The sequence below is a fragment of the Trachinotus anak genome, unplaced genomic scaffold, assembly GCF_046630095.1.
Source record: "Trachinotus anak isolate AG129_WGS33_773 ecotype Australia unplaced genomic scaffold, CSIRO_AGI_Tana_v1 ptg000028l, whole genome shotgun sequence".
Lineage (NCBI taxonomy): Eukaryota > Metazoa > Chordata > Actinopteri > Carangiformes > Carangidae > Trachinotus > Trachinotus anak.
The window spans coordinates 21,842,774-21,964,669 of NW_027273879.1; the positions used below are offsets into that span (position 1 = coordinate 21,842,774).

The 121,896-nt window shown below is 42.5% G+C and overlaps 5 protein-coding genes across 19 annotated transcripts; all 5 read left to right on the forward strand.

Moving 5' to 3' along the window:
• Positions 1–28,560: 28,560 nt before the first annotated feature.
• psmb10 (proteasome 20S subunit beta 10) lies at positions 28,561–33,582 on the forward strand. The gene is made up of 8 exons (XM_071465832.1): positions 28,561–28,751; positions 29,746–29,839; positions 29,918–30,015; positions 30,862–31,002; positions 31,128–31,243; positions 32,057–32,115; positions 32,712–32,863; positions 33,316–33,582. Exons 1-8 carry the CDS (start codon positions 28,687–28,689, stop codon positions 33,425–33,427), a joined length of 837 nt encoding a protein of 278 aa, XP_071321933.1. The 5' UTR covers positions 28,561–28,686; the 3' UTR covers positions 33,428–33,582.
• Positions 33,583–44,677: 11,095 nt separating this feature from the next.
• Positions 44,678–51,612, forward strand: cenpa (histone H3-like centromeric protein A). Of its 7 annotated transcripts, none has more exons than XM_071465837.1 (5): positions 44,678–44,918; positions 46,947–47,073; positions 47,638–47,783; positions 48,094–48,168; positions 51,098–51,612. In XM_071465837.1, the coding sequence occupies exons 2-5, from the start codon at positions 46,953–46,955 to the stop codon at positions 51,209–51,211; spliced, it is 456 nt and encodes a 151-aa protein (XP_071321938.1). In that variant the 5' UTR covers positions 44,678–44,918; positions 46,947–46,952; the 3' UTR covers positions 51,212–51,612. The 7 variants fall into 7 exon arrangements, with proteins under 7 accessions (XP_071321938.1, XP_071321937.1, XP_071321936.1 ...); XM_071465836.1 differs by having other exon boundaries at positions 44,718–44,942; positions 46,893–47,073; positions 51,126–51,612; XM_071465835.1 differs by having other exon boundaries at positions 44,718–44,918; positions 46,893–47,073; positions 51,126–51,612.
• A 1,614-nt stretch (positions 51,613–53,226) lies between these two features.
• Positions 53,227–65,517, forward strand: dcp2 (decapping mRNA 2). Of its 4 annotated transcripts, XM_071465829.1 has the most exons (12): positions 53,227–54,234; positions 54,345–54,615; positions 55,526–55,677; positions 57,464–57,591; positions 58,766–58,864; positions 58,947–59,099; positions 59,181–59,293; positions 59,573–59,677; positions 62,418–62,589; positions 63,190–63,279; positions 63,420–63,471; positions 64,064–65,517. In XM_071465829.1, exons 2-12 carry the CDS (start codon positions 54,548–54,550, stop codon positions 64,192–64,194), a joined length of 1,263 nt encoding a protein of 420 aa, XP_071321930.1. In that variant the 5' UTR covers positions 53,227–54,234; positions 54,345–54,547; the 3' UTR covers positions 64,195–65,517. The 4 variants fall into 4 exon arrangements, with proteins under 4 accessions (XP_071321930.1, XP_071321928.1, XP_071321931.1 ...); XM_071465827.1 differs by having other exon boundaries at positions 53,227–54,615; XM_071465830.1 differs by having other exon boundaries at positions 53,248–54,615; positions 62,418–62,526.
• A 1,322-nt stretch (positions 65,518–66,839) lies between these two features.
• Positions 66,840–88,675, forward strand: ythdc2 (YTH domain containing 2). 3 transcript variants are annotated; one of them, XM_071465824.1, is made up of 31 exons: positions 66,840–67,121; positions 68,206–68,371; positions 68,545–68,635; positions 69,281–69,477; positions 70,060–70,262; positions 70,340–70,506; positions 71,247–71,349; positions 71,549–71,705; positions 71,984–72,091; positions 72,185–72,333; positions 73,186–73,321; positions 74,105–74,231; positions 74,450–74,515; positions 75,035–75,213; positions 75,374–75,470; positions 77,048–77,135; positions 77,490–77,570; positions 77,648–77,730; positions 77,836–77,941; positions 78,541–78,660; positions 78,740–79,012; positions 79,967–80,093; positions 80,284–80,483; positions 82,699–82,888; positions 83,803–83,894; positions 84,538–84,657; positions 84,892–85,043; positions 85,776–85,941; positions 87,332–87,514; positions 87,602–87,784; positions 88,039–88,675. In XM_071465824.1, exons 1-31 carry the CDS (start codon positions 66,987–66,989, stop codon positions 88,138–88,140), a joined length of 4,347 nt encoding a protein of 1,448 aa, XP_071321925.1. In that variant the 5' UTR covers positions 66,840–66,986; the 3' UTR covers positions 88,141–88,675. The 3 variants fall into 3 exon arrangements, with proteins under 3 accessions (XP_071321925.1, XP_071321927.1, XP_071321926.1); XM_071465826.1 differs by having other exon boundaries at positions 66,842–67,121; positions 88,069–88,675; XM_071465825.1 differs by having other exon boundaries at positions 66,842–67,121; positions 85,794–85,941.
• A 19,749-nt stretch (positions 88,676–108,424) lies between these two features.
• hmgcs1 (3-hydroxy-3-methylglutaryl-CoA synthase 1 (soluble)) lies at positions 108,425–116,611 on the forward strand. 4 transcript variants are annotated; one of them, XM_071465887.1, is made up of 11 exons: positions 108,425–108,582; positions 109,803–110,260; positions 110,827–110,952; positions 111,218–111,382; positions 111,883–112,051; positions 112,503–112,673; positions 113,309–113,415; positions 113,505–113,630; positions 113,787–113,956; positions 114,449–114,550; positions 115,854–116,611. In XM_071465887.1, the coding sequence occupies exons 2-10, from the start codon at positions 109,813–109,815 to the stop codon at positions 114,524–114,526; spliced, it is 1,560 nt and encodes a 519-aa protein (XP_071321988.1). In that variant the 5' UTR covers positions 108,425–108,582; positions 109,803–109,812; the 3' UTR covers positions 114,527–114,550; positions 115,854–116,611. The 4 variants fall into 4 exon arrangements, with proteins under 4 accessions (XP_071321988.1, XP_071321985.1, XP_071321989.1 ...); XM_071465888.1 differs by lacking the exon at positions 108,425–108,582 and adding an exon at positions 108,775–108,928; XM_071465884.1 differs by having other exon boundaries at positions 114,449–116,611.
• Positions 116,612–121,896: the final 5,285 nt, after the last annotated feature.

Genomic DNA, 121,896 nt, shown 5'->3' on the forward strand with positions numbered 1-121,896 from the left:
AGAAAATAAACCCATCCTACCAAAGAATTTATACAAATGGGCAGCAATATTGAGCCATGGTTCTACACATGTCTCAACAGGAGGGATGGTAGGACAGATACAACAACATTATACTACCTATGGGTTTAATTCGTATTCAAAAAATTTTTGTAAGGCATGTTTGATATGCGCTAAACATAACTCACAGGGAAATATGAGACCAAAGAGGGGTAAGTTTCCAACACCCCAATATCCGTTCCAAATAATCCATGTGGACTTTATTGAACTTAATCAAAGTGAAAGAAAAAGTTTTGTCTAGTAATAATAGATGCATTCTCCAAATGGATAGAGTTGTTCCCAACTAAACACCCAGATGCTCTAACAAAAGCATTATGTAAGGACCTTACCAGGTATTGCTAACAACTCCTACTGCAGTTAAAATAGCGAAGAGAGGTACCTGGATACATCTAACACACTGTAAGAGAGTCGTCTCAGCTGAAGATTCCGATAGGGGAGGTGAGCAAGAGTCTGATAATAGGGTGGTGCCAGACGGGTAGAGTCTGGTAAGACCTGAAAGTCAGTGAAAATTTTCCAAGACACCAAACCAAGTAGAGGATAACCCTTTAGCTGAAATGGCTCCAAGATGGCTAAAACAGTCTATCTGTTGTTGGATAACAACTGTGTTTTTTATCCTGAAATATATATAATATATAATATATAAATATATCTTTATAGTGTTAATGAATGGCTTCGTGTCACAACTGGAGTATCTGGTTATAACAACAACTGGCTATTGATGATAGAACAAGCTGCGAATCTAACAAAAACAGATTGCGTGGTCTGTATGGGTCCAAGACCCGTACTCCAGATAGTACCAGCTGTTATCTCTGATGAGTGCATCTTTGACGTAATGAGTAACACTAATCCAAATGCTGCATGCCAGTACTGGGATGAAGTGTTCCCCAATACAGGGCCTGAAAAGAAAAAAACAATATTCTCAAAAACTGTGGCGCCAGGTAATTTCTCTTGTATTAATAGAACTGGTAATGGAGAACAATTAGGAAATTTGTCAAGATCATGATGTGCAACTACACTGACGGTGTCAGCACTTTTCACCCCAGTGTCTCGTAGCGACATCTGGTGGTGGTGTGGAGATGACAGAATCTTTGACCGTTTACCCGTGAATACAACAGGATACTGTGCCTTAGTGTCGTTACTCCTTCCAGTGTCTGTTTACCCAATGTCCACTGCTCAATTAATTAATACTTTGTCAAGTGTAATTCCTGAACAATGGCGTAGAGACAAACGTTCTACAACCTGGTTGACTGATAATGATCCGACTTACATAGATGCAATAGGAGTTCCACGTGGAGTTCCTGATGAGTACAAATTGGTTGATCAAATTGCAGCAGGGTTCGAGTCTTTTATCTGTTGGTGGTGTACAATTAACAAGAACGTTGACAGAATCAACTACATCCACTACAATGTTCAGAAACTTGGAAATTGGACTCAAAGCGGTTTTGAGGCCGTTCATGGACAATTGTCATCAACGTCACTCATGTCTTTCCAAAACAGAATAGCTATGGATATGTTGCTTGCTGAAAAAGGAGGCGTTTGTGCGATGTTTGGTGAACAGTGTTGTTCATTTATACCAAACAACACCGCTCCTGATGGCAGCCTGACAAAGGCCATTGAAGGCTTACGCACTCTTAACAGCAAGATGAAAGAGCATTCTGGTGTCGACACCATGATGTGGGAGTCATGGATGGATGCCTTTGGAAAGTATCGAGTGTTAATTTCCTCAATTTTAGTATCATTGGCTGTGTTTGCAGCAATTCTGACATTGTGTGGTTGTTGTTGTATTCCTTGTTTGCGTTCTCTGCTTAACCGTCTCATTACCACAGCTATATCACCTATGGAACAACGTGTGGCGCAGCTGTATCCCCTGCTAGGTACAGATCATGACTCCGGAGAGGACGAAGATGACTCCATGTATCTTCCTGGTCTCTTTCCCGATCCAGGAGATTATGAGTAAAACCGTTGTTTGCATGCAACATTTTCCTCTGAGTATAAATGTATTTGTTCCTATAACAATGACCTTACAGCTGAAAATCTAAATGAAGTGGCTGAAAATAAGTGATATGAGAATTTAAGCAAATATATGATAAACAGGAGGGAAATGTTGGAATTATTATACATAAAAGTTATCTTACATTTGCTTACACTGTTTAAGAGTTATACATATGCCTGTGTGTGTGTGACTATGTAGAATGTTGTGCAAGCTGTCTTTCAGATTCATCAGGAGGACTCACATGCAGAGTCAAGGACGGGGCACAGAGTGAAACCACACTGACGAGATAAACATGAAACTCCTTTTTAATTAGAGCAGAGGGATGTACTGAGAAACTATGCAACTGATAGAATAGCACGGTCTTAGACCTTGAACACACCTGCTAGAATAGAAAGCATTCTCATAATCTTTTTCAGATAAGGAGTGCAGCCTGTGTTTTCCCCATCCTTTAGAGGCTGCATCTCTCATGTAACTAGGGACCACCCTAAGGAAATAAAAAAGAGGAGACGGCAAGATGTACTCAGAGCGGTTTGGAGAGTGTAACTGAGTACATCTCTGTCCGTTCTCCTCGCGAGTAAAAAGAGCTCTAACTCTGTGTCTTCTCTCTTTGTATTTTAATAATGTTTTGGGATGTTTAAACCTGACATTAATAAACTTTATTCATCATAAAACCATTGAACTACCTAAGTTAATAATGGTTTCTGCTGTGCATTAAAATGGATGAGAATGACCTATTGACTTAAGCTTCAACTCATCAGCATTTTGTGAAGACATGAGGCTTACTCTACTTAGCTGACCCTTTGATTTTGTAACAGTTTCTGTAATATTCTTTTCCTTTTCCTTCTTTTTACTTCAGTGTGCCTAAAATTTAACATACCAGAAGGCAGACAGCTAGATATGAAAGTCTATGACCAGTCTACCACAGAAGTTGACACAGAGGTTTTTGAAGAAATAGTGAAGGAGTCACTTGGAACCTTCCAAGTCATGTTGAGCAATGAAGAACTTGGTAATCACTGACCATTCACAAATGTGTTTATATTAAACTTAAAGGTTGGGATGGGAACAGTTACATTTAATATGCTTCTGTTTTGTTCATATTCTTGAATACACAGGTGCTTCTCTATCATCACCATCATCATCCTCAGCAGCATCTGAAGATGCTATCATTCTGAACTTCACGATGTGTGACCCTCCTGAAGAAGCAACCGCAGCCAAAGGAAGTCAACCTAAAAGGCCATGCCACATAAACTATGAGGCAAAAGCGGTGGATAGTGGACACTGTTATTAAGTCTAATCTGGTCGTTGTTCCATTAAATGGGGAGTGTTTTTATGTAATCATTTTCCAGTCTTATGTATGGTTTAAAATTTTCTGACTGCATATTTTATTTCAATTGAAGTTGATTGAAAAAATCCTAACAACAAAGCCCGGCGATGAACACATCATGCAAGAGTATGCAAAAACCAAATCTCTGACAGATGCCACCAGAAGACAGATGATAAACATACTTGCTGCTGAGATGACAGAAACACATGGGTAATAATCATACATGTAGGCTATAAAGAAACATTGTTAATATTGGTTTATTTTTACTTGTGTTGTCCAATGCCAATTGAATGACGGTCATCATTGAATTCATACATTAGGACATTCCCCCCTAAAACTGTCAGAGTGATGTATGCACAGGGGATAGTTGCTCTGTTTCCATATCTGGAAGACCCTTATTCACAACATGGATATGTAAGTAAAAGGGTCCTTACAACATTGAACACATAATTGCCCTTAGAAATGTTGAAGGCATAGTCAGTCTGCATCTATTTAAATACATAGGAACATTACTACAATCCAGAGAGCGGTTCGGGATACCTTGCAAGGTGGTTGAAGACCATTCAAAGAAAAACTGCAGAGGAAAGATACGCCTCAGTTAGCAAATCTCCCAAAAGTAAGTTTACTTATCAGTTTCATATGATATTGATGAAATGTGTATGCAGGAGTCAATAAAATTATGTTTTGTCTTAAGTTGGTGGGCCAGGCTATGGGCAACCCAGATCCTTCATCGCTGACAAAGTGTTGTCTGATGAGGATGTGGAAGCAGCTATTGCTGTTTTGAAAACACTCTGCTGATGAAGACACAGGCAGCAGATGTCTTCTCAGCCTTCCGGCGGTTTCTGGACACACCAGGACTGGTAAGACATCTTCATTAGTTCAATCACTGAAATATCCCATGCAGCATGCAGTGTCACTCATCACTCCTTTCTATGCACTGTATTTTTGCATTACAGACAGAAATTTTTGGAAAGGTGGCCCACCAATCTCAAAGCAAAAGTTCACAGAGCTCTTGGATTTAATGCGCAATACTGAGTCAGCTGCTGAAGTTGAGAATGGTATGACTGGGACTGTTTTTAATCGTTATGTAGGTAATTGTGCAAATTTAATGTATTTGTGGCATAATGTTAACCTGATGTTTGTTGGTCTGTAGGCTGGGACAGTGACATGTCTGCTATCTTGCTGCTGCTACATCTGCTACCACCATCTGCGCAAGGACGAAAGAGGCCAGGAAAGATGTCTGCATCTCAAGCTGTAGAGCACCTCATCAGATTCCTAAAGGTATGCTGAACAGTTGTTTAAATTTCAGTCAATTTCATGCACAGTTTGAGGTGCTCTGATTTACTAACACAGGTTGGTCAGTCAACTGCTGTTGAATGTGTTTTGTTGTAGGATGGAACCAGTGTACAGCAGCATCTAGACAACATCACCCAAAGCAGTCAGCCCTACCTTCTTGCTAAGGGACCCACAAGAAGTAGCATTCACGCCTTCTTCATTCACTGATTGACAAGCATACACTTCCATGTAAGGCGCCAGGTTCAGTGGGAGCCTCTCTTAAGGTCCATTATGTCTTTGGTACATCATACAATTCTTCCCTGACCAACTTTTTCACTTTCCTGCAAACAACCATTTACAACATTGACGTTGTGAAAACAAAGGAAACTCCCAGATTGCAGAGTTGCGAGCAAGAATGGTGCATTAGTATCCATTGAGATCAAACAATCACCTATTAGGATTAAGCTCCTGTGGACCCCATTTCCCTGTCTTCTCCTGTGTTTCCTTCCCTCATGTATTTGTTTGTCCCTAGTTTGTTCTTTGGTCTGTCTGTGTGTGTGTGTGTGTGCGTTGCTGGTGTAGCTGGGTGTGCCTTCAGTCCTGCAGTTCCAGCCAGTACGGCCTCCACACCTGAGTATAATCACCTCATCAACTCAGAGTCCTGCAGTACTTAAGACCTGGTCAGATGTCTACTTGTTGCCAGATTGTCCCATCATTCTTTGTGGTATCATGTCCGGCCTACTACCTGAGTTTGTTGCTCTCTCTGTTGAATCTTGCAGTAATTTGTGTTTTTGTGTGCTCCAGGTCCCAGCTCCTGCTACCAGTAACTGCATCATCAGTTTGCCTGCAGCCCAGCTTTCCCTAGCCCTTTTTGCCCTTTGTGGATTATTTGCCTATATCTGTGGAAGACTGACTACCGGACTGACTCAGCCTCACACGCTCCATTTAGTCCCCGACTGGACTCTCTCACTGTCAAGTCCCTGCCTACCATGGACAAGCCCTCTCACCAGTCCCTACCCTCTCTGGCCTACAAAGACTCCATCGATTAAAACTATGTAATAAACAACCATACGTTGTCTCCATTCAGTTTGTGTGTTCTGCTTCTTGGTTCCACTAAATTCAAAAGCTTAACAACACCCGGAAGACAAGGAGCTGCTGGAGGAAGAGGAGTTGAAAGAGGAAGAGCAGCAGGAGCAGGGTCTTGATTTGACCTAAGGGAAAGAGATAATAAAACATCAAATCTCATGGTGGTCGCTTGTTTCTATTAGATGCTTTCCATTAACAATCATTAAAAAAAATGCTTTTATCATTAAATGTAATGAATCTCCATGACAGGATGTAATGGGAAATTTTGGTATAACTCATGTGTGCCTATTCAAAACTGTGTAACCAATGACTGTGTGGATAGTTCTAATGAAGTTTTTTAACCTAACCTTTGTACATCCTTTATGATTGTGTGAAAGACCTCTGTGTGAACTAATGAAGAACACATGTAGACAATATATGTGGATGTCTTTGCCCTTCTCGTTGTGATAAGTGTGTTGTTCATACATTGCGTTGGGGGAGAGGCAAGCAGGTGAAGACTCAGCACAGAGACAATCCCGTGAGAGAGTATCGTATTTTGTCTTTGTGGAATGTGTTTTTGGAACTATAAGACTGTGGCCCTGGGTAACATCCTCAGGCCACTCACTCACTGACTGTACTACTGTTCGGTTGTGTTTGTGTGACTCCATTCATGAATGTTTATTAAACTCAAGAAAGACAGCTGACGCGTGAAGATCTTCTTTTTCAATTATTGAACAAGGTAAAACATTTTTGCCACCACAATTTTGGCACCCCAGATGGGACTCCATCCGTGAGCGGGCTCCAGGACCTCTAGACCGAGGGTGTTAGAACATGCGCACGCCAAGAGCCGGGCTCTTGGAGAACCTCTAACTCCCGAAAAAGGAAGGTTGAGAGGAGGGCCTGACGTCTGGAGGAGCGGAGTCCCCTCACTGTTGGAGTTCAACGAACCCGGTGGCTGTAAACGCCTCGCTGTTTTTTCTGAGAGTTTTTTTTTGCTGTTATTGTTGACAGTGTGGACCTAGGTTGTGGAAGGCCTGACTGCGCAGAAGTTGCTGCGCTCCTCTGCCTGCTAATGGAAAGTAGTGCCGGCAGACGTGCCGGGCACCGGGTTTTCTTTTTCCTGGGGAAAAATTAAAAACAGTGTTTGAGGGAGCGTACTAGCCCGGTGTAGGGAACCAGGGTGTCTAGATTTAGAATCTAGCGGTTAGATCTGGGATCTAAAGGGTAAGTTGGACATACCAGCCTCCATGAAGGGAGAAGTAGATCTGGGATCTAAAGGGTAAGTTGGACTTACCAGCCTCCGTGAAGGGAGAGGAAGAGGGTTTAGCGTGTTACGTTTCTCTTGTTTGTCTTGGCTTAACTTGCCCAGTGTATCAGGGAACCTGGGCGGCTAGATCTGGGATCTAGGGGGTAAGTTGGACTTACCAGCCTCTTCAAAGAGGGAAGAGGATGTAGTTTTGTGTGTTTCTTTTGTTTGTCTTGGCTTAACATTTTTGACTGTCTTAGGAGAATTTAATTCAGTTTGCAAAAAAAAAAAAATTAATTTAATAATAAAATAAGATAAGCCAAGAGCAGAGTCAACAATTGTATTGTTAAAATACAACTAACGGTAAGTAGTATAAAATAATCTAGATTTGATTGAAAGATTGCTGAAACGTCTGAGAGGAAATAGTTATGGGATCAGAACAAAGTAAACCCTGAGGGACCAGATTATCATGCCCCAAATGTGAAGTACATGACAGTAAACTATGGAAAAGAAGCCATAGCCCAGTTAGATGTGTGGGTCAGGGAGTGTAGTTTCCTGAGGACAGGCAGCCTGAGTGTTAAACAGCTCGAGGGTCTGTGTGCAGTGCTTAAAAATAGAGAAGAAATGCGTCAAAAACTAGGAGCAAGAAGGGAAGTGAGCCAGACTGGAAAGCTTTTGATATGTGGATGAGTGAGGCAAAGCGTAGGCAGGCTCCCAGAGAAACTGCGCCCCAGTGTGTGAAGCTGGATCTGGACCTGGACTCCACCTCCACCTCCAGCTGCTCCGCACCAGCTCTCTCTATCCGGGAAGGAACTGTGGCCCCGCATTATGTTGGCCCCCTCCCTATACCTGAGCTGCACTCAGAGGTCGCTGGGGCTGCTGCCTCCACACCACAGCATGGCTACGGCCCTGCTGCTTCACACTCCTCACCGGTGCCCAGATCTCCTTTCAACAACATGTGAAGTGGGAACCTCACGGGGGCAGGACGAGGCAGCCCCGAACCACCACGTGAGGTGACACCACATCTCTATCCCGACCTCAGCTCCATGACCCGTTCGGGCCTGGAGTATAAGAACAGAACAGAGGTCGTGGCCGCGGATGCGGGAACAGTGGAGGGGACCGTTGTTTCTGTGCGGGAAGAGAGGACACTGGGCTCGCGACTGCCCGAGAGAGAAAGATGAGGAGGACAATAGAGACTGACTATATGGTGGAGGTGAGAGTCAGGAAGGATCTAGTGGAGACACTGGGCCGGCAGCTGGGAACACACTGAAAACACGTGAGCGCACCCACATTAACACACACACTGATACAGACACACGCTGCAGAACCTGTCACTGACACTGAAGTGAAGCGAGTACATGACACGATTACTCGTAGAGAGAAAAGTAGAAGAAAACTACCAATGTTTTCATCACCCAGTTACAGAGGTCAGTGTAGACTGGGAGGTAACCCCCCCCCGTGTTCACACAGCTTCCGAGCACACACAGACACATTGACGTCACTCTCCCCTGCTGCACTGCACACACACACTCCAGGTGTAACATTGAGAACATTGTGAATGAAATGATGCATGAGAATACATTTTTGCATTTGGATTGGCTGTATTGGGATGATATAAAATGTGCTGCTTCACTGACATTGCCAGTGCAAGTGGGAAAAAGTGTAGATTTACAACAATCTGAACCACACATCGCATTGGAGAATCCTGCATGTACAAAGTTGGATCATTGGGTGAAAAAATTAAATGCCTCCACAGACTGGAAGGCTACAACAGAGCCTCAGGTGTACGTAAACGAAACCCTATAGGGGCGAAACGCAAGTTGTTGGATTGTGATGTGCTAATCACAAATGTAACTATTTGTTTTGATTTTCCTGATTCTGACACTGATAACAACATGCTGCAGTCTGTTGAAGAGATCCCAGAATTAAAACAGATTCCTGACCATCTCTGGGCGAAAAGTAAACATGATGTAGGCCTGATTAAGAATTGTCATCAAAAACAGACTACAGACCCTGTCGTAACCAATACCCTCTCAGACGTGAAGCAATTGAAGGCATCAGGCCTGTGTTTGACGCTTTGCTAAAAGCTGGTATGATTGTACCATGTGCTGGTTCTCCAGTGAGAAACCCCATTTTTCCGGTACGTAAGATTCGACCGGAAGGCGAGCCTCCACAGTGGAGATTTGTGCAAGACCTGCAAGCCGTTAAATTCAGCTGTGCAGGCCAGAGCGCCAACGGTACCAAATCCACACACCATTTTGTCTCAAATTCCATCTAATAGCAAATGGTTCTCAGTTGTTGATCTCTCAAATGCTTTTTTCAGTGTTCCTGTGCATCCTGACAGTCAATTCTGGTTTGCCTTTTGTGTTGATGAGAAAATGTACACGTTCACCCGTCTGTGCCAGGGCTATTGTGAATCTCCAACGATTTATAACGCTGCCCTGAGGGATAGTCTCGAGACTCTGGTGTTGCCAGAAGGAAGCGCTTTGTTGCAGTATGTTGATGATATTTTGCTTGCAAGTGAGACCAGAGAGGAATGCGTTAAAGCTACTCTGGCTCTTCTGACCCATTTGGCTGAACAGGGGCACAAAGCCAGCCTGTCCAAACTGCAGTTTGTTGCCACAGAGGTCACATTTCTGGGTCACGTGATCTCCGCTGAGGGAAAAGCCCTCTCATCAAAGAGAATTGGAGTAATTCAAAAAATTCTGAAACCGGTGACAAAGAAACAGGTGATGTCATTTTTGGGCATGACAGGCTATTGCAGACATTACGCTCATTACGCTGAAATTGAGGCACCATTAGCAGCAATCGCTCATGGGAAAGGCCTGAAAGCATCAGACCCTGTCACCTGTACTGTGGAGGCTGAAAAAGCTTTCATTGACTTGAAATTGACTTTACAGACACCTCCGACACTTGGGTTACCTGACTGCTCACGACCTTTCACTCAGACTGTTGACGAAAAGGGGGGTTTCATGACTTCTGTGTTACTGGAAGACCACGGTGGCAAACCAAGACCTGTAGCTTATTTCTCATCTAAGCTTGACACAGTGGCTACAGGTCTGCCTCACTGCCTCAGAGCTGTAGCTGCTGCAGAGAAGGCAGTCATAGCGTCACGTGACATAGTGGGATACTCTGACTTGACCTTGCTAGTCCCACATGCAGTGTCTCTTATCCTCCTCCAGCAGAAAACTTCACATTTGTCTGCTGCGAGGTGGCTGCGATATAATGCTGTTTTGTTAGAACTGCCTAACGTTAAGGTAAAGAGATGTACTGTTCTTAACCCTGCTACTCTTTTACCAACAGCTGAGGACGGAGAACCACACGACTGTGTGGCAACGATAACATCTATTTGTTCCCCGAGACCTGATTTGACTGATGTGCCCATTGAAAATGCTGATTTTGATTTCTTTGTTGATGGTTCTGCTTCTAGGATTCCGGACACGGGGAAAAACATCACAGGTTTTGCTGTCACAACTCTCCATGACACTGTCATGGCAAAACTTCTGTCTTCTTCACACTCAGCTCAAGTGGCTGAGTTGGTGGCTTTGACAGAGGCATGCAAGATGACAAAAGGAAAATCTGTTAACATTTACACAGACAGCAGATATGCTTGGGGTGTGGTTCATGACTTTGGGCAGATATGGAAAAACAGAGATTTTCTCACTTCCACAGGGAGACCGATAGCTCATCATGTGCTGGTTGCTGCTCTCCTCGACGCCATTTTGTTACCTAAACAAATTGCTGTGTGTAAATGTGAGGCTCACACTAACAACACTGACTCCATCTCTCTAGGTAATGCACGAGCAGACGCAGCTGCAAAAGCAGCTTCCAAGCGGCCAGTGTCTCACTGGGCGCCTCACTAACCTTCAACTTTACTCCCCCTGTTGTGACTACAGTGGAGATAGCGGACCTGCAGATAAGAGCCTCACAGGCTGAAAAACACTGTTGGAAGAAAGCAGGCTGCTCTGTAGTAGACAGGGTGTGGACAGGGCCTGATGGCCTGCCTTGTCTCCCCAGGTATCTTTTCCCTCACTATGCGAAATTGACACACGGATTGGATCATGTGTCAAAGGGGGGAATGGTAAGTGAGGTACGGAGACATTGGTTCACAAGAGGGTTCACAGCCTTTGCCACTGATTTCTGTAAAAGATGTGTGATTTGTTCCACAAACAATGTGGGAAGAGGGTTAAAACTTCCACAGGTTGCTCACCCACCACCAGACAAACCTTTTGATCACTTGCAAATGGATTTCATTGAACTAACACCAAGTGAAGGGAAAAGGTTTGTTTTGGTTATTGTGTGCATGTTTTCAAAATGGGTTGAGGCTTTCCCCACAGCAAAACAGGACGCAGCAGCAGTGGCAAAGGCCTTGATGCACCTGATAATTCCCAGATGGGGAATTCCAGCAAAAATCAGCTCAGACAATGGAACTCCTTTTGTAAGTGGGGCACTGAAATTGGTTGGTGATTACATGGGCATTGATTTAAGACAACATTGTGCATACCACCCAGCCTCAGGTGGAGCATGTGAAAGAGAAAATGGCACTTTGAAAAACAAACTCGCAAAAGTGTGTGAGGCCGCTAAAGTGTCCTGGACTAAAGCCCTCCCCATTGTGCTAATGCATATGAGGGCCAGAAGGAGAAGCAGGAGCGGTTTAAGCCCGTTTGAAATCCTGTTTGGGAGGCCTCTGAACACTGGGATTGGGCCCGCTAAGAGACAGCTGCCAGACACTGGCCTGTGTGAAGATGAAATGTTACGATATTGTGCAACCTTGTCGTCTGTTTTGTCTGATATTCACAAGCAGGTGAAAGCTGCCCTGCCCAGACCAGCAGAGACGAAACTCCATGACCTCAATGTGGGCGACTACATTGTGGTGAAGGACTTCCGACGAAAGAACTGGAAAGCTCGCAGGTAGAACGGACCGTTCCAGGTGCTTTTGGTGACGGAGACAGCGGTAAAGGTTGCAGAGAGGGCTACATGGATACATGCCAGTCACTGCAGACGGGTTCCGGATCCAAACGCACAACATGTACCTGATCGAGAGGCCAAGACCGGCCCATCCCCTTAGGCGGCTCGGATGCGGCCTAAGGGTGGCGACTGGCATCCTGCTGGTCATTGTGGGCTGGGAGTGATTGTGCTGTGCGTGGAGGAAATCCAACATCAGAGGGTAAAGAACTATAGCACAACAGTCTCACCTCATCCTGACAATGAATCTGAAATAGCACACACACCTCACTGGCTGGTGAGGAGATCTGCTGTGCTTTCTCCCACCACAACATCGAGACTGGAAGACGGACTCCTCTAAAGTTTTTATTTTTCTTATCCAATCAAGTTGATTCTTCAATATCTCAGATCAAGCCAATCTATTTTATATATATATATATAATCATGGTTTGATTTTATTTTTCCTTTTTTATTCTCATGTTATTCAATTTGTTATAATTCATTGTAATCCTTTTCTTTATTAATTCTCATTATTATACGACAGTAAGTACAGGACAGTGTGAGTTCCAAAAAAAAACCAGAGGGTTTTTGTCTTTTATTCATTGTGTGTTATGTTTGAATTATCTTTGCCATATTATTTGAAGTAGATTAGCTCAGTAGTAGAAACAGGGCTTTTTCCTCATCATATCTGAGGTTTTTCCCTTTTCCTTAGACTAAGTGTAGTTAGACAGATGGGTCTTTTTGCCCCCTCTTGTCAAATGGGGGGGGGGCTTTTGGCTCCTCTGTGCTTATGGCCTGTGTTCTTCTGCCTGGGGTTTCAACTCCTACGTTGGAGACTGGGAGCGCTAGCATTTGGCTGGTGCGAGGCAGAAAACAGGGGACATGAGCTAGATAAGTTCAAAATTTTCCATTTATTATGGTTTAGCATAAGAATGCTAAAAAGGGTGGAATGTAATGGGAAATTTTGGTATAACTCATGTGTGCCTATTCAAAACTGTGTAACCAATGACTGTGTGGATAGTTCTAATGAAGTTTTTTAACCTAACCTTTGTACATCCTTTATGATTGTGTGAAAGACCTCTGTGTGAACTAATGAAGAACACATGTAGACAATATATGTGGATGTCTTTGCCCTTCTCGTTGTGATAAGTGTGTTGTTCATACATTGCGTTGGGGGAGAGGCAAGCAGGTGAAGACTCAGCACAGAGACAATCCCGTGAGAGAGTATCGTATTTTGTCTTTGTGGAATGTGTTTTTGGAACTATAAGACTGTGGCCCTGGGTAACATCCTCAGGCCACTCACTCACTGACTGTACTACTGTTCGGTTGTGTTTGTGTGACTCCATTCATGAATGTTTATTAAACTCAAGAAAGACAGCTGACGCGTGAAGATCTTCTTTTTCAATTATTGAACAAGGTAAAACATTTTTGCCACCACAAGGATCAAGCACCCTCCAACATGCTGGTGTCTGATTGGCCAAGCACGGTTATAGTGATAGTGCCTTGGGTGCTGAGCCTCCCTTTAACAAATGCATGAATCCATTAACCACAGACATGACTACCAATAGTTCATAATACTTCTACACTGTGTTCCAAATTATTATGCATATGCTGTTTTTGTTCTTTTTTTCCTAAATAGTTAATACAATTGACATTCAATAGGATTTTTTATTCCTCAACAATTACAAAAATTATAATCTGGATATTATTAAACAAAACTACCAATGACGACAACAGTTTTTTTTTTTTTTAAATAATACAAAATACAATGTTCCAAATTATTATGGACAACAGAGTTGCAAAACACTCAATAGTCTGTAAAGAATTGAAAATGAAAATTTGTTGTATTTTTTTGCACTTAGAGATCATTTTTCTAAAATCAAATGCTATTTCAATCAAAAACATCTTTACAGATCAAGTTACATATTAACATAGGAGCCCTTCTTTGATATCAACTTAACAACTCTTGGAAGTCCATGTATAGTTTCTGCCTTTGACACCTTCAGGCACCCTAAAAGGACCTACCAACTCACTCCCCATTATTCTAGCCCAATACATCACTCTGCCATGTCCTTGCCGAAGTCGCAGCCTTGTTTGGACATGGTGGCCATCCACCAACCATCCATCTGGACCATCCAGTGTAGCACAGCATTCATCAGTGAATAAAACTGTTTGAAAATTAGTCTTCATGTATTTCTGAGCCCACTTCAATCGTTTCTCTTTGCAGGCATTGGTTAAGGGTGGCCAAAATACAGCTTTATGCACAACTGCAAGCCTCTAGAGGATCCTGCACTGAGAGGTTCTTAGGCACCGACCCTTTTGCAAGACATTGCAAACAGGAGAAACAGCACAATTGAAAACTTTCATTGAAAAAATAAAAACTAAATGTTTGTTTCACTGAAATCCTATTTGCATAATAATCTGGAACACAGTGTAAATAAACTTATGTTCATCAATTTGTATGAAAATATGCAGTGAAAATAAAAAGTTTTCCCATTGTAGTTGAAAGCAGCAGCTGGTCTTGTCCCCAATTGAGTTTTCTTTTTCGTTCATCCTTAATGACTCCACCTTCATTACTGTGAAGCTACTTAAATACCATTGTGTTAATTAGTTTGTGTGCTGCCAGACTTGTTAGCTACTAGATTGTCAGTTAGGTTTTGTTAGGGAGCCTATGACAGGTGAGTTTTTTTTGTAAATTAAATTCTTCAGGTCAACACAAACCTGATCACACAGATGAGAATCCACTTTTAGTAAACAGAACCTAATCTGTTTTTATTTAGACTGTAGTAATTTTTTTTTCAGTGTTTTTTAATGTCACTGCAGGATGTTGCTCATGTGTTTTGCACAGACTGGTCTTTCATCAACCAATCACTGTGGTTCTTACAACAGGCTTGTCCATGATAATTAATAACACCCTAGCAACAGTCTCAGTCTGAGCTCAAGAGTTTTTGCTTTTCCTCAGTAAAAGTTGGTCTCGGGGGCGCAAGATGGCGGCGTAGAGTGAGCATCACAATAGGTTAGCTCCGGTGGCATTTAATAGATTATGTGTGAATTCTATATGTCTGTGCGATAAAAATACGCAATTTTGATCAGGAGGTATCCTATCATGAGCCTGGACACTTATTTTCTGCAAAACTCAGACAGTATGAAGAAAGCAACGAAAAAAACGGCAAAGACCAGCTCTCCCTCGAGCCCTGACGATGGTGGTGAGCTAACCGATGCTAACTCGGGAGTTGTGGAGCCATGTCTTGTTCAAACTTTGGATAAGATAATTGACAACCTCACTAAAGTTACTGACACCAAAGTCGCTACTGTCTTAGAGGCCATTCGGGAGCAGACCTCGCAGTTGCAAGCAATTGCCACGCGTGTTGCAGAAGCTGAAGAGCGAATTGCTGATGTTGAAACTACAGCAACATCCTTAGAGGCAAGGATAACGACTCTTGAAAAACAAGTGCGCGACATGCTGGAGCATATCGATGATCTTGACAACCGAGGCCGCAGATGCAATGTGCGTGTGGTTGGTTTACCTGAGGACACTGAAGGACCTGATCCGGTAAAGTTCTTAGAGAAATGGATCCCCGAACATCTCCAAATGACAACAAAAGACGGCCGACTGAAGCTTGACCAGGCTCACAGATCCACTGTATCAAAACCCGGTCCAAATCAACGCCCGAGACCACTGATACTAAAGTTTTACAACTTTCGGGATAAGCAGTGGGTGATGGATGCTGCGCGTCGACTCGGATCATTCTTCAACGACTACTCGGCTGAAGTGGTCCGGAGACTTAAAGCATTTGACGACACGAAATCCCGATTGAAGAAATTAAACATGGACTATGCTTTGCTCTATCCGGCTATCTTAAGGGTGACAGTGGATGGAAAGCAGAGACGGTTTGACTCTCCGAAGGACGCCGTTTCACTGGCTCAGTCATTAGAAGGAGGACGCTAAGGTATGTCAGATTGACAGTATACAAAGCGGACTCAGATCAATGACTCATTGATGAGGTGTGTATGGATACCCTCCTGTTCGACTTATGTAAGCATTTTATATTTTATTGGGCAGAAAATAATAGCCACTGTGAGTGTGCTTGGATGCTTGCTTTTTTTGTTTTCTTTTCTTTTCTTGCTGCCGAGTGTGGTGTAGTTTAATACTGACACTGTTTTGAATGAGGATTGGATGGCAAGTTTTCTGGTCTTGCCGTGGAGGAAGGTTTGTAATCCCTGCGGGTTAATTGGCAGGGACAACCCCCTTGAACGTTTGCGTTTCTGCTGTGTTCTTCTGTACAGCAGTTCTTGTTCATTTTCTGATTTAATGTTTGTTGTTTTTCTTGGCTCAGTGAACGCACATATGATCCCATATGTTCTTAGTTTCATGTTTCCAGTATACCTTTTTCTGTATAAAGGGTCGAATTTGGTAATATGGTAAGTGATAAGCTATGTCTGTGTACATGGAATATTAAAGAGGTTCATAATCCTGTTAAGAGAAGAAAAGTACTAACTTTTTTGAAGAAGGGACAAATTGATATTGCTCTCTTACAAGAAACACACTTGAGTGATGAAGAACACCTCAAATTGCAGCGGGAAGGTTTTAATCAAGTGTTTTTTTCCTCGTTCACCTCAAGAAGTAGAGGAGTGGCAATTTTGATGAGAAAACATTTGCAGTTTTCAATATTGGACTGCATCAAAGATAAAAATGGTCGATATGTTATTGTCAAGGGTGTTTTACAAGGTACAATTGTTTCTATACTGAATGTGTACTACCCACCTGCACATCCCTCTGACTTTATAACTAAAGTGCTCCTAGATTTCTCCCAGATTCAGTCAGATATTGCTATTGTGGGTGGAGATTTTAACTGCATACTAAACCCTCTTATTGATAGACTACCTTCTAGAGCTATGCCTCTCTCTTCACAAGCTAAAGCACTCAATTCTATATGTGAGGATCTTGGATTTGTTGATGTTTGGAGAACAACCCACATGACAGACAAAGCATATACTTTTTTTCTGCACCTCATGGTTGTCACAGTAGAATCAATTACTTCTTTTTGTCAGGGCTTTCTCTGCACAGAGTGGTGTCCTGCTCTATTGGCAGTATTTTGATCTCTGTCTTAGACCTCTCCCTTAAGGGTTTAAACAGTGGGGTGAAATGCTGGAGATTGAACACATCTATTTTGAATGATCAGGCTTTTATTACTTACTTTGCCACTGAATTCAAATCCTTTCTTTCCATCAATACTCAATCTACAGATAGTCCAGCCATTCTATGGGAAACTGCTAAAGCTTATGCTAGAGGGTTAATCATTTCCTTTTCAGCCAGTAAAAAGAGGCAGAAAAGAGAAAAGCTAAATTTGTTAATGGCTGAGCTTAAGGCTAAAGAAAATGCTTATATCGAATCTCCATCTCCCACTATTTTGAAAGAAATTTTTGCGGTTAGAGCAACCTTAGAGAATCTGCTAACACAAGATGAGGAACTCAAGATTAGATTTACCAGGCAAAAATTTTATGAACATGGGGATAAACCTGGGAGGTACTTGGCATATCTTACAAAAAAGAGAGCGGAGTCACAGACTATTGCAGCCCTTTGTGATGCCCAAGGCAATCGTGTATATGATAACAAGCTTATAAATGACACATTTAAATCATTTTATCACAATCTTTATATTTCTGAACAGCCAAGTGATGTGTTTGCTTTAATGGATAAATTCTTTGCCCAGCTCAGTTTGCCCACCATGTCATCAGAATACAAGCTCATTCTTAATTCCCCCATTTTGGGACAAGAGGTGGTTAATGCCATAAAAACTCTGCAGAACGGGAAAGCTCCGGGGCCTGATGGGTTCAATGGTGAGTTTTATAAAGAATTCTCTGGATTATTAGTGGAACCTTTAGTTAATATGTTTAATAATGCATTCTCAAATAATGAGTTACCCCAGACTTTGAGAGAAGCAAATATTTCACTCATTTTGAAAAGGGGAAAATGTGCAGAATCCTGTGCCTCTTATAGGCCCATATCCCTTCTTAATGTGGATCGGAAAATCTTGGCAAAAATCCTGGCCACATGCCTTGAAGGTCTCTTACCTAAAATTATAAAGGAGGACCAAACTGGTTTTATAAAGGGACGAAATTCAAGTTATAATGTTAGACGGCTGCTCAATGTCCTTCAGGTTTTTCAGCATCGGCAAATTGATGGTCTAGTGCTCTCTTTGGATGCAGAGAAGGCCTTTGACCGAGTCGAATGGACATACTTATTTTACTGTCTAAATAAATTTGGTGTAGGGGATAATTTTATCAAATGGGTCAAGGTCCTGTATAATAAACCTCAAGCAGCCATTCTAGCTAACGGGTTCAGATCAGACAATTTTCCTGTACATAGAGGAACCAGGCAGGGATGCCCTTTATCCCCCCTCTTATTCGCCATGGTTATTGAACCATTGGCAGAAGCCATTAGGAGAGCGCCTACTATACAAGGCTTGCAGGTAGATAGGATCCACCATAAAATAAGTCTTTATGCGGATGATGTCTTAATTTTTGTTTCAGATCCAGGGACTTCAGTTCCTGCGTTACTTAATGTTATTGACTTATTTGGCAAATTTTCTGGATACAAAATCAATTTGACAAAATCAGAGGCCATGCCACTGGGGAGTCTAAATTCAATACCTAAAACATTGCCCTTCTTCCCCTTTAAGTGGTCTCCGACAGGCTTTATTTATTTAGGTGTACACATAACTCCTGCATTTAAGCAAATGTATAGGGTTAACTTTGTTCCTTTGTTTGAAAAAGTGAGGCAAGATTTAGAGCGTTGGAATTCTCTGCCGATATCCTGGCTAGGACGTATAGCTTTGATTAAGTTGAACATATTGCCTAGATTACTTTACCCTGTTCAGATGATTCCAATACTGTTTTCAAATAAGGTTGTGAAAAAACTAAATGGTTGGCTCAGCTCTTTTATATGGAGTAAACGTAAACCAAAGCTGAAAATGGCTACTCTGCAGTTACCAAGCTCTGAGGGAGGGCTAGATTTACCTGATTTTAGAAGGTACCAGTTGTGTGCTCATTTACGATACATTTATGATTGGATCTTAAATAAGACGTCTTCTGTCTGGCTAGATATTGAATCCTCCCTTTCAAAATTTCCATTAAGAGACATGCTGTTTATTAAGAATTTTAAAACTATAAAAATGTGCTGTGATAATCCTGTTACACTCAACACAATTAAAGCATGGCGATTACTGCATAGACTAGAGGGGAGGTCAAAACTGACATCAGCTTTTACTCCTATTCTGAATAATCCTGATTTTCAGCCAGGACTACTTGATGCTGGCTTCAGACACTGGGGTAATTGTGGAATTACCATGTTAAAAGATTTATTTACTGATAATACATTAATGTCATTTGAACAGATCACTGAGAAATACAAAATCCCCAGACAGGACTTTTTTCGTTATTTACAGATAAGACATTATATAGTACACAGCACGACCTTAGTTCGTAACCCTGACATATCTCCACTTGAGAAGGTGTTGTTTGGAACAGTTAGGAAGTTGACTATTAGTCTACTTTATGGAGCTATGTGCGCTGTTCCATCCATGGCTTTACAAGAGCTCAGAGGAAAGTGGGAGAAAGACCTGTCTGTCACAATCAACGCTGCTAAGTGGGAAAATATATGGACCTATGCTAAATCAATCTCAGTTTGTAATCGTGTTAAATCAGTACAGCTTAAGATTTTGCATAGAATGCATATATCCCCTAATTGCAGACATAAGTTCAACCCTAGTTTGTCTCCACTGTGTCTTAAATGTAAAACTGAAGTTGGCACTTTAACTCATTGTCTTTGGTCATGCCATAAACTGCAGAAATATTGGTCTAATGTCTTAACAGAAATTGAAAAGATACTGGGACTAAAGCTGGGGATGGACCCATTGTGTCTTATATTAGGCTTACCTGCTAAAGGTGTAAGGTTAACAAATCAAAGACTGTTCTGTATTCTTACATTCGCAGCTAGAAAGAATATTCTATTGCAGTGGATTAGTGATAAGGAACCAAATGTTAAGGGATGGCACAAAGTGCTGTTTGATTTAGTGCCTTTGGAATACTTGACCTGCGCATTACATTCAAACTCAAGCCAATTTTATAGAGTTTGGGAACCTTATTTGAATTACTTAGAAGACAATGTATCTTCCATTCTGTTGCAGGGATTCCCTGGAAGGTCATAATAATGAGATCTCCTTTTATTTACTTGTTTATGTATTTATTTATTTATTTTTTATTTATTATTATTATTTTTTATTTTTATTTTTTACTCACTTTATTAATATGGATACTGTTTGTGTGTAACTGAGTCACTGTTTGTTGCTTGAGCGTTGTTGTATTGAAGTTTTGTGTTTGCTTGTTTGTGTTGAAAAAGGAAAAATTAATAAACACATTTAAAAAAAAAGTTGGTCTCAGCAGCTTTGTGAAGAGGACTTCGAAGAAAACTTTTAGTTAGAAACCTTTAGTGCAGGAGAACTCTATCCACATTTATAGTCGGTATATAGTCATTAATCATTAGACGGTCTGTGTGTGTGTGTCTGTATGTATGAGGGGAGGGCTAGGTGTGTGTGTGTATATATGTATATGCGTTCATGTGTGTATGCATGTGTAAGTGTGTACCAATTTGTCATTGGATGTGGTGGGTAGTTGATGTGGGGGCCGCAGTAACATCGCCCCCCAGACCAAAGGCACAAACAGCCAGAAACCAGGCCACCAAGGCCCCCAGCCACCCCCAGTGCAAATAGGGGCCAAGCAGCGGGGAGGCAGGCCCCCTCCTCCCGCACTTCCCTCAAAAGGTCGGACATGCAGCCACCCAGAGACAGCGTCCACGGGCCCCCTGCCAGGAAAGACACCAATTGCCCACAGTAACCTGGCTCCCCGCCCCAAGGCGAAGCCCCGCCACCCCCACCAACACTATGTAATGAGATTATTTATTGGAGTCCAGATGTGTTTAAATTCTGTTAGTTGATTTTCCTTACAGGCAGACATCTCTCCGTGGATAGGAATAGTAGATTTTTAAATTGTGTTATGTTCAAGTTCCCTTTTGACTTCCAGTTCAGGAGGATTGCTTTCTTGGCAATGGTTAAGACTGTGAAGAGCATGCGTTTGTGTGCACATTAATGTTAATGAGGTCACCGAGCAGGCAAAGTGAGGGGGAGGCAGGGATGGGATGTCAGAGTTGCATTGATAGGTCTTTACAAATCCTCTGCCAGAATTTGCTGACCGGTGTGCAGTGCCAAAATGCATGCAGATAGTTATCTGGTGTGTCATTCTTGCAGGTAACACATCTGTTAGTATTTCTGATCTGGAACATCCTTTATCCTGTGTAGTGTGCTCTATGGAGAATTATGTACTGTATCAGCTTTAGGTTGGAGTTTTGAGTCATGCTAAAGGTGTTTGAGCAAATTTGCATCTAGAAATTGGAGTCTGATGAGTAAATCTTTTTCCTATTTGAGAGTTGGGAGCAAGAGAGTTGACTCCGATTCAGCTAATCTTACATAAATTCTAGAGAGTAGTTTTTGGGGTGGAAGTTTTAAAAAATTTGTTATGGTTGGTGGGAGTTCTAGGTCTAATTGCTTGGTGTTAAACCTATGGATTTAAGATGAAGATATTCTAGGTATTTGTTTTTGTCAATGCCATAAAATTCTGCCATTTTGTCAAATGGGATCATATGTTGTCTTGGAGAATATGTTCTAGGCGTCTTATTTCTTTATTATAACACGTTGTAAAGTTTATTGTTTTTTTATTTTGCAGGATGTCAGGATTGTTCCAGATGGGTGTGAGTCTGCACAGGACCAGTGAAGACCCATTCATTTTAAGAAATTCCCACCATGCCATCAGCTGATATTGATGCTCTTAAAGCAGCAATATTGTTTGATGATGGGGCTAATAAATAGCAGGTCTTGGATTTGGATGGCACTACAGAAAGTTTGTTCAATGTCCAGTCAAGTATGGTCAAATCGACTTTGTGTAGTCCATTTTAGGATATATTGTAGTCTATTAATCCAGTGATTTGAACCAAGCCTTGGGAGAATGAGTCGGGACCATTGAGAAAATGTAGTTGATTTTTGGCAAGATCATCATTTTGATTGTTGCTACTCTTCCCATAAGTGATATGGGCAGAGTACTCCACTGAGTGAGGTCATCCTCTATTTTTTTTTAAGTAGGGGAATGTGATTTAACTGTGTCAGGTCTGATAGCATGGTGGAAATGTTGATGCCCAGGTATCTGATGTTTGAACCAGATTGTAGTGGAATAATTGGGTTGAACTGGAAGTCAAAGACAGCTGATTTTTTCCGATTAATAGAGTAGTCTGAGATGGATGAGAATTTACCTATGAGTGTTATAGTCTCAGAAAGAGAGGCATGTGCGTCTTGAAGAAGTAATTATACATCGTCAGCATAAAGGCTAATTTTATGGAACAAGTTTGCTGTTTGAATCCCCTTAATATTATTATTTTGCCGAATTGCAGCTGCCAGTGGTTCAATAAATATGAAAAATAAAGAAGGAGAGAGTGGACAACCTTGTCTGCTGCCTCTTTTGAGATTGAAGTGTGGAGAAGTTTGATCATTAGTTTTGACACAGGCGCTAGGTGAGCTTAATAATGTTTTAATCCAAGACAATAAGTTGTCACCAAATCCAAATTACTGTAAGGTTGCAAAAAGAAATTTCCAGTTCACCCTGTCAAAGGCCTTTTCTGCGTCCAGTGAGACAAGTATAGCTTCCTTATTTTGAATGTTGCAGTAGTCTATTAGATCAATTAGTGTTGTCAGTGGACTGACGGCCCTTAATAAACCCATTTTGATCTGGGTGTATTATGAAAGGTGTTACTTTTCAAGTCTACTAGCTAGTGCCTTGCTGATGATTTAAATATCTGCATTTATGAGTGTTATTGGATGATAGCTAGATGGAAGTGCAGGGTCTTTGTCTGATTAATATTTGCACAGTTCATGTTTGGAGGAAGTCTGGCAGTTTCTTTAATTTCTGTAACCATTCTAGGAAATATTGGTGCCAGTGTAGGCCAGAATGTTTTGTAGAATTCTGCCGGAAAGTCATCTGGACCTGGGGCTTTTCTGTTAGGCATATGTTTGATGGCATCATGGAGTTCTGCCACTGAGAGAGTTGACTCCAGAGCCATAATTTGCTCTTTGTTTAGTTTTGGCAAATTGATATTGCTCAAAAACTAATCTATTTCAGAGTTTGATGGGTTAATATTGGATGAATATAAGTTTTTATAGAAATCCCTAAAGGTTTTATTTATCTCTTCCGGGACCTGAGTTCTTTTCCCAGAGGAGTCCATAACTGAGGAGATTACTTTTTTCTTTATTCTGTTTTAGTTGCTTTGCTAAAAACTAGCTTGATTTATTACTATGTTCAAGGTTCTCCAGGCATAATCTCTGTAGCTGTAATTGTGGTTTTATGTCTCTTAATTCTTTTAGTTTTATTTTAGATTTTCTCAACTCATTCAACATGTGTTCCTCTTGAGAGGCAACATGAGCTGTTTTCAAGGTTTTAATTATCTGTTCTAATTCTATCCCAGCTGCTTTTTCCTTTTTTTCTCCTGTGATGAAGAAATTATTCTACCTCGCATTACAGCCTTTGCCGTCTCCCAGAGAACACAAGGAGAGATGCTGGGCAAGTCGTTTGTTTCAGAAAAAAATGTCCACTCTTTTTGGAAGAATTCAATAAACTCCAGGTCTGTAAGTAATGATGCGTTCAATCTCCAAGTGTCTAATTGGTGGTGTGCATACTTTCTTGATGACTGGTGCATGGTCGTTGATCATGATAGGGTGAATTTGTGTATCAGTTATATCCTTCATGAAAGAGTTGCTTATTAGGAAAAAGTCTAAACGGGAGTAAGAGTTGTGGACTGGTGAGAAGAAGGTGCATTCTTTGAACATGGTGTGACAAGAGCACCAAGCATCACACAGACCAAAATCTTCATATATTGTTTTATTATTTCAGATGATTGGCAGTTACGGTAACTAGCTGCTCCACTAAATCAGTCAAATTCTGGATTAAGTACCAAGTTGAAGTCCCCTACCACAATAAGTGCTGTGTCTGAGTCTGCTGAAATTGCAGTGAAGAAACAGTGAAAGACGGATGGGTCATCGCCATTTGGACCATATATATTGGCGATACATATCTCTTTGTTATATGTTGATATATTGATAATTAGGAATCTTCCCTCTGGGTCTGTGATGATGTCCTTACACGTGAAATGTATTCTTTTATTAACAAAAATTGCTACTCATCTTTGTTTTGAATTATAGCTAGCTAAGTATACATGAGGAAACTGTCATGAACTAAGTGTATGATGTCCTATTTTGGATATGTGTGCAGTAAGACAATGTCTGCCTGTAATGCTGTTAGATGTTCTAAAACTTTAAGTCTTTTTGCATGTGAGCTAATTCCACGCACATTGCAAGTGACAAAGTGTAATGAATTCATACTAAACTAACTTGTGCCTGTTGAATATAATCTAAAGTTTGAATAAAGAGGTGTGTGTGCATATGCGTGTACACATGCGTGTTTGCGTGTTGATTGTGTTGGGCTGCTTTTTTTATGTAGAGTGTTTTTAAGCATCAGTGTGAATACGTTACAACAACAACAGTAGTAACAACAACAACAACAACAGTAAAACTTAAGACATAGGAGTTTGGAGGTAGTGAGGGGAAATACGTATTCCAACATTAGCAGTCTGTAAACAAAACCACATCAATGTGAGGCGTGCGCTAGTAGCAGTATATTAAATGCCCATACCTTGAGTTTTGTTTATTAAGCTACATTGTATTACCTTAGGATTGGCTTTTAAGAAGAAGAGACTTCAGTAGTGCCAAGGAGTGATTTCCTGGTCGTGAAACAATTGGCCATTAACATAAAGTTTATCCACATGGTTAATGGCCCAGGATCCCTGGGCGATGAACTTTCTTCTGATGGCAAATGGGGATTTGCAGCGCTCCCGGATTTCCTTTGGGAATTGGTCATTGATGTTGAAATCTGTTCCTTTCAGCTCCCTGCCTCAGCTCTTCATCAGCTCTTTTTGCTTGAAGTCCTCGAACTTAGCGACGACAGGTCTTGCGTGCTGACCTTTTTGCCTCGTCCCTCCTATGCAGTGGACCCAGTGAAAGTTGATTTGTCCACGGCGTCCGGCGGGAGTTTAAGTTGTTGCTGGAGGAAGTCTTTGATGGTGGTTTCAGAATCTCTGCGCGCTCTGGGACTCCTGAAGAAAACAAGGTTGTCCCGCATACTGTGCACTTGGATCGTCCATCCATCCATCCAGGATGGATTCTTTCATCCGTTTATTTTCTTCTGAAAGTTTCGTCATACCTTGTTTAGGCGCGCTCTCTTTCTTTTGAGCAGAATATGCAATCAGTTCCCCCCTTATGTTTGCTTTGGAGGCGTCCCAGACTGTAATAATATCCTCTGTGCTCCCAACATTCAATTAAAAAAAAGATTTTAAATATTTAAATCTAACCGTGCTCTGAAGCCTTTATCCTGTAGTAATGCTGTATTTATTCTCCACCTATTGCTCTCACACTTATCTAATTCTGTTTTTACACATAATTCTACTGCTGTATGATCTGTGATGGCAATAGTTCTTATATTGCAACTGACTATGTTATTTATTAAGGGCCTTGCAATTAGAAAGAAGTCAGTACTAGAATGGGATTTGTGACAATGGCAGAAAAATGTATATTCCCTCTCACGTGGGTTGGTAAGTCTCCATATGACTACAAGAGCCATATCACTTTTTATCATTTGAAGTGCCTCCCTATCTTTAGTCATCAATGGGCCCTTAACTCTACTTTCATCCAGAATAGGACCAATCACTTGGTTAATAGTCCATCCATCTCTCCAAAAACCTTGTTTACCTAATGAAAAAAAGTGTGGCTCTCCTTTGCTAGGTGCATAAATGTTTAAATATTACCTGTAGACCTTCTGTTAACGTCTGCACACAGACTTTAACTCCTTAAAGAGCACAAAATGTATATTCCTATTAACCAAAGAGAGTACAAAATTGTGTGAGCTTGAAAGTGAGCTATGAAAAAACATGCCCCACCCAACACATTTTAAATTTAGACCTTATCAGGTCTGCAGGTTACCACTCCTCCCTCTGTGGCAGTTTTGCCAGGCTCATCTCCACTCCAATAGTCTTTTCAACATGTGTGTGACTTTCTTAACAGCATAAATATCTGCTCACCTCCCTCTTCAGACATTCAACCTTCACTATTGTCGTTGTGAATTTATGAATTTATCCGCTGCCATTGCTGCGGTGAAACTCAGGTTTTTTCCCTTCCAACTGAACCACAGTGTCGTCAGGTAGGCTAGTGTGCATTTCATGTTGAGTTCCTGCAGTTTGCACTTCACAGAGGTGAAAGCTTTCCTCTTCCCTGCCAGCTCTTTTGTCATATCAGAAAATACAGAAAGCCAACATCATTCCCATTCAAAGCCCATCTTGTGCCTTGCTGACTGTCTAAGGAACTTATGCTTCGTATGAACATCAGCCTTGGAGGTCGGTCTGGGTCCAGCATCAATGCGAGCAGCCAATGTGCTCTCTCAATCTCAAACTCCGCTGCTGCACAGACCCCCAGCCCTCTGTCAAAGTGTTCTGAGCACAGCTCAGCAATGTGACATTAGTCCCGAAAGTCTCATTCAAGCCCACTGCCTGCTTCAGTTTTCCAGAGTTTGAATGCAGTCCCACATGGCATCCATTAGCTGGCCTCCCTTATCTTCATCTGCTCCAAGGCCTCTTCTAGGTACACAATGCATGTTTCAGCTTCCGCCAATCTGTCCTGCATCGCCATCACTGTGGTTTTCAGCTCCATTGTAGTTTCCTGAATAGTTGTGACATCTGTAGCCACCCCCGGCAAGGTGCAGTTCATCTTATCAGACTGTTGAGGCTTTGCAGTGGGTCACCTGTAAGGCTGTCGTCATCATGTGGGGGGCTTCTGCGGGTCTGCGTGTGGCCTGTGCCTTTGAAATACTTCAATGTCGACATCTGGTTTTAATTGTGTCTAAATATTTATTTTTAAAAATGGAGGAACAATTTATAAAGTACGAGCCTCTACTTGGAGATAATTTGTAAATTTACATGTAGGTGAGTGGGGAGTCCTTAACCTGCTGAGACATTCACTGAGTACCAGCAGGCTGCACTGAGAAAAGGCACACAGGAAGATTTTCAAGAAACACTCGTTCAAGGATTTTCTTTATCTGACAGCCCCCTTCAGTCTACACCTCACCATCCAGCATTTTGACCTCCAGTTTTCAACCCAGGTAGCTGACGCCTGTCTTCATTCAAGACGATGACTCTGGGGACCCGACACTTACAACCAGCTCCAGCAGCCACAGCCAGTCTTTTCCTAGTGGGCTTGCAGTGAATACAGAGTCTCCAGGCCTCTATCCACAATGGCAGATCCCCTGTCTGATTCTGACCTGGAGGACCCTGAGCAGTTCCGTTTCTGGGGAACTTGCCTTGCCATTTTCCCAGGATTCCATGGAGGCAGCAGAAGGTGACGAGGATATCATGGCTCCCATTGCTACAGGAGACTCAGCTGCCCAGCTCTGCAGGCTCCAGCCAAGCCTGTGCCCCAGGTACCCAGCTTCCAGCCTCAGCCTCAGCCTCAGCCCTAGGTCTCCAGCTTCCAGCCTCAGCCTCATCCCCAGGTCCCCAGGTATCAGCTCCCCAGAGCTTCTGCTGTCCAGTGACCATGAACCTTCGCAGATGACCTTGACTGACAGAATGCTTGTTCCAGCATTGGTGGTCAACGTCTTCCTTGTTCCTGAGTTTAACAAATAACTAAACAACTTAACTGAGCTTCATTCATGATCATCAGAAATAATTGTGTTTGTGTGCTCATAGTTTGATATTATATTCTCAGTGTTTATTGTGAGTCATTCTGTGAACTGTTTTGTACTAATCACAGTTTGACGCCTGTCTGGAGCCTGAGTGTGTGTCTGTTATTATTCTCATATAAATCAGCTCCTACCATGAATGACTCTAAACTAACTGTTCCTGTCCTCAAGCAGCCAAATCAAAACAGACACACAACAGTGTTTTTACAATTTTTTTTTAGTTCAAAACAGAAAAAAATACAGCTAATTTTGAATATTTTCAATATGTCTTGCTCATTGAGACAAAGATTAAAAATGAATTTACTTTAATTTGATGTATCTTTAATATGTTGCAATTAATTAATATGTTGTCATCTCTGATTAGTATTACAGCTGTCTACAGGGTTGGGGTCAGTTACAACGTCTGAATTCTTCCATTCAAATAACAACAGTGAATGATCTGTCCTATGCACTCATCTTTGAATGGTGTAAGTTGTTAGCAAACAGTCGACTAACTGAGAGAAAAGTAGTTAGTATTGTAACTGTCTCCTTTAACCCTGACAACAAGTTCACTTTAATTTATCATCAGCTCAGTTTGTGACGGTAAACTTTAACAATCAGGAGAAATATTGTTGATTATTTTGACACGTGACACCTGAGCAGACCTCTTTGGCCTCCCGAGTTCATGACAGTTTGTGAAATTTTAATACACTGCAAAAAATATCAAAAAATATGCTCCATCCTCCGAGTGAGAGAGTTAGTGAGGACATTTTTTTACAGTGTAGAGCAGGGAGGCTTGGCTTGTCCGTGGAAGCGAAAGTAAAAGTAAAAACCACTGAAAAGCGCTGACACATAGCGTGGCAGGGCTTTTGCTTAACGTTTTTATTTTCACCTTCATTCTCATTCTCATCTCCTCTAAAGATGCTCCACAGTTTGAAGCCCGATGAGCTGCAGTCTGGAGGTTTCTGCTTCGAAAACAGCCGCAGGTAAGAAAACCGTCATGACGTCGTCAGAGGTAATTTACTGCGTCCTTAAAACACGACACTGCTGTTCATTCAGTTTATTGTTATTAATTATGATAATCACAGATCGTCCTGTTACTGTGACATTATTGTCTGTCATTGTCTGAGGCACAGAGAGCAACACAATCCAGTTCAGACAGCGTCCAGGTCCAGATCACAAATCCTGACAGAGTGACTGTAATTTATTTTCCAAAATATAGCTCGAGATTTAGTTTCAAAGCGACACCGAAGAAACACAACAACTGTGAAGTTATCACATATACAGAACTAGAACATGACCCTGGGGCCTCAGCAGAAGCTGGGACCCTCTGTCCTAGACCTTCAGACCGTAGACCTTCAGCTAGACAAGAACAAAACCATTAAAAATAGAGACATGAGGAAGAGGAGCAGAGTCTTCAGTCAGGATCAAGAGTTGTGTGTCAGGATCAGGTGTTGTGTGTGAGCATAAGGTGTTGTGTGTCTGGTGTTGTTTGTCAGGATCAGGTGTTGTGTGGCAGGTGTTGTGTGTCAGGATCAAGAGTTGTGTGTCAGGATCAGGTGTTGTGTGTCAGGATCAGGTGTTGTGTGTGAGCATAAGGTGCTGTGTGTCTGGTGTTGTTTGTCAGGATCAGGAGTTGTGTGTCAGGTGTTGTGTGTCAGGAGCAGGTGTTGTGTTTCAGGATCAGGTGTTGTGAGTCAGGATGAAGAGTTATGTGTCAGGATCAGGTGTTGTGTGTCAGGATGAAGAGTTTTGTGTCAGGATCAGGTGTTGTGTGTCAGGATCGGGTGTTGTTTTTATAAAAATCACTGATGTGAACTCTGCAGTCACTGTTAGTTTAAGTAAATCATGACTTTGTTCTGTGACAAGAAACCTGTGTGTCCTCATGAAGTCCTGGATCCAGAGCAGCTGTGTTAGTACTCAGATAACAGGAGGTTTCACTGAGTCCACTCTGTCTCATCGTCATCATCATCGTTTCAGGAACACAGTGTTGGAGTCCAACTTCTCCGAGTTTGGCTACAAAGCACCTAGTGCAAGAAAAACAGGGACCACCATCGCCGGGGTGGTTTACAAGGTGAGAACCTGCCCCAGTGTTTCCACTAACACACACATGCAGAGCTGATTCAGAAGTGAACTCTGTCCTGTTCCTCAGGACGGCGTGATCCTGGGAGCAGACACCAGGGCCACAGACGACATGGTGGTGGCCGACAAGAACTGCATGAAGATTCACTACATTGCTCCAAAGATCTAGTGAGTGAAACCAGGTTCAGGTCCACAGCAGGAGTCTGTGTCCTCATAGTCGGTCCTCACACCAACTTTTTCTACCATTGTCCTGGTTCAGTGTGGTTCATCAGAGTCCTGCACCAGGTTGGGTTCTTGCAGAAATTATGAGTAACAGGCACAAAACACATTGGTATGAATTCACAGGTGTGAGCAGAGGAAACATGAACTAATTGAATAAAAAGGTTTTACTTAAAATATCTGAACCTGAAGTTCATCAATCGGCTGATTTTTGTTGTCTCTGACACAAACTCTGAATCCAGAGCTGAGGGATGAAGACCAGGTCTGAAGTCATCATCACTTGTTCAATGAGATATAACACAAACAAACAAGTTTCTTGTCCTGACACGTTTTGTTCAGCAGGATAATCTGAGAGACAAAACTGAGAGAAACACTCACTTTGGATTCATGGAGTCCTCTGGGTCAGAAACCAAAACCAGACCCCAGACCAGATCAGGCAGACCCTGATAGTTTTACACTGAGTGACTGTGTTACAGTTCAGTTCCAGATCTGGTGAGCTGTGTGGGTGTGTGTCTGCAGGACTGGACCTGTGCAGGACTCTGCACTGAGGAGCCTCAGGTGTACACACGAGACCCCACCCCTCACTCCCACCATGTACTGTAGTGTATGATGAGAGGTTTTATTTATTTGTCAGATTAAAACCAGATAACTGATTTTATTGAGTACAGAGGAGAACAATGATCACTGTGCTCACCTGTGGTTAAAACACCTGAGACAGACACACAGGTGGTCTCCAGGTGTTGATGACCTCAGCCATCAGCTGATGAACTGAACTCTGTCTGTCATGTCCTGCAGCTGCTGTGGCGCCGGTGTGGCTGCAGACGCAGAGATCACCACCCAGATCATGGCGTCCAATGTGGAACTGCACACGTTAAACACCGGGCGCCCCCCCCTTGTTGCTATGGTAACCCGACAGCTGAAACAGATGCTGTTCAGGTTTGTTTTCTTGGGTGTGTGTTCACAGAGGATGAAGGTGTAGGAGTCAGTGAATGCATCACGTGACTGATCTGAGTATAGAGATGTTAACAGGAAGCAGCAGTGACATCTGTTGGGTTTTTCAGGTACCAGGGTCACGTTGGTTCTTCTCTAATTGTCGGAGGAGTGGACGTGACTGGAGCTCACCTGTACAGCGTATACCCACACGGCTCCTATGACAAACTGCCTTTCCTCACCATGGGTAGGTTCATGTGTGTAGTGTGTTCCCAGGTGTGTGTTCTCCTGTGTGTTCTCAAGTGCATAGTGTGTTCCCAGGTGTGTGTTCTCATGTGTGTAGTGTGTTCTCAGGTGTGTAATTGAATTCAATTCCATTCAATTAAATTTTATTTGTATAGCGCCAAATCATAATACACATTATCTCGAGGCCCTTCACAGGGTAAGGTTGAGACCTTACTTTGTTAAAGAGAAAAACCCAACAGTTCCCACAAAGAGCAAGCACTTGGTGATAGGGCGGAGGAAAAACTCCCTTTTAACAGGAAGAAACCTCCAACAGAACCGGGCTCAGGGTGGGCGGCTGTCTGCCTCGACCGGTTGGGTTTGGGAGGAGAAAAAGGGGGGTGGGGGGAGGAGAGAGGAGAAAAGAGAGAGAGAGAGAGAGAGACCTGGAACAGCTGTATAAGTAATGGTGTTATCAATAATAATGACAGATAACAGTGGTTAATAGTAATGATGAGTAGTGGTTAATCTGGATCCCACTGCTCTAGAGGCAGAGATACTTGCAGAATGAGGACAGAGAGAGGGAGAGAGAGGAGAAGCACAAACTAGGGGAGAGAAAAAAATACAAAGTTAATGGCATGAAGTAGTCGAGAGAGAGTCGTAGTAGTATGTGTAGTATGTGCTCAGCTGTGTGTTCTCATGTGTGTAGTGTGTTCTCAGGTGTGTGTTCTCATGTGTGTAGTGTGTTCTCATGTGTGTGTTCTCACAAGTGTGTTCTCAGGTGTGAGATTTAAAGAGACACCTGCTGACTTTAATAAAAGTTTGATTGTGGTTCCAGGTTCTGGAGCTGCAGCTGCTGTGTCTGTGTTTGAGGACAGGTTTAAACCAAACATGGAGGTGAGACATTATTCACCTGACAGGTGTGATCTGTGAGGGCTGTGTCAGTGAACACCAACAACACACCAACAACACCACAACAAGAACACAACAAGAGCAAAGCAAGAACACAACAAAAACACACCGACAACATTACAAAAAGAACACAACCACAAGAACACAACAACAAGAAAACAAGAACACAACAACAAGAACAATACCACAACACAACAAGAGCACAAGAACACAACAAGAACACAGCGACAAAAAAATCAAGCACACAACAACAAGAAGATGACAACAAGAACACAACAAGAATACGACAAGAACACAACAAGACTACAACAAGGACTCAACAACACAGAACAAGAACAAAACAACAACACAACAACAGCAGGAACACAACAAGTTCAACAAGACTGTTCTTCCTCTCTGTGCAGACTATAGTCTACCTCTGTACTGACTGTTCTTCCTCTGTACTAACCATAGTCTTCCTTTGTATTGATTCTGTTCTTCATCTCTGTACAGACCACACTCTTCCTCTGTACTGACTCTGTTGTTCCTCTCTGTACAGACCATGGTCTTCCTCTGTACTGACTCTGTTCTTCCTCTCTCAGCTGGAGGAGGCGAAGCAGCTTGTACGAGACGCCATCGCCGCAGGCATTTTCTGTGACCTGGGCTCAGGCAGTAATGTGGACTTGTGCGTCATCACTGAGGCTGGAGTGGAGATCCTGCGAGGCTATGACAAGCCCTCAATGAAGGGGAAGAGGTGAGGAGGCGCGTCAGTCGTGTCCTGCAGAGCTTTGATTCTCTGATACATTCCGGTGTAAAAGGAAAGTTCCTTCAGTGGTATAAAAGCTCCTAGTGTTCACACTGACAACTACAACATGTTACAGACATTACAAACTCGCTTTGTCTGGACGCAGCAGACATTTTTCTGTTGTGTCATCATGCTCTGACCATCATCATCCTCCGAGCTCCTATCGAATCCTCCAGAATCTCTTCTGTCAGGTTCTGTTCACTGTGGAGGTCACACCTGACATCAACATTAACACTGATGTCAGTTGAATACACTGACAGATGAATGTTTGATCTCTGTAAACAGACTGTGTGTGTCTCTGTTTGTGTGTGTGTGTGTGTGTCCACAGTTGAATACACTCACAGATGAAAGCTTGATCTCAGTAAATAGACTGTGCATGTGTCTCCATGTGTGTGTTTCAGGGAGGGACAGTACAGGTACAAACCAGGCACCACGGCAGTCCTCACCAAAACTGTGACTACACTCTCCCTCGACGTGGTCGATGAGTCTGTTCACATCATGGACACTGAATGAAACACAGTGAAATACTTCATAGCTGAATAACATGTGGTCAGTGTATGTGATGAAGTGTCAGTGTGGTGTAGGATGTAGAGGAGGTTGTTCAGTGTCTCTACAGTGTCTCTGACTGTAAAATCATGTTGTAATAAAAGCTGATGTTTGTTCAGTGATCACAGTCTGGATGTTGTTTGGTGACTGAAGGAAGAATGGGGCTTTACTGCAACAACAATAATAACAACAACAGATACAAGTTTCTAGCATGCAGATGGACTTCATGGCAGAGGGGGAGAATCCGTGTATCATTCGTTCATTCGTTTTTCAAAATAAAACCAAAAATAAGAAAACGAAAAAACAACTCTTTTCTCTGTATTCGTTTCCCATACTTATATGAAAAAACGGATAACGACTCGTTTTTTCAGTTTTCGATTTTATGCTGAAATGAATAATGGAAAAAACGGATAACGAGCGTTTCCCGTTTCATCCAATTTTGATCTGAAGCAAGTTCAGTGAGCCGGAAATGACCGTGGCCCGGAAGTGGCCCTCCCTGTCTTTACAGCGAGAGCCCGCAAAACAAACAATGGCCGGACCATAGACTGTATATAAAAATGAACGTCGACGCCGGCTCCGGAAAATGAAGCCAATGCGGAAGTGCCTTAAACCTGCATTCTATCGAATGACCATCAGGGGGCGACACCACTGGTTGCAAAAAGAAGTCCGTTTGTATGGAAGTCTATGAGAAAATGACCCTACTTCTCACTTGGTTTATGACTCCAGTAAACGTTTTCATAACGAGTTTATGGTCTCAATCGCTAGTTTTTTAAAATTATAGTCCCATTTAATTTAAAATAGACGATAAAGTAGAGTATGTATTGGGGCGTGGCTAACGTATGATTGACACATGTCACTTGTCAGTCAAGAGCAGTCCCTTCTCACAGAACCAACGATGTTGAATTAGCCGTGAACTTGTTTTTGGGTGTAGTGTTTTCGTCCTGGAGTTTTCCACATACAGTTACACAGACCTTCCATCGTGTTTTCAGTTCGTGAAAATTAGTTTTACCTTTTTTTCACCTAAAATGTCGGCGTTGTTCAGCTTCTGGTTGAACCAAAAGACACTCTAAGGAATCGGCTGTTCAGATTATATGGTAAGTACATTTTATTTTTATCTTAAGCGTGTTTTCACTAGCCAAAATTAGCATCCAAATTTCCAATTGATATCGTAGTGTAGATAAATTACAAATGCATCTTGCTAACCCAGCTGGCTAGCTAGCGCTAGCTGATTACCAAGCGTTTTCTATGTTACAGTTTTTTACAACCGCTATGACCCGTTTGTCAGAACCTTAAACACTTTTTCAAAACTGTTAACGCACATCACACCTGAAACACACAATTCCCCAAACAGTTAATTTCATGCTCAAAATCACGCAGTGTAACTAAACACAGACACACACTTCCAAAATACAATACACTAACACAGTTCACCAAATCTATCAAAGGCATGACACACGTTGTCTTCCAACAGAAACATTTAGTCAGTCACAGCAGTGTCATAAAAAACACTGACAACTGATGGAATAACACAAACTGAATCACTCTGCATGTGTCAAATCTACTTTTTTTCCTTTTTCTTTTACAATCAACAGATTATTGTATTGATTATACATGTAAATTAATGTTTGTGATTATGTTCTTCATTTTTCATTTGTTTGGCATGAATTTTGTTCCTTTTTTTTGTACAACACTCAGTACAAAAAGTGAACGACCCATGTCAGAGCAGCTTTGCAGAATTTTTATGAAAGAAGAAGACAGTCAATGACAGGATTTGCAGTAAACACTTTACTGTATTGCAATTGAAAATTACTTGCAGTAGAGTAGAGAGGAAAAAAAAAAAAAAAAATCAGCATTTAGCTGTCATTCATTACTGTATTGTCAAATACACAAAAAGAAAAAGGAGCAGAAGAAATCACTGTAAAAGAGGAAGAAAAAAAAGCTAATCTGCTCGGTCGTTTGCACCAAGGGAGCAGCGCTCAAATTTCGTTGTACTATGTATAATAACAATAATGACAATAAAGGCGATTCTGATTCTGATTCTGATTCGTCAGCATTGGGCCACATATTTTCATCGACATCACACCTGATGTCTTCTCTGGCCAGGCATCTTGGGAAGTATCTTTTTGCATGCCTTATCCAGCCCTGGCAGTTGTCAGCTGTGATGTCCTGGCATGCAGCAGCCATTGCATTCAGGAGGGACATTTGGTCATGTGGATGGTGATCGAATACTTTCCACCTCCAGGCTGAAAAAAACTCCTCTATTGGGTTGAGGAAAGGGGAGTAAGGGGCAAGGAAAAGGGACATCATCCTGGGATGGGCATCAAACCAAGCTGTGACTGCATGTGCATGGTGGAATGCCACATTGTCCCAGGTGATCACATATGTTAGCAAGTTACCCCCCAACTCACCCTGTCCCCTCTCCCCCTCAGGTACCAGTCTATCGTACAGCTCTTCTAAAAACTGGAGAAGGCGTTCGGTGTGGTAGGGGCCAATTTGACTTTTATGCAGGAGCACACCATTGTTAGATATTGCTGCACACATGGTGATGTTGGCTCCTCTCTGGCCTGGCACAGCAACCGTGGCTCTTTTACCAATGATGTTTCTGCCCTGCCTATGTTTTTTGGCCAAATTGAAGCGAGCCTCATCAATGTATATTATATTATGTTATGTGGGACTTGATTGGTCTCCAACTCCATGACTCTCTGTAAGCAATCAAACAAAATGTATGTAAATGATTTAGAGTACTTTACGTATATAGGGTCATAGTCGTTTACTGCAAAACACACAATTAGTACAGTGTATTTTGGATTTACAGTAATAACCTTACCTGGACATATTGGTGACGGAGTTCCTTGATGCGAACACTGTTCCTTTCAAAAGGGACTTCATAAAGTTGCTTCATCAGGACTGATGAAGCAGCCAGAGTCCGAGAAATAGATGTAAGGCTGATTGCTCTGATGTTTTCAAAGACAAGGTTGTCTTGTAAAATATCAGCCCAAATTTCTTTCAGTTTTATTTCATTGTTAGCAATCACCATGTTGACAATGGCAAGCTCCTGTTCTTCACGTAGAAGCCTGCCCCTGCCCCCTGAAGGACGTAAACGTTGAACCCTTAGAGGGACAAGGTTATATATTACTGTAGGGGCCAGAAGAATACAGTTACTGTAATTCATGTTACACTGTTCAGTAGGAAAGGCCCTTATACAATACAGTGAATACTGTAATCTACCTGTTGGTTGCTCGAAAAATCCAGACAATGGATGCCACTGTGCTCCGGCTGAGATTTGGCTGCACACGTTCTCCAGCCTCTCTATGTGACAACCCATGGTTGATGACATGGTCGATGATGGTAGCTCGTATTTCATCTGTCACCCTATCTCTGGCCCTTCTTTGAGCCCCACCACGCATTCTAACTCTCCCTCTACCTCTACCTCTAGGCATTTTTCTCACTTGTTTTTTGCAAGTCCTCCACCTTGTCCCTTGTCTTATCTATTGTTCTTTTCCCTCACAAGATCCGCCTATAAATATAGGTGATGTGATTGGTGATGTGATTGAAAAAAGCCCAGCACCTGAGCTGGGTGAGATGGGAATCAGCTGTGATCAATGTAATCTTCAATCCATTACTTTTGAACATGAGGTTTTCTGTTTTGACAAACCGTGTGAAAGCAATTGAAAATTCACCAGTTAACATCTACTGTTTTGGTCTTGATTGAGCTTGTATGTAAAAGGAGTTAAAACTAATTTTAAACGTGTAAAATGTGTGTATTTTGTGTCAAAAGAAGAAGAATTGTGTTAATTGTATAGCCCACACAGGCTGATGTTGTGGTAACTGTGTGAAGAGTTTTGAAAAAGCGTTAAAAGTATTGAACAACGGGTCATAGCGGTTGTAAAAAACTGTAACAGAACCTGGCTTCGCCGGGATGGTGACCTGTGTTTACTCTAGAGGTGTTAATACATGTTTGAATATAATGTTAAAAGCCCATCTAAAATGTGCATATAACTAATGTTGAGGCACCGACGTTATTATTGTGTTTCTGGAACACGGGATCCAGTCGAAGTGTACTGTGTTAGTGTGTTGGGCTCATATTGAGCTACATTAATGCAAGTTCTTAAAATGTCAGTTTGGATGTTGTGAAAGTTCGGGTTAACTTAACCTTGACGTAATTTAAATGTGGTGAACATGTAGACTGTAAATGATGCTGACTGGAACAACAGAAGACAACACCATATTTCTGATCAGGTCCTCAGTTCACAAGCGGCAGATAGTAACAATAGCATTTACTGGATCTGTCCTTTTTATTCGACCCAGATATTCTTATTACTGGACAATCAGATATGCTCATAATCTGAAGTACCCTACAGATTATGTCGCCGTGAAGTCAAGTGTTAACTGTGGTGTGTTGATGTGTTGTGCACAAAAGACACACGTTAGAGTCTCTATGTAGAAGTTCTGTTCATTCGCTCTGATCATCACAATACGGTTAAAAGTTATGTATAATACACAATGTAGAAAATAACATTAGTACATAACATGTAGTGATGATGTAGTGTGTTCTAATACTGTAAGTGCAAACACAATATTTCTCAACTGAAGTAGACATTCATGCAGTTATCCTGACAGCTGGTTTATGTGTGTAATAAACTGATCCATCATGTCTGAACTTAAGTCTTTTACTGTGATTTGAAAGGTATCCACGCTGAAAACTGAAGGACCACTGCCAACAGAAGGAGGACCTCATGTATGGAGTACAGTATTTGTTTCCATTCATCTGGCTGTGGAGAAAGGAGGCTGCATGGACAACATCCTTAATTCTCAAATGGATGGTGATGATGATGCGAGAAAACCACTTCCAGTTCAGGTGCCTCTGATGGAAAGACATACCAGTTCTGTAGAAATGTAATATTCTTTGTCCTTGGTGTTACTCTAGTCTTACTCTAGTCACCACTTTCACAAATGAAAGTATTTCCCAATTTGACATTTAAAGGATCTTCACTGGACAACAGCTGGCACTGTCCAACCAGTGTCCAACCAACAAGTGCAACCAGGAGCAGAATGTGACTCCTGTAACAGATGTGTGCTGCTGTTACCACTTCAGAAATATTAGCCTTACAAAATCTTTGGTGTGTACAGCAGATTTGACAGTGAGATTTTAAAAGTCAAGTTAAGTAAGCAGTAAAGAAATTGTTATTTTATGTCCTTTTATGGTTCTTCTTTTGTATAGTGAAGTACAGCTTATGCACAGTAGTTTTACTCATATCTGCTGTTACTGTCATCGAAATGTGTTTAATGTGCTTTTCTAATTTGTGATTGTAGTTTTGTTTATGGAATCTTAAATAAACCTTCTGTGATTAAAGTGTACAGAGAGCATTTTCTATGAACTACAGAAGTATTGCCTAGGTTTTCCAGATTTACCATACACCTTGTGATGACTTTAACAGTACAGTTTGGTGAATGAGTTTTCAGTGTCATTGAAGTTGATAATTCATAGTACATAAAGTACCGTACATGAAACATATGGAAAGCACAAACTAAAATATCTGGCTTTTGATCCTTCATTGTCAATGTTCTAGGATTGTCACATCAACAAACTTAGACCAAGAGATTCATAAATACTTTTATTGCACCTTTTAAAAATCATCAATTTCAACAAAATCATTAACCATCGCCAATACTGGAAAGGCATGTAAAAAGTTTTTACTAAATTCAGTAACTTTTATAAAAAATAAAATACTTTTGTGGCTCAAGGTAAAGGTGAACTGTCACAAGTTTGCACAATAAATTGTTCAATCCCTCATCTTTAGTAACAAGTAGTAGAGGTGTTAGACAGCTCCTCCCCTTCAGACCTCCCCAGCCAAACCAGTGGACGGGGACACCGTCAACACCAAGGTGGTTCCCCGTGGTCTCTGTAGCTCTTTGGGCTCCACGATGGACGTAGCTGTCCCCAGTGATCCAGACCTTGGCCAGATGGAAAAAAACACTGTAATATTGAGATATGTGTGATATTCTAGCAGGAAAAGGGTAAAATAAGAAGCACTCTTATTAGATTAACTCCGCACAGTTATCTGAAAATACAGTACTCCCTCCAGCTAGTTGTAAAAACCGCTGTACTGTTTTACAATATATAATACAATAGAAACTAATACTCACTTCAGTGGCATTGAGTGGGTGCAGATGCAATAATCAGTCCAAGCAGACAGTGATGTTACTTATTCTGAAAGAGAGAAAGAATAATTCCAACAGATGTTTTGACGCCTGTTTTTATCGATGAAATTAACGAAAAACTAAAAACAGTGAACGACACTTAATATCAACGCACACTTACGTGATGATTGATTGTACGGTGAGAATCGTATAATTAATACGTGAGAATTAATAAATATTAATAACACTGATCTGCTGGGTCTGGAGGTCTCCAGCACAGTTCACTGTAATTACCAAATTACCAAATATGGTTTCTTCTGGTTTAAAAAAATCAAGATGGCGGCGGCCAAATTGCAAACTCCAGGCTTCAAAACGGCAGTTCGCAAACCAATGGGTGACGTCACGGTGGGTTGCCACTTGGGCCGGACTTGAGGATCATTTATCAAATCTTGTACATAGTGTCATCCCAGGACAAAACACAAACAATACAGTAATGTAATAGGCCTAATATAGGGCCTACATCTTTGAATGGACAATAATCAAATCAAATCAAAGTACTTTAATGATCCCAAACTGGGAAATTGTTGCGTTGCAGCAGCAGCATAACTTACAATATGTACAATACGATACAGAAAGTAACAAAAAAGAATGTACAATATTTCAATAAGGGCACAATAAGGGCTGTTAGGGCTGAGAGTGTATTTACACTATTTACACATGAAGGGCTGTGGTGTTGTATGCACCACTGGTGTTGGTATACATCAGATCCAGGGTTTTATTGTCTCTGGTGGGAGAGTCAACATACTGGTGGAATATGGTAAGCCATTTTAACATTTAAAAGCTAAATTTGACTCTCCGGAATTAACATTGTAGATATCAACAACATATTTTTGACTAGTCGTAATTACATTTTGGATAGTCGTATTTTTCATTCAAGATATCTGTAACGTAATTGTGACTAGGCGAAACGACATATAGAGATATCTGTAATTCAGTTTTGACTAGGCACAACTGAATTAAAGATATCTGCAATGACGTCACTGAAAACGTCACTCAACTCGTCACACATCTTAAATTACAATTGCAGATATCTGTAATTCAGTTTTGACTAGGCAGAATGAAAGTTAAAGATATCTCAAACGTCATGCATGACGTTTCTCTATTTTTAGATATCCAGAATTACGTCACTTCCCCTCCACGCCGAAGAAGAAGAAGACAGCTCAGAAAGAAGCAGGATGGCTTTGGCTGTAATTGAGAAAACAAGAAAATGCCATGAAATTCAAAGAGCCCTCAAACAGGGGATTTGTGGAGAGAGAGAACGTCGTTCTGTCGAAAGCTGTGAAAGAAATGTCGAAAGAATTGAACATTTATTATCACCAGACACAAACAATGAACTCAAAAGCAGTTTGGCTGTACTGAAAACTTTAATTGACGCAAATTTCCAGGCTGGGGAAGACCGACGTTTCTCTGTCAGGCGCATTGGTTCCGCTCCCGCCTCAAGTGGTAGGCGGGGCCATCTGCAACGTCATTTCACCTAGTCAAAACTCTCATTCAAGATATCTGTAATTACATTCTGACTAGGCGGAATGTAATTACAGATATCTCCAGTTTCAGATATCTCTAACCAAAATTCAGTTCAAGATATCTATAACTTGATAATAGATATCTACAATGTAATTATGGCTATTCCTAATTCCGGTTTGAGATATCTACACCTTCATTTTGACTAGTCATGATTCCAGTTACAGATATCTATTACGTAATTTCGAAACTTAATTTAAGATATCCGAAAAGGGACATGTAGATATCTTTAATTGAGGTGAATTAAAGATATCTTGAACTGGAATTATGACTAGTCAGAATCAAATTGTAGATATCTCAAACTGGTATTAGTACTAGTCGTAATTCAGTTACAGATATCGATAATTCACATAGTGGATATCTGCAACTGAATTGTAGATATCTGTAATGACAAACCCCATACACATGAATGTGTATGCGAAAGTGACGTCATTTGTCCTAGGAAGAATATAGTTGTGGATATCTGAAATGACAGTTGTGGATAGGAAGAATGTAGTTACGGATATCTGAAATATTCGTTTTGACTAGGCAAAACTGAATTGCAGATATCTACAACTCATATCCAGTCTGGCTTTTAAATGTTAAAATGGCTTGCCATAGGTGGAAAGTTGGTAGTAGCCTGTCCAGTGTGACATGGTTGAAGTCCCTGTTATGACGGTGAAGGCATTGGGGTGTTGGGTCTGAACCCGTGCAACGGTGGATGTGATGACGTCACAGACCGTCGCTGCATCAGCTGTTGGGGGGATGTAAACAGCAATAACAATGGCGGACGTGAATTCCCGTGGCAGATAATACGGCCGCATTCCCACAGCCAGCAGTTCAATGTCCGCTCTACAGAGACGTTCCTTCACGTGCACATGTCCAGGACTACACCACTTCTCGCTCACGTACAGTGCAATCCCTCCTCCCTTCCTCCTCCCGCTGCTAACAACGTCCCTGCCCGCCCGAACAGTGCTGAAGCCGGGTACTGCCACGCTGTGGTCCGGGATGTGCGAGTGCAGCCATGTCTCAGTGAAACACAACACACTGCACTCCCGGTATTCCCTCTGAGTGTTAATCAGTGCGGCGAGCTGGTCCGTCTTATTCCCCAGAGACCTCACGTCCCCATGATAATCGCTGGTACAGCTGGGCGAAATCTCTTCTTCGCCCTCAGCTTGGCTCCAGCTCTGCACCCCCGGCGTCTCCTCCGCAGCTCCTCCGGGATCACCGGCCACGCTCCGGGCAGCAGCTCAGGTTTGCACAGCGCGATCAGCTGGGCCCGAGCGTAAACAAACAACAACCGTCGCGTCTGTTACCCTCCGTTGCCATGGATGCCAACAGTAGCCAACAGTAGCCAAACAGTAGCCAAAAGATGTCCAGAAACGTTTTTTAAAAAGAGAAAAGTCATTGTCTCTAGTGATTTGACAATGACTGACAGAAAATGTACCCGTGGACAGGACGGAAATAAAAGAGAAAGTACAAGAAAGTACAAAAACAAAGGAGCCGCTGCAACAGGCTGCCACTTAGAACGGCGCCATCTTGGAACCATTGATGAGTTAATGAACCATTAATGAGTCATTCAAAGAGTTATTAAATATTTTTATTATTTAATTACACAGAAACCACATGTCAGGTGCTATTTTCTCATCCATACTCTGTATAGCAATGTGTGGGTGTCATACATGGTGGTTGGATCACTCTTCCTGAGAGGTGTCCTTATTCTACAGTGAGTAGAGCATACTTTCCTTGGAAGTATAGACTAACACTATGGACTAGGTGTTTCATCTTTGTATTAATTTCAGATGTACAAGATTTCCATGGATGTGCATTTGTGCATTTGAAAGAGGTAAGTTTGGTTTGTATTCCAGCCAGACTGTTATGAGCCAATTTCCATTATATAGATCAATTTCTCTTATTCCAAATCATGAAGCTTGCCTGCTGACACGTAGCATACACAAAACTGTCACAACTGCAAAGAGCAAAAGCATTTGTTTATTTGGCACAGTACAACACTTAAAAAAAGAAGAAAGAAAACAGACAGTTGTTGGGTATCGTTTATTTTGTTTAAATGGGTGAGGGTTAATGTTCAATGCTCAGCTGTCAGAAATTAAAAGGTTGCCTCATCTCTTGTCATGTTTTGGCTGTGATCACTTTTTTTGTAGGCTATTCCTCACAGCTCTCCATTAAATCAACCTGCTCCTCCCGACTGAAATCACAGGCGAAGCTCATCACCGCCGTGATACTAGTTCGGTCTGACCGGGGATTTGGGTTTTGTTGAGCCGCATCATGAACACAGAGCCTGGTTGTGTTGGCCATCATCCCCCGTAGTAAAGCACAGGTCTACTATTCATGTAAAAACTGCGCCACCCTGTGGCTAAACATCAACTGCACTTAAGTCATAAATTCTCATTTTCAAAATCATTAGCCTGTTATAATAATGTAGCTGAGCGTTCTGGGTTCGCCTATACTGTATGAATATAGAAAAGCAATAAACGGGACAGGAGACGAGAAAGCGTGTCCAGCAGCGACTTCGCTGCACTTTTTTCCTCCAGACCGAGAGAAACACCCTCACAACATCAGCGGTGAACCCCGCGAACTTCCCCCCTACGGCAACTCAGAGGGACACACCTCCTTTTCACACATAAACACAGAACAGTCTGTTACAATAATATAGCCTAGTCTTGACTGTGGGTGATGGGGACCTCTGCTGGTGACTTTATAGATGTTCTTAATTTAGGCAGGGAACGTATAGCCTAGCTAATTAGGGAAAAGTTTTTCCACAAAGTGCATTCACACACTCAGCTAAAATGATAATTATAGGCCTATCAGGTTCTTCCAAACAACCAGCTGTTATAGTTTCGCAGAAGTAAAATAAATGTGAACCATACGGTGTAGAAAGAGAACGGTAGTCTATAACATACGCTAAGAAGTTAGCACCAGCACGCTAAACTATTAGTTTGACGGTTTTACACTTCACTTCCGCTTCCGGTCTGTCCGCCGTCATATTCATAAATAAGACACGAAAAACGAAAAAAATGAATTTGCAAAAACCTAATTTCGGCCGTTATTTGGTTTTGGTTTTTTCGTTTTCTCGTTTTTTGATGCTGACAGCAAAAACCGTTTTTCCGTTTTTGGTTTCAAACGAAAAAAGGAAAAAGGGGCGCTGTTTCCGTTTTTTCGTGTTTTGGTTTTGACAGAAAAACGGATTATACTTTGATACCCGGACCCACTGTGCAGGGATGAAGGCCACACTCAGATGCCTGTCCAGATCCACCAGCTATAACACATGAATAAAAACAGAACTGAACTTCACTAAAACCAAAACCAAGGTAAACAGGAAGTTACAGCTGCAGCCCAAATTAAAAGACGATATACTGTAAATCTTCCATTGAAGGAAAATTATTTACAAGGAAAAAATGCTGATGCAAAACAGTAGTGACAGGCTCCTCCTACAATATAAACAGACATCCGGTCTCATGGTGCGTTTCAGCCTCTCACAATCACAGTGCGTCACACGCAAACACTGAGATCTGAGCTCTGTCGATCATGTTCCCGCCCATCTTGCGAGTTAAGATACTTCTCACAAGCGCTCCGAAAATGTTTTCCCCGCCCCCTTGCTCTCACGCGATTGGTTGAGCGGGTGAAGAGGCGTCATTTGAATTTCTTGGACCGTTGTTGGGGCTTTGTGCCGTTCAGTGACTTTAGGAAACAGTATTTTATTTAAACTTTGAATCCGGATCGTTTTTCGACCCCTCAGGTACGTTTACGACCACTTCACCAGGTGAGGACACTTTAAATACAGCGAGTTAATATGACGTTAGCAGTTACATAGCAATTCGCAGCAAAAAGTTAACTTCCCATTAGAGTTCGGAGCTAACGTTAGCTGCTAACTCTACCGTGGTTAATTTGATCCGCTGAAATAAAATGGTAACATTAAGTGTCGTCGGTGTTCGGTTTCTCCATTACTCGGTTTTACGGGGAGGAAATAGAGACATTATTTGAAGCTGTTGTCTTCAGTTAGCTATCTCCTTTCTGACCAGGATTATCAGGTGAGGCTGCTCTCGGTATCACCGTGATGAGTTCAGTGTCAGGGGTCAGCAGCAGTGGTAGAATATCTAATCTATGGGTGTCTCCACATCCTCCTCCACCTGAGGTCTTTACCAGGAGCAGGATCTGAAGTCACCGAGGTAACTTCAGGTTTAACTCTGGTTTTCAGCCCTAATAAGATAAGAAATACTTTATTTACCCCTTTTGAGAAATTCACACAGTCCTACAACAGTTGGTACCGTGGCCAGTCATGGTGACTGATGCTTAACTCCGAACATGCTCTGGATCAGGGTAACTTCAGACAGGGATTTATCTCCTTTTCATCACTGTAGCTCAGAACAACATGAGGAGAGCAAAAACAAAAACTAAACCTTTTAATTTCTTTGATCAGAACAATGATCGACACACTGATCAATATTTCATCATTAGAAATGAACATTTGAGTCACAATAACCTTATCACGCATCAATTACTTCTCTCCACAAACAGTATGACGTCACTGAAACAGTTTGATCTTCATCACATGTTAAGTTTGTTCATCATCATCAGAGGAAGAAACTTGATGATTCATCTTATTACAGTTTATCCTCAGTCTGACTTTAATCAGTAAATTATTTCAACTGTTTCTGCTCTAGTTTGTTCATGTCACCTGTTGAATTTTACCTGATGACATAACTATAACTGAATTTACCTGCAGGTATCAGTGTTTCTTCTCATATTAATACTTTATTCATGGTTCTCATGAGGTTGTTTATAATTATGAACTCAGACAGGTTAACCCAGAGTTAACTGAAACAGGTGATAACCAGCTCCAGTCTAGGTTATCCAGGATGTTAGGTTAAGTTACACTAGATAATGAAGTTGTCCTGGGTTTTTGAACCTGCTCTGTAGTTTAGGCCTCTGTTCATGTCTCAGAACCTGAGGGTGATGCCTACAATGTCACTTATTGATTTGTTAATAGGTGTATTTATTTGTTTATTTGTGTTTAGAATAAAGTAAAAAGTGTGAAGCTGTCACATCATTATGGTGTTCAGTATATTTTAATATATTTTATTTACATCATGGTTCAACACGGAATATTGTCATCCTGTTTCACTCTGTGTTTTAAAGACCATAAACTTGATTCAACATCATACAAGACAAAGCTTTCAGTTTATTCTTGGTTCCACAGGGAAACAAGAAATTTCTTTAAAGAACACCTCCATGAGAACACTGATCCAGGTCACATATCATAGTCTGGAAACTGGAGAATGTTTGACTTTTCTGCTTGATAAATAATCATTAATAGGTTGTCAGAATTCATGATTAATTAATGATTAATTACCTACTAATCCTGTCAGTAGTACACACACACTTATAGTAAAATTCATATGAAGTGGTGGAGTAGTGCTGCTGTTGATTCTGGGCTGATGCCTGAGAAAGCTGAGAGCAAGAGCTCAAGGTCCCTGTGCTGGAGCTTTCATGACCCTTGACCTCCACTAACCCTAACCCCAACCCAGTTCTCCATCAGGGTGAAGGATGTCAACAACATCTACATGAGCAAACCTGGTTTGAGCGGTGTGTGTGTGTGTGTGTGTGTGTGTGTGTGTGTGTGTGTGTGTGTGTGTGTGTGTGTGTGTGTGTGTGTGTGTGTGTGTGTGTGTGTGTTGGAGATGAGTTTATGGACTGAAAACATCTTTCACAGTCTCACCTTAGCTGCTGCTGTGCTGTTCCTCCTGTGGTGCTCATCTGTGTGTAGGAGGCGATGCGTCATGATTCATCTACCAGCCGCCGGAAGGGCAAAACCCCTCAACGCCGCCCACCAGTGCCGGCCGCAGAGACCTCCGGTTCGACACCCAGGTCCCCGCGACAGAGCAGAATGTCAGGTGAGTGAGACTGACTGAGTTTATTTCTATGGTTCTTTTCCAATTGAGAGATTATTATGTGTTTTAATAAAAAATACAGATAAAACAGAATTCACATAATGCACTGATTCATGTCTACAGCATTTTCACTTTATTTAATTGTAGATTTACTTTTAATGTGTCCATTAATCTTCATTAAATTCAATTGCCACAGAGGGTCCTACAAAGAACTGGATTAATGAGGATTAATGGGAGAATTCAGTTTGTGATTTTTGGTAAATTTGCAAAAACCTGTTTTCACTTTATTATTGTGGATAACTGAATGTAGATTGTTGAAGTAAAATGACAAATTTATCAATTTACAGTTAAATCTAAATGACTTCTGAATACATTCTGAAGCCAGTGTACAGACACATAAATAAACACAAGACAGAAGCCTTCAATGAAATTAGCAGTGATTTCAAAGAGGATACTGATTCTGAACATCAGAAAAACCCCTGTCCCCTTTAATGTCTCTGCTCCACAGGCTCATATCCTGTCTCTTCACTCTGGTGTTTGTCATGTCCTCGCCTCCTTTAAAAACAGTTAACTCTCTGTGCCTGCCCCCAGAGCGGGCTCCTGTGTCTCCCAAGAAGAGGAGGTTTCGACCAGGAACCAAGGCCTTAATGGAAATCCGCAAATACCAGAAGAGCACTGACCTCCTGCTCAGGAAGGGACCTTTCTCTCGCCTGGTCAGTCACACAGCTGCAAACCACGAGGAGAATATGAACACTGTACTTGATGTCTGCACCCAGAAGTCTTCTGTTCCTCTTCAGGGATGAATAGAGATCAGCTCTACGCTCACAAGAGCTCCTGTTACAGTGATGCTGATTGATCTGTTCAGGTTAAAAAAACAAGCTAAATAAGCTAGCTAATAACAAGCTAATTTGATTTTAAGTGCGATGAACAAGAATTTAAAAGTTTTCTAATGAAGTTACTTCCATAACATCGAGGTGTAGAGTTTGTGAACTTCTGAAAAACATCTTCCTCTGTTTGGTTCAGGTTCGTGAGGTGTGTCAGAGTTTTTCCAGAGAGGCTCTGAGGTGGCAGGTCTATGCTCTTCTGGCCCTGCAGGAGGTAAACCACTGTCTCCACAGCCAAGCTAACAGACTGCCGTGTTTACACCCAGCTAACAGACTGTTGTGTGATTGTAAAATGTGGTGTTTATTTCTTGTCATCAAATTCAAAACACCTGAGACTGATGATTTCATTCCAGAATCAAAGTAGAACTGAGGTTTTCTCTGTAGAACATTTTCATTTGGCTTTAAATATATTTCATAATACAACTGTTACTGTAACCATAGAGTAGCAGTCATACCTCCCATGTGTCCACGAAGTACACGCAGACCCTTATACAAATGTCTGCAGCCCAAGATTTGTTTCGCTGTGGACCGTGCACGTATCACTGACTGCACATGCTCCAGATAGCAACATGGAGCCTTGATTTGAAGAGAGGTTCCGTTGTAACCGAGGATTTATGATTCTCTCTGGATTCATGACTATCAACCACCGTGTTCACATCAATATATATATATATATATATATATATATATATATATATATATATATATATATATACATACATACATACACACACCTTCTCATTCAATGCGTTTTCTTTATTTTCATGACCATTTACATTGTAGATTCTCACTGAAGGCATCAAAACTATGAATGAACACATATGGAATTATGTACTTAACAAAAAAAGTGTGAAATAACTCTTAACTCTTAAATAGGTCTTATATTTTAGATTCCTCAAAGTAGCCACCCTTTGCTTTTTTGATAGCGCTGCAAACCCTTGGTGTTCTCTCAATGAGCTTCATGAGGTAGTCACCTGAAATGGTTTTCACTTCACAGGTGTGCCTTGTCAGGGTTAATTAGTGGAATGTCTTGCCTTATTAATGGGGTTGGGACCATCAGTTGTGTTGTGCAGAAGTCAGGTTGATACACAGCCGACAGCCCTATTGGACAACTGTTAGAATTCATATTATGGCAAGAACCAATGAGCTAAGTAAAGAGAAACGAGTGGCCATCATTACTTTAAGAAATGAAGGCCAGTCAGTCCGGAAAATTGCGAAAACTTTGAATGTGTTCCCAAGTGCAGTTGCAAAAACCATCAAGCGCTACAACGAAACTGGCTCACATGAGGACCGCCCCAGGAAAAGAAGACCAAGAGTCACCTCTGCCGCTGAGGATAAGTTCATCTGAGTCACCAGCCTCAGAAATCGCAAGTTAACAGCAGCTCAGATTAGAGACCAGATGAATACCACACAGAGTTCTAGCAGCAGACACATCTCTGTTAAAACTGTTAAGAGGAGACTACGCGAATCAGGCCTTCATGGTCAAATAGCTGCTAGGAAACCACTGCTAAGGAGAGGCAACAAGCAAAAGAGATTTGTTTGGGCCAAGAAACACAAGAAATGGACATTAGACCAGTGGAAATCTGTGCTTTGGTCTGATGAGTCCAGATTTGAGATCTTTGGTTCCAACCGCTGTCTTTGTGCGATGCAGAAAAGGTGAACGGATGGATTCTACATGCCTGGTTCCCACCGTGAAGCATGGAGGAGGAGGTGTGATGGTGTGGGGGTGCTTTGCTGGTGACACTGTTGTGGATTTATTCAAAATTGAAGGCATACTGAACCAGCATGGCTACCACAGCATCCTGCAGCGACATGCCATCCCATCTGGTTTGCGTTTAGTTGGACCATCATTTATTTTTCAACAGGACAATGACCCCAAACACACCTCCAGGCTGTGTAAGGGCTATTTGACCAAGAAGGAGAGTGATGGAATGCTGCACCAGATGACCGGGCCTCCACAGTCACCGGACCTGAAGCCAATCGAGATGGTTTGGGGTGAGCTGGACCACAGAGTGAAGGCAAAAGGGCCAACAAGTGCTAAGCATCTCTGGGAACTCCTTCAAGACTGTTGGAAAAACATTTCAGGTGACTACCTCTTGAAGCTCATCAAGAGAATGCCAAGAGTGTGCAAAGCAGTAATCAGAGCAAAGGGTGGCTACTTTGAAGAAACTAGAATATAAGACATGTTTTCAGTTATTTCACACTTTTTTGTTAAGTACATAATTCCGCATGTGTTCATTCATAGTTTTGATGCCTTCAGTGAGAATCTACAATGTAAATAGTCATGAAAATAAAGGAAACGCATTGAATGAGAAGGTGTGTCCAAACTTTTGGCCTGTACTGTAGCTATAAGTGCAGCTTCAACGTATTAGTCTAATAACTGATCTCTGTTGAGGTTTTAAGTTTCTCTTGTTCCTCTGTAACAAAATCATCATACCACAGAGATGATAGTAGACTAAGTGTATTTTCATCAGAGCTGATGTTAATATGATCTGTGATGCTTGATGTTGTTTCTCGGGCTCCATCCACACTGACACATTTTAGTTTTAAACTTGTCTCTTCTTCTACATTTTAGATTTAAACTCATCTCTTCTTCTGTTTCCTCCACCATCGACTCTCCTCCGAAGTCTTCAGCCCCTAAAACAGAGACTTTCAGAAATGCTGCTAGACCTGTTTTAGTCTAAAACTCCAGGGTTGTGTTGTTGTCTGGACGGACAGAAACTGAGACCTTTGGAAACAATGACATAGACACCCATGCTTGCTCTTATCAGCCTCGACTACCAGTGGTGAAACAACATGGATAATTAATTTAAGTGTTACTGACCTTGTCTTTGCAGCAGCTGTTGTTCAGTTCTGTATTTTAACACTACAACAGTCTTTGCTGTTCCTCCTTGAGAGGATTTACTGTAATCAACCAACTGAGAGGAGACAATCTGCTTCCTGTTTACACCAGCTCGCACATACTCGGTGTAGGTAAATAGTCACGTGATGTGTGTTAGTGTGGACGCAGATTGTTCCTGACATGGAGCTAAAACTCTCGTCTGAACAGAGATTGATTTCATTTTAAAAGGAAGACGTGGTGTGGATATAGCCTTAGGCTGATTGAAGTGTGTCTTCTCAATTATCTAATCTAATTTCAGCAGTTACTCTTCCTCCTCCTCATCCTCCCAGGCTGCAGAGGCATTTCTCGTGATGCTATTCTCAGACGCCAACCTGTGTGCCATTCACGCCAAGAGGGTGACCGTGTTTCCCCGTGACATTCAGCTGGCAAGGAGGATCCGTGGGGTTGACAACCTTTAAGACAAGAGACAGACTGACATTCTGTCCTCTTCAATTTGTTCTGATGCTTTACTGCATCAGTCAGTTTGAACTCTACATGTTGTAAAAGTTTTCTGACTCTGTGCCATGTTTATTATCATTTGTCAGTTCATCGAGCCAACAAATTCAGAGTCAGGTCTACTGAGTTTACTTTAGGTCAACCACAGGCTCTGAAAATCATCCTCACGTGATGTTGTATTTTTTTATGTTGTAGAATCATTTTACTATCCAGAATATATCTGCTGTGTTGGTGTGATTACCTCTGATATATTATTGTGTGGATGTTGTTCCCCATTGAACTAAACTTATTCTATTAATAAACACTGATATATATATATATTATTTTTTTTAATTAATTCTTATTTTGATCTGGACACATTTTATCTCATTGTCTCCTCACTGATGTTACTGGTCACGATGTGTCAGTTCAACAGAAACCGTATGGTGAAGGATCACAGATCCCAGTCCGATCTGTTTGAATCTGCACTCTTAGCCACCTGGGACAACCAGCAAGGCAGGGTGAACAGGTGCTAAATACAGTTTTGGTGCTGTAATCTTAATTGGTGGAGGAGCCCAGGTGAGTTTTCACAGAGGGAAACGAAAGCTGCATTCATATTGCACATGAGCTGACCTGAATGCTGATGACTGCAGGAGGAGAATAAATAGACTGAGGTCAAGTTGGATGTCTACTTCCTGGAGCATCAGTGAGCTCAGGCCACAGCTGCTCTGTGGTTTTTACCCTCAGTGACTTGAGTTAGAACTACACACACTTTAACTCACCCAAACGTCTGTTGTCATGAGACGTTCACATCACACGTGTTTACATCAGTCAGTTGACACGTGAAGTTAAATGTAATGTTTTATGAAAACGTAGTGTAGTAGTAGTGTGAAGGCAGAGGTCACAGTTAATAAAATTAAGATAAAATATTTACAACAAAGATGTGGGATATATACAATAATAATAATAAAGACATGGGGAATGTAGTGCAAAATATATACAGAAAATATATAAATATATTCTGTATATATATTTACACTGTGTAATGTAACAAGAATAAGCAGTAGTTCTATAGGGGGTCAGGGGGGGATCAGTGACAGTTGGGCTCTAGCCTGATAGCAGATGGGAAGAAGCTGTTTTTGTGGCGAGAGGTTTTGGTCCTGAAAGACCGCAGCCTCCTGCCAGAGGGGAGTGTCTCAAAGAGTTTGTGTCCAGGGTGGGTCAGCTACAATCTTCCCTGCACGCCTCAGGGTCCTGGAGGGATGGTAGATTGCAGCCAATCACCCTCTCAGCAGAGTGGATGATACACTGCAGTCTGCTTTTGTCCTTCGCAGTGGCAGCAGTGTACCAGATGGTGATGGAGGAGGTGTAGAAGTTCACCATCATTGTCCTTGGCAGGTTGAACTTCTTCAGTTGCCTCAAGAAGTACATCCTCTGCTGGGCTTTCTTGATGAGGGAGCTGATGTTCAGCTCCCACTTGAGATCCTCTGTGATGGTGGTTCCCAAGAAGCGGAAATGCTCCACGGTGGCCACGGGGGAGTCGCACAGGGTGATGGTGGTGTGTGGAGCTGGGTTTTTCCTTAAGTCCACTATCATTTCCACTGTCTTCAGAGCGTTAAGCTCTAGGTTGTTCTGCCTGCACCAGGTCACCGGGTCAATCTCCCACCTATAGGCAGACTCATCGCCGTCAGAGATGAGTCCAATGAGGGTGGAGTCGTCTGCAAACTTCAGGAGCTTGACAGACTGAAGGCTGGAGGTGCAGGTGTTGGTATAGAGGGAGAAGAGCAGAGGAGAAAGAACGCAGCCTTGCGGGGATCCAGTGCTGATGGTCTGGGAGTCAGACACATGCTTTCCTAGCTTCACGTGCTGCCCCCTGTCAGACAGGAAGTCGGTGATCCACCTGCAGGTGGAGTCAGGCGCGCTCAGCTGGAAGAGCTTGTTCTGCAGCAGAGCTGGGATGATGGTGTTGAAGGCGGAGCTGAAGTCCACAAACAACTACACAACTTCACTCAGTAAATCTGCTCCACGTGCAACTATATCAAATACACACGCAGACCACACTTTGTAAAATGGAGTGTAGTGAATGAGCTGTTTTAACTACCTGTTTGTTATGAACCACTGGATGGACTGATAACTATCAATTAACTATTGATAACTATCGATAATTTCACCGAAGCTTCTTCTCTGGTTTGACGGAATCATGACTCAGATTTTTTACTTTGATGTGTGTGTGAGATGTTTTAGATATGGATGTTTGATGACTTATTAATGATCTTGTTGATCTGATTTGGTTTAAAGTGTATTGTTAACGTTGCTATACCAACTGGAGAAACCTCTGTGATGACACAACCTTGTCCTGATTGTCTGAAGGCTTCACTGACACACACGACATGTTCTTTGTTTTTATTGTAAGAACTTTATTTCCTGTGGTTCTCGTGGTTCTCATGGTTCATGGACACCAACGCTCTAGTTTTAATTTCCAGCAGAAATATGTAAGAACAGTCTAGTTCCGAGTTCGTCGTTGTAAAAGAAGTAATGTTCTTATATGATCAACATGGTGGCCTTTTGTTTTGTGACAAGCCGAGTTCATCTGAACGGAGCCAAATGTTACACATACCTACCTCTCACACTAACTTGCTAATGCTGTTCCCTCCATCAGGTGACAGAAACATGAACCAATAGCGTTTCTTCTAGTCAACCCATACAATCTATGAGTCAACCCCGGCCTCATGCTTAGGCTGTGACCACGGATGTACTATAAGACCTTATAATCTTATAATACATCCATGGCGAGCAACTCGTATTGAACTGAATGGGCGCCATTTTTAGATCCGTCATCCAGGTCTTATAATACATCCATGGCTGTGACTGGATAATTAACTTCCGGGTTGAAACTGATGTCGCGTTCAAGTTATATGGGAGTTGTTTGAGTTAGGAGTTTCACACGTCTCCGTTAATATACAGGTAATTTACACTCAGAACTGACGTTTTTCTGAAACGTGGTCTCCTCTGTGATCATACCACCGTGCTGCCGTCGTAAAGTCCGGGGTTTCCATCTCTGCCCTTTGTCCCAGGTGACCTGAACGCAGCACAATCATCAGACACTATAGTTCTCGGCGAAGACGACGAAAGAGAAGCAGGACAGAAGTAATGAGCTGATTTGGGGTCTTTATGTAGATCATGTAAAGTTGAGATGGAGCTATGAGTGGAGAAGTGTGGGTGTAGCTTTCTGCTCTTCTGGCTTTTGTCCTCGAATTCTCCGAGAGAGGGGGCTGGGATGTTTTCAACCAACATGGACACAAAACGAGTAGAGATTCCCTCCGGAGTCCTGGACGACCTCTGCAGGTAACTATGCTCACGGGACGATTTACCGACATTTATCGTTACGGTTTACTCATCATTACCGAGCACCGAGCTCACAAACCCGAAGTCAGGAGCCAAACTACCGCGCTCTACAGCTAGATGTTGTTGTTGATCGTATTTGTTGTTTTCTGTAGTTGTTGTTGTCTATAGTTATTGTTGTCTGCAGCCGTCTGTAGTTGTTATTGTCTGTAGTAGTAGAAGTTGTGTAGTTGTTGTCTTCTGTGGTTGTTGTCTGTACTTGCTGTTGTCGTTTGTGGTTGTTGCTGTCTGTAGTTGTCTGTAGTTGTTGTAGTTACTTCCTCCCATAGATGGTTTCCGTCATTTCAACTTGTTCTCATCACACAGAGAGATAGATAGATAGAGAGAGAGAGAGAGAGAGAGAGATACTTTATTCATCTCACATGTCTTCCATCTTTACAGTGGACATTCATTGGTCAGGAACAGAGTGGATGACATCACACATGGTTGCCAGGGGTAACTGAGGTGTGGCTGTAAACAACAACCAGGAACATGTGAGAATGTGTAGTCCAGGCTGCAGAGATGTTGTCTCACGTTGCCTATGACAGCAGAAAAGATTTCCATCAGTCTCTGTAGTCTGGACCCAGCTCTCATCCCTTGTCAGGTCACCTTGTCTACCAACTCCAGTGTGATCATCTGGTTTCTGGTGTAAAGGGCTCAGAAGTATGACAGAAGTAGCTGTAACAGCCTGCATCAGTGTGGGCACACGTGCACTATTACTGCTCACTAATTCACATTGAATTGAATCCTGTTGTATCCTGTCCATGTAGAATGTCTGAGTCTGTGGGTGTGATCAGACATTCAGTGAGGGCCCACTGTTCATCCGTGGCCCAGAGACCTGCTGTGTTAATCCTGACCCCCTTTGTGTCTCCAGCCGGTTCATCCTGCACATCCCCAGCGAGGAGAGGGACAACGCCATCCGGGTCTGCTTTCAGATCGAGTTGGCTCACTGGTTCTACCTGGACTTCTGCATGCAGAACACTCCAGGAGCTCCTCACTGTGGCATCAGAGACTTCGCCAAAGCTGATATCTTTAGATGTGATTGATGGTGTTAAATGATCTTCACTGTTTTATTCATGTCTTACATTTGACATCCACTGTGCTGTAATATCAACCAGCAGAGGAGACAATGATTAGTCTGGATGTTAGTCTGTTCCAGACTAACATCCAGAGATGGACAGAGTACTCGACCCCAGCACTTGAGTAAGAGTACAAATACTACCGGTCAAAATTTACTCCGTTACAAGTAAAAGTAGCTCAGTCTAAATGTTACTCGAGTAAGAGTAAAAAAGTACTTGCTTTTAAAGGTACTTAAGTATCCAAAAGTACATGCTTTTAAATTTACTTTAAGTAAAAGTAAGAGTAAGAGTAAGAGTAAACTTCTTATTTTTCACATCAATGGAATTACTATAATTTTTTCTAAATTAATTTAAGGACCTTTTAACTCTTGTTTCAGAGAATTAACTCTTTGAAACCACCTGCATTGATGTGCTTGCTTTTAGAACCACAATGTTTTATAAAGCCTGCAGAATCAGAATCAGAATCAGAATCAATTTTATTGCCAAGTATGTTTCACATACAAGGAATTTGTTCTGGTGATTGGTGCAGTTAGAGGTTCTTGGAGGTTCTTGTAAACAACAGGTTTACACAGTTTTAGTCTCTGCCTGTATGTGGGAATCAGGTGAACCATGACATGGTCAGAGTGGCCCAGTGCAGCCCGGGGGACGGCGTGATAAGCACCACTGATTGTGGTGTAACAGTGGTCCAGAGTGTTCCCCTCTCTGGTCGGGCAATTAACAAACTGTCTGTATTTGGGCAGTTCGTGGTTGAGGTTACCTTTGTTAAAGTCACCGAGGACAATAACTACGGAGTCCGGGTTGGTCCGCTCAACACACAGTATCTGCTGTGGCATGTGGTGTAAACACCTATAAGAACAAATAAAATGAATGGGATCATAAGAGGACAGCAGATGTTGCAGATGCAGTGTTTATTAACAATTATTAAAACTGTAACCAAATGAACCTGCACCGTCCAACTAACTCTCTATCATTTAGCTAAGTTGGGAACTGGAACCCCCTCAAAGACCAATGTTGTCCCCAGACCACTGGTTGAGAACCACTGCTTTACAAAAAACTACATCTCTGCTTTCAATAACTCAATGTTGAAGTCACTTGACTTTACAGGAAGGACATGTGCCAGTACAATATAGGAGCACAACAAACTCTGTCTCCCCATGTCTGTCTTGTCTGTCTCCGTGCCTGTCTCCCAATGTCCGTCTCCCCATGTCTGTCTTGTCTGTCTCCGTGCCTGTCTCCCAATGTCCATCTCCCCATGTCTGTCTTGTCTGTCTCCGTGCCTGTCTCCCAATGTCTGTCTCCCCATGTCTGTCTTGTCTCCCCTGTCCCGATATTATTATCTGCTTTTACGTAGATCCCAGTGGAGAGCGTGCACTGTGATAGGTTTCATTCTTTGACAAACACAGCTTGTGTCCAGTAGTATTTTAGAATAAAAAAAAAAAAAAAAAAAAAAAGCAGACCTGAAAGTAACAAGTACTTTTCAGCCCTCCTAGAAATTTACTGGAGTAAAAGTAAAAATATTTGTCCTGGAAATGTATTCAAGTAAGAGTAATAAGTACCAAAGAAATCTAATACTCAAGTAAAGTAGAAATCCTCTGGATATGTACTTAAGTACAGTACTCAAGTAAATTTACTCCGTTACTGTCCACCACTGCTAACATCTCGGCACCCCTTTATCCTCATCCTCAGAGGTGGTGCTGGTGTTGCTGTAGTTGTTTTCCTTGACAGCTGCAAACTCTTCCATCACTGTCCATTTCTTTTGCCTCATGGAGAGGATGTGCAGAAAGTGCTGGAGCAGTGGAAGGAGTACAAGATGGGTGTACCTACATATGGAGCCATCATTCTGGATGAATCATTAGAAAGTGTGAGTTATATTTGCACACTCCAACACATTAGACAAAGATTTACATCTTGGTTTATTTGCATGTTTGTCATCATCATTTCTGTCAGTCCCAGCAAGTCTGAACTCAGCAGCTGAGACCTGGAAACACCAAGGTCAGAAAGGTCAAATTATGTCATCACTGGTAAAAACTACAGAGACCTGAACTATAAATAAAACTTCGGTGTTATCCTGTGGAGACAGAACCACGACTGTTTCATTAATGACACTAACAGACTTAATTAAAACCAGGTTTTGATTAATCTGCTCTGTTTGTGCTGAGTCTTACTCTACTTTTTTCTTACTGTCAACAAATGTCATGAGAACACAAAGTCAACGACGTGTTGAGCTGCTTCTCTGGTCTGAATGTCTGGGAGTGAGGATGGAGGGTCACTCAGACACGAAGTCTGGCTCTATTATGGACCTGCCTCCTGACCAGAGTTGAATTAACGCATTGAGTCCCTTAGTTCAGGCAGTCATTTAAAATATCTGGACTAGTTTGAAGTTGTCCTGTAGAACCAGCTGCATCAACTGAAGTTAACACAGCTTCACATATTAAATTCAATCAACAACTGTTGAGTCTAACTGATCAACATCAGAACCAGACCCTGTCCACTCTGACTCTGATCTGAGTCAGAGTGAACTGACTCAGATCAGAAAACTCAGTTTTGATCTCAGGTTCATCAGCTCAGAGTTCAGGGTCTGGGTTTTTTAAACCTGTTTTCTGGAATAGACCTCTGAGCTTCCATAAACAGACTTTATTTTATTTCATATTAGCTCTGCCTCTGTCTCCACCCCTCAGGCCCAACCCTGCTCAACAAATAAACCTCATCTTGTTCTCTGTTCTGCTGTACACCACAGTGACAGGTGTTGATCCATCGGTATGTAGAAGGCCATGGCCCTGAGCTGAATCCTCTTTGATCAGAATCTGTTGTAAAGTGGGTTGAGGACTTTGTTAGACCCTTATAGTCACCTGACACAGGTAGATATGTCAGTAGTGGTAATGTTGATGTAAACAGGTCTGTCATTCTCTGTGTAGTGATTGGTTTAATTTTAAAGAAGACAAACAGCTGCGTCACAGGGAGGAGGTGATATTTTGATATGAAGCTTCACCTGTGTACACATGGTCTGTCTCACCTGCTGTGTCCTCTCTCCTCAGGTGCTGCTCGTTCAGGGATACCTTGCGAAGTCAGGCTGGGGCTTTCCGAAGGGGAAGGTTAATGAGGACGAGGCTCCTCATGACTGTGCAGTGCGTGAAGTGAGTCTCATGTTGTTCACGGTTCAGCTCTGAGAGAAGCCTGAAGAGTCTTTAGTTCAGAGTTCCAAACCCTGTTTTCCAGGTGTTGGAGGAGACAGGCTTCGATATCAAGAATCGTATCTGCAAAGACATGTACATAGAGCAGAAGATCACCGACCAGCTGGTGCGGCTCTATATTATTCCAGGAGTGTCAAAGGACACCAAGTTCAACCCCAAAACCAGGAAAGAGATCAGGGTGGGAACTCGACTTGACACACTCATCTGCAGCTGTTTGTGGCTCTCAAACATGTTTCATGGTCTTCTTCTCCTCCTGCAGAACATCGAGTGGTTTCCTGTTGAGAAGCTGCCATGTCACAGGAACGACATGACCCCCAAGTCCAAACTGGGACTGGCCCCCAACAGGTTTTTCATGGCCATCCCATTCATGAGGTGAGTCTCTCACACACACACACACACACACATATACACATAAACAAACATGCGTGTTTTAGTACAGAGCTGCAATTAGGACATGGTTAGCCTAGCTTAGCATAAAGACTGTAAACAAGGGGAAACAGCTAGCCTGACTCTGTCCACAGTTCAGCAGTTCACTGAATCACATGTTTGTCACGTTTGTGTCTTTATATAAACAGAGATGAAACAGAAACAGTGTGTGCCTGACTTCATGTGACTGATACTGATGTGACACTTGCTGTTCCACTTGTACAGACCTCTGAGAGACTGGATCAGCAGGCAGAGAGGAGAGTCAACAGACAGTGACGAGGACTTCACCAACTCCAGCAATGCTGCATCCAAACCTTCAGACAACGCTCGGTAAACAATACACAACAGATGGGGTAGGGTTAGGCTATGCTAAGCGGTGATCAGCTGGTGATCGGCTGGCTCTGTGAACTCAGACAGAGGAAGAGTCATTAATCAGAATCAGAATCAGAATCAGTTTTATTGCCAAGTATGTTTTCACATACAAGGAATTTTTTCTGGTGATTGGTGCAATTGATCAGCAACAGTGGGGCTCTCTAGCCTTGTTGATGAGGCTAATAGCAGATGGGAAGAAGCTATTTTTGTGGCGAGAGGTTTTGGTCCTGAAGGACCGCAGCCTCCTGCCAGAGGGGAGTGTCTCAAAGAGTTTGTGTCCAGGGTGGGAGGAGTCAGCTACAATCTTCCCTGCACGTCCTTGAGGCGTACAGGTCCTGGAGGGACGGAAGATTGCAGCCAATCACCTTCTCAGCAGAGTGGATGATACGCTGCAGTCTGTTATTGTCCCTCTCCGTGGCAGCAGCGTACCAGATGGTGATGGAGGAGGTGAGGATGGACTCAATGATGGAGGTGTAGAAGTTCACCATCATAGTCCTTGGCAGGTTGAACTTCTTCAATTGCCTCAGGAAATACATCCTCTGCTGAGCTTTTTTGATGAGGGAGCTGATGTTTAGCTCCCATTTGAGATCCTGTGTGATGGTGGTTCCCAAGAAGCGAAAATGCTCCACGGTAGCCACGGGGGAGTCACACAGGGTGATGGGGGTGGGTGGGGCTGGGCTCTTCCTGAAGTCCACTATCATTTCCACTGTCTTCAGAGCGTTTAGCTCTAGGTTGTTCTGCCTGCACCAGGTCACCAGACGGTCAGTCTCCCACCTGTAGGCAGACTCATCGCCATCAGAGATGAGTCCAATGAGAGTGGTGTCGTCTGCAAACTTCAGGAGCTTGACAGACTGATGGCTGGAGGTGCAGGTGTTGGTGTACAGGGAGAAGAGCAGAGGAGAAAGAACGCAGCCTTGCGGGGATCCAGTGCTGATGGTCTGGGAGTCAGACACGTGCTTTCCTAGCTTCACGTGCTGCCTCCTGTCAGACAGGAAGTCGGTGATCCACCTGCAGGTGGAGTCAGGCACGCTCAGCTGGGAGAGCTTGTCCTGCAGCAGAGCCAGGATGATGGTGTTGAAGGCAGAGCTGAAGTCCACAAACAGGATCCTGGCATAGGTCCCTGAGGAGTCCAGGTGCTGGAGGATGAAGTGGAGAGCCATGTTGACAGCGTCGTCTACAGACCTGTTGGCTCTGTAGGCGAACTGCAGGGGGTCCAGGAGTGGGTCAGTGATGGATTTGAGATGGGACAGGATAAGGCGCTCAAATGATTTCATGACCACAGAGGTCAGGGCAATGGGTCTATAGTCATTTAGTCCTGTGGGCCTTGGTTTTTTGGGGACAGGGATGATGGTGGAGGATTTTAAGCAGGCTGGCACGTGGCAGGTCTCCAGTGAGGTGTTGAAGATGTCTGTGAACACTGGAGACAGCTGATCAGCACAGTGCTTCAGGGATGATGGAGAGACAGAGTCAGGACCGGCTGCTTTGCGGGGGTTCTGCTTCTTAAAAAGCCTGTTGACATCTCTCTCCAGGATAGAGAGAGACGTTCCTTTGGTAGGGGAGGAGGGGGGTTCTGATGTGGCTCTGATGTGGAGGTTAGTGTCAGGCTTGTCCCACTGTCTTTCAAAGCGGCAGTAGAACTCATTCAGATCGTTGGCCAGACGGAAGTCATTAATGGAGTGGGGGGGTTTAGGTTTGTAGTTTGTGATCTTTCTGAGCCCTTTCCAGACAGAAGCAGAGTCATTGGCTGAGAACTGGAGCTGAAGTTTCTCAGAGTACAGTCGTTTAGCTTCTCTCACCGCTTTGCTAAACCTGTACTTGGACTCTTTAAACTTGTCCCTGTCCCCACTCCTGAAAGCTTCCTCCTTTTGCCTCCTGAGCTGACTGAGCTTAGCTGTGAACCAGGGTTTGTCATTGTTATAACTCACCCTGGTGAATGATGGGATACAGCAGTCCTCACAGAAGCTGATGTATGACGTCACAGCCTCTGTGAACTCATCCAGACTGTTGGAAGCAGTCCTGAACACCTCCCAGTTAGTGCAGTCCAAACATGCCTGCAGATCCTCTATGGCTTCACTGCTCCACTGCTTCGATGTCCTCACAGCAGGTTTACACAGTTTTAGTTTCTGCCTGTATGTGGGAATCAGGTGGACCATGACATGGTCAGAGTGGCCCAGTGCAGCCCGGGGGACGGCGTGATAAGCACCACTGATTGTGGTGTAACAGTGGTCCAGAGTGTTCCCCTCTCTGGTCGGGCAATTAACAAACTGTCTGTATTTGGGCAGTTCATGACTGAGGTCACCTTTGTTAAAGTCACCAAGGACAATAACTACGGAGTCCGGGTTGGTCTGCTCCACACACAGTATCTGGTCGGCGAGCGCCCAGATAATTAGAAGCAGCATCATCAGAACCATGAATGAGGTCTCTACTGAGACGAGCAGAAAACAACAGAAGGTGATGATCACAGAACCAGAAGCTGCAGAAACAGAAATGATGTCTGAATATTAAAGGTACAGCCATAACAAGTGTGTGAAGTATTACATGTGTACAGATGTGAGTGTTTGTTTAGTGTGGTGGTGAACCAACTGTTGAGAGGACATGGAGAAGGAGAGCAGCTCCTGTCTGATGAGGTCTGTTTTCATCAGAAACAGTGTGAGGATTTAGTTCTAATAGCAAACTGATTTTGTCGTCCACTTCTCAGGTTGAAGTCTCGCCGCCTCACAGGTATTGATGTATTTCCTGGGAACAGCTGGACCAAGCAGCTGCAGCAGAAGACTGTGGGCCAGCTGAGCCAGTACGAGCTGAACCAGGTTAGAGAAGACCACATGACACTACCCATCATTCAACAGGAGCGTCGTCCAGTCAGGACACAGGTCATGCAGTCAAGTTACTGCTACACGTCAAGTCTGTCAGTACCTGATAAACACTGTCACCTGGTGAGTGAGACACCTGAACATCACCCAGAGTCACATGTCAGGACCTGCACCTGCCAGACATGTGTTTACCTCTTCTAAAAGGTTAAAACATCAGGTGTCTGTCTCTGGGTGTGTGTCTTCAGGTGTGTTTCTCCAGGTGTTTGTCTGCAAGTGTGTGTCTCCAGGTATTTGTCTTCAGGTGTTTGTCTGCATGTGTGTGTCTCCAGGTGTTTGCCTTCAGGTCTTTGTCTCTGAGTGTTTGTCTCCAGGTGTTTGTCTTCAGGTGTTTGTCTGCAGGTGTGTGTCCTCAGGTGTTTGTCTCTGGGTGTTTGTCCCCGGGTGTGTGTCTGAAGGTATTTGTGTGCAGGTGTGTGTCTCCAGGTGTTTATCTTCAGGTGTTTGTCTCCAGGTGTGTGTCTGCAGGTGATAGCGGTAACAGGTCAAACAACTGATGCAGCCACAGTACCTCTGTTCTATCCTCCGTTCTTTCGTCTGTTCTATCTTCTGTTCTTTCCTCTGTTCTATCCTCTGTTCTTACCTCTGTTCTTTTCTCTTTAGAACCCAACCATGAAGGCCAATGGGAAAAAATGTCAGGATTCCTCTTACGTGAAGAAAGGAGTCAGTGACAGTGGAACCAGCACCCAGCAGGTGAAGACAAGAACCCCACATGTTGTTTTCATTATAGAGGGACTGTGTGGTTCTGGATTTCAGAGCAGCTTTAGGACCATGATATGATCTACTGATGATTGTTTCACCAGCAGGTCTCTGTTCTGTTTTTGTTTCCACAGAAAGAGGATAAAAGACTTCAGCCCAGGAGACTGCAGGACAGTTTTGACAGAGGTATTTGTTGAACCAAGTCCACGTGTCTGTGATGGTTTCTCCTCAGCGTGGGACTGACACAGTTACAGAGTGAATCATTGTGGTTCATTTGGTGGAACCATGTTAGTGTGAATCAGTTTGGTCTGAAAACATGTAGCTCATCATTTTAAAAGGTGTGCTGAGTGAAACTGGAGAATGTGAGAAACATCTCTCTCTGCTAGGACTACAAAAACACTCAGAGTGGAGCCTCTTTACCTCACACGCAATCTTTGACAGAGTACATACATCACCTGCAGAGTACACTACAATGACAGATTCATGACTCAAAGTGACTCTGATTCACCAGCTCGCAGGTCACATGAAAGGCCGTGGTGAACACCTGACTTTAATCAGCTTTACTGTAACCTGTAGTGATCGATTAGTGATTGTATCTCACTGATCAGCCCAGACAATGATCCTCGGGCTCCGACATTGTTCCTGGAGCAGACATTGAGCAGTTAAAGTGACAGAGTAATAAATGATCAGATCTCTGTTTGCTGCAGGGCTCCAGGGCCCTGGGGCCATCGTCTAAGAGAAACAGCTCAGTGAAGGTAACAAGCCTCTCTCTCCACAGATGGCGTTCCGTGCAGCACCAGCAGTCAGCACCTGGTCCACAGCAGAGACTCTGAGCAGCTGCTCTCCTCTCAGACCTTCCTCACCTTCAGATTTGACAGAGACGCCATCATGAAATGTTTTGACTACTGACCTGAAGAAGCTGAGCCTGTAACCACATCTCGTCACACCTCAGAGAATTCTACCTAAAGTCCAGACAAGGATGCCGTTGAACATGACCTTTCCCATGATGCTTTGCTTCTCATGAACACACACACTCTCAGTGGGGAGTGTTCCTTCCATCACTGAACACAAACACTGAGCTTTACTAGAGTTGTTTGACTTTTCAGACCTTTTTAAACAGCTCCAACACTGTTCAGAGTGACACAACAGGAACACAACTTCACAACGACACAAACTGTGAGGAGGGGACGGCTCAAGTGACCATGAGTCAACAGGTGACTGATATCTGAGTGAATCAGTCTTCATAATTCAGACATTGATTTTAAGTTGTAATAATTAGGTGTTGATTGTTTCCTCCACCAAACCAGAAGGAAGGTGTATTAACATGTTGTTGGTTGCATTTCCAACATGATTTCAGGTTTTATCAGGAATTTAGTGATGTAGAATAATGACCTGACAAAGTGTCATTACAGCTTCGTCTATGGCTGCAAATATAATGTATGATGTTTAATATTCAGGCCAGAAAATGTTCTAATTAAATTCCTTTGATCAGTAATCATCAGTGTGCTCCACTGTGATAACACAGTGAACCAAACTTGTTTCTATCTGAATTTAAATTCTACTGCCATGGTAACTTACTGTCAAAGTGAAGCATCATGGGACTGAGCATCAGAAACAATGACCATGAAAAGACCCTGGCTGCTTCATTTCCATCTGACACGAGGGGAAAGAAGAGTCCATTTTATTTTTAGGTTTGTGGTGTGGCAGTTTGAAAATGAAAAGTTCAATCATAGTTTCACTGTGGTCTGAGGAGATCACTGGTTCACTGGATCACTGGTCCACTCAATCATTGCATCATGGATTCACTGGATCATTGCATCACTGGTTCACTGGATCACTGAGCAGTTCATTTTAGCAGTAAGTGTGTTTCCTACCAAACATCTGCACACAAGGAAAGTCACATTTCAATTAGAGTCAATAGTTCAACTTAAGTATTTTCAGCCACAGATGTTCACAGACTGTTGTGTTATCATCTTAAAGTGACCCTGGTTTTTATCTGGACTGTTCAGACTGTTCAGGCTTAAACTCCTGTAAAATCCATAGTTGCCACAGAGTTAGACCACAGTGATCAGGTTCAGCTGAAACCATAATTCAGACCAGGGTCTCGTGGCTCTGGGCTCTCCTCATCATGTTTGTCATGTAATTGTACAGAAGGTGAATTCATGTTGTCGTCTGCTTCACTAGTGTTTTGACTGTGAATATTAATAAAGTCTGTTTTTTCATTCCTGGCAATGGACCTGTTTTAGTTTTAACTGTAATCTCTTCTCCTGGAGGAAGGCTCTTATTTTGGTAATAACTGTATACTGTTTGTTTTTAAATTTGTTTTCAACAGGACTGAAGCAGGAAAATGATGCTTCTTCAGTGACTAGAGGAGAAATGATTTTTGTCTTAGAATAAGATTCAGCTGAGGTCAGAGGTTGTGATGTGATCACCTGCTCTGAATATCCTCAGGTAGTGTTCAACAGGAACACACATGGTTGACTCATTTAAATTATTTAAATAAGTGTAGTGTAACAAATGATGCATAACATCACATACACAGCGTGTTCAGAAAGTCTTCAGACCCCTGGACTTCAACATGCTGTACATATAATTTTAAATGGATGAAACTACTCCATGAGGACAAAGTGAAAACGTGTTTTTAACAAATTCATTAAAAATCAAAAATTGAAACTTCTCATTAACAAAAGTCTTCAGATCTTAATCCAGTTCTTTGTAGGTCCCTCTTCAGCAGCAGTTCCAGCTTCAGTCTTCTTGTATCTCTACAGGCTCAGAGCATGGATCTGGTCAGTTAATCTGAGTCTTCCTATCAGATCCTCTTAGACTCCATCAGACTCGACAGGAAGTGTGTGAACTGTCATCTTCAGGTCTCTTCACAGATGGTCTATGGGGTTTAAGTCTGGATTTGGCTGGTCCCCTCAGGGACAGTCAGAGACTTGACCCAAAGCTGAGGTTCTACAGAGAGTTCCCTGGACTTCATGGTCTTTCTCCTGAAATACAATGTGACTTGTGGGACGTTATATACACAGGTGAGAGCCTTTCTAAACTAGTTCACCACAGGTGGACTCCATCAAGTTCTAGACTCAAGATTTGTGTCAATGAGAGATTTTGGTTTATGATGTTTTAGAAATGTTTGCAAATTTGTTTGCAAATCTACTGAGTGTAGATTTTCTCCATTTAAATTCAAATCTACGACATAAAAAAGGTGAAGGGGTCTGAATACTTTCTGAAGCCACTGAACTGTACAGGTGTAAGTAAAAGTTAGATTTATCAGCCCCTGCAGCAAAAAGACATTAAACGACAGTATTATTAGACATTATTACACTCTTACTTTTTATTTCACCATCTTAAAAATTGCAAAAAACACGCAAGAAAGAAAAAGTGAGGAAGAGTGGCTTCTACAACAGGACCATGATCCAGAGCAGACCTCGATCCACCATGAACCATTTTGTCTTGTGCTTTAATTTGAAGGCTGAATACCTAGCCGGAAACCAACGTTTGTGGATAATTTTAACTGTAACTTCAGCCTCGTCATAGTCAGCGTTTGTCTCATAACGTCAGAGGTGTTGACGACCCAAAGAAGAAATTTACGTTAAGTGACAATGAAAAGTTTACCTGTTATATATTAGCCTAAACACAATGTCCGTCATTATTGTGTGAAGTTTGTCGTGATTACTCTTATTCTGAAGAGGTGAGACCGGATGTGTTTTGGCAGCGGAGCCACAGCAGAAACACGGGGACTGTTCCATACAGGAGACGGGGTACCGTTCGTTTGTGATGCCGTCGGAGTCCGGAGCTCTTCACCGACCACGGAACCTCCGCTTCTCGTCAGTCAGGTCGGTGACAGGTTTAGACACAAGGCGTCAGTTTCCCGGTCTTAGCCGTTCAGCTAACTCCGCTTACTCTCAGTGTGTTTCGGTACCGGTGAAATGAAACTGGCTGCTGGAGGAAAACTTAGCTAACGATTCACCGCGGTTCTTCAGCTAAATTAAATACGAAGAAACGACACTGAGCTTTCAGTATTATGGTAAAGTTAAGTACATTCAGATGCAGTAGTTAACTTGTAGAAGTCTACAGCTGAAATATAAACAGAAGCAGTAATTTACCGCCACTGAGGAGGAGCCACAACAATGACAGACATTTTTACACCCTCTCATAATGATATACATGTTTACACATCCTCATACATATGCTTACACCTACTCATAATGCTAGATATGCTTACACCTCCTCATTATGATAGACATGTTTACACCTCATAATGATGGACATGTTTACACCTCCTCATAGACATGTTTACACCTCCTCACAATGATAGACATATTTACACCTCCTCATAATGATAGACATGTTTACACCTCCTTATACATATGTTTACATCTACTTATAATGATAGATATGCTTACACCTCCTCATAATGATAGACATGCTTACACCTCTTCATAATGATGGGCATGTTTACACCTCCTCATAGGCATGTTTACACCTCATAATGATAGACATGTTTACACCTCCTCATAGACATGTTAACACCTCCTCACAGTGATAGACATGTTTACACCTCCTCATGGACATATTTACAACTCCTCATAGATATGTTTACTCCTCCTCACAGTGATAGACATGTTTACACCTCCTCATTGACATGTACATACCTCCTCACAGTGATAGACATGTCTCTGTCGTCCTGTGGTAGTTTGAGCAGTGTTCTACTCTCCTCCTCTTCACTCCTCCTCCTCAGTCAGGGTGCTGAGACTGGGACCTGTTTTTAGTTATAATTTGATGTTGTAAACAATCTCACCGGTTTTCTGATCAGACTCTTCACTGGTCTCCAGCAGATCGACTGTAGGACACAAACACTTCTAAGTGTGTTTGCCCCACACTCAGTGAACTGTGGTTTGATAAAGTCTTATGTTGCAGTGCATCATGTCGACTACTGGTACGGCCTCACAGAAAGCAGTCAGGAGCCAGAGCACGCCACCCCGAGGCTCCACATCCAAAGGCCTCAAAGAAATCCACATTGATGAAGAGGTGAAGATCGCAGTGACCCACTCTCTGGAGAGGTTTCGCTACAGTGACCAGAGAGGTATCAGCTGTTTTAATGTTTTCTGTCAGAACCACTCTTTGTAAAACATTAGTTTGTGTTAGATGAAACGACAGAGGGAGGCCACTGTCACGCTCAGGAGTTGTCCCAGTGAGAGCAGAGAGCTATGATGATGGAGTATTGTAGTGTCCTGATATTTACCCTTTCCTGAACAGAGATGGAATTTCCCTCCTCCCTGTCCAGTACTGAGAGAGCCTTCATCCATCGGATGGCTCAGTCCCTGGGTTACATCTCTAAGAGCAAAGGGTAAGTTCCTCCAGAATCACCTGTGTTTATCAGGAAAGAAAACGAGGTCTAAAAATGAGAAGAGTGACTCACAAACCCACTCAGTCTCACACAGTAGAGTTTCTGTCACAGTCAAGCCTGATCTGTAGTTTTGTGATGCATCTGTAGGCCACACTGGAGCTGATGTGGACTGTGTGAAATTACATATCAGGGATAAAGAGAGACCACACGGTGACTGTAAGACCTGTGATTGTCAGCTGTGACTAAAGACGATGGTCTGCTCCTGTTCAGAGAAACTGAATCTAACAGAGTGATCTCCACTTTAAAGCTTCTACTAACTGCAGTCACCACTCTCCCTCTGTGATCACAGCCTCTGACAGCAGTGGTCTCATTTAGAAGGAGTATATAAAATTACACACACACAATGTTGTTAAAGCAAAAGGTACTGAGATATTCAGGGGTTCAACTTTTCACTCAAAGTTCAGATGATATTATCAATTGTAATAGAACAAATAGTGTTTTTAATTACCTTCAAAACAAATACAGAATATAAGAATCTTGATACATGGTCTCAGACTTCTACATATGTAATTTTAAAAGTCACAGACATTGTCACTAAGAGGGTCTTTGTTCCAGATGTTCATGGAAGACATTTCTCTCTCTCAGGAAAGGACCAAATCGCTTCCTCACCATTAGGAAGAAGGACGGTTCAGACAAACCTCGGCCCACCATGCCCCTCAATCTCTCCCACAATTCTCTGTACTTCATCCGCAGCCTGCTCCAAAGGTTTCCCATCAGCAACAAGGAACGCACAGACATGCTGCCCAACAGCAAGGGTGGTCTGTCTGTGTCTGCAGATCACGGTGAGTCACTTATTAAGCAGGTTAGTCTATCAGGTTGGTCTAGCAGGTTATTAACCAGGGTACCAACCAGGTTAGTCTACCAGGTTAGTCTACCAGGGTACCAACCAGGTAATTCTACCAGACTGTGTGAGTAACCAGGGTAGTAACCACGTTAGTCTACTGGGTTAGTCTACCAGGTTAGTCTAACAGGGTAGCAATCCGATTAGTCTACCAGGTTGGTCTATCAGGTTAGTCTACCAGTTTGATCTATCAGGTTATTAACCAGGGTACCAACCAGGTGTCCCCCAGGTAAGTCTACCAGGTTGGTCTGCCAGGTTAGTCTACCAGGGTACCAACCAGGTTAGTCTACCAGACTGGTTTACAAGGTTAGTAACCAGGTTAGTCTACTAGGTTAGTCCACAAGGTTAGTCCACAAGGTTAGTCTACTAGGTTGGTCTGTCAGGTTAGTCAACCAGTTTAGTCTACCAGGGTACCAACCAGGTTAGTCTACCAGACTGGTATACAAGGTTAGTCTACCAGACTGGTCTACAAAGTCAACAGGTGTGTTGTTTCAGGTCATGTGGTTTTCTGTTCCTCCCTCAGACAACAGCTCCGACAGGAACAGGGCAAGTGGGCGCTTAAACAACGGCATTCCCATGGTGCCTCAGAGGAGGAGTCCATCAGAGCTGGACAGTTTCCGATGCTGCCTCCCTGTCCATGAACGTCAGGAGGAGATCGTCAAGCTCATCAGAGGAAACAGGGTGGTGCTGGTGGTGGGAGAGACCGGCTCCGGAAAGACCACACAGGTGGGTCTGTCAGTCAGATGAAAATAGGGTCAGACGTTCATGGTCCTCAGAGGATAGACCTGAGTCCCTTTGTCCAGATCCCACAGTTCCTGCTGGATGAGTGCAGCAGGAACGGAGAGCCCTGCAGGATCTTCTGTACTCAGCCCCGACGCCTGGCTGCCATCGCTGTAGCTGAGAGAGTGGCAGCAGAGAGAGGAGAGAGTGTGGGCCAGACTGTGGGCTACCACATCAGACTGGAGAGCAGGTAGACCAATTTAATCTGTGACAGACACTGATAAACTCCTCCAATGATAAACCAGAGGCTGACTGCTACACCTGATGTAGACTGTGGGGATAAACTTGGCACTGGCCGAGTTGACTTAAAGAAATAGAAACAAGTCAGAGCATTTTCCCTGTAGCTGAATGATGATGGAGTCAGATGTTCTCTAGAGCTGAGATAAAGTCACTGTTCTACACCAGAGATACTGATTTCATTCAGGGATGAGCTGACAAAAAGCTTTCTATAGATGTATCAGTGGGTTCACAGAGCCAGGTCTACTTTGGATCTGGTTTCAGTTGATCCAGATTCATGGCGCTCCACGGCCATAGACATCAAAAACAGTAAGTTCCTGTTAGTGTCTCTGACGCGGCAGAAACTGATGATGTAAACAAGGTGTGATAATGACATGTGCAGAGTGTTTGGTGGAAGGGACTGATGATGGAGGAGAAATATTTCAGGTCGTCTTCCGTACAGTTTTAACTGTGTCTCTGCTTCCTGTTATGTTATCTCTGTGTGTACATGTCTGAGTGAAGCTGTCACAGTGACATAAAGGACGTCTCTGTCTGACTGAATGATAGATAATGTCTGAAATGATGAATGTCTGGGCGTTTGACAGGTGATTAGAGGCGTGGCCCTGCACCTGAACTTCAGATCTCTGTTTAACAACAGACTGATCTACTCTCTGCTTCATCTTGAGGTGACTCTGTACCTGTCCACGTCCTCAGGGTATCTCCAAAGACACTGCTGACTTTCTGCACCAGTGGAGTCTTCCTCAGGACACTGATGGCTGGAGATGCCAGTCTGACAACGGTCACTCATGTCATTGTGGTGAGCATCACAACTACAAGTAACCCTGCTTCCTGAAGTCCATCTGTATGTGGAGGTTACTTAGGTTACTTTATGTCTCATGTTGTGTAAAGGTCCACGTCTTTTTGATTATGGAGCAGGTCTAAGTTCTGTATTAGTCCTGTCCTTCTATCAGCTCCCAGTTGGACTCTAGTCCTGAAGTCTCTGTGTGTTTTACCAGGACGAGGTCCACGAGCGAGACGGTCTCACTGACTTCCTGCTCACAAAGATGAAGGACGTGCTGCAGAGGATCCCCTCACTGAAACTGATCCTGTCCAGTGCAGCTCTGGACATAGAGCTGTTCCTCCAGTACTTTGGCTCCTGTCCTGTCATCTCCCGTAAGTCCTCAGTCTGTCCTCAGTCTGTCTTCAATCTGTCCTCAGTCTGTCTTGAGCCTGTCCCGAGCCTGTCTTTAGTCTCTTGTCAGCCTGTCTTGAGTCTTAAGTCTTTCTTCAGTCTGTCCTCAGTCTCTCTGCAGTCTGTCTTCAATATATTCTGAATCTGTCTTCAGTATGCCCTCAGTCTGTCTTGAGCCTGTCTTCAGTCTGTCCTCAATCTGCCTCCGTCTGTTTGCAGTCTATGTGAAGTGGGATATTAATCATTATTTTCTCTGTAGTCAAAGGGAGACAGTTTGAAGTTCAGGAATTGTTTCTGGAGGACGTCCTGAGGCTGACGGGCTTCAACAACAATGACAAGAGGAAATACAGGGAGGAGACACAGAGAAGTAAGAGGCTGTTATTCATTAACCACTGAGTCAGACTGAGAGAGGACATAGAGAGACGTCTTCATCTCTCTGGTGTGTGACTCTGTCTGTCAGAGGAGAAGAAGCAGAGATGTTTGACTGAGTGGTGTAAGGCAGTGGAGAGGAGCTGTGGTGACGAGAAGCAGAGGAGTCCTCAGTCTGTCGCAGAAGTCCTGCAAGACAACAGCTGTCTGAACAGAGGGGACAGCTCCTTCAACAAGCTGGTACACACATACAACACACAAACACACACATACACACACACACACACACACACACACACACACATATAGTGTGAGCAACAGCCAAGTGAGAGCCAGTCACAATCGTCCTGATTCCAGATTGTTTACTACTCCAGTGCATCATGGGAGAGAACCTGTAAACAAGATGGAAGAGAAATTGGTGGTCAGTTTTCACCCTAGAACTGTTTTTGTATCACTTCATGAAGTTTTGATATGTTTTCAGACAAGAAAGTGACCATCTAGTTTCTGAATATGTGGTCAGTTTATGTGAATAAAACCTATTTGGAAATTTGGTCAGGGGTTTTTCGGGGACATGAGAACCGCCCTGCTGTTGAGATCAGCGGTCATGTCAGCAGCTTGTTGCCCAGATCCTGAGGTCACCCGCCGGTCAGTGTGTGCCGTAGCCCCGGTTGAAAAGTGTTATCTCTGCAGCCCTGTTCGAACTTCCAAGTACAGGAGTCCAGACCTGCCGTACTCTGTTTTGAGAAACAGCTTGGGTCTTCTTCACGTGTGCATTTAGAAGGAAAACTGACTCACTGATGTTACAGCCAAGAGGTCTGTGATCACATGTAACAGCCCCACCAGCCAATCAGAGCTAAGTCTGACACTTAAACCCCACCCTCTCAGGCAGCTCAACAAAAACAAACAAATAAATAAAAACAAATAAAAAATTTTTTATGTAGAACTGATGTGATCAGTGTGACCCTGACCTGAACCATATGTTGATTTCAGGTGACTAGCTTGGTTTCATTAAGTTTAACTCGGTCATCAGTTATAATTGATGAGGTGTGCTGTGTGGGACCTGATTGGCTCAGTGTGTGATGTGTGTCATAGACTGAGACCGGCTTGGAGCAGCTGGAACCGTGGCTGCAGAAGGAGATGGACTCCTGCATCTCCAGCATCTTCCTCAATGAAGACCAGGACACCTTCACTCAGCTCTTCAACCTCATCCTCTATGAACGAGTCAACGGTACGACGTATGCTCTCCCTCACCAGACTCAGTCCATGGGTTCTCATGTAGAGCATTTATTAGGATGGGAACCACTGTGTCCAGGTTCCACGGTGATAAAAACTACACCTGATGATGTTGATGTGATACAGAGAATATGATTCATCATTGTGATGATGGATCTTTATTTGTCAGGTCGGGGTTTCCTCATTATGATCTACTATAAGGTAATACATAGTTATATAAGGTAATATGAGGTAATATGTAGTTATATAAGGTAATATAAGGTTATATAAAGTAATATAAGTTAATAGACAGTTATTTAAGGTTATATAAAGTAATATATAGTTATATAATGTTGTATAAGGTTATATGAGATAATATAAGGTTATATAAGGCAATATATAGTTATATAAGGTTATGTAAGGTAATATAAGGATATATATATGGTGACAGAGGATTTAATCCACACTGCTGTCTCCTAACTATAGCACCACATATCTCCTCATAAAACCACGTAATTCTGTCTGTATTAACTAAAGAAAGGAGATGCATCGTGTTTGTCAGTGACCTGTACAGGTGTTATCAGGTGTATTTTAACTACCTATTTCTATCTGCTTCCAGTTTTTATGCTAAGCTAAGATAATGGTTTCCTGGGTCCAGCTTCATGTTTCCTCCTCAGACATGAGAGTGGTATCAGTTGTGTGGAGGTGTCGTTCTGTCCTGTCCGGTTCCAGCAGGTGTAGAACATGGATGTAAGAATCTGAAGCCTTTCCTCACACTTGTATTGTTTTGTTGTTGTAGTGGACTACACCCACAGTGAGACGGGGGCCACACCTCTGATGGTGACAGCAGGTCGGGGGTTCATCGCTCAGATGGAGCAGCTGCTCATCATGGGGGCTGACATCAGCATGAAGGCGTCTAATGGATGGTAGGTCATCCATCATGTCGTAAAGTCACATTATAGTCTGCAGAGAACCAGGTCAATGTGGGTCTTCACCTGTGAACGTTTGTCAACAGTTAGTGTGGATTTCTTTACAAACTGCAGACGTTACACAACATGTTGTACACCTGTCTTCTTTGTCGTCTTCCTCCTGTCTGACTCTCCTTGAAGCTGTCAACTCAGTAATACTTCTCATCTGGTTTCAGGACAGCCTTAGACTTTGCCAAACACTTCCAGCAGACAGAGGCCGTGGATCTCCTCCAGTCCTCCATGTGAGTCTGATGTTGACCTCAGTTGACCCACCTGTTGCAAGCTCATGAGCCCCCTGATGACAGAGAGCCCCCTGATGACAGAGAGACCCGACACAGACTGACTGACAGACTGACACATGGCTGAAACTTAAGGAGCTTTCTAGGTGTCAACCTTCAAACCAGGACAAACCCTGGTTTTGTTGTTCCTGGATGTAGTACACCTTCAGTCCAAGTGAATATCAACAGATGATAAATATCTGTCAATCTCTCTCTCTCTCTCTCTCTCTCTCTCTCTCTCTCTCTCTCTCTCTCTCTCTCTCTCTCTCTCTCTCTCTCTCTCTTGTGAATGTGTTACCAAAGCACAATACCAATTATTCAATGGAATTAAATTATTGAAAAAAAAAAGAAAAAAAAAAAAATGGATGTGGATATAGCGTCCCCCTGATGGTCTTGTCCAGATGTGGATGTAGAATCCCTCTCATGGTCTTGTCCAGATGTGGGTGTAGAGTCCCCCTGATGTCCCCTCCTGTCTCTGTTCAGTCCTTTGAGAGAGGCCAGCAGCCTGGACAAGTCCACCGTGCTGCAGTGTGACAGTGCAGAGCTGAGCACTGAGGAGCAGGAGCTGCTCAGACTCTACCACCTCAGCTTTGATGATGAGTGGGTGGATCTGGACCTCATTATGGATCTGCTGCACAACATCTGCTCAACCACCTGTGACGGTGAGCCTCAGCATTCACCTGGATTTTACCAACACGGCTGCTTATTGAGCAGCGTGGCTACACCTCAAGATTCACATCACTAGTTTAACTAGTGAACATCTCTGTGAACACACAGCCAAATGTCTCAGTATGTGGATGATACTTCTGTGTTGGTCTTCAGGTGCTGTCCTGATTTTCCTCCCTGGATACGATGAGATCGTGGCCCTCAGGGACCGCATCCTGTACGATGATAAGAGGTTCTCCTCCCACTCTGAGAGGTGAGTGTAGCAGTCTGTAGCAGACTGTAGATGACTGTAGCAGACTGCAGCTGACTGTATCTGACTGTAGCAGTCTGTAACTGACTGTAGTAGACTGTAACTGACTGTATCAGACTGTAACTGACTGTATCTGACTGTAGCAGTCTATAGCAGACTGTTGATGACTATAGCAGTCTGTAGATACTGTAGATGATTTTAGCTGACTGTAGCTGAAGTAGCAGACTGTTGATGACTATAGCAGTCTGTAGATACTGTAGATGATTTTAGCTGACTGTAGCTGAAGTAGCAGACTGTATATACTATAGCAGACTGTAGATGAATGTAGATGACTGTAGCTGACTGTAGCTCACTGTAGCAGACCTTAGATGGCTGTAGCAGACTGTAAATGACTGTAGCAGACTAGATGACTGTAGCTCACTGTAGCTGACTGTAGATGACTGTAACAAACTGTAGCTGACTGTGGATGACTGTGGATGACTGTAGATGACTGTAACAAACTGTAGCTGACTGTGGATGACTGTGGATGACTGTAACAAACTGTAGTTGACTGTGGATGACTGTAGCAGACTGTAGCTGACTGTAGCTGACTGCAGATGACTGTAACGGACTGTAGCAGTCTGTAGATGAGTGTAGCTGACTGTAAAAGACTGTAGCAGTCTGCAGCTGACTGTAGCTGTCTGTAGCTGACTGTAGCATTCCGTAGATGACTCGAGCAGACTAGAAGACTGTAGCTGACTGGAGATGACTGTAGCAGACTGGAGATGACTGCAGCTGACTGTATCTGAATGTAGCAGTCTGTAGAAGCAGTCTGTAGATGACTGTAACAAACTGTAGCTGACTGTAACAAACTGTAGTTGACTGTGGATGACTGTTGCTGACTGTAGCAGTCTGTAGCTGACTGTATCTGACCATGGCAGTCTGTAGCTGACTGTATCTGACCATGGCAGTCTGTAGATGACTGTAAAAGACTGTAGCAGTCTGTAGATGACTGTAGCAGTCCGCAGATGACTGTAACAGACTTTAGCATTCTGTAGATGACTGTAGCAGACTGCAGCTGACTGTAGCTGCCTGTAGCTGACTGTGGATGACTGTAGCAGACCGTAGCAGTCTGTAGCTGACTGTATCTGACAGTAGCAGTCTGTAGATGACTGTAACAGACTGTAGCAGTCTGTAGATGACTGTATCTGTCTGTAGCAGACTGTAGATGACTGTAGATGACTGTAGATGATTGTAGCTGACTGTAGCAGACTGCAGCTGACCGTAGCAGACTGTAGATGACTCTAACTGACTGTGGCAGACTGTAGCAGACTTGAGATGACTGTAGCAGACTGTAGATGACTGTAACTGTGGCAGACTGTAGCAGACTTGAGATGACTGTAGCAGACTGTAGATGACTGTAGATGACTGTAGCTTACTTTAGCGGTCTGTAGATGTCTGAAACAGACTGTAGTAGACTGTTGTCAGGGATCAATCTTAAACAAAGAGAGTGTATTTTTTTTTAACATTAGCTGTTTGCTTCAGTTGATTGTGTTGTTTTGAGGCACAGCAGGAATTAGCCTCTGACAGGTGTCTCTCAGGTTCCAGGTGTTCACTCTACATTCAGACATGCAGACTCTGGATCAGAAGAAAGCTATGAAGACGGCTCCACCTGGTGTCAGGAAGATAGTGAGTCTCCACTGCACGCGTTATGACTCAGAGTTTTCACCTTCACAAAGAAAACATAACGAAAGGCAACACATACTGTCCTTTTCCCATCATAAACATCTGTCAATGTGTGTAGCAGATGTGTTACACGTGTCGTACACGTAAAATGCAAAAGGTGAAACTAAAGATATTTTCCATTACATTTCTTTTGTTTCGACACTCAGACAGATGTTTTTACCCTGTGATGAAACTCATAGGTTATGCTTTGCATAACCTTTCTAGGGAACAGAGTTCTAGGGAACAGAGGGGGGGGGCACACATCAGTAGACTGTAACAGGAAATTCACTTATTAATTCATAACTTAATTTCCTTCAGATTCTTTCCACCAACATCGCTGAGACCAGCATCACCATTAACGACGTGGTCTTTGTCATTGATTCAGGAAAAGTCAAAGAGGTAAAAACTTGTATTTAAACACAAATGAAAATAACGTGTGGTTAGTGATGAACTGATGAATGTGTTTCCTGCTGTAGAAATCCTTTGATACCCTTAGCCATGTCTCCATGTTGAAGACAGTGTGGATCTCAAAAGCCAGTGCTCTGCAGAGGAAGGGAAGGTAACACAGTGACCACCTCCACATCAGCTGATGGTCTATGCTTTCAAAGTGAAAGAATCTATTGTGTATGTAACGTGTGTGTAAGAGTGTGTAACGTGTCCTCAGAGCTGGACGCTGCAGGCCAGGGGTTTGTTTCCACCTCTTCAGTCGACTTCGGTTCAATAACATGTTGGAGTTCCAGGTTCCACAGCTGCTGCGGATGCCTCTGCAGGTAGACACACACATACACAAACACACACTGGAGAGTGACACAGACCAATAGCACGGAGCTGTCCCTGCAGCTGTGTCCTCATGCCAAGGATCATATCCTTGGTGGCCTGACATCATGTAAACATCATTTTCATGATTTTCTTATTAACTGTTAAAATCAGTATGTTTGGTCCTGTGTGTTCACGTCACGCTGCTCTGCACCATTCACAGAAGAAGATGATTCTTCATTTGCTTCTCTGTGATTGGCTGAGACTATTTATGAATCACCACATCCTCCGATCTCCTTTTACCTCCATGAGCATTTTGAGCTGCTGCTGATACATGAACCAGAGCAGCAGGTGGAGAAGCCCACAGAGTGAGAGTGTGCTGCTCTCTGCGAATACAACATAACTAACTGTTGTATCAACTAATGTAATGCAGATGACACATCCTCATGTCATCCCGTGTAGGAAGAGAAGGATCAGTGGCTGCTGTCACTATCTGTTTATTGGTTCTGGTAGAATCCAGTGAATCTTGTGAAGCACTGACCGAGTTCTGTTTAAACCTGCAGCAGACGCAGTAACAGCCTCCACACTGACAGTGTGTCGTGTTGTGTTGAAGGAACTGTGTCTGCAGACCAAGCTGCTGGCTCCCTCCTCCTGTCCGGTCACTGAGTTCTTGTCCAAAGCTCCACAGCCTCCTCCTGCACATGCCATCAGGAACGCTGTGCACATGCTGAAGGTAACAAGTAGTAACAGATCCTGCTACACACACACACACACACACACACAGCCCATCACTAAGTCACCTCTCTCCTCAGACAATAGATGCTATGGACCAGTATGAGGACCTGACTGATTTGGGCTACCACTTGGCTGATCTACCTGTAGAGCCCCACCTGGGCAAGATGGTGCTGTCTGCTGTGGTGCTCAAGTGTCTTGACCCCATTCTGACCATTGCCTGTACGCTGGCCTATCGTGATCCCTTCGTCCTTCCCGCCCAGGGCTCACAGAAAAGAGCTGCTCTGCACTGTCGCAAGCGTTTTACGTCCAGCAGCTTCAGCGACCATATGGCCCTGCTGAGAGCCTTCCAGGTGGGTGTTTCCTCATCAGGTTTTTAAGACGAATATGGGAAGTGATGGATGTGAGGGGAAGCTCCCAAACCTGGACATTAAGACCCTCAGGTGGTCACAACAAATGATCAACAGTTAGAAGACAAAAGACACATTTCTACTGCTGTAGAATAAACAGACTATAGAACCTTTAGGACAAACAGACTGTAGAAGCTGTAGAATAAACAGACTGTAGACTGTAGAACCTGGAGAATAAACTGACCGCAGAACCTAGAGAATAAACAGACTCTAGAACCCGTAGAGTAAACTGACTGTAGAACCTGTCAAATAAACAGACTGTAGAACCTGGAGAATAAACAGACTGCAGAACCTTGAGAATAAACAGGTTGTATAACCTGTAGAACAAACAGACTATAGAACCTAGAGAATAAACAGACTGCAGAACCTAGAGAATAAGCAGACTGTAGAACCTGTAGAATAAACTGACTGTGGTACCTGTAGAATAAAGAGACTGCAGTACCTGTAGACAGACTGAAGACATGGACATGACTGAACCAACAACAGGAGCCATTTTCATTTTTCTTTTTTGTTTAACATACAACAGCCCCCACAAAACATCCTGGCCGTGTTCCGATACAGTTCTGGCATTGTGTTTGATGCACATACTGTATGTGCACACACAGACACACACAGTGGAATTTCTGCAGATGCAGCTTCCACAGGAAACACACAAAACCTAACGTAGGTACACTGTCTTTATGACTGTGCAACAGCAGCACAACATGACTGACAGTGGAGGAGTAGACTGTGATTGGTTCTTCTCCTGTGATCAATACAGTGTCATATTTTCAAAATAAAAGAAAATTCATCCATATTAGACTTCAAGTGTAGTGGAGGAGAAGTCAGAAATTTACTTAAGAAATAACACTGGACAAATGTAGTGAAGTAAATGTACTTTATCACTGCTGGTGTCAGGCGTGGCAGAAGGCCCACAGTGAGGGCTGGGAGAGGTCCTTCTGTCAGAAGAACTTCCTGTCTCAGGCCACCATGGACATGATCCTTGGCATGAGGACACAGCTGCTGGGACAGCTCCGTGCTATTGGTCAGTGTCACTCTCCAGTGCGTGTGTGTGTGTGTGTGTGTGTGTGTGTGTGTGTGTGTGTGTGTGCTGCAACCACCCCTCACAATAATAATCAATCAAAATTATTATATGAAAAAAGAATGAGCGATTGAATGAATTAAATGAATTAATGAATGAAGACCCAGATGACGGTGATCCTGTTTGTCTCCAGGTTTCGTGCGGGCCCGTGGAGGCAGTGACATCCGTGATGTGAACCTGAACTCTGAGAACTGGGCTGTAGTGAAGGCAGCCCTGGTGGCTGGGATGTATCCAAATCTGGTCCATGTGAACCAGGAGACCTCCTTGCTCTCCAGTAACAGGGAGAAGAAGGTCCACTTTCATCCCACCTCCATCCTAAGCCAGTTCAAGGAGGTAGGGAAGCAGATCGTGTCAGGAATAAGTGATTGTGTTGTAAACTTGTGGTCTCGTCACCAGATGGTCTTAATTTACCTTCTACCTGTTGAACAATGTCCAGAGGAGTCAGAACATTAATTTTACCAGGCTTCTGAGTTTGTCCCCGACCTGTGTTGTACAGTGAACCAGTGAGGTGAGAACCCACATGGATCCACTTCAGCCATTGCTGGTAGATACTTTCTTTATTTTCCTCAAGTAAATTCCTCAGGAAGAGATGAGATAACAGACAGTTAGTCCTCAGGGAGAAGCTGTGTGCAGTCAGTTTAAACAAGTACAAGCTGAATAAAAGGTTTGACTGAAGCTCAGCACTTTGTCTTACAATGAAAAACTAAAGTTGAGTGAACAGTGAACAACTGCAAGGCTTTTATTGTGAAACACACGGAGGAAATGTTGAGTTGACAAAAGCCAACATCAGAATATGAACGTTAACCTGAGCAGGTATATTATCAGTTAGTTTAGATGTATTATATATAAACAGTGTTGTTTAAACAGAGATGGACAGAGTACTTGACCCCAGTACTTGAGTAAGAGTACAAATACTACCGGTCAAAATTTACTCCGTTACAAGTAAAAGTAGCTCAGTCTAAATGTTACTCGAGTAAGAGTAAAAAAGCACTTGCTTTTAAAGGTACTTAAGTATCCAAAAGTACATGCTTTTAAATTTACTTTAAGTAAAAGTAAGAGTAAGAGTAAGAGTAAACTTCTTATTTTTCACATCAATGAATTACTATAATTTTTTCTAAATGAATTTAAGGACCTTTTAACTCTTGTTTCTGAGAATTAACTCTTTGAAACCACCTGCACTGATGTGCTTGCTTTTAGAACCACAAAGTTATATAAAGCCTGCAGAAACACCTATAAAAACAAATAAAATGAATGGGATCACAAGAGGACAGCAGATGTTGCAGATGCAGTGTTTATTAACAATCATTAAAACTGTAATCAAATGAACCTGCACCATCCAACTAACTCTATCATTTAGCTAAGTTGGGAACTGGAACCCCCTCAAAGACCAATGTTGTCCCCAGACCACTGGTTGAGAACCACTGCTTTACAAAAAACTACATCTCTGCTTTCAATAACTCAATGTTGAAGTCACTTGACTTTACAGGAAGGACATGTACCAGTACAATATAGGAGCACAACAAACTGTCACGTCTGTCTCCGTGCCTGTCTCCCAATGTCTGTCTCCCCATGTCTGTCTTGTCTCCCCATGTCCCGATATTATTATCCGCTTTTACGTAGATCCCAGTGGAGAGCGTGCACTGTGATAGGTTTCATTCTTTGACAAACACAGCATGTGTCCAATAGTATTTTAGAATAAAAAAAAAAAAAAGGAAAAAAAAGAGCAGACCTGAAAGTAACAAGTACTTTTCAGCCTTCCTAGAAATTTACTCGAGTAAAAGTTAAAATATTTGTCTTGGAAATGTATTCAAGTAAGAGTAATAAGTACCAAAGAAATCTAATACTCAAGTAAAGTACAAATCCTCTGGATATGTACTTAAGTACAGTACTCAAGTAAATTTACTCCGTTACTGTCCACCACTGTGTTTAAACCACAGATACAAGCTGAACTCACCTTTCAAATTTTTCAGGTTTATTGTCATGTCACATGACCCACATACAGGAAACAAGACGTCCCTCCTCATGGACTTCAGTCAACTTAGAACAGACATTAAAGGCACATTACGCTGGAATTGTCACATGCTGTTTGTAAACACACCATTTAAAGTTGGCCCCTTCCCCTGGCTCAACGAGCAAGAAAGAGAGAGAGAGCAGTGGGGGTGGTTGAGCAAGATAGAAAGTGAATGAAGAGAGCAGTGAGAAAGAACAAAGCAGTGAATGAGAGAAATAAAAATCAGCCCCGCCCTCAGTCAAGCAGACACACAGACCTGCAGCTCCTCATACTTCCACGACTCAGTCAGAGCAGAGCCCTGTGCTGTCATTGTGGCTGGAGGCTACACACCCAGAAACATCCTGCAACATATGAAAACAGAGGCTCTGCTGAATATATGCTACCACACACTGACAGTGATGATTCCTCTTGTATCAGTCTACACACTGTGTTTCAGAAACATCTGCATTTTACACCTTTCTGAGAACAAAACTAAAAACTCACAGACCAAATGAAGTGTTGTGGTTGTGTGTGTCTGTGTGTATTCTTGTTGTGTAGATCAGCTCAGCCAAATCCGCCCAGGCCCTTCCTACAGACTGGCTTATCTACAATGAGATGAGCCGGGGCCACAGGATGGCCAGCGTCCGCTGCTGCTCCATGGTCACTCCCATCACTGTGGCCTTGTTTGGAGGTTGCGCTAAACTGCCCACCTCCACCATACTGGAGCCTGTTGCTCAGAGAGCCTCAGGTAAACAAGGCAAGAACTAACTGCATGTGTTGGTCAAGTTACTGCAGTTAGACAAGAATTTAACTGAAGTAACTAGTCAAACTAATCACCAGTGAATGGTGTACAGTTAGAACTGTGTGTATGTGTGATTAACATGTATGTTTCTACCATGTTAGCATCATGGTCTGAGTGTTGTGTGTCAGTGAGACATTTAGATCATTGGTCAGACTACATTGAACTTAGTGTCACTCCTGATGCTGTGTCCCATTGACCTTTAGTCTAACTCTGGTAGACAGTGCACACTGTATAATCAACTAACAGCTCTCCACCTCACAGCTCTGAGTAGAGATTCTGTCTACAGACCAGCTGGTGATGAAGCACAGTCCTGATGGAGCCACAGAGAACGTGTTTAACGTTCTACAAGAACAAGGACACAGCATCTCTGGGGTTAAACACTGATCACTCCATATTCTCACAGTTCTCCTAAAAATACCCTGAGGGCAGTGGTCACAAGCATCCTCAAAGTCCACAGATCACATACAGAACTCCCCAAGTCTCTACAGAACCTTTACATGAGTGAAGCAGGTCCGGTCTACCAGGACAGAGTTTAGATTGTTCCTCCTGAATCTGAGGAGGTATAAGGTTTCCCAGGGAACCTACTGAATTATATGTAAACAAAGTCTAACCAGCACTATCCAGATGTCTCAGCTGGGAGATGGGTTTGGCGTCTGTTGAGTCTTCTGATGTTTCCTCCAAACCTAACAGTGTTTGTTTCACCATCAGCCAGGTTTGATCTGCTCCTCAGAAGACCTGACCTCATAAAGTCTTCACCATAGTTAAATTCACAATTCTTTAACAAAGCATTCTCTCTGATGAGTGTTTTTTGACAGGAGTAGATTCTGGTTCAGTCTGTGTGTTCATGTTGTGTCCTTCAGGCAGTCCACTGGACGACATCAGTGACAGTGAGACCGAGGACCTCGCTGAGCTGAGGATAGACGAATGGCTCATCTTCCAGCTGGACAGAGAGGTGAGGGGAGTTCATTGTCATCACATCAGCAGTTATCACTGTCATAATTGTCACCACTGTCATCACTGTAAACAGTCACCACTATCTCCACTGTAAACAATGTCATCACTGTCATCACTGTAAACACTGTCACCACTGTCATCACTGTAAACACTGTAAACTCCGTCACCACCATCACCACTGTAAACAGTCACCACTGTTATCACTGTAAACATTGTCACCACCGTCATCACTGTCATCACTCTCACCACTGTAAACGCTGTCACTACTTTCATTACTGTCACAACTGTAAACACTTTTGCCACTGTAAACACTGTCCCCTCTGTCACCACTTTCACAACTGTAAACACTTTCACCACTGTCATCACTGTAAACACTGTCACCCCTGTCATCACTGACACCACTGTCACCACTATAAACACTGTCACCACTGTCATTAATGCCATTTTCCACTGTTAGAAAAGTGCAGCTGAGAGTATTGTCTGTATGACGACCTCAGCAGACTAATCTCTGCTGGAGATAAGAGGTCACATGTCCCAAACATTCTCACATTACATGAGGATAAAACTGTTCTCATCAACCTGAGATTGTTTTACGACTCTGCAACTAAATTTTCTCTGACTGAAACTTATCCTTTTGTCAGGCTGCAGGGATGGTGTTTGAACTGAGACAGAAGTGGCAGAGTTTGTTCATCAAGAGGATCCGTTGTCCTTCAAAGCCTTGGTCTCAGCAGGACGAAGCCATCATCCGGACTCTTGTTTCTGTAGGTCCTGTTCTTTGTCTCTGAGTTTCACCTGGTTACACTTCATTCATTGAGCACCTTGCAGAAGCTTTTGCTGGTTGTGTGTGTGTGTGTGTGTGTGTGTGTGTGTGTGTGTGTGTGTGTGTGTGTGTGTGTGTGTGTGTGTGTGTGTGTGTGTGTGTGTGTGTGTGTATGAGAGATGTCTCTGGTCTTTATGAACCATGATCCAGGTAAATGACTCTACCTGTCCCTCAGGTGTTGGCAGCAGAGGAGCAGGGGGCTGGCCTGCAGCAGCCCTCTGGAATTGGCCAGCGGCCCCGGCCCATGTCATCAGAGGAGGGGCCCCAGACCTCTGTGAAGAACTTCAAGAACGGCTCCCAACTACCTACCAACACCGCACATGACAAGTATAAAGTAGATTTCAGTGTGATGTGTGGCGGTGTCTAACAGGTGTTCTGTGGACTGTCATGTTCTTCAGTCTTTACAGTGTGACATGTGTTCAGTAAGACAGTACTGTCTGTTCTTGGTTGATCCAATAGAGAAAGTGTAGTCTCATCAGCCATAAAAACAAATGAGGCCAAATTACTCACAATAACTACAGTAGACAAAAAAATTGTAAAATGGAATAAAATTTTAAAAAACTGACATTACAGATTAAAGCTAGAACCAAAGGGTTAACTATAACATGCAGTGAATATACATTGTACATGATGGTAATGTACTGTAATATAAAATATACATCAGTCCCAGTCAGGTGGATGCTGCTGCGAGCTGTACAGTCTGGTTTAGGACTGTCCTTAGACCTTAAACTGAATTAACTGTACGTTGAATATATGTATAATAAATGAATATTAATATGTGATGAAAACAGTGTCAGATACAGAACAGCAGAGTGGTGACCATAAACTGACTGTTGTACTGATGTAATTGGAGCTGTGGAGATGATCATTACACTGACTTTATCTAGACAGCAAGTGAACATAAAGGACAGGTGGATTAAAACAGGAGCAGATCACAAATAGGAAAAGATCTTGTTACAATGTGACAGAATATAGTCGTTATCAAACATAAAGACCTGACTCTGAGTTACAGTGTTTAGGACAATCAGTCATGTTTTATGGTCCTGTTCCACCTCACAGTGCTGCTCCACTTCTCAGGTGTGGTAGGAACCCAGCAGCCTCAGGCCAGGCTCAGGTCAAAGCCCACAGAGATGAGTCTTCTCTGCCCACAGGTCACCTGTCTGATGACCCTCACTCCTCCAATAACTGCCCTGTGACCTCAGACAGCCCCTCCTCCTCAGGAAAGGTACTCACAGTCTGACAAACACTGTGTGTATCTGTGTATCTGTGGCCCTGCTCAGACCTCCTTCCTGAGTGATCCGATCACAAGTGGACAGCTCTAAGTACAGGTCTGAATACACACCAGATAAAACAACAATACATACCTGTTTATTTGCATATGAAGCAGAGAAATGAGATCCAATCACAAGTGGTTGCTGGAGACTCATTTTAAAGCCAGGTGTGAACAGACGACATTAGAGCTGAACACTTGAGATCGGATGACTGAAGACACAAGGCCTGTGTGTATCTGTGTGTATAACTTGTCCAATGTGTGTGTGTACAACCTGTGTGTACAATCTGTGTGTTATAACAGTTTCAGATTATTCTGATGTATGTTGTCAGTCGGAACAGTAAGACAGTCCTTGTGTCAGCTGTTAGTCTCAGTTGTATCAGTCTCAGCTCTTTGGTCTCAGCTGTTTCAGTCTCAGCTCTTCAGTCTCAGCTGTACCAGGCTCAGATCTTCAGTCTCAGTGTTTCTGTGAACACGTCATGGTGATGTCATACTGTCCGTGATAGGTGTTTAGTTGAGAGAAAGTCCTCCATCACTTTACTTTGTCAGACTGCCAGACTCATGATGGAGGAGCAAAGACATCTCTTTTTATTCCACACATGCGTCCTACTGTGAAGACAGGAAGTAAAACACACTGAAAATGAGTCTTAATTTTTATTTCATCAACTGAAGATGGAAATACAAAAGATGTGTCAGTAAAGACTTAGTTCTTAGCAACTTCTCCCAGCTGTAACCTGGACCTGATGTTCAGCATGGAGATGCAGATCTTTTGTGTTGAGATTGTGTAGCAGCAGAGACACAAAATGAATCACTAAAAATCACATCACCTGTTACTGCACAGCTCCATGTTTAACTTCACCTGTGGTCTGATGAACTGCACCTCAGTCTTAAAGCCACAGTTACTAATAAAATACTGATTAATGTCTTGTTAATAAAACGTAGGAGAGTTTAACACTTGAAGGCTTGTTTTAATGTGTTTGCTGCAGTCATTTTTTGATTCAGTTCTTCTTATGTCAAAGATTAAATATGTAATTAGCTCTCTGATTTGACATCATTGATTATGACTGGTCGTCAGCTCAGAGTCCAGTATGTTAATAAAGTTGTTATTGATACCATGTGATGTGTGTGATCAGTGTCACAGTGTGTTTCCTGTGTCTGAAACACAGTATTCATCTTCAGTGTCAGTCACTGTCTCCTGAACTAAAAACAGATCCACTGTTTGTCCCTAAAGACTCATCATGGAACATTTTACTTTGTGGTCCTAGGAGAACTATGTTAGTCCAATTCTTGGCCCTGAGACCAGAGCCCTGAGATCCTTCAATAAAGGATGTTTTTGTCCCCTTAGATGGTCTTCTCATCAGTCAGGTACTTCATCATGAAGAGTAGCAGCATCAGGAACATAGAGATTTCTCAGCAGAGGGGGATCTGGTCCACTACACCAAACAATGAGAGCAAACTCACCAAGGCCTTCCTGGAGAACAACCTCATCATCCTCATCTTCTCTGTTCAGGGCTCTGGACGCTTCCAGGTAACATACAGAGAAACTGGGTCATCTGGGATCAGAGTTTGTATGTCTGTATCCTGACCCCCCCCCCCCTGATGTTTTTTATCACAGGGCTACGCTCGCATGACCTCGGGAGTCAGTCAGGAGAGCTGCCAGGACTGGGGCTTTGTGGGACTGGGAGGGGTTTTCAGTGTGGAGTGGATCCACAAGGAGAGTCTTCCCTTCCAGTGCACCCAACACATCCTGAACCCCTGGAATGACAACAAGAAGGTCCAGATCAGCAGGGACGGGCAGGTGAGTCTGAGTCTGCCTTGTTACAACATGAACAGTCTGAATGGTTCCAGTAGACCTGAAGTTCAGGACCCAGAACCAGACCAGGAGGAGCTATTCACAGACTCACCTGTCTGCACCTGTCAGACAGTTTTCATGCCAAAACAGAGAAGCAGCACAGTTTCACATCTACCATTTCTGTTTGACACCTGACTCTTAACAGTTGATTGATTATCAGTGATCAGCTAAGCTCTGATGTATCTCTGTCCTGCTGGCAGCTGGTCTGGTCTCTGTTGTGTCTCCTGCAGGAGTTGGAGCCTCAGGTGGGCAGTCAGCTGCTGCTGCTGTGGGAGAGAAACTCTGGGAGTCAGCTTGAGTGAGAGGCCTCAGCAGGAGCCATCAGGTTTTCTTCTGTCCCCCCCAAATCAAACATTGTACATTGATAGAACCTTAATTATCTATCAGTCAGAGCTTTCTGATATTAACATGTTTTATTTCTGTCCACTGCTCTGCCAGTTAAGGGACGTCTGTTTTATCTCCTTCAGTTTGTTCATCAGTCTGTTCACAGTCAGTCTGAGGTTCTGGGGTTCTGTGAACGTTCTCCACACGACTAGAACTAATCTGACAGAACAGATAAGACGTGTTCTGATGTTTGTTTCAGATGAGCAGGTAGTTTTTATTTTTCTTCTGTGAACATCCACTAACATGGTGTTGAATTGTTGTGTATGTTGTGTCTCAGGTTGAACTGAGCTCACCAGAGACCTTCATCAGTATTTATGGACTCATTCAACAGAAATATGTTTCAGGTTTTAAAGTGGAGCTTGTTGCAGCTGTGAGGAGAACAATGAACTGTTTACCACGTCGTCATGATTGTGTTGATGAGACGACAGAATTAAATATTGATTTCACTTTAAATCAGTGTGATGTCCTCAGTTCTGTCAGCTGATTCAATCAGTCATTATCACAGAGCCTCTGTTTTGTTCTGCCATGGCTCTGGATCGCACCAATGAGAGTTCATCAGATCAGCTACTGGGACTTTACCAGACTTTATCAGGCCTATGTAAGATAGGTTACACCAGTGTACAAGAGGTCTCAACTGTGGTGATAAATAATCATCCCTTAAAGATGGGAGGGCTGTCCCGCTTATTCAATTCTCTTAATTGTTTGTGAGGGATTTTTACTGGCAGTGATAGAAAAAGATAATAATGTAGGAAGAATGTTCATTTTAACTGATCTCATTCTGCTGCCAAAGCCGAGAGGGAGCAAGCCCTACCTGCTGAGGTCATCATATATTTTTTTATTAATGTTATTATAGTCATTATCAAATATGATAGATCTTTGGGTAAACTGACTTCCAGGTACTTTGAATATCATAATCAGAGTTTTGTGTAAGATAAGGACAAACTCTGAATATACCCCATATGTTTCCAATATTTCCATAAGTGGAGGTAAACCTGTACCTGGGTCCATAATTGTGACCAGTAAATCACCGGCATTCGAATTTGCATTATACTCCACTCCTCCTATAGATATTCCCATCACTTCTGTCTCCTGTCGTATTGCTTGGGCTCAGGGTTTGATGAATAAATTGAAGACATCCGTGCATCCACGTTGCAGTTATGGAGTAAGAAAGGCTACCATAAACTTTTATCCTTGCAGTAGGGGAAGAATAAAGTATACAATTTAGTTTGTGTTTAAGACACTGATAGGTCTGTATCCTTTGCAGTCCATCCTATCAATTCCTTCCTTGGGAATAACTGATATAAAGGCCTCCCTCCAATTGATTAAAATATTTAATCACAATTAAACACGTGATTGTCCGCAATTAATCGCAAATTAATTGCATTTTTTTAAAAAAAATCTGTTCTAAATGTACCTTAATGGGATATTTTTCAAGTTTTTAATACTCAAAGTGTGTGGACAAATATGCTTGCTTTATGCAAATGTATGTTTATTATTATTGCAACAATCCAAAACAATGACAAATACTGGTCAGAATATTCTCCAGAGTAACCTCAAAGATACTGCATGCAGGCTTTGAAGCTGAACTTGCCATTCAAAACACCCTTTTCTTTATCCATTTCTGCACGGAAGGTTTGTTTGCCATCCACAACGTTACTGCTGCGTTACTTCCTGATATCCTAAACTACAGGAGCAGGCCAAAGGTCATAATCACAGAACATGCATGCGTTAATCGCGTATCAAAAAAATTTGTGACATTAAAAGGAATATGCATTAACTTGTTATTATCGCGTTATCTTTGACAGCCCTAAAATATAATTTTTAAGTCTCCAGTAAAGTGAGCAAGTGTTCTCTCATGGATTTGTACCATTTGGGAGGAACACATCAGTACCAGGTGACTTGCAAGTTTTCAAGTTTGAAATAGCTTTATTTATTTCCTCCATTGTTATTGATTGATATTGGTGAGACCAGTTTATCGTTAATTTCTTTAGACCTTCCTACACCAGGTAAAGAATTCAGCAATTCAACAATTGTATTTTTAACCCATTAACCTGATTTGACAGAGAATATAAAGATTTGTAATGTATTTTAAATGCTTTCTGTATGCCATCCTGACTGCTAACAGTTTTTAAAGTAACAGGGTCTCTGATTTCTCTTTTTTTGAAGATGGTGCTCTCTGCTTATTGTTTTCTGAGCCTCCACACTAACAGTTTTGCCGCTTTGGGACCTGCTTCATTATACCTTTGCTTTATGAATCTTCCCGACGTAGTATTTCATCTATTTCCAGTTTGACATTTCTAATTTCGTATGTAATGGAAGACTCCTGCAGTCTTGATCATTTTTGAGCTTTAATCTTTTTCATCGCAGCTGTCCTGGCTATAATCTTCCCCCTTAGAACAGCTTTGGCTGCATCCCATAATATACTTGGGTTTACTTCCCAATTATCCTGTAAATACAGTGCATCCGGAAAGTATTCACAGCGCTTCACTTTTTCCACATTTTGTTATGTTACAGCCTTATTCCAAAAAAAATTAAATTCATTTTTTACCTTAAAATTCTACACACAATACCCCATAATGACAAAGTGAAAAAAGTTAGCCTGAAACTTCAGCAAATTTATTAAAAATAATAAACAAAAATATAACATGTACATAAGTATTCACAGCCTTTGCTCAATACTTTGTTGAAGCACCTTTGGCGGCAATTACAGCCTCAAGTCTTTTTGAGTATGATGCTACAATCTCAAGCTTCATCAGGTTGGATTGGGCGCGTCAGATGTGCAATCGGATTCAAGTCTGGGCTCTGGCTGGGCCACTCAAGGACATTCACAGAGCTGTCCTGAAGCCACTCCTTTATCATCTTGGCTGTGTGCTCATTGTTGTTGTCCTGTTGGAAGATGAACCTTTGCCCAAGTCCGAGGTCCAAAGCACTCTGGAGCAGGTTATTATCAAGGATGTCTCTGTACATTGCTGCATTCATCTTTCCCTCAACCCTGAGTAGTCTCCCAGTTCCTGCTGCCGATAAACATCCCCACAGCATGATGCTGCCACCACCATACTTCACTGTAGGGATGGTATTGGCCAGGTGATTAGCGATGCCCGGTTTCCTCCAGACATGACGCTTGGCATTCAGGCCAAAGAGTTAAATCTTTGTTTCATCAGATTTTGTTTCTCATGGTCTGAGAGTCCTTCAGGTGTCTTTTGGCAAACTCCAGGCAGGTTGTCATGTGCCTTTTACTGAGAAGTGGCTTCTATCTGGCTGCTCTACCATACAGGCCAGATTGGTGGAGTGCTGCAGAAATGGTTATCCTTCTGGAAGGTTCTCCTCTCTCCACAGAGCAACGCTGGAGCACTGTCAGAGTGACCATTGGGTTCTTGGTCACCTCCCTGACTAAGGCCCTTCTGTCCCGATCGCTCAGATTGGCCAGGCGGCCAGCTCTAGGAAGAGTCCTGGTGGTTCCAAACTTCTTCCATTTACAGAAGATGGAGCCCACTGTGCTCATTGGGACCTTCAATGCTGCAGAAATTTTTCTGTACCCTTCCCCAGATCTGTGCCTTGATACAATCCTGTCTCGAGGTCTACAGACAATTCCTTGGATTTCATGGCTTGGTTTGTGCTCTGACATGCACTGTCAACTATGAGACCTTATATCGACAGGTGTGTGCCTTTCCAAATCATGTCCAATCAACTGAATTTACCACAGGTGGACTCCAATCAAGTTGTAGAAACATCTGAAGGATGATCAGTGGAAACAGTATGCACCTGAGCTCAATTTTGAGTGTCATGGCAAAGGCCATGAATACTTATGTACATGTGATTTATTTTGTTTTTTATTTTTAATATATTTGCAAAGATTTCAAGCTAACTTTTTTCACTTTGTCATCATGGGGTATTGTGTGAAGAATTTTGAGGTAAAAAATGAATTTAATCTTTTTTGAGAATGTGAATACTTTCCGGATGCACTGTATGTACTTAGGTCCATCTCCTTTGCAATTCTAAAAGTAAGGTCATTTAACATGCCAGTATTTAGCTTCCACAATGTTTTTGTTGTTTACCATCTGGGACCTGCTTACCCACTTTTCACTAAGTGTAGAGTGAATAGACCCCAGAGTGGTCTGAAAGCTTCTGAAAAGGTATCCTGGGACTGACGCATGCATGGACCTCCACATATCAATTAACCCCAAGTCTTAAAGTACCTTGTTTATATTTTTTTCGGCAGGATTCCTTCTTCTTTTCCTGTTAGTTGTATCTCTAAAAGGTTTAAGAAGCACATTGATTGTATTAGAAACATATAGGATCCTTATCTGTGGTGGAGACTTCAAACACCTTTCTAAAGAAAGATATCACTTCCAGCAGGAGCGTTATGGTGAAATAATGTCACATCTTTTTAATCTATTTTTCCCTTTATTAGAACAAATCTGGCCTCTTTATTGTTTATTTCAGATATGACTTCAAACCAAATTGAATTGGAAATCAATATGGCAACTAATTTTTTTTTTTAGAATTTCTATATGATAAAAAGAAAGTATACCTAAAGCCCATTTTCTTAGTTTTTTTTGGTTCACCACCAGAAATGTGAGTCCCTGCCATAACGCTATATTTATCTCCTTTTTTATTTTTGCTATCATTTTGCTGCTTTTGATCAGATTATTTAGTCCATTCAGTGAGAGTATGTGTAGTGTCTGGGGCTCTATAGGATGTGTAACTTTATGGGTTTGGTATGTTTAGATAGGGGCCCCAAGTCAGAGGATGCACTAGGAGATGGGTGCTTCTCTGTTTAGGAGAATGTGGCCTTTTTTGGTCCTAGGTCTAGGGGTTTTGGAAGATGACTGTCCTTCTGACTGAGGCCTTTTATGGTATGGATTACATACGTTGTCTTAGGTTTAGGAAGACAACCAACTCATATAGATGGGGAGTTAGAGCAGTTATTCAGAGGAGATTCACATTGGCTTCGACTCCTCTCTCAGGCAACCCAGGGTGCTTGATTTGATGCTGGACTTCTTTGGAATAAACTTCTTTATATACAAGCAAGACGGTGTCAGCGGAGTTTTCTTCATCATCATCACATCATCGCTGCTTAAGAAACAACAAGAATTTGGCGTCACGAACAGGATTTCGAAGAAAGAGAGACAAGAATTTGGCGTCACGAAGTCCGGACGTGTTGTGACCTGCGGCGTCTCCAACAACTTCAGCGCACCTACTCCCGCACCAAGCCGCGGATACGGTGAGCATTTCTCACATGATTGGGCGCTGGTCTGTTCGTTGAGGCTGTTGTGTGTTTGCTGTCAGATCACACCGTAAAGAATCATGTGTGTGTGTGCCATGATGTGTTGATGTGTGGAGTGATGCTCCGTTCTAAATTGGGTTTTATTGCGTTGTGAACAACGCAATAGGGGGGAGTATAATAGAGAAGATAGAGAATAAAAGTTTAATAAGGGAAGAAGAATAAAAGTTGAAGTAAAAGAAGTAGAGAAAATAAGAAGTTGAAGTAAAAAGTGTAGAATAGCCTAATTAGTAACGATAAGGTGAGCTAAACAACATCGTGCAAGATTAATGAAGATTGGGCCCTCAGCTTCTTAACGGTAAGACATGTGTATATTAGTCACTGCGTGAAAGTTGGCTTTGAGGAATAGTCAGATTTGGCTGAAAGAAAAAGAGGAAAGTAACAACCCTGGGCCCAGGGGAAATTGGAAACATGAAAAAAGAGACAAGGTAAAAGAGAAGATAAAGGTAAAAGTAAAGAGACAATAGAGGAATAGAAAGAAATGAGAAAATAAGAGTTAAAGAAAGAAGCCGCAGATTTGGATAGAAGACCTCTGGGAGGCGGTTTTAGACGGGCCAAAAATCCTGGAACATCACTAGGTGAATTTCGGGTCAGTTCTAGGAACTGGAGGTGTAGAAAGGAAAATTCAATTGTAAGTTCCCACTCGAACACTAGTTGACGAACAGTGTCTGAAGCAGCCTCTCATTGAATATCTACACCTCATAAGGTAGCATAAATTTAGAAGGAAAAAAAGAGAGAAAAGAAGCGGTGAAAAGCATGCTATAGGAAAAGTATGAATGAGTCGACTTTGAGAATTTGGGATTAAATGCTGCTTGTGTTTTTTGGGATGATGTTGAATTTGCTGTGTGCTTTTATTTTGTGAGTTTGCTCTGTGCCTTTGTTTGTTGGATGATTGGTCTCTGCCTGTGTGTCTGTGTGTGTGTGGAGCGCTGTCTCAGCTGTGTTTCAGCTGTGTGTGAAAGGTATGGGTTGGTTAATGTGGTTTATGTTAATGTGATAGATTTCATATTGAATAGGCATATATAGGTTGTGGTTGAGAACAGGAGATTTAGTAATCTATAAGGGAAGATATTTTGTCATTTAGTGTTAAAAACTTATGAGCCTCAAAAATAAGAGGACATTATACACGTGAATAAAACAACATGAGCCTCAAAAATAAGAGGACTTTATATGTATGTGACTAAAAACTTATGAGCCTTTGAGGGGGCCTTTGATAAGATCTATGAGCCTCTTTCGAGGGGACATTTTCAATTTGTAAGAACATATGAGCCCCAAAAAGGACGTATAAGATTTTGAAGAGAACTGTAAAAATTAGTGAGGATATTTTGTGTGCATAAGTATGGGTAAAAAGATTTAATAAGTATTAGAAAGGGAAATAAAGTTAAATTTTTTGATTAAGTTTATTGAATTTGGAATGTGAGTTAGCGATGAGTGCAATGTGTGGTCCTTCTCTGTCCATCTTTCTTGTTGTCTGTGAGTTTCTCAGTGAGTCTGTGTGAGTGATTGTATGTAGTGGATTTGTCTGTTTAAAGAACATACAGTCTTATTCAAAATAGGGGAGAAGATAGATTTGGCTGTTAATGGAGGTTTTGTATTTTTGGTGGTTGACTGAGATTCTGCTCTGGTTTGTGCGTGTGTTCTTTGTTTCTGACTCTATGCTTTGTCATGTGGAGTCTATCTGATCTTGGGGAGATATACGGAGATTGGGCTAGATGTTCACTCTCTGAGAGCTAGAATATACTGGAAGTTCCTGCTAATTTTAAGAGGTGGAGCAAAGGGGGATACCCCACATAGAATGCAAATAAGATGGCTCTTTCTAATAGGAGGAGTGGTGAGGGTGCTCCCTCCCTTCTCTCCTTGTAAGGTAGTGTAATGGAGAAAGATGTTAGGTCATTATGATTTGGCAGTTTGTAAGATATTGGAATCATTGTAGAGTAAAAAGAGTACTAGGAAATACAGCTTGTGGATAATAATATACTATTGGAAGATTTAAGATGCTATTAGAGTGAAACAAACTAAAATATCTAAATTGATAATGTATTGTATGAAATGATAACTTGGTGTTTATTAATGGTTGTAGTTTAAAAGAAGGAAAACATCTGATGTAGATAAAAATGACCTAAGTGTTGGTAGATAATATGCGTAAATCACACTGAATTGTTTATTGTGTTGTTTATAAGGACCTAGTGAGTTCATAAGATACTGAATTTTTGTCTGTTTTCTCTTTTTCTTCCTTTATCCACCTATGGTGTGTGAGAGTGGGAGGAGGAGAGAAAGGAGACGAAGTGCGTCTGAATTGGGATCTTCCAAAGTGCAGACGAGAAGGCAGCTGGCCAGTGCGTCACATGGATTGAGGCTTGCTGACGACAGAGTGTGCAGCTCCTGAATCCAGGCTGATCAAGGCTAGTGTGGTTTTATCCACAAACTCATAATAAGAACATTTTTTTAATTTGGGGTTAATAGAATACATCCATCTCTCTACATATGCAAAAGATAATACATGTTGTAGTCATTTAGAAGAAAAGCTTGGCAACGGACTGATGGGTCCTGTTATCGTGTAGGAGATAAATTGAGTGCTGGCTACGCAGTAGTAAAAGCCCAAGGAACTGAATTTGTTGTTGAGAAGGCTGAAGTAGTACCACAGCCTGCATCTGCACAGCTTGCTGAACTTGTAGGGCTAACTGAAGCGTGTTTGTTGGCGGAAGGTAAGCGAGTGACAATATATACAGACTCCGCATATGCACATAATGTGTATCACTTGTTTGGATCAGTGTGGAAAAACCGAGGGTTTAAGAAAACAGATGGTTCTCCAATACAGCATCACGCTCAGATAATGAAACTGTTGCATGCTATGATGAAGCCTAAAGAAATAGCAATAGCTAAATGTGCAGCACATAAAGTGGATGTGTCAAAGGTCACACAAGGGAATAAAGCGGCTGATGAAGCTGCAAAAGCAGTAACAGGAGCAGACAAATTGGGTAAAGTTCTTCTGGTAACTCATGAAGTGAATTTGGAAGATAAAATTACACTTAGGGATGTGATTTCAATGCAGGAAGCTGCTCCTGCAATGGATAAACAGTTGTGGCTAGACCGAGGTGCCACCCAAGATTCTATTGGTCTTTGGAGAAATCATGAGGGGCTGATAGTAGCACCTCCAGACCTGTTAGGCCTGATGATTCAGGAAGCGCATGGGTTAGCTCATGTTGCAAGGGGGGAAGTTAGGAGAAAGATTACAAAGGAGTATGGGTTTTGGGCACCATATTTGCTTGAACAAATTGATTATGTCATAGGTAGATGTACTATCTGTCTGAAAAATAATGTTCGGAGGGGTGTGATGGTTCCCCCTGGTCACATTCCAACTCCGAGGGGTCCTATGCGTGAGTTAGTTGTGGACTTTGTGGACATGATAAAACCAGTTGAAGGTAAGAGATATATGCTAGTTGTCGTGGACAGATTTTCGCGATGGCCTGAGGCTTGTCCAACCAAGCGGAAGGATGCTCAGTCGGTTGCCAAGTTTTTGTGTAGAGAGGTCATAAGCAGGTGGGGACTTCCAGATAGGATATCCTCAGACAATGGGAAGGAGTTTGTGAATAAAACAGTGAAATTGATTTTGCAAAAACTGGGAATTAAACAGCATCTTGAAGCAGTCTATCATCCGCAAAGTCAAGGGATTTGTGAAAAAAAATGAATGGTGTTTTGAAAAATCGCATTGTTAAAATCTGTCAACACACGGGCCTAAATTGGATAGCGGCACTTCCGCTGGCGCTAATGGTGTGTCGCTCAAGTGAGCTGCGTGATTTGCATATGACACCTCATGAGTTGGTCACGGGAAGACGGATGCCAACGTCTTGTTTGCGTACAAGTGGAAAGGGTCCAAGTCTGGCCCTTTTAGAAGATGAAATGCGAGCGTATGTTACATATATGGCTACTTTGCATAAAAGAATATCCACATATGTTTCTGACAGGCAAAGACAAGAGGAGGTGCAGGAGAGGCTCAATGAGCAAAAGAGGAGCACAGTGCAACCTGGAGACAAGGTGTTCGTGAGGGTGTTTAGAAGGAAGTGGTGATAGAAGGCAAACTAGTAGAGCAATATCCATTTTGAATATCTGAATCTTTAACATATATTTTCTGTTATTATTTTTTAGTAGTTTCTTATTATAGAGTGGTGTGATTAAAGGGGGGAAATGGAAAAGGTGATTTATAATTAGGAATAATGTGAAAGTATGATATTGTGAGTTTCATGTCTATTTATAAGGTGCTAATCTGCATTTGATGTTTCAATTTGCATCTGTTGTTTCTGCAAAGATACTGTTTGGTGTTTTCTTTTTTCCTCCTAGAACGATATTGAGGGAAGACCACTGCGAGGGTGGTTGGTTCTTCAGGAATTCTGACATTCTGAAGACATTCAGACATGGACAATAAAAAGGACTGGCCAGATTTAAAAACACCATCGACACTACACTGAGAGTCGACGCTGCTGAGGAGCTGCAGTGTGATGCATTTTTCTGTTTTCTCTTACATATATTTTCATAATATTGGATTTTGTTCTGTTTATTGTAATCTGTGATAGTAATAGAGGATGTTTATATAGTAGTGATAATTTAGCCAAACTATTATGTCTTGCTTAGTTTTGAGTTTCTTTATTACATGAGTAATACTTTTTATTATATTTTATAAAGTTTTTGTTTTAATTGATTGAAGAATGATGTTTTCTGTTATTGAGTAAATATACTGGAATCTCAGATGTTTTCTTTTTTTTTCGGGGATGCTTAGGGATATTGGTGCTAGGCAGGGAAAGGTCCATTGGAAGGTGCGATGGGTCGACCAGCCTGAATTTGGACATTGTTTTGATTTTATTTTCTGAGGTTTCCATATGTATTTGCTTAAGTCATATCCCTATACATATTGTTAAAATTCTTCCTTTTTAATTGGTCTGGAGTACTATATGTGGTCGCCTAAGGCAGAGGGGCCGTGAGAGAATTTTCCTGTCTAGATTGTTTGATGGACATTTCAGGACAGATAGCTGCCTGACAGGTTTTTCACTCTCACACTCCACAAAGTTGTTGAATTGCTAAGGTTATGCTGTAGGAGGAACTGTTATACTTCTTATAACTGCAAGCATGTATGTGTTATTCATTTATTTTTCGAGACTCTGCGTAGTCTCGAAGGGGGGAAATATGTAGTGTCTGGGGCTCTATAGGATGTGTAACTTTATGGGTTTGGTATGTTTAGATAGGGGCCCCAAGTCAGAGGATGCACTAGGAGATGGGTGCTTCTCTGTTTAGGAGAATGTGGCCTTTTTTGGTCCTAGGTCTAGGGGTTTTGGAAGATGACTGTCCTTCTGACTGAGGCCTTTTATGGTATGGATTACATACGTTGTCTTAGGTTTAGGAAGACAACCAACTCATATAGATGGGGAGTTAGAGCAGTTATTCAGAGGAGATTCACATTGGCTTCGACTCCTCTCTCAGGCAACCCAGGGTGCTTGATTTGATGCTGGACTTCTTTGGAATAAACTTCTTTATATACAAGCAAGACGGTGTCAGCGGAGTTTTCTTCATCATCATCACATCATCGCTGCTTAAGAAACAACATATGTTATAAAGTTGATAATGCATTCATATAACTTTTGAAATACCCTAACCCTAACCCTATCTCAAGAGAAAAACAATGTATAATAAAACAAAGAAACTCAAGCAACTATAATACAGAACATCGAACTGAGTTTCCAACAGGAAAGGTACCATGTTGCCTTTAACAATGAGGGGGGCTGGCCACAAGGTGGGGCCCCTCAGTAGCAATAGAGATGGTTCGCTATCTATGATCTGTAAGTATCAGCCTTACATTAAAAATAAAAAGGGAGGAAAAAAATTGAAGGCTGGACCAGGTTTTTTAATGTTATTAATGTAATCCAACAGGAGAGTGTGCAGCTGCAGATCCAGATGATGCAGAAGCTAGGCTGTAAAGAAAAAAGGACCAGTTTCACTCTTACTTTTAATCCAGTAATTGAAAGTTGAGAATAAGTCACTGACTCCTCCCCTGTTACACATCCCAACTTCATCCTCTGATACTCTTTCAGCTTCAGAAGTCAGATCACTGTTTCTTTGGGTGGGGGATGGGCCACTTGCAGGTGGTTTTGGTGCTAGGGCGCTGTGGGTGTTCTCTATTCCAAGATCAACGTTATGGTCCAGGCCCAGATCTTCTCCAAATTCCGAATTGATCAAGTTTTCAGTGAACGCCAATGCATAACTGCTGGTCTCAGCCTCCTTGGGGACGACTCCTAATGTTGTTACGTCTGGAGTGCCCTTCCAAACCAGACACTTTTTCCTATAGTGCCCATTGATTTTTTTCAGCACCTGGGTAAGGGCATTCTTGACTCCGATTTTTTTTTCTTTTTGACATTGGACAGAATGAGCAAAAGTGAAAAAAGTGTGTCATAGAGCTTTAACTCTCCCTTTCACTAGAAAGTCGACACTTGGAAGTGCTTCCTCAGAAGAGGCTTGCTTCAGTTGCAAGAAACCTGGTCATCTTATTGCTGGTTGCCCTGTCTTGAGAAGGACACTAAAGTCCACTAACCCTGTACCCTAATAAAAACTGTTAGGCTCTCTGCTGTTACTCAAGCTATGGCAAAACCAACCCATAAGAGTGAGTTAGCTGGCTCTTCAGTTTTTCTTATGGATGGTTTTGTTTCGCTTCTGATCCTATGACCAGTTGACCTATTAAGATCTGAAGAGACACTGGAGTTTTTCTGTCTCTGATTCTTCAGAACTTCCTCCAGTTTTCTGACATGTCTTCTTTGGGCTCTTGTTGACGGGTTTGGTGAGGGTTACTTGTCCTTGTCCATGTATCACCTTAACCTCCAATCTGCTTTAGTTTCTGGGGAAGTTGCTGTGGCTCTTTTTCCATACATTCCAATTAATGGTGTGTCCTTCATCTTTGAGAATGACCTGGCTGGTGGTAGAGTACTTGCTGCTCCTTAAGTGGTTGCTTTTCCTTTAGCTTCCAAAAGCCCAGATGAACTAGAGAAGCAATATCCAGACACTTTTCCTGTTTGTGTCATTACCATGGATGTATTATAAGAACTGGATGACGGATCTAAAAATGGCGCCCATTCAGTTCAATACAAGTTGCTCGCCTGGCGCATACCATGGTCTTATAATACATCCATGGTCATTACCCATGCCATGTCAAGGAAAGACCAAGGCAAAACCTTGAATTGCTGAGACATTTATCTGGCCTGGTGTAACATCTGATGTTACAAGGTACTGTAGAACATGCCATGTGTGCCAAACTGCTGGTAAGCCAAATCAGAAAATTCCACCTGCTCCTTTACATCCCATCCCTGTTATTAGAGAGTCCTTTGAGCGAATCTTGGTTGATTGTGCCACTCCACTCCCTTGTTCTAGCTTCAATAGTTTTTAAGCCTCTAGTTCTTTACAGTGCTTGGCCTTCCAAGGGTGGTTCAGAGTGACCAAGGATCAAACTTTATGTCCCATGTTTTTTCTCAAGTGCACCTGCAGCTGTCTATCCAACACTGCAATTAATCTGTTTATCATCATGTTTGGGAGCCCTAGAGAGATTTCACCAAACTCTCAAGTCAATTTTGTGAACCTACTGTAAAGAGTTTGGCTGGGATGATGGAACCCCTCTACTCCTTTTTGCAGCTAGAGAGGTGACCCAAGAGTCCTTGGTTTCAGTCCAGCTGAAATGTTGTTTGGCCATACTGTGTGGGGCACTTTGAAATTGTTGAAGGAGAAATGGTTGGTAAACCAGCCTCCACCTACCAACCTCTTAGACTAACCTCTTAGTGTACAATTTCAAGTCTAAGCTTAGCAAGAAGTAAACTGGGCCAGGCAAAACTTGTAGGAAGCCCACGAAAGGATGAAGGGATGGCCTCTGATTATTTCGGCATGCTGAATAGTCACAGTTACTGTTGCTCTGTTGCTAATCCTTAAATTATTGCTGTTTAAACAATCCAAAACTGTACTTAAAAGTACAACTGTGCTACAAGTGAATATGCCTAGAAAAGGAGTCAAGGACAATGTTAAGATGACTGAATAACTCGTAAATGAAGAAAACATGTCGGGATCTGATGAGGACACAGGTGTTGCAGGCCTCGCAGAGGCAGGTAATGTTGACACCACTGAAAACATTGAAAGCCCCTCAACATTGGACGTCATAAGGGTTATGAATTAATTCAAACAAACTTCCACACTGAAATGGACGGCATCCTTACAGCAATCAAAAACATCAAAAACATTCAATCTGACATTAAACAATGCAGTGGTAACATCAGCGAGGCAGTGTATGTCTACAGCTGAGGATGTGATTAACAAGCTATAAGGCTTGAAATTTGGATATACCATCCCCTGTTCTTGAGAGGGCTCACAAAATAATGAGCCAAACCCAACTCTGCTCTGAGAGTAGTGTGAGTGTGTGTGCCTGAACTTCACCTGACACCAAACAGTTCCTGGACATCCATTTGTATTGAAAGGTGTCAAAAACAGGATCTTGTCCCGCACCCAGCAGAGTGACTAATTACTCAGGATAGTCACTACACTGTCAACAGATGTTTACAAACAACAAAGACAATGTGGTGGCATGAAGAAAAAGCGGCAGTTCAGGGGTATCAATCCATGAACATTCAGGCAGTTCCTTTTAAATCATAAATGAAAAAAAACAAACAAAAACATTGTATTTCCGTATATATTTGTTTTGACAGCAATGTCATTTATTTATGAAGTGCTATATGTATGTATGTATATGTATTTGGTTTGAACGTTTTGTTGGTGCTAACCAGCTAGCCCTGGCTCATCCTGCAGCCCTCTTGTCTCATGGGAACACTTTATCACTGCCGTCTTGGACTGCCGCTGGTGATGGTGTTTCCTGCTCTGCTCTGTTGGAGAGCTGATACATATAAAGTTACACCTCAGCTCACTGAGGTTGCATAGTCATAGTTCGTCTCCATTTCAATGGCGTTTGATGTGTTGTAAACACCGTTTTAAACGCCACCGGGCATTAAATGAGCGTTTGTCGCCGTCTGGCATAAATAAGCAGCTGGCTCCACCTAGCATTAATAAACACCAGGTGTCAGTGAAATGTTGCCAGACGTTTTGTCATTGAACTCTGCCCTATGTATTTCACAGCAAATCAATTTGAACCGTAAGCATCCAATCATTAAAGAAAAAGCGCAGACCATACTAATCAAGCACTGATCTACTTTGCTGTTTGTTAGGGTAACCTAAAGAAAATTCCAAGTATTAACCCTTGTGTCATTTTATTATTGCTTTTAATATTTCTTTCTATTTACATGATTGTTTTAGATGTTTTGCTCCATTTAACAGACAAAGGCTGGTCATAGATAGATAGATAGATAGATAGATAGATAGATAGATAGATAGATAAAATACTTTATTGTTCTCCTAGGGGAAATTCAGATGCCCACTAGTTCATATCAATACAGTTTATGATGGTATGATGAGTCATGTCTTTGGCTGAGGTTGAGGTGTTGTACAGCCTGATGGTAGTGGGTACAAAGGATCTCCTGAACCTCTCAGTCCTGTTGCAGCATATGAACATGTAATCATGTGTATAAGTAAATAGATTAAAAGACATGTGTTCTCAATATCCTACATGACCAAGGGGGAGAAAAGGATACGGCTCTTCTCTTGCTTGATGCAGAGAAGGCCTGCAATAGGGTTGAGTGGATCTTTTTGATGTTATAGCGCGGTTTGGATTCAGAGACAGTTTTTGCAATTGGATTAAATTCTTACATTTAAACCTTCTAGCTGTATTGATGAGGTGGTGTCTGAGACCTTTAATATTACGAGAGGATGTCCTCAAAGTTCACCTTTGTCACTGCTTCTGTTTATTCTAGCATACTGGTGATTAAGATTGGCAACAGAGAACACAAAATAGCTCTCTTTGCAGATGATGTCATTTTGTTTCTAAAGCAATTAGACACCTCCATACTTGCATTACTAGAGCTGATCGGCTAGTCTGGCAAAATCTCTGCTTATAAATTGAATGCTTCAAAATAATCACTTATGTTGCTCAATGAAAATGAGAGTCAAGATCTGGGCCAACACGTATCTACCTTTAAGGTCTCAACCAGTTTTACTTATTTGGGTTTCAAAATAATTCCTAAAGTGGAGAATATAAAATCAATAAATTATGAACCTGCAATGGAATCAACATTTAAATCTATTGAAAAATGGATGCTTTTGCCAATTTCTCTGACAGGAAGCATAAACATATTTTTAAAAATTACCCAATTTAACCAGATATATATATTTATTTCAAAATATCCCATTAGCACTACCTGAAGGAATGTTTACAGGAATTACATCACTCATTATAAAATTTATATGGAATAAGAAGTGTCCTACAGTTTGCCTCTCTGTTATATCTTCATTTTGATAAAGGGGGGTTGAAATGCTCAAATCTTTATTGGTACTATTTGGCAGCACAGTTGAGAACTATGATGATATAATGATTCATTTTTCTCTTGAAGATATGCCACCATGGATGGATATAGAATCAACCTCTGCTTAGATACCACTACATTTGTATTTGTATTCAGTGAAAATAAAAAAATCTAAGAGCACATATTACCCACACTACAATGCTCAATATGGTGAATATATAGTATGAGGTAAAGAAATATATGAATATATCTAACTCCTTATCACACATTAGCCCAATCTGAGACAATACTTCATTTAAACCAGGAAAGCTGAGTGCGGGATTCCAGTTCTGGGCAAGAGAGGACTCAGTAAAATATCTGACCTTTACAAAAAAAAGAGGTTCTAATGACTTTTGAGGGCATCTCTCTCATGTATAACATTCCAAAAAAACATTTAAATATCTGTAATTGAGGAGTTTTACCTCCTCTATGCAAAACCAGTCACAAGCAATTCCTGCACTTTCAACCATAGAAAAGATTATTAATAGAAATTGCAATGGTAAAGGTTTGATCTCAGTAATATATAACTGGTTTGCATCTGGTTCTAATGAATCCTGAGGACATTTCAAGAAATAACTGGAACATAGCCTGCAATGAGGCTAAGACACAAACAGCCACCACTAACTTAAAATTACTTCAATATCACTGGCTGATGCGGACTTATGTAACACCTGTCAAATTGAATAAATATAATAGCGATGTATCTGACATATGCTTTAAATGTAATGAGGTTCAAAGAACACTTATACATTATATCTGGGAATGTGACAAAATAAAGAAATTCCAGAGGGAGGTGATCAACACAATTAATCATTTTATCTGTGAAAATTCCACCAGAACTAAAGATGGTACCGCTACACTTTTATCCAACAAATATCACTTTGGGAAACAAAGAATACAAATTTCTTGATTTTGGTATATTGCAGGTAAAATGAGTGATGGCCTGAAACTTGGAGAAAACAGTTGCAGTGACAGTTGGTGCTTGGATTAAGAACATGGAGCAATGTATGTCCATGGAGAGAATAACATATACATTGAAAAACAAATTTGATGTTTATGAGAAAATTTGGAAACCATTTAATGACTTTATACAGAATGAAGATTTAGGAGCTTCTGCAGGAAGGTAACTAAATTTGAAATGTTTATCAAATAATGGTAAACCCCAGAAAGGGAAGGAGGCAAGCTTAAAAATGTATTTTAAATGCTGTTTATGTTTATTTTTACTTTGTCTTAAACACATTGAAGAGAGAGAACCAGTTTGTATTTTTGTTTTTTGTGTATTGGGGTTATATACTGTGTAATATATATTGCATAACAATGCTAATATGTCTGTATAATGAAAACTAAATAAAGATGTTGTTCAGTAAAAAGGATGAAGGGATGGTACAATAAAAATGCAAGGCATCAAGTGTTTTCTTCAGGGGACAAAGTATTAGTGCTTTTGCAGCTGCAAGGGTCCGCTTTGCAGGCTCAGTACAGTGGACCAATGAACATCAGGTGAGTGAGTGTGACTATTTGGTTAAGACCCCCGACACACAAATGTCCTTCAGTATGATGTTGATGTAGGTGACGCTGCTCCTATTAAACAACATCCTTACAGGGTGAATCCTGTTAAGGGTGAGCTTATGCATAAGGAAGTGGACTACACACTGCAGCATGGCTTTGCGGAATCTAGCACTAGGTCATGGAGTTCCCCATACTTGCTTGTTGATAAGTCAGATCAAACACCTCGGCTTTGCACTGACCTTTAAGGTCAACTCTGTTTCCCTCTTCCTCATTTGGATGACTGTGTTGACAGAAAGGGGTCTGCAGCCTTTGTTACCAAATTAGACGTCCTAAAGGGCTACTGGCAAGTCCCTCTAACTCAGTGAGTCCGTGAGGTCTCTGCCTTTGTGACACTGGATGATTTTCTCAGTACACTGTCATGGCTTTTGGGATGTGAATGCACCAGCCACATTCAGCATCTGGTAAACAAGGTGTTGAGAGGGGTCACAGACTCTGAGGCCTGTTTAGATGAGATGGTGATATATAGTTCTCCCTGTTCTCAGCATGTAGCTCAGTTGGATGAAGTGTTCTACAGGATTGCTGCAGCCAATTTGACTTTGAACCTTGCCACAGTAATCTACTTGGGGGGGGTTGTTGGACATGGAGGGGTCTGTCCCATTGGTGAAAAAGTAGAGGCCATTGTGAACTTTGGTGTGCCCACTTCTCAACATGAGCTGAACTTTTTCCTTGGTATAGCGTGTTATTATAGGAACTTTTGCAAGAATGTTGCTACTGTTGCTGCCCCTGTGACTGACCTGCTCAGCCCAAAGGTTCCTTTTGTTGGACAGATATATATCAATTTGTTATTGTCGAGTTTGACTTGCATCAGAAACTCCTTTCCTTTTTCAGGAATTGTAGCCTCAGTTTCCTGTTCTTAGCTGATGTACTCGGCTGCACGTCACTGTAATTGGCGGGGTCAGGCAACCCCTCAACTCTGCATTGTAGGTGTGAAGAATGAGGAGCAAGGAGGCTTGCTGTCTTTCTGTGCCACAGTTTATTGTCTGGACAGAAACAGAAAATATACTGGTCTGTCATACAGTTGGCTCATTACAGGTGGCTCTCACACAGCACACTACAAAAGAACAGCAAGTTATTTTAGCACAGATGATAACTAGCTAGCTTTGAGTGTGATATGCCATTATTTGAACATTTCAGCACTTAAAAAGTACAGCAACTCACTTGTAACACTTCTTATGAACAGTCCTACAATTCACAGTGCATATATATGTTCATACATTGTACATACGTACATAATTACACAATATTTGCATGCAGGGTCTAATCTGACAGTTTTACATTTACACAAACAAAACCAAGAAAAACACAGTAACAGAGGTCATGTTGTCACAATATGAGGTCACAGCAGTTTGCACATTGGTCACAAAGACAAATGAGGACTGCTGCAGTGCTCACCAGCAGAAGCCTGATGAGAGAATCAAACAACCACTGTGGCTTCCAGGAACAGGTCTAAACAGGTGAATGCTACAGACGCTCAGAGGTTTTAAGATTGTTTTATAAACTGCTCTGCAAATCTGTCACATTCAGAGTTTACACAGAGGACTGTATAGGCGGTCTGATTTGCACATAAAGCTCAGTTACCCAGGAGGAGTCCTGCTCAGCCTGTGAAAACAGTTGTACGTTAGAGCTGTTTCCCTCCACAGCACAGGAGTAAGTTTAACCAGGTGGGTTTCAGTGAGACTATACCACCAGAGGGCAGCAGGTGAATATTTTGCTCAGGTCTTACAGGACATCCCTCCAGCAACATGGTCACTCAGAGCAACACTGGGTCTAAACCTGGTCTCTGTTTGGACCACGTCCTATCATCATTCAAGCAACATGTCAACATATATATATTTTGGGCATTTTTGCCTTTATTGGATAGGACAGTAGATAGTGACAGGAAGGGGGCAGAGACATGCAGGAAAGAGTCAACTCGCTTGCCAAGAGCATCTGTGCTCATGAGGTACGCTCCCTAACCACTCAGCTATCGGGTTGCCCAAAGTTAACTAATGTGTGACTGCACAGGAGTTAAAGTGAGAGCAGCAAATACAAACTAATGTACTGAAATGTACTAAATAAACTATGATGTGTGAAACAAAAGCTGTTATCTGTTTGTTGTGAATGGGATGTGCATTTTACAACTAAGTGACCTCCTAAGTGTCACCTGTGGAGAAAGCTCAGGTGTGAGAGTATGAGGGCAGGAAGGTTCAGCTGCCACAGTTTAGGTTTTTCCATTAGACCAAATCATTCACTCAACTTCTGTCCCAGTGAGTCTGTGTGTGATGTGTATGTAACTGTCAAGTCAGCAGTTGGAGTAAAAGATTAATCATTTCCTATATAAAATTATAATGTAGTGTAATGTAATACTATCTTAAAGAGCTCATTCTATACTCTGTAATGATTGTGGTTGTTTTATGTGTTTTATGTTGTTTTTGTAGTTGTTTTTCATCTCCTTTAATGTGTCTTTTAACTTTCAAATATCAACAGTCACTTACAGCAGCTCTGGCCCAGACTCCAAGTACCAATGTACTGAAAAACAAGTACTTTTACTTTCATCCTTTAAGAACTTTTAGCTGATGATACTTGTGTATTTTTACTTAATAGTATTTTGAATGAAGGACTTGTGTTGTAAAGCACTGTTTCACATTGCTGTGTGAGTAACGTTGTGTAGACTTCCTCACCACGGTTTCTACCTGACAGCGCAGACACTGACTGTATGAGTGCCTGCATGTTGCCATGGACACGCTGCTCTGTACCACTGCCGCGCCAGGAATTAATGTCACCGTCTGATTGGCTCCTTCTCTCTCACCAGACATCGTGCATCTCACGCCATTGGACCACCGACGCGGCTCTGGCGCGTGGTCGTGATTCCTAAAATCCCATTGGTTAGAGAGCTGCCGGACTTGGTAGCGCCGCGTGTTGTGTGTGAGCTGTGATTGGAGCGGAGGCCAGGTGCTGTAGTCCAGGGTGTTCACCGGTCTGCCGTCGTTATATATAAATACACTGGTGCCGGCGGCTCACCAACAACAGCGGAGTGGTTAATGTCAGTGTCTGTTCACACACAGGTGAGAGGTGTCTTCCATGTTTTTAATCTGTTGGTACTGTTTGAACAGAGAGCTATTTGGTCTGTGTTATTTACTGACGTAAGAGAGGCTCAATCAGGCGTCACTCAGTTAGCTAACATATTTCTAACACAGCTAAACTAGGTGCTACGTAAACGTCAGCTAATGTTAAACTGCTGGAGCTAAAGTCTGACTCTATGAGCTGGATAGGAAGTGGGTCCGTCAGCTATTTGGTCCGGGTAGCCGCATCACTGTGGTAGACATCGTGCTGTTACTGTGTTATTACCCTTCAGAGTTGGTGAATCGTAAGTTTCGGTGAGAAGATCCGGTGTCGTCGCTTTTTCAGGCAGTAAGTCTTTTCTTACATGACCGACCTCTCACTGTTACAGTCTAACGGGCTACAGATTTCGGTCCCCATCCTAAGGGACTTAAGTTCCAGGAAATCCCGTTGCCCTTTCACCCAGTTTTCCTCTGCCGTGTCTTTATCTGGTGCTTGTTCCCAATAACAAGCTGTATGTAGCTGTGTAGGTGCGTGTAATAACCGGTGTGACAGCTAGCAGCTAGCGGTCAAACTTTACATTATAGAATCCACATTAAGCTAGCTAGCATCAGTTCTGAGAAGATCCTGCTTATATTCTTTTAATGACCTAACGCGAGCAGCTTCCTGTGGGCTCGCTGGCTTTCTGTTAGCTAATAGCATGTGTTTGGTTTGTATATAAACGTCAAGGAAAGCAGGCACGTGATTATGTCTCAACCACCGCCATAAGTGTCATATTACCAGGGCAACGTTGTTAGCTAACATGCTAGCTAATAACCGTTCTCTGTAACCTTGTCTGATAGCCATAACCTTACATTAGCTAGCGAAATAACGTTAGCTGGAAGATTTCTGAGCTAACAGTGGACCAGCTAACTTTATGTCTAACGCTGACTAACGTCTTTACTGCAGTGAAACTCCATTGTGTTTAGTTTACTGAGAAGAAATTAAAGTGCAGTCTTATATATAAATAAATAACAGCTGTCCAGTGGAAGAAAAACTAGTCTCCTTTTTAAAGTTATTGTGGGATGACTGCTGCTGCTGCTCTGGTGGTGCATTACTTTATCAGCTTGGGTGGATGTAAATAGTGGCTGGTATGACTGAAGTAGCATGCTCTTTAACCTGCTTAATGTGCTAAACAGCATATCTGTGAAATGAATACAATGCTGAACATCGACCCCTTCCTCAGCCAGTTCAGGATGCCTGGATCAGCTCCAATCAGTTGTTTGGGACCGTGGCCCAAAGATGTGGGTATCATCACCATGGAAGTGTACTTTCCAGCCCAGTATGTGGACCAGGCCGAGCTGGAGCAGTTTGACGGCGTGCCAGCTGGTAAGTACACGGTGGGCCTGTGCCAGGCTCGCATGGGCTTCTGCTCAGACCGTGAGGACATCAACTCTCTGTGCCTGACTGTGGTTCAGAGGCTGATGGAGAGAAACAGCCTGTCCTACGATAGCGTGGGTCGGCTGGAGGTCGGCACTGAGACCATCATTGACAAGTCCAAGTCTGTCAAGACTGTCCTCATGCAGCTGTTTGAGGACTCAGGCAATACAGATGTGGAGGGCATCGACACCACAAATGCCTGCTATGGCGGGACAGCTGCGCTCTTCAATGCTGTCAACTGGGTGGAGTCCAGCTCATGGGATGGTGAGTCAACAAACCTCTGTCACAGAATGTCATGTTTTCTAATGATTATTGTGTAATCTAATTGATTATTGATGAATCTGCTAATTATTTTCTGAATGAATTGTCTGCCCTTAAAAACTCTTTTCACTGTAATGTCAGACTGAACATACTCAATTCATACAACAATTAATTCTTCCAATCCTCACATGTGAGAGACTGAAATCAGCAGAGGTTGGTGTTTGTTCTGGAAAACAATAATTCAATGATCAAATAGTTTGTGGTTAATTCAGTTTTGATTGATGAAGCTTCAGTCTTTTCAGTGTTATGTTGTGTTTTTTAATTGTTTATTCTGTAACCACTTCCACTGAACCTGTAGACCTGTGGAGATGGGATCTTTTCTGCTGTCAGTCTGAACAGTGACAGTGTCACTTTTATCTCAGGGAGAAGGTGTCAACTTTAATCAGTTTTAAACTGAGACTGTGTGTGTGTGTGTGTGTGTGTGTGTGTGTGTGTGTGTGTGTGTGTGTGTGTGTGTGTGTGTGTGTGTTAAAATGAGCCCTGCTGTTTACCATCTCATGTCTCTGCAGGCCGTTATGCTTTGGTGGTAGCGGGGGACATCGCTGTCTACGCCACAGGAAGTGCCCGGCCTACAGGGGGTGCTGGTGCAGTGGCCATGCTGATTGGACCAAATGCTCCTCTGGCCTTTGAACGAGGTCAGTTCACTGATAACTCTGTTGTGGACTCATCAGTGAGTGACCCTGCTGTTACTCAGCTGACTGAATGACCTGTTCAGTAGCGATGAGGATGGTTGGAGGAGAGGAAGAGCAGCCCTGCTCTATTTTCTAAACACCAGAAACTAGTGGAGTCACTGTTTGTTACAGCAGGACTTCATGTGTAGTGTCCAGCTCAGTCTTGACTGTCATGTATGTTTAATGCAGTCTGAGTGTGTTGCTGACACCTGGTGTGGCTGTGGTGCAGGTCTGCGAGGGACCCACATGCAACATGCATATGACTTCTACAAGCCAGACCTGGTCTCAGAGTACCCTGTGGTGGACGGGAAGCTGTCGATCGAGTGCTACCTGAGCGCCTTGGACCGCTGCTACTCTGTATATCGCAACAAAATCCACGCTCAGTGGCAGAGAGGTGGGTGGGAAGTGACTGAGCCCAGATCAGCTGGTCCTCAGGTGTCAGAGGTCATGCTGTGGTTACCACCCTCATCTTTCACATTCAGACTCATCAATGCTTCACATTATTAAAGATCAAACACCCGCAGAGCTGAGCTGTGAGGAAACCTCTCAGGTAGACTCAGGTGCTCAGTCAGACCTGAGAGGGGACTGCAGAGGAGGGACTGGTTGATCACAGCCTAATGAGTTAAGAGGGTTTTGCTGTGCTAAGAAGTTCACTGAAGTTCAGTGAGCATGAAGTTGTTTAATGAGCTGAGCCTTTAACCTGATGTATCAACATGTACATCAGGTACTGAAGACGCATCAGAAAAATTAGCGAGCATGTCTAGCTCCACATTTATAATGTGTTTCCATGACAACACAGGTGAAGCTGTTGGTGCGTTGCTGAAATGAGCATTGTCACTGGTGCAGAGGGAGAGGAGACAGACACTCATCACTCTTCTTCTTCTTCTTCTTCAGACGGGTCAGAGAGGCTCTTCAGCCTGGAGGACTTCGGATACCTTGTCTTTCACTCTCCGTACTGTAAACTTGTGCAGAAGTCGTTGGCCAGACTGATGCTGAACGACTTCCTGAGCCACCCCAACCCTAACACGGAGACGGGACCCTTCACGGGCCTCGACGCCTTCAGGTACACTCAGAGGAAAGCAGCCGCACACAGATGAGGTTCAGATCCTGATGAACAATGGTCTCTAAACCACCTCTGTGGGACTCTGTGAGCAGCTGCAGGCTTTTCAGTTCAGTGATGACAATGAAAACACTAGTAACTCTAGTGTTTTCATTGTCATCACTGAACTGAAAAGCCTAACAACAGTGTGACTAACAGTGTGACCATGTGACCATGTGAGTTACTTCACAGCAGAGAAATGGTCCCTGTGAACACTGGATCAACGTCATCAGGACTTTTTAAAAACGTCATTTTCAGTGATTTAAGAACCAATAATCAAACTGATCCAGATCTGATCCAACGAGCTGCATCAGAGGAAATAAAACCACAACTATACAGAAACCATGACAACTCAGTTATTCTGTGTGTGTATGTGCGTGCGTGCGTGCGTGCGTGCGTGCGTGTGTGTGCGCAGAGACGTACAGCCTGAAGAGACCTACTTTGACCGGGATGTGGAGAAGGCCTTCATGAAGGCCAGCTCAGACCTGTTTGAGAGGAAGACCAAACCCTCGCTGCTGATCTCCAACCAGAACGGGAACATGTACACACCCTCAGTCTATGGCTGCCTGGCTTCACTCATCGCACAGTGAGTCTGACTTATTCACTCACTCACTCACTCACTCACGTATTCATCTTTTAATTATTCAACATTTAATTGGGAAGTCAAAGTCGTTCCTTCAGTAATTACTGAACGTCAACGTTCCTGAAGAAAAATGTTGATGACAGCAACCAGAAGTGAAACAAACACTGAACCTGACAGATGTGACGGGCGTTATAGTTGTGATGGACGTGACAGATGTGACAGCAGCTGGATCTGCTGGACTCCCAGTCTCCACAGACTGTCAGACTCTCAAAGTCGTCTTCTCAGGCAGAGCAGCATAATCTGAGGGGAGGCAGAGCCTGACAGGCTGCACTCAGGGCATCATATATCTTTATCTCAGACATAGCAGAGGGACCAAGGCCAGGACTTGGACACAGGACCCAGGTCACACACAGCTCCAACACTGTCAGTGTTAGCACAATAGAGTCCTGGACTTGTTTCCATTGACCTCGTCCCACCTTAAATCTAACGACAAACATGTCTGACTCTTCCTGTGCAGCAATGATGTGTCACTGCAGCTGATCCCTGACATCATCAGTCTGGTTCACTGAGGTGCTGACACGTCTGACTGAAACAAGTGTTGTGTTGTGTAAGCAGGTTGTTTGTTGTCTCTGTCACAGACACACACCCTCTCAGATAGCAGGACAGAGGATCGGGGTCTTCTCCTACGGTTCAGGATTCGCTGCAACGCTGTACTCCCTCAGAGTGACACAGGACCACACCCCTGGTGAGGCGGCCTCCGTTACTCAGGTGCGTAATGTGGATGAAGGTTTCAACATAAACTAATGTGTGTGTTTTTCTGTTTGACTGTGTCAGGATCTGGTCTGGACAAACTGGTCTCCAGCCTCACTGATCTGAAGGTTCGACTGGACTCCAGGACCAAGGTCTCACCTGCCATCTTCTCTGAGAACTTGAAGCTGAGGGAGGAGACTCATCACCTAGGTATGAGCCGTTCCCATTGGTGGGTTACCGTGACATCAGACAGTCTGTCAGTAAGCTCCTCCTCTCCACTGGGGGTGGGGGTCCGAGCATCAAAGTGTTATCAGTCCTTGTCCAGTGAGGAACAGTACCTGACTTGATCACTACTCTGTCCTGCAGCCAGCTACGTCCCCCGAGGCTCAGTGGACGACCTGTTCCCAGGGACCTGGTACCTGACCAGGGTGGATGACAAACACCGCAGGGAGTACGCCCGCAGACCTCTGAGCCACGACCTGTCAGAACCAGAACCAGGACTGGTCCGGTCCAGCACAGCCATCGAGGTTCAGGAGGTACACATCTGTACCTGTGGTAGATTTATCTGATATAGATCGTACACACAGATCACACACCTGTACCCCTGGTAGATCTATCTGATATATAATCACACACTTTGACCACACACCTCTACCTGTTGTAGATCTATCTGAGAGACCCGTTGACTCAGAGGAGCCCACAGATCAGGTGGTATATGAGCAAATATCAGCCTGAACCCAATGAACTGATGAAACAGTTCATTAGAACAACGTCCTCCAGCACAGAGGCAGAAAGACAATCAGAACTGTAGAATTAGACATGACAGATGTGGATGAATTTCCCGACAGAAGTCCAACCATGACTGAACTGAGTTGACCTGCAGGTCTCAGGGACCTGAACCTGAATACTGCTGCTCATGTTTAGTTTCCACCTGATGTGTGAACGGGTCCTCAGGCAGTGGCTCACCAGAAATCAAGAAGTTAATAAACCAACAGTTGAGTCATGATCATGTCTGTTCTCCTCCTCAGCACATCCCCAGTCCAGCCAAGAAGATGCCTCGCATCCCCGCCGCCAGCTCCAGCCCCGAGGCCACTGTCAGTAACTGAGGGCAGTCAGCTTACTTCTGAGAGGTATCACAGCACTGGAGGTCACAGCTCGCCTCCCAATTCATTGTATGTTAAACTTAATTAGGTCGGAGCAGTGTGTCAGTGAAGTGAGTGGAGGCTGTGTTCTGCCTGTACCCTTCCCATCATCCCCTGCTGTCCACATGTCGGTCTGTCTCCATCACAGTTTGTTTTAACCTTTCATTTAAAGTTTACTTTTTACATTGTCTCCTTTTGCATCTGTGTAAAGTGGACAGATGTTTATCTGGGAGGGGCACAGGCAGATGTTAGAGAGCGGACTTCTTGCTGGCAGCTGGCAGCCAGAGACAGGAAGAGGAAATGGCCATAATTAGTGAGGCCTCAGGCCACAGGCTGATTAAAGAATGAAGGGAAGTGGGCCCCAACCGTGTCTATGTGTCCGCTGTTTGTGTTCAATACCTCAGTTTTCTACATAGAGATGTGCAGCACCAGGATCAGATGATGCTCCACCAGAGTCTGACTGTAACCTGCTCCACATTCCCATAGAAACACGCTGAGTGACACCGCTGTCTAAACCCACTGAAGAAGATGCTACTGCTCTTCATCAGCTTCACATCTGTGATAACAGGGACGAGCTGTGACCTCAGTGTTATAGCTTCCTGTCTGACACTTCACCCTGTGATGAAACAAACAGCTGGTTATTGATCATTTGATTGTTATTGGTCATTTGATTATCAGAAAGCTAATTCATCATGCAACCAAACATCTGGTTTTAACGTCTAAGTCAAACTGATGGTGAACTGAAGCTGTTTGGACTGTTGGGAATCAGGATCTGGATCAGGATCAGATACTTTAGATATTAACAGGATATTTGAAGACGTCTCCTCAGACTGTTGAGCCAGATGTTTGTTTTTACAGATGACCAGATGATTTTATTGATTATAATAATGATCAGTTGCAGCCCAAATTTTCCTAAATGACAACTAAAGCGTTAACCTCTTCACTGCCACCACATCAACAGTCACAGCCACATGATCAGTCACATGATCGTCATACAGAGAATGGACCATCATCAGTGGGTTCAGGTCTTTCTAGAGGAAACAGTCGCCTGTGTCTGTTCAGTGATGAAGGTCCAACTTGATGTTTGAATGATGATGTTTGGACTTGACTAACAGTTTGAACTCACCTGAGGTCACATGATGTCCTTCACTGATCAGATGAGGGGCTGCACATCATCACAGTCACAAACTGGAAACAAGTGTGAAACCTGTGTAGTTTTAAAGTTTGATCTGTGTGTGTCCTTCCTGTATGAACGGACAGGTGTCAGATCCTCACCTGTCCCACAATGCAGCACTTGCTGCAGTTTTTACTCCACAGGTGATGGTGGAGCGTCAAGGGACCAGAGAATCCAGATCACTTTCATCAGGTCCAGTGACTGTTACAGTCGGACTCTGGTCACATCAGCAGCTCCTCCTCAGTGCATCACATTCATACTGAAGCCCTATGGTCAAAGGACTCAGTCTGGTCAGGTTACAGGTTGGGAGACTGAAGACACCTGAACAGGTTCAGGTCTCATCATCACAGTGAATCCTTGTTGTCTCAGTGTGGTTGTTCTTCCTGTTTAATACTGACTCTGGTTTGACTGTGGCTGCAGTCAGCAACAGAGACAGGCTGAAAACATCAGCCTCAGAAAACTGCTGGTGTGGTCCTGGTCAGACCAGCTGATAGCTGGGATTACAGGAGTCTGGACTGTTGATGTCCAGGTGACCACATTGTTTAGAAGCCTTACAACAAACATTTATTAACTGTAAACTGACAGACTCATGTACAGTTTTTAAATATACAGACCTGGTTCATCTGAGACAGGCCACACACACACACACAGTGTGTGGCATCATGTGTGTGGAGCCTGTCTCAGAGTCACATGACCTTTACCTATGATGATGGTAATGTACAAACTGTAAGATTATTTATGCTGTATAGATATGATGATGATGATGACTCAGCAGATGACACTTTGTGTAGACATGTAGATTCTCAATAAATGAACTTCACACGTTTGTGTATTAGAATTATTTTTATCAATAAATCATGAAAATAATCAATAAATGATCCATGTTTCTGCACCATCATGTCTACACATGCACACACACCTGATCTTCCCTCCACTGTCACGTGTTCAAATATATTTTAATTACAAACTGTTTTGTTAACTGCTGATGACGTGTTAGCTCAGAATAATCAGGTCTAACTGAAAAATCCTCAGGTGGGACACCTGTACTGTCACACCTGGACAAGGTCTCTTAAACAAGCATCTTCAGTACTTAAACATGTTTAACTCTGTTTTCAATCATTAAGTGTATTGATGGCAGTAATTACATAAATGTAAATATTTTTTATAAATATAAATTCACATGACAACAAACATTATCTGAAGGCTGTTTACAGAAATACCTGACAAGTTTATAGAGAAACCATCTGATCCACCACACCAGATCCATGATCAGGTCCACCAGGAGCAGAGTGAAAATCCTCCAATGATGAAACAGCTTTGAGCCCAGTTCTTCCTGTTGTACAACAAAGAAACAACCATAACAACTGTTTAAGAGACAACACAACAAATATGACAATAATAAATATGACAATAAGACATGATTTTATTCTGTAGGTCAGGATAAACTACATAATATCTGACAACCTGAGGAGAGGAACAGCGATTGAAGCTATTTAGTGAAGTTTTAGGAGCAGGACCACACTTCAACTGCACCTGTTCCAGCAATCTCATAAATACCAACGTAACACTTCCAGTCTTTCGTTCTCATATTCTGCACCTGTGCATCATGCTACCTCTTTTGCCTCCTGTCCTTTCCCAATCCTGACCAATATCCATTTACAAATTATAGATGGTAATTATATAGAGTCCTTCTCATGCCTTCCCTCTGCCAACTGTCAGCCGACAGGCTGCCTCCTCGTGAAAGGGCAAACTCCCACAGAGTTCACCTCTGCTCATGCTTTTTCTTTCACTATAGAGATATCCTTTGCTGTCATCCCACCTGCCATCACGAACTTGACCTGCCTGCACATTCTTCTCTCTCCTGTTTGGCATCAGCAGCCCCACTGGCACCCTTACCTCCTAAACCAGCATCATCCACCTCTATAACCTTTGGTATCAATAAAAAAGGCAGACCAGTCATGCACCAAGGAGGTCGTGCAATCTGCAACAACTTCAACTGGTTGCACCGTGTCACAGTGCCACCTCATCCATGTCTGCTCCTTCTGCTGAGGTGGCTATGCTCGTCCTGCATGCCAGCACAACCCCTCCTCATCGAAGCTAGGTAAGCTCCTGTCTACATCATTAACATACCAGCTCTAGCAGCAGCACCTCATAACCATCCCAACCCAGCTTTCATTAACTTCCTGATAACTGGATTCAAAGAAGGGTTCACCCTGGTCTTTCCTGACTACCATCTGTTTTCTTCAAATGCAAGAATCTTCAGTCTGCCTTAACCGACCCAGAATCATTAGACTGCCTTCTCTCAAAGGAAGTCAAAGAAGGCTTCATGATCAGCCCATTTACTCACTCTCCTTTTTCTATCTTCCGCATCAGCAACAACTTCAGCAGAAAAAACATGGGGCCCCTCCACCTCCATCAAGTTCCTAGGAATCACCCTTGATTACCAAATCTTGCAAATGTACTGTTGATGGTGTGGTCCTCGTGAGTGAAAGACTGAAAATGACGACAGTAAAGCAATCCAAAACTCACAGGACACAGGAAGCACTGGACAAAAACCAGGAACAGGAACAAAAAATCCAAACTCAGGTAGAAACACAAGGGACCACAGGAGAACTGAGACTGAATACACAGTTGGACACAGCTGAAACACATTGGGGTGGAGACAATCACAAGACAGGGAAAACTGGACAGGGAGTAAAACAACCAACAGACACATAAGGTAAGTCCTATCAAAATAAAAAGGAATAATAAACAGGCAGAAGTGATATTTTAAGATATAAGAAAATTAAGACCAAAATGTGTTTCAGGAGGTTGGAGACGAGACCAAATGACAGAGAAGAAGAGCTCGGTGTGGTGGAGAACATGAACATGGGACTGTGGAGAGGGAGGGAAACCAATATATTTAAGTGTGGAGGCTATCAGAGCATAGATGAGAGGTGGACAAGAAAGTCTCATTTCCTGCAGCTAGACACACAATAAGGAGGGAGGAGGTCACAAAGAACAAGTGACAGCAAAAGAAGAAGAGGATCAGAAGATGAACAGAGAAGAAGAAAGTGGAGACTTTCATAACAGGTGAGAAATGTGAGATCAGATCTGAGACAGAGAGGATTCAGGCTGTAGAGCACCATTTACATAAGGTTTAAAATAAATGAACTCAGGATACAAACGACAGGTGTGGGAGGATAACAAAAATAATGAAATTCTTCAGATTATAGATTTTATAGTTTTTTATTGTTAATAGGAGATGAAGATAGTGTTCAGTATGCCTGGCAAAAGGCCAGTTTTTAATGTGTCACATCTGTAAAGCTTTGGAACCAGTGCTGTGTTTAGAGGATGAAATAAATAAAGAGAGGAGTTTTCTGACGCCGAGGGCAGAACATATCAAACAATCCTAATAGGAATCAGTGGGTACTGTGACTTTTCTGCCATTGTGCCTCTGGGATTTGTTCATTTAGATCCTCCTCCCATTTATGTTTAAGGTGGTCTAATTTTGAGTTAAATAAATTGAGAAGGTTGTATATTTTGCCTATAATCTGCTTTTAATCTAGCAGAGATGTGGGCGGATACGAAAGGAAGCAGATGAAGTCTCCCTTCGTCAAAATGCAAAATTTCACAGTTGCACATATCTAAAAAAATGAGAGCTAGGGATAGCAAATCTATTTACTAATTGCTCAAAAGAAGCAAAGTTATTGTCTACATGCAGATCTAGTAGTGTATCCCACTTCTAAACCAGACATCAAAGGCTCCATCCAGCAACGCGGGGACAAACATATGATACTACTAGCAGAGAAGGAGAGGCCACGGAGAGCAAATGACCTCCTAAATTGGCTCCAAACCTTCACTAAACACACCACAACGGGGTTAGAGCTATAATAAGAGATGGGTTTTACAAGTGGGAGTTCAGCACACAATAGAGCTGGAAGGGAGGTGTGGCCACAGGATATATGCTCCAAGGTTCGCCATTTGGGGATGTTTGACTTGTCTATATTATTCATCCAAAAGGTCAACGCTCTAATGTTGGCAGCCCAATAGTAATATAAGGAATTGGGGAGTGCCATGCCACCCTAAGAATGGGGCCTCTGCAATATGCATTTACATATGCGTGGGTTTTTTTTACTACAAACAAAAGTTGATATAATCTATAAAGAAGAATTTGGTCAAAAATATAGGAAGATTTTGAAACATTAAAAAAAAAAAGGTAATACATATTAATGGTATTGATCAGGCAGCAGGTCCCAATGTTTTATATCCTGTTTCAGTTCTGTTAGCAGAGGTAAAAAATTAGCCTTATGTAAATCTTCATTGTTGTGTGTAATCTAAATTCCCAGATATTTAATCTTTTTGTTTTACTTTACTTGAATTAGAGAGGATATTTTTCACAGATGTATTGATTGGCATTATTTCACTTTTTTGAAGGTTTATTTTATAACCAGATATTTCACCAAAGTTCTTTGATGTGTCTAATAATTTAGGTAGGCTTAATGAAGGATCTGAGTTGTACACTAATAAATCACCAGCATAAAGTGGCACTTCTAGACCTCCCCTACTGACTCCTTTAATGTTAATATCCTGTCATATGGCTAGTGCTAACATATCAATGGCAATGGCAAACAGAAGTGGAGATAATGGATGGCCTTGCCTAGTGCCTCTTTGTAACTCAAAATAAGGGGAAAGGTTATTATTGGTCTGCACCGCAGCCTTTGGGAAGGAGTAGAGGACTTTAATCCAAGATATAATTTTGAGCCAAAGCCAAATTTTCCCAGGGTATAAAAAAGGTAATCCCACTCCACCCTATCAAAAGCTTTCTCAGCATCAAGACTCTGGCATGTCAGATGAAGGACAATAAAGGATATTTAAAAGGCACCTGATGTTGAAAAACGAATACAGATTCTTCATGAAACCTATTTGATCCACTGAAATGACTGAAGACGCCTGGTCAAGAGCTTTGCAAGAAGCTTTACATCTGTATTTAGAAGGGAAATTGGATGGTATGAGCTACACTGAAGGGGATTTTTGTCTTTTTTTTTAAATGAGAGAGATGGTTGCCTTGCACATTGTTAAGGGGGGAGAGTTTGAGGAGAATGACTCCTTAAAAACAGATAGAAGAAGAGGGGCAAGTGTCATTGAGAATGTAAAAATTCTGATGGATAACCATCGGGCCCTGGAGATTTACTCTTTTGCATACTCCTGATCATTTCTATGACCTCTTTAGCAGGTATAATAGTAACGATGAAAACATGAATTTACTTCCAATTGGTCAGCATGTTTGATGCCTTTGTCATTGTTAATTTCAGGTAATATACTGCACGGCGGTCCTCTGACGCAGCTGATGAGCTAAGATTTTTCCCATTTTCGCTCCATGTTCTTAGGAGCTATGCCTAGACTTTAGAATGAGGTTGTCTGCTTGGCGTGTTGAAAGGAGGTCAAACTCAGTTTTAAGTATTATTTTATTTTATTTAATTTTAAGTGCTTTTTGAGTACGTCATCTGAGGGTGAACGGCTGTATCTTATGTCCAATTTGAGGATGTCATCTGTCAGTTGCTTAAGGCACTCAGTGCTAACTTTCTTTCACATTGCACAGTAAGAAATAACCTGTCCCCTTAGGTATGCTTTCAATGATTCCAATACTAGAGAAGATGACGTTCCTGGGGTCTGATTTTGGGCAAGAAAGAATTCAATTTCAGATTTAATGAAGTTTACAAAATTTTCATCTGAAAGAAGTAAAGGGTTAAGTCTCCACGGACGGTAACAAGAATCTGTACCAGGGATATGTAGACTGATATTCACAGGCAGTTACCACTGGGAGGAGCTTCTTATCATATTATAAAGAAATAATCTATCCGTGAAAATGTTTTATGGACCTGAGAAAAAAAAGGAATAACTCCTAGCTGTAGGGTTACGCCAAACATCAGCTATACCATATGTTTGAAGGAAAAGTTTAATCGTTTGTGCCGACTTAGATTCAACTGATGGTTTAGAGGAGCTACAGTCTAACTTTGGAGAAAGAATGCAATTTGTGTCCCTCCCTAGGATGAGGTGATGTGTATCCATGTTAGGAATTCGGGAGAAGGTGTTAATCAAAAAGGCATTGCCATCCCAATTAGGAGCATAAATGTTGGCTAAAATAACTGTGAATCTGTATAATCGACCTGCTACAATA

Bases quoted from the DNA above. Each gene is read 5' to 3' on its own strand.
- psmb10 (XM_071465832.1), top strand. From the start codon at position 28,687: ATGCTCCACAGTTTGAAGCCCGATGAGCTGCAGTCTGGAGGTTTCTGC. The intron at 29,840-29,917 runs GTGAGAACCTGC...CCTGTTCCTCAG, and splicing joins TCGCCGGGGTGGTTTACAAG to GACGGCGTGATCCTGGGAGC. The intron at 31,003-31,127 runs GTTTGTTTTCTT...TGGGTTTTTCAG, and splicing joins CTGAAACAGATGCTGTTCAG to GTACCAGGGTCACGTTGGTT.
- cenpa (XM_071465836.1), top strand. From the start codon at position 46,953: ATGCGTCATGATTCATCTACCAGCCGCCGGAAGGGCAAAACCCCTCAA. The intron at 47,784-48,093 runs GTCAGTCACACA...TGTTTGGTTCAG, and splicing joins AGGGACCTTTCTCTCGCCTG to GTTCGTGAGGTGTGTCAGAG. The intron at 48,169-51,125 runs GTAAACCACTGT...TCATCCTCCCAG, and splicing joins CTCTTCTGGCCCTGCAGGAG to GCTGCAGAGGCATTTCTCGT.
- dcp2 (XM_071465827.1), top strand. From the start codon at position 54,548: ATGTTTTCAACCAACATGGACACAAAACGAGTAGAGATTCCCTCCGGA. The intron at 54,616-55,525 runs GTAACTATGCTC...TTGTGTCTCCAG, and splicing joins GTCCTGGACGACCTCTGCAG to CCGGTTCATCCTGCACATCC. The intron at 59,678-62,417 runs GTAAACAATACA...TCCACTTCTCAG, and splicing joins AAACCTTCAGACAACGCTCG to GTTGAAGTCTCGCCGCCTCA.
- ythdc2 (XM_071465824.1), top strand. From the start codon at position 66,987: ATGTGTTTTGGCAGCGGAGCCACAGCAGAAACACGGGGACTGTTCCAT. The intron at 80,484-82,698 runs GTAGGGAAGCAG...CTTGTTGTGTAG, and splicing joins TCCTAAGCCAGTTCAAGGAG to ATCAGCTCAGCCAAATCCGC. The intron at 87,515-87,601 runs GTAACATACAGA...TTTTTATCACAG, and splicing joins AGGGCTCTGGACGCTTCCAG to GGCTACGCTCGCATGACCTC.
- hmgcs1 (XM_071465884.1), top strand. From the start codon at position 109,813: ATGCCTGGATCAGCTCCAATCAGTTGTTTGGGACCGTGGCCCAAAGAT. The intron at 110,261-110,826 runs GTGAGTCAACAA...ATGTCTCTGCAG, and splicing joins GGAGTCCAGCTCATGGGATG to GCCGTTATGCTTTGGTGGTA. The intron at 113,416-113,504 runs GTGAGGCGGCCT...TGACTGTGTCAG, and splicing joins GACACAGGACCACACCCCTG to GATCTGGTCTGGACAAACTG.